This window comes from Pleuronectes platessa, chromosome 9, assembly GCF_947347685.1.
Source record: "Pleuronectes platessa chromosome 9, fPlePla1.1, whole genome shotgun sequence".
Taxonomy (NCBI): Eukaryota; Metazoa; Chordata; class Actinopteri; order Pleuronectiformes; family Pleuronectidae; genus Pleuronectes; species Pleuronectes platessa.
Genome location: NC_070634.1, coordinates 20346452 through 20473411, shown reverse-complemented (window position 1 = coordinate 20473411; position 126960 = coordinate 20346452). Strand labels below are relative to the sequence as shown.

At 41.2% G+C, this 126960-nt stretch overlaps 10 protein-coding genes and 1 long non-coding RNA gene across 17 annotated transcripts; 1 reads left to right on the top strand and 10 right to left on the bottom strand.

Annotated features, from left to right (window-relative positions):
• Positions 1-6400: 6400 nt before the first annotated feature.
• Positions 6401-31095, bottom strand: abca7 (ATP-binding cassette, sub-family A (ABC1), member 7). The gene is made up of 49 exons (XM_053429819.1): positions 30984-31095; positions 29430-29528; positions 29151-29244; positions 28502-28643; positions 28196-28320; positions 26790-26908; positions 26225-26422; positions 25997-26089; positions 25108-25345; positions 24795-24934; positions 24092-24208; positions 23820-24017; positions 23466-23671; positions 23105-23281; positions 22587-22809; positions 22272-22493; positions 21929-22133; positions 20787-20900; positions 20061-20232; positions 19775-19906; positions 19474-19613; positions 19234-19371; positions 18445-18680; positions 18218-18275; positions 17833-18035; positions 16734-16863; positions 16129-16274; positions 15856-15980; positions 15580-15687; positions 15139-15331; positions 14887-14981; positions 14498-14530; positions 14236-14341; positions 14081-14155; positions 13801-13970; positions 13318-13495; positions 12997-13112; positions 12613-12757; positions 12218-12341; positions 11784-11913; positions 11462-11588; positions 11081-11143; positions 10455-10561; positions 10026-10167; positions 9326-9460; positions 9038-9141; positions 8811-8903; positions 8453-8702; positions 6401-8182 (listed from the first exon to the last, which is right to left on the bottom strand). The coding sequence occupies exons 2-49, from the start codon at positions 29493-29495 to the stop codon at positions 7685-7687; spliced, it is 7149 nt and encodes a 2382-aa protein (XP_053285794.1). The 5' UTR covers positions 29496-29528; positions 30984-31095; the 3' UTR covers positions 6401-7684.
• A 690-nt stretch (positions 31096-31785) lies between these two features.
• On the bottom strand, positions 31786-40258 carry si:ch73-40i7.5 (amyloid-beta A4 precursor protein-binding family A member 3). Of its 2 annotated transcripts, none has more exons than XM_053429815.1 (11): positions 39954-40258; positions 37699-38695; positions 37529-37562; positions 37296-37441; positions 36913-36999; positions 35515-35706; positions 34504-34683; positions 34012-34224; positions 33325-33444; positions 32677-32817; positions 31786-32578 (listed from the first exon to the last, which is right to left on the bottom strand). In XM_053429815.1, the coding sequence occupies exons 2-11, from the start codon at positions 38680-38682 to the stop codon at positions 32507-32509; spliced, it is 2169 nt and encodes a 722-aa protein (XP_053285790.1). In that variant the 5' UTR covers positions 38683-38695; positions 39954-40258; the 3' UTR covers positions 31786-32506. The 2 variants fall into 2 exon arrangements, with proteins under 2 accessions (XP_053285790.1, XP_053285791.1); XM_053429816.1 differs by having other exon boundaries at positions 37529-37559.
• A 528-nt stretch (positions 40259-40786) lies between these two features.
• On the bottom strand, positions 40787-44227 carry pex11g (peroxisomal biogenesis factor 11 gamma). The gene is made up of 5 exons (XM_053429818.1): positions 44002-44227; positions 42931-43128; positions 42632-42810; positions 42092-42160; positions 40787-41989 (listed from the first exon to the last, which is right to left on the bottom strand). Exons 1-5 carry the CDS (start codon positions 44062-44064, stop codon positions 41797-41799), a joined length of 702 nt encoding a protein of 233 aa, XP_053285793.1. The 5' UTR covers positions 44065-44227; the 3' UTR covers positions 40787-41796.
• Positions 44228-45757: 1530 nt separating this feature from the next.
• On the bottom strand, positions 45758-56316 carry si:ch73-40i7.2 (FYN-binding protein 1). Of its 2 annotated transcripts, XM_053431065.1 has the most exons (17): positions 56247-56316; positions 56017-56095; positions 52030-52657; positions 51357-51468; positions 51117-51172; positions 50934-50971; positions 50736-50767; positions 49763-49895; positions 49264-49426; positions 48166-48301; positions 47929-47945; positions 47636-47696; positions 47472-47514; positions 47110-47272; positions 46899-46932; positions 46311-46348; positions 45758-46186 (listed from the first exon to the last, which is right to left on the bottom strand). In XM_053431065.1, exons 2-17 carry the CDS (start codon positions 56017-56019, stop codon positions 46149-46151), a joined length of 1695 nt encoding a protein of 564 aa, XP_053287040.1. In that variant the 5' UTR covers positions 56020-56095; positions 56247-56316; the 3' UTR covers positions 45758-46148. The 2 variants fall into 2 exon arrangements, with proteins under 2 accessions (XP_053287040.1, XP_053287039.1); XM_053431064.1 differs by lacking the exon at positions 56247-56316 and having other exon boundaries at positions 56017-56229.
• A 712-nt stretch (positions 56317-57028) lies between these two features.
• Positions 57029-61237, bottom strand: LOC128448419 (disabled homolog 1). Its single transcript, XM_053431063.1, has 8 exons — positions 61129-61237; positions 60902-61000; positions 60349-60480; positions 59998-60084; positions 59854-59898; positions 59678-59740; positions 59203-59293; positions 57029-57901 (listed from the first exon to the last, which is right to left on the bottom strand). Exons 1-8 carry the CDS (start codon positions 61132-61134, stop codon positions 57495-57497), a joined length of 930 nt encoding a protein of 309 aa, XP_053287038.1. The 5' UTR covers positions 61135-61237; the 3' UTR covers positions 57029-57494.
• A 15111-nt stretch (positions 61238-76348) lies between these two features.
• Positions 76349-82346, bottom strand: LOC128448766 (uncharacterized). The gene is made up of 3 exons (XR_008339796.1): positions 82208-82346; positions 81979-82062; positions 76349-78308 (listed from the first exon to the last, which is right to left on the bottom strand). It is a non-coding gene; the product is annotated as an uncharacterized LOC128448766 (long non-coding RNA).
• LOC128448764 (prostaglandin E2 receptor EP4 subtype) lies at positions 79359-83060 on the top strand. Its single transcript, XM_053431541.1, has 2 exons — positions 79359-80591; positions 82157-83060. Exons 1-2 carry the CDS (start codon positions 79755-79757, stop codon positions 82502-82504), a joined length of 1185 nt encoding a protein of 394 aa, XP_053287516.1. The 5' UTR covers positions 79359-79754; the 3' UTR covers positions 82505-83060.
• Positions 83061-84264: 1204 nt separating this feature from the next.
• On the bottom strand, positions 84265-95693 carry slc35e1 (solute carrier family 35 member E1). Its single transcript, XM_053431542.1, has 6 exons — positions 95304-95693; positions 93305-93375; positions 89526-89663; positions 89188-89313; positions 88721-88966; positions 84265-88501 (listed from the first exon to the last, which is right to left on the bottom strand). The coding sequence occupies exons 1-6, from the start codon at positions 95629-95631 to the stop codon at positions 88268-88270; spliced, it is 1143 nt and encodes a 380-aa protein (XP_053287517.1). The 5' UTR covers positions 95632-95693; the 3' UTR covers positions 84265-88267.
• Positions 95694-96631: 938 nt separating this feature from the next.
• LOC128448762 (mediator of RNA polymerase II transcription subunit 26) lies at positions 96632-101371 on the bottom strand. Of its 4 annotated transcripts, none has more exons than XM_053431537.1 (3): positions 101046-101371; positions 99490-99567; positions 96632-99374 (listed from the first exon to the last, which is right to left on the bottom strand). In XM_053431537.1, exons 1-3 carry the CDS (start codon positions 101115-101117, stop codon positions 97821-97823), a joined length of 1704 nt encoding a protein of 567 aa, XP_053287512.1. In that variant the 5' UTR covers positions 101118-101371; the 3' UTR covers positions 96632-97820. The 4 variants fall into 4 exon arrangements, with proteins under 4 accessions (XP_053287512.1, XP_053287513.1, XP_053287514.1 ...); XM_053431538.1 differs by having other exon boundaries at positions 99490-99564; XM_053431539.1 differs by lacking the exon at positions 101046-101371 and adding an exon at positions 99664-99692.
• Positions 101372-103444: 2073 nt separating this feature from the next.
• cluap1 (clusterin associated protein 1) lies at positions 103445-110186 on the bottom strand. 2 transcript variants are annotated; one of them, XM_053429982.1, is made up of 13 exons: positions 110171-110186; positions 107927-108103; positions 107728-107839; positions 107320-107404; positions 107054-107233; positions 106652-106747; positions 106242-106325; positions 105989-106122; positions 105685-105826; positions 105066-105138; positions 104868-104978; positions 104698-104744; positions 103445-103801 (listed from the first exon to the last, which is right to left on the bottom strand). In XM_053429982.1, exons 2-13 carry the CDS (start codon positions 107946-107948, stop codon positions 103622-103624), a joined length of 1266 nt encoding a protein of 421 aa, XP_053285957.1. In that variant the 5' UTR covers positions 107949-108103; positions 110171-110186; the 3' UTR covers positions 103445-103621. The 2 variants fall into 2 exon arrangements, with proteins under 2 accessions (XP_053285957.1, XP_053285955.1); XM_053429980.1 differs by lacking the exon at positions 110171-110186 and adding an exon at positions 108357-108488.
• A 1575-nt stretch (positions 110187-111761) lies between these two features.
• On the bottom strand, positions 111762-121077 carry slc5a5 (solute carrier family 5 member 5). Its single transcript, XM_053429979.1, is given in 16 exon segments — positions 111762-112898; positions 113199-113291; positions 113909-113994; positions 114273-114467; positions 114509-114656; positions 114763-114849; positions 115142-115212; positions 115341-115453; positions 115847-115935; positions 116967-117096; positions 117336-117476; positions 117694-117848; positions 118481-118548; positions 119606-119657; positions 119826-119891; positions 120757-121077. Coding segments are annotated over 16 exon segments (1896 nt in total). The 5' UTR covers positions 121045-121077; the 3' UTR covers positions 111762-112784.
• Positions 121078-126960: the final 5883 nt, after the last annotated feature.

The following is a 126960-nucleotide window of genomic DNA, read 5'->3' as shown; positions in this document are numbered from 1 at the left end:
CACGGTTTTAGGAAAAGTCAATGAGTGAAATACAGATGGGGATCAAACATAGTTCTAGTATTTTAAAAGCAAGGTAAAAATTACCTAAACAATTATAGTGTAAGCTGCTAGCTAGCAAGTTGCAGTTAGCTAGTTAGGAAGATTGCACTGCTTACTAACTAACGTTGATAAACCCAGGTTTACCACACAGTTAAAACACAGCTACTTACATTTTGAGGATAAACTTGCATAAGAAGTTTCACTGTAGATGTCAAGGCTTTCGTGTTGGTTGGAAATGCGTGTATTAGTGATGTGTCGGTCGTGAACGATTCGTTCGTTTTGAACGAATCCTTACAAGGACTCGGGAGTAACGAGTCCTCTCAAAGAGAGATTCGTTCATTTTCTCGTGGCCGCGCATCGGGACTGTTGCATAGGCTGATGCAGGTCACGTGAAAAAGGATCCAAAGACTCGTATCCGGCAGATGAACGAATCACTGATCCGAAGACTCTGTTGGCAGAAGAACGAAACACTGATCTGAAGACACGGTCGGGAGGTGAACGATTCATTCATCTGCCAGGTACGAGTCTTTGGATCATTTTCTACGTGACCTCCATAGGCTCAGAAGAGGAAACAGTTACCTCATTCCCTTTCGTGTGACCGCTGTTAAAAAGCAGCCATGACTGATAGCTTTTGTGTGGCAGATCATATATTTTTTAAGAAAACCTCCTCTATTAAATACACTAAAACACGACAGTTTGTATGGTTTTAAATTGTCATTTATTGTCACATTGGCATTTAATTATCACGGGAAATAATTACACTGCACTAAACTGTAAGTGTAAATGTAAAGTGAAAATAACAAATAGGGCTGAATAGGGCTGAACGATTAAGATTTAATATGCGATTCTTTTATTTTATCCTCTCTTTCCCCCCCCAAAAAAGAATGAATGATTTAAATATGACCAACACAATATTAGATACTGTACAATATTCTTTCCCACATTTTTATTTGAATGCGGCGTTGTTATAGTCAGTGGATCAGCAGCAGATTAAGCTCTGTGTTGGATGTGCTGGCAGCGTGCGGATCAGCAGCTCCGTAGATTCCCGTTCATGTCCGGGTGGACGTGCAGCGGTATGGAGGTGCCGGGCGATTTTCCCGTGCGCCGCCCGCACCGCGGTCACCGGCGAGATGAGCTCGCTCTGTGTGGCCGACACGTCGGCCGAAGACTCTGTGGGCAGATGAACCCGATCATTGATCCAAACACACGGTCGGGAGTTGAACAATTCGTTCATCTGCCGGGTACGAGTCTTTGGATCGTTTGCACCCCCCCCCCTTGAAACGAACGAATGACTCAAAAAGAGATTCGTTCATTTTACTGAACGAGATTCAAAGAACCGACACGGTAAAAAGATCCGAACTTCCCATCACTAGCATGTATTTGACCCTTCTATTGAGATTGCGAGTAATGTTTCTCGGTTATTATTCCCGAAGTATACTTTTAAAGTCCATATCACCAGGTTTCCTGCATCGAATTCCAACATCAAATATACCAGATAGGATGCCAAGAGCATGTTCTACAACATGGGATCATCATTTCTATCTACAGTGAAAAGCTGTTCACATGTAAAGGGTTTTTATAAATTCATCTTAATTCTGTGCTCAATAGTTTAACTATATTACTATTTTACACATCGATAACATTTTCCAAGACAACTGTTTCAATTTCAATGTGAGTGTTAACTTTTGCTCAGTTTCCATGACTTTTCCAAACCTGGAAAATGAACAAATAAATTCCATGTTTTCCATGGTTTCCAGGTACCGTGGGAACCCTGGTTTTAGTCACATTTAGTCATTTTTATCCTTCTTAGTTTTAGTCTAGTTTTGGTCGACGAAAACAAATTACATTTTAGTCTAGTTTTAGTCACATTTAGTAGCCACATTAAACTCCTTTTCTTTCCTTCTCAGGCCAAGGGACCCTGTGTTGTGTCTAAAACTGCATAATAGTCTAGCTTGCAGTACTTAGGTTGTCCATTAGATATCCCTACCAGCATAGGTCTATAGCAGGGGTCGGCAACCTTTACTTTCAAAAGAGTAATTTTGGCCCCTCTTCCCCCAAATCAAATTTGTCTGGAGTCGCAAAACATATTTGATAACAAAGCTAATAAAGTTTAATATAAAGTTATACTATACTAAACTATAGTTTGTTGCATTTACGAAATTATAGAACGACAATAAAGAAAACTCTTGACATTTTATTGCTATTTGTACCTGTTACAACAAAGGAAAACAACAAACACTTAAGAAGAGAAGAAAATACACAGGCAAGTGTAGGCCTACTTTGAAATAAATTAAACACAGAACTTTGTAGGGCTATTTGAGTCCTCCCTGTATTTGTGGGAAATGTATGAAATAAGAAGTAGCCTATTTTAGAAAAAAATAAAAACATATAGCTGCAGCCTAATAGCTTAAAAAAATATATTTAGTTTTAAATGTGAAAACAAAAAGTGAGAGCAGGTCAGGCTGGAAGCGGACACAGAAACTGAAGCTCGGTACAAACCACCTGCAGCTTCTGCTCTGATCAAGAAGTTGCTGCGCTGATCTCTGAGCAGCTGAGATCAGAGAAACTCTGTTTTCACTGTTTCCATAGTTAAGAATCAGTCACTCACTGACCAGCTGATTCACGTGAACGAGCTCTGATCTTGTGTCTCCGAGCTAGTGAGCGGGAAGGGGGGCGGAGCCTCGGGACCGGTGCGCTATCTGGGTCACACACACAAACACACGCACACACACACAAACACACACAACCACACGCACACACACACAAACACACGCACGCACACACGCACGCACGCATACTCGCTCGCCCGCCCGCCCCTGATACTTCATGACCGCCTGATACGATGATGTTTAAAAAAAAAATTGTGACTAAAGCCTGAAACATGCTTCTGCGTTTTCACGGGCCCGTAAGCGCAAGAGCCCTTCCCGGTCCCTTACGTGCTTATGTATCCCTTCTTACGTGCTGACGGGTGTCGCCCCACTTTTCTAAAATTTACGGCAAAGCTCCGCAAGCTCACTCAGCCCGCAAGGCTGTGATTGGTCTGCTCTACATCCCTTCTGGAGTTGCATTTCCGGTTTCATGCCCCATAATACAGGCAGAAACAACGGGAGATTTAGAAGAATGAATATGGACCAAATAGAAGAGCGTTTGGCAGAAGAGATCCGAAAGTATGTCCACTTGTATAACCCGTCACTGACTGGCGTCGCAGAAACATGTTTCAGGCAGTCAACCACCAACATTTTCGTCTCGTCTCGTCAACGAAAGTAAAAATAGATTTAGTCATAGTTTTTATTTTCAAATATCCGTTTTCGTTACGTCTTCGTCTCGTTTGTTAACGAATATTTTTCGTCATAGTTTTCGTCAACGAAATTAACACAACTGAAAATGTTATTATCTGGTTAATAAAATTTTCTTGGTTTATATTCAATAAACAGAAGTTACATCAGCTGTTGATGCCTCACATTACAATAAGTTGCACAATATGTTTACAGGTAGTTGGTGCCATTGGCGCCATCAGAAGCCCTGATGATAGAACACTTTGCTCTTCATATGAAGTACAGTCCGTCTGGTACTGGAGTTTTGGGACCAATAATTACTTTTTGGAAACTTTCAGTTGTCAGAGTACACCACAGAATGAATGTCAACGATATGTTAACATCATTTATTTAAAGTGTAAATCAAGTGACACTTTCAAACATATTAAGAAACAAAACTAATGCTGTAATACTGTAAAGACTAATATAAACACACAGGCATATGCAATTCATGGATGTCTTGATCCAAACATTCTTCGTCTTCATCACAGACACAATTTCAGCAACACAGTGAGGTGGGTCGCTGATGCTGTCATCAAAAACTGCCCTGATGAAGCAGCCGGTCACATTGGTGGCAAAGAAGGGCATGTGGCACCATTTCTCCAGCCTGTTTTGGAAAGGCAGATCCTCCTGAGCTATTCAGGAGGGGGAGCAGGCTGATCCACCTCTCCACGAGCTTTCTTTTCCTCTGGCCCTTGGTCCTGCTCGACCTGCCTTTTCCTTTTGGTGCCAGCCGAAGCAGCACTGGCAACAGGGAACTTCCTGTCGGCATCTCCTCGAAGCCTCTGATACTCGAGTAATGTGATTTTCCTCTTGGGAACCTTCAGATGTGCTGCTTGGAATCGATCCATGGCGTCTTTAATGGACTTCTCCTTCGTCGCGATCATTTCCGGTGTGGGAACTTTCATCCCAGCATCTATCATCTCCGCTTCCCAATGCTTGAACTCACTCTCTGTGAATTCCTGGCTGGATACAGCGGAGAGAGACACAGGCGTGTCTTCACCAGGGTGCCTGAGATTGAGAAACAGGTTTGTCTGTTTTGATCCAAACATGTAGTAATAATTTTTCTCCTTCACAGACACAATTTCAGAAATACGGTGAGGTTGTTCGCCGAAGCTGTAATCAACATCTTCCCTGATAAAGCAGCCGGTCACAGTGGTGGCAAAGAAGGGCATGTGGCACAATTTCTCCAGCATGTTACGGGACAGGCAGATCCTCCTGAGCTCTTCAGGAGGGAGAGCAGGCTGATTCACCTCTCCACGAGCCTTCTTCTCCCCAGCCCCTTGGTCCTGCCTTTTCCATTTGGTGCCAGCAGATCTCCCCGACGCTGCAGAACCATCACTGACAACAAGTAACTTGCTTTCTATCTTTTTGGCATCTCCTCGACGTCTTGCAGCACTCCGATTATCGACTGGTTGGTGTATTATCGTCTTGATACCTTTCAGAGGTACTGTTCCGAATCGTTTCAGCTTGGCGACAATAAAGTCTAACTCTCCCTGAGTGAAGGTGTGATCCAGGGCTTCTTTGATGGACTTCTCCTTACTCGCGATCCTTTCCGGTGTTGGAAATTTCGTCCCAGCCGCTATCATCGCCAGTTTCCACTTCTTGAACTCACTCTCTGTGAATTCCTGGTTGGATACAGACCCGAGAGTCAGAATCTGTTCTTCCCCAGCGTGCCTGAGATTGAGAACCAGGTTTGTCCGTTTGGATCCAAACTTGTAGTCATTCTTCATCTCGATCACAGACACAATTTCAGCAACACAGTGAGGTGGGTCGCTGATGCTGGCATCAAAAACTGCCCTGACGAAGCAACCGGTCACAGTGGTGGCAAAGAAGGGCATGTGGCACCATTTCTCCAGCCTTTTATCGGACAGGCAAATCCTCTTGAGCTCTTCAGGAGCGAGAGCAGGCTGAGTCACCTCTCCACGAGCCTTCTTCTCCTCAGGCCCTTTGCCGTGCTTGACCTTCCTTTTCTTTTTGGAGCCAGCAGATCTCCCCGACACTGCAGAAGCATCAACGTCAACAAGGAACAAAATGCTTTTCGCCACTGGAGACATCTCCGTAGAAGGACTTTGGGCTCCGTGAAGGGCCTGAAAAATTAAACATAGAATTCATGATTTAAACTCCAGCTCCACCTTAACAAAACATGTGGCAAGTGTTTAAATGTAGTTGAGGTCAATCAATCAATAGAAGTACAGTATCATTAATATTAATACGGCTCATCTGGATATCAGAAGGACCAATTGTGATGCATTTACTCAACAAACTATGAAAATGTATTTGAGCCCTAGCCCAAACATGAATATATTATAATATATTACAGTTGCAATGGATAGTAATCGTCTAATGATCTCACCTTTTGGGGTTTTCTGTCCATCGCAGAGTTTTCTCAAGAGTCCTGAAAAGTGCAGCTGCTAATCTCACGATCCAAGAAGCAAATGAGATTTGTTCAGAGAGAGGATTATTCTCCATGAAGACAACACAAGAAGTCATCCAATATATAGTATTTTATCTCATCAAAGGATAAGGGCATCAAAGGATCAGATCAAATGTATCAAAGGACCTTTTAGTCCAGATAGGGTAAAACATAGGATCAGAATTGCCTTTAATAATTCCCAAATATGATATCAGTTAAAATAACCCCATTCTCTTTTAGTTAATTGCAGTAAAAAAAACGCACAAACATATATGAATGCATTTTTAATAGTAGTTGCTCTAGTCATTATTTAAACGGATGATTTTATGGTTTTATAGCAAACAACTGAGAATCAGTGTTAATTTTGGCAGCTATTTTTGATTTAGTCTTAGTCTTTTGACGAAAATGCATATTAGTTCAGTGAATGCTGAGCAGGAGACTTTAAAATGAAGATACATTTTTCTCTCTACAAACAGTGGCTCAGCAGCAGAGACACTGGTGGTCGGACACAGTGTGAACAGACAGAGGAGGCTCCTTCTTCAACCCGCACTCATCCTCACCATGACGAAGAAAAACTTTCCGACTTACACCATGATGCAGTGAACTGGACTCAGAACATACGACACAGTGCTTTAAAAAAAAACAATACGGTAAACAATATAGGTTTTATTTTCCTTCAAGACAAAACATTCACAGCACAAGCATACCTGTTGTTTCTCTACACTAGTATACGATCATTATATAATGTATATATTACAGTATATAATCCTAAACTACAATTCAAGTAGAACTGTTCAAGCTTCATATGTTTAAAGTACATTTGGTTGAAAAGACTTTCATTCCAAAATGTGACAAACTCTATTTAAATTTAGCATAATTTCAGCCTTTCAAAACATTTTAACTTCATGTTTTGGAATGAAACCCTTCATATACGTAATGTTTGTCTCATGCCTATACTGTTGTTACTATTGTAAGACTAGAAATAAAAATGTAACAGTGCATCACAGTGCAATAACAACCTGCTTTGGACATTCAGTTGTCTTTCATGATAGAAAAAATAAAAATAAAAATTAAATTAAATTAAACATAAAAAAAACTTAATCAAAGGCATTAATGTTGTTTCTGGTGTTTACACATTACGTTAAGTCTTTGATTAATTAAACTTGATTCACTTTTTTACTAACTTTGGATCAATTGCCATACACATTTTTACCCGATGACAATAACAGAAAATTAAAAACTGTAATTCTTTTACAGTATTTGGACTAAAAACAAACGTCTTAACATAAAAATAACATTTGCACACAGTGAACAGAAAGAATTCCCTCCACATAAGCGATACTGTATATTCTTCAGAAAGCATTTACAACCATGTAAACACCTTCTGGTATATAAAACAATCTTGATAATTACATGTAACACATTTATTTAAGCTCCTGTTTGAGTGTCTGCAGCATTTAATCTTTTTTAAAGTGCATTCTGAAAGATAAAGGTCAGATTGTAAGAGGTATAAAGACAAAGCCCTGAGGGACGCCTCCCATTGGTTTTACATTGTACCTTGCATAATATTCGTTCAGGATCAAAATACTTCAACTTTGGACTGATGAGACTGATGCAGAAAGAGAAGACACAGTGTAAGATTCATGAGCCTGAATAAAGAGTGCAAAGCCACTGAACTGTTGACGGGAGAACAAGGCACCAAAGCCATTACCAGGAAAGAATAACTTTTGGTTCTGTCATCACAGGAGGTCGAGGAGATACATTTAAATAAGCCTTGTTCAGTTCCGTTGTCCTTTGTTGCATACCTTAGATTGCTGCCAACAATGAGAAACATTCAAATGAACATAAAAGAGTAATCAATGTTTGAGTCTGTGGTTGGTCCTGTCAAGCCGCGTCCTGCGCTCGTGTGGTCATTTCACAGCTCACTGTCCTGTGAGTTGCTGCCCACTATAAAAAGTGCAGATGGATCTTTACTGGAGCTCTGTGCTCTATGTTTGGACTTTCTGGATTTACTTGAATGTCCCTGAACTCCTTGGTTGCTGCTGTCTGATCCACTGCTGCCCCTGCGGCTCGTCCGAGGCATCTCCTGGTCCTTCTCCACAGCCTGAGGCAACTTGGTCATTGCCATACTGTTGCTTTTATCTCCGTTAGATTTGCCTTCCGTACATTGACCCTTGCTGGATTTGGCCTTTTTGGATTTTCCCTCTTTCGGTTTCCTGTCAGACGATGTCGTCGGCGGCTGTGGGGTCTTGCTCTGCTGAGGTGGTGTGACTGGGGGGTGCGGTTGGATGGTGGGAGGATTAATCCTCAAGGGCAGCGCAGTCAGGTTGGTCTGTACTGTCCCATTGCTGATGGCCACATCCGTGAGGCCATCATCATCATCAGTTTGCTCTTTGGCAAAGTTGACAAACACCTACAGCAATGAACCAGGTTTAGTGTTTTGCAATTAATTCATTCTGGAGGTTCGTATTAGAATAGTACATGTGAGTGGGTGAGGATTCATTTAGGTGGGTGATGGTAAGGATGTGAGATTTCTGATACTAGTTGTTATTTTCTCCCTTTTTTAGCGTGATACTAGTAAACTGAGTAACAGTTAGTTCACTGTTCATCTGTACATTATCCAAACTGCTATATAACAATATGTTTGACAACGAGTTGAGAGTAGTTGCATCCTCACGCTCACCTGGTCCAGTGTGGTCTGTGAAACAGAGAAGTCGGAGATGCCCAGCTCCTCGTGGTTGTTGGCCAACACATCGAACACGCGAGCCAGGCAGCAGGCGTGCGAGGGCAGCTGGTACTGCAGCACGTTGTGGTGACGCTCCTTGAGCTCGATGCTGGGGAATGAGCTTTTCATGTAGCTGCTGACGGGACACAAGTCCGGGCTGGGTTTAGTGTCTACCAGACGAAGAACGATGGTGTAGCCATCACCGAACCTGAAAGATGAAGGACAGGAGCAAAATATTCAAGATTTAAAGTCAGTTTGGGCTTTGATGTTGATCCGTGGTACTGGTACTGTAGATGTTACACAGACACGTGTTTACCTGTTCTTCAGGTGCTGAACAGATCCCAGACACTGGAACCTGCCATTGACCATGATGGCCATTCGGGTGCAGAGAGCCTCACACTCCTCCATACTGGCATAAGGACACAGGAGTAAACACGTTAACATTTCCAAAGATCCAATGACCTTTTTAATATTACTGCCTTGTGTTAGATTATCATACCCTTTTAATGGGTACATTATATAGGATTTTACATCTCCTCCTACCTGTGGGAGGTGAGAACTACAGCTCTTCCCTCTTTGGTGACACTGAGGATGCAGTTCCACAAAAACCGTTTGGCCTTTGGGTCCATACCAGTGGTGGGCTCATCCTGACATGAATAACAAAAATAAAAGCATGAGGGAAACAGATGGTGTCTCTAATGACTATGTCTCTGATGGTGGCTGTTTGTATTACAGATACAAATAAAACAAAAAAACAATATTGAATGGTGGTCTACAAAGAGTGATGTACATGTGTATGTTTTTTGTTATTGACAATAAATTGATCCTCACCAGGAATATAACAGGCGGAGCTCCTATAAGGGCGATGGCAGTGGAGAGTTTCCTCTTGTTGCCCCCGCTGTAGCCTCCAGCCTCTCGTTCAGCGTACTGTGTCAGCCCCAGCTTCTTCACCCCCCACTGTGCCACCTTCAGGACAAAAGAGACCACGTCACTGTAACATCCTGCATCTGTAAAAACCTGTCACTCCACCAGAACTACACTGGACATCTTGGAACATCCTACTGCAATTCGTTCAGTGCATCGCTGGATTCATGTAATGACAGCAGCATGAGAAAAAAGCCCCAAATTCTGATTTGGGTGTCATCGTGGATTACGGTGGTTAGCCATCATGTCAACATGGTCACAACAGAGAAACCAATTAGCTTATTATGAGCTTAGTCGGGTTTTGTTTTTGTAGCCATTAATTACCAACTGTAAACAGATAGAAACAAATTGTATTAAATGTAGTAAACCGATTGTTTTAGTGTTGGATTCTAAGACAGACTTTATTTTGATGGAACTGCCAGCAGGTGGGCATCTTTCCCCCACATGGCTGCTCATGAATACATCTAAATTGAATAACATTGACCTTCCTCAATTTAAGGGGAAACTGCGTCTTTAGATCCACTTTTTCAAATATAATAACTCATCCTTTTTTATAACCTTGTCTGACAAACTCAGATACAAGTGTTGTTTAATTTGTTCCAAATACCTTGGGGACAGATTCCTCCTGAACCCCCCGCAGACGGGCATACAGCTCCAGATGTTCCCGGCCTGTCAGCAGGTCGCTGATGGCGTCAAACTGTGGACAGTAACCCATCAGCTGGTGGACCTTCTCCATCTCTGTCAGCACACTGAGAACCACATAACCATACAGTTCATCACTTCTAATACTGATTATTTTTCAAACTGCTTATAATACGTCAGCTGTTGCAAATTATTTGATTGTACTGCTACTACTGTCATGACTTCAAGTTTAGGGTTCGGGCTGTCATTTAAATACTACATAACTGAAAACTGTTTGGAAATTCAGTCTAATTATAATATCTATTAGTTATTCCTGACAAACAAACAAGTTCACAGTATAGTCACATTTTCATAGCCATGTATTTGAGGGGATGTTTCAGGTGTACACTTGTACCTGTAATGGTTGAGGGAAGCTTCTCCATAGGTGATGGGTGTGTCTCCGGTCAGCATGCGAAAGGTCGAGGTCTTCCCTGCTCCGTTCACCCCCAGCAGCCCGAAACACTGGAGGACAAACACAACAACACAACAAACACAAAAGCAATTGGTAAATGTAATCGATGACTATGAAGCAGGAGAGTCTGTAGGAACATATCAAACTCAGCATTCTAGACTGAAATTTCCAGTGTCTCAAATGTTTGCAGTTAAGGTGGAACTGTGGAAGTCAAGACAAGGATGAGGGTAGAAAATATTCTGCCTTTGGTTTGTGACGCAGCTGAAGGCACAGGAAACACTGAACAAAGAGAACAAGGATTTCCAATAAATATCATAAATTTCATCCAGCTGTGTTCAAGGCAGTTAAGGTTAATAGCAATAGCAGTGTTAGTCGTAGATTCATAAACAGCAACAATCGCTCTGATATCGTCTCTTTAGGCTTACAAAAGTACTTTATCAATAAAACTGTGACGACTATTAATGATTCAGTATCTGCAAGAGGTGATTGGAACAAAACTCAAACACTGCCTCTGTTTTCACTTTAATAGGCCATCATGAGTCTTTGCATGTTGAGTGAAAACGTCTCACCTCTCCACGTGGAATCCCGAGGCAGAGACGATCCACCGCTGGCTTCCTGCCCGCTTTGTAAACCTGAAAAACACAATGAACAATGCTGCGATGAAAATTGATATAATCTTTCTCACAGGGGAAATTACACGTGAAGGCAGAAACTTCCTTGTTAGAAACAGAACTCGAGTAACAAGAATACATTTAGGTTTCACATGGAGCTGATTAGTGGATGACCCTTTCTACTTCCAGGTTCACAGGTGCTTATGATAATATCAAGCTAAGAGTGTCTAATATTGTGATATGTGAAAAGGAACAGTACAATTTCAAGTCCCATTCTCTTTGTATTAACTTAAAGACCCAGCTTTAGTTGTATTTTCTAGATGTGTATACTGGTTGTACCTTGCTCAGGTCGGTCATGGTGAGGATGTCTGACTGGGCTTTGCCACTTTTGACCCTGTCCCTTTCCCTGGCCACGTCCTCATCCTCTGGACCCAGAGGAGGCGTCTCAGGCTCACTCCACCACGGCCTGACCACAGACAAAAGGAGAGAGAATCTGATTTACTCATACTTTTATCTAAAGTGGAATGACCTAGCTATGTGATGTGGGTTGTGTTTCTGAAAACACATTCACTGCTTCACATCTCCACAATTGGTTCATGTTTCAGTCAGAATGATGATAAGCTTAAACCAAGCAGCCTTTATAGTTAAAGTTTAATCCTACCTGAAGTTTATGAAAAACTTGTATTGCAGCAGTATGGTGAAAATGAAGAAGATAACGCCTTGAGCTGCCATCGCAAACAAGTTCTTCCCAATAAAATCCCAGTGCAGCGGATCCAGAGTCGGTTTGCTGCCTGGAGAAGGAAGAAGCAAACAAACACACAACTGTATATTTAGTCCTGTGTGTTTGCCTGTGTGAAAGTGCGTAATCATTGTCTGTAGGACGGTGATGAAAATACCCCACGTAGGAAAATCCAAAATTATAAAATGCATTTAAAGTAGAGATAAAACAATCCCGACAAAATGTTTTTTAATGCCATCTAATGACCGGTTGATATAATCCTGATGTTACAGAGTACACAGAGTCTAACTGGTACATATATGACGCGGTACAAATGTATAGAGCAGGAAATAAAACCCTCCCCCCTGGCTTCATACCCAGTCTCTGGAAGGCGTCTGCCATGGCCTGATTTTTGGCCATGTCGATGAGACCTCGTCCCAGACAGAAATGAGGAAAGATGAGGAAGACTTTCTTTAGGATCCGATTCACCTCGTTCAGATGCTGGGAAAAAATGTGGAATATTCAAAGGAACAAAATGCAAATGTTATTATTTTTTTCTCGTGACACATGATCAGATTACTAGATTTTTGGCTGTCCTGTCTCACTTTTAAAACTTAAACGATTAATTTGGGAAATTCCATAATCATACACTATTTAGTGAGACTTCTTTCATATTATTGTGATGTAGCTGAGAGAATAAAATTCTTTAACTTATTAGCTCATGTCGTAATACACACTATCCCCTGTCTGTCCCGACAGTCACAGTTTGTACCTCGTCTACAAACAGCTCCAGGACAAAGGTGGCGATGCTGCCGTTGATTCCAATGAACAAGTTGATGGAAGTCAGAACCACATAAGCTGTGCTTGGTACGCTGAACACAAAGGAGGCTGGGTACATGAGAGGGGTAATGGACCACCTAAAAATGATAATGAAGTTATGTAGTAAGTACAGGAAGAGACATTGCTGATGTTATAGACCATGATCCAAGTGGAAAATTACACAACAGTAAATTTATGGAAGTAGTTTAATCTTTTATAATTGGATTGTTTATTTCATTTTAACAGATATACCACTCGGATGTTAGTCTGGTCTGAATTAATGATTTTGAGGGAGCAACACTATGGACTGAAGTCAGTGGATTCTGCTTCAACGTACCCATAAAAGAGGAGCAGCAGGACGAGAGCAGGCAGGTTTGTCTCTGAAACGTACGACTGCTGCTGGAAAGCAATGAAGATCAGCACCACCATGGTGGCTGGAACAGTGTAGTTCAGCTGAAAATGAACATTTCATTAGAGGAAGTCATTCTCCTAGTAGTATGTGTACTAGAATAATGGCACATTAATCATGTAAACCAGATTATATTTGATTTTAAGACCATGACTCTGCAAAATGCCTTGAAATAACGTTGATTGTGGATTTTATGAATGAATAAATGTAACAATATGACAAATGTGCCACTTTCTCCTGAGTACTGACCATGTCCCAGCTGAAGTTGGCGAGCCAGTAGAGGATCGGTTTGACCCCGCTGACAAACTGAAGGTGTTTGGCTTTGCTGACTCGCTCCTCGATCAGAAAAAGGACAAAACTGGCCGGCACAAAGGACATGGCGAAGATGACGCATATGGAAACCAGAACGTCCACTGATGTCGTCATCCTGAAGGAGTGACACACAACATACAAAAAGCATAAATCAGTCGGATCCTGCTCAATGCAGACACCAACATAACAGATTATTGACATTTTATGTAACTAGTATAGATTGGTTCCGTAAAATCTATAACACATTTATCATACTCCCTAAAATATTCTACCTTTACTGCATTCAAGTTTCTGACAATCTTAAAACTTCCTTTAAAAAGATTAAGACCCAGGGCTGTAGCGCCCTGTTTGAGATTAATTACATCTTCCCAACCACAGGGGGCAGTATAACATCCACCAACATCAACCTGAATATCTTACAAGGCCATTTCTGTGAGTTGCTCTTTGGTGAGGTTGAGCGGGTGGTTGTAGGCAGTGATGCCGTGTCTCCTCCTCTCTGGACCTGGTGGTAGACTCGCCCTCAGCAGACCATTGTTCATAACGTTGACAAATGACACCATGGCGTGCCAGCCTTTGTTATTGAACCACACCTAAGTACAACAAAGAGAAACAGTTATCAAGTATTTATATCCTGATTTGTTCTTTTAGGACCAAAACCAGACAATGAACAGAAGAGATTAACACACAGACACACATTTACCTTGACGTTGTTTTGACTGTTCATTTCTCCGAAAATATCCGGCAGCCGGTTAAGAAGATCATTCAATGAACTGTTCTGTGATGAACGACAAACATTGTAAAATATAAGAAGAGTCAGGCTGACAGCAGGATTTATTGAACAAGCCCTCGCTGTACCTGTGGAACTCTGTAGCGACTCCTGATTGCCATGACCGAGTCCTGGACATGACGGACCTGAGGTAAAGTCTGGGTGGCGCCGCCGCCGAGGGAGAAGCCTCCATATCTACAAAACAGAAATTAAACTTTACAGGCCTTTTGAAAATTATCAAGTGTTTTGTTCTTTTTCAGTCATTTAGACAAGTACTTTCAATAAGAGAAACCGAGTGTGAACACTGGAGATAATTAGCTTTCATTATGGTGTTGTATTCCTACAGCTTACCTGAATTCATTCACCCACTTCTTGGTTTTCAGGCTGTAATTGAAACAGTGGAAAAGAGTCAATATAAGAGGAAGACCGAACATAACACATTATCTTCTCATTTCAAGGACAATATCAACACTTTTACTTTAAAGTATAAACGATACAGAAAATATATGCATTTATGTTTACTTTATCAATTTCAAGTTCTATATTTATTTGTCTGAATTTGTGTTTTCTCTTAATTTAGAGTTATTTATAATTAGATTTATAGGTAAACTGTAAAATATCAAGCCTCAATTAGGGTTGGATAATGACATCTTAAGAATCATTGCTACCATTAATCACAACTAAAAACCTGAAGTAGAAAAGAAAATAATGAGAAGCCTGTAAAAGAAATTCAATGTTACCTTTTCTTGAGGATCTGAGAGTAGGTTTTCACCAGATAATCAGAGATATTATAAGTTGTTAGATTTTGGAGGACATCTCCAGTCAGCCTCCTTATCTGAAAAATAACAAATCAAAAGATGTCAAGTAAAAGTCGAAGGGAAATGTTACAAGGCTCAAGGAGACGTTAGCTTTGTTTTGGATTAAAATCACAACTGAACAAACATCCAGGTGATTTCATCAACACAGCTGTCTGTCCTGATGTGAAATCAGACCTGTGGCGGTGGCAGTCCGCCTGCACCCTGCGGACAGTCGGGGAGCATCCGTCGAACGTCCTCTGTGCTGCACTGACATTCAGGAGAGGGTCTGTCTCTGCTCCAGTTTCCTCTGTTGAACATCTGCCAAGTGGAGTAAGACACCTGTGGTCGCATGAACAGACCATCCCGCTCACCTTCACACTGATGACTCCTGCAGGGAGAGCAGGGAGTCAACACAGTGATTCATTTGCTTAAACATGGAAATGCAGTCAGACTATCAGGAATTAGAAATAAAGTAATATTTAAAAGCATACGGATTCATTCAAACCCAGAAATTTGGACAGGCAAAGATAATTTTACGGATTATATTGACTGAAACACCAGTGATGATTACTAAATACTACAATGTACATCTACCTAAGTGAGATATACTTTTTTTATTTACAGAGATTCTCTTACGTGCTGTTGTCCTCGTCCTCTGTCTCCATGCACTTGGTACCAAAGCCCGGCTGGTCAAGTAGAGCTTCCAGCAAGTTCTCTATGGCCGGGTTCCCAGGGGCGTCGTTGCTGTAAGTACCAAACCAGAGGGGAAGAAAAAAAGAGCATCAAGAGAAGAACCCGACCAGAATTACACCTTCAGTTAGTAGCTGGTAACTTCTGACGGAGTAGAAAAAACTAATTCACAAAATCTTTTCTGTGCTGAAGAAAATACTGAATATTTGAGTGGAGGCCAACCTGAAGAAGGTGTACTGTTGTCCGTACATCCACGGCTGCAGCTGCAGGTTGGGGTACTTCCCAAACGGAGGTACGATTAGGCTGAAGAGAAGGGCAATCAGGACAAACACGGCAGGAAGAACAATCTGAAACAGGAAGAAAACTTCAGCTGATTGACTTTACATCATCAAATCAATGTTTCACTAGTGATGACTAATAACTAATTCCTCTTCTGGAACATGTGCATTCAACATTGTGGAAACACTAGGGAGTCCGGCTGCTGTTTGGCATCACCTGAGCGAAGAGGCCTCTGCGGCTCCTCCGGGCATAAAGCCAGCGTTTGACAAAGAGAGCCCTCATCTGCTGCCACGTCAGCCACCAGCCGGTCATCGGGATCCCACCTCGCCCGTCTCCGCTCAGCGGATCGGTCTCCTGGGATTCTGTAAACAAACACAAGAGACACGTGAGGAGAACTCACTCTAATCTACTGCGATGAAAAATATATAGACTACTGTCAGTGTCATCAACCTTTGATTCAGTGATGACAGAGTAAAAACATGACATGACAGCGGAGTTACGTTTTATTGTTGTGTTTCTATTTAATTATCTTTTATCAAAAGGAAGTCAAGTACCACAGAGTCACTACTACTAATAAAGACACGGGTTTGGTGTGTGGAGGCTCAATCAGGCAGTGTCTACTGCTACAGACACTTGTGGAGACTTGTATGTTGTAGTTTTCAAACAGCGTTTTTCTGATGAAAGGTACCTTGCTTACGAAGCCTTTTCCTTCCTGGCAGCAGCATGAAGACAAACAATTGGAAACATGTTCTGACTGTTCATGGAAACACTGGGTGGTATGTACATACATCTACTGCGTGTGTCTGAGTGTTAGCGCATACCTGTCTCTGGTTCTTCATCACATTGTATCTCCACTCTTTGTCCTGCAGGTGGCCGTTGGCCGTCGGGGGATTCATCCTGCAGCTCAGATTCAGCTTTCACTTCGGATTCCTCTGCCACTCGAAGGAAAATCTGGAAAAGAACAAAAATTCTTCAGTAACACAAGAAAAGAGAAGTTCATCTCTTAGGTTTATGACAAAAAGGTAAAACTCCAAGGTCTCATTTTAACATGACATTCTTCTCTGGAGCAACCTTAAAAATACGATTCGATTTAATTCTCCAATTCCACTTTAAATTCAGGTTGAAGTAATAATTCAGCTTATCAGGGTTTAAGATACAACTATATTTCTTGCTTTTGTCAAAGAGACACCCTGGAATTTGTCTGCATGTTCTAAAAGTTGAAGAGGTCGCCAGCAGATGGCAGTAAAAGAACATCAAATGGTCAGAGGTCAGAGGCGCAGAGAGCAGGTACCTTATTCACAGGGAAAACGTATCAGGCTCCAGAAGTCCACTATCAGAGCTAATCTGATGCTAGAGTTAAGCTCATTAAGACCATGGCTGCTCCACAAATATCCAGCCTCCCTGATAAGACCTGGCTGAGCTCATGTAAATCACACCAGTGAGACACGGCCTCACTAATGTGAGATGTCATTTACAGACACTTTACACACATAAAGCCAGGTGAGGTTATTAACACGAGAATGTTTTCAGTGTATCTATAGTCAGCACGTTTTCTCTGAGAAAGGCCCAGCCGTGGGGGGTCACATGGGGTTCAGTATCTTCAGCATCAACCCGCTCGCCCCCTGAGCCACAGCCTCCCCTCTCCTGAATAAAGTGTGAGCCCCTTACATAACCAGGATGTTACGACAGTGAAAGTTTTTCTCAGGAGGAGGGTTCTGGTGGATGGAGAAGTCTCTGTTCATTTCTCATGTGAAACTGATCTCTGCTGTTTTTAATAGTTAGTATAGTAAGCCTGCTCCATAGCTATATAGATACATGCATAAGAACAGGAGAAGAAGTCTTAAGACCATTTAACCTTAGTTGACCATTATGATTGTATGTTAAAGGTGGTTTTTATCAATGTAGATGTAAATATTGTACCTCCTCCAGTGAGCTGTCTGAAATGCCATAGCTGCTGATGCCCAGCTCAGTGCGCCTCTGATCCAGGTCGGACAGGAAGACGGCCAGGCTGCTGTTCTTAGCAGCCTCCTGCGGCAGGTTGATCACGGCCTCTTGTCTTGACTCCTCCACCAGCCTCGCTCCCGGGATGTGGTGCTGTGCCAAGGCGAGCAACGCCGCCAGGTCTGCCAGGATGATGATGATGATGACGACAGAGGAAAACATTAGTTCTTCATGATCCCTTTGGTATTAAATCATTTATGATAAACTGGTGCTTCTAGAGAGTGTAAGAGACCACACTTGAACTTACTAACATTAATTTTGCACCACCTCAGTTTAGAGACTATAACAGCTGTTAAACACTCACATGAGCTGTTCTCTTCACTTCCCAGCCCAGTGTCTTCACTCAGCGACGATTCACTGTCCTGAAACAGAGGCAGGACAAACATGGTGTCACAAGATCTACACGAGGCAAAACACTTAAAAAACTCTTTGATTTTCACTAATTATGGTGATAATTTAAGTTAAACCCAAATCAAATCTTGACACATTTAACTTCACATGGATATTTAAAATTAAGAAAAGAAACCAAACCTTGAGAGGAGGCAGCTTGTTGGTGCTGGCACTGGTGCAGATACTGGTGTTGCTGGGAGTGCTGGTGTTCAGTCCTTCCCTCTTCACCACAGTGAGGTAATAACCAGATCCCAGCTTGGATTTCAGGAATAGCGGTGATCCGCAGCAGGAGAGCTTCCCCTGGGAGATGATGGCAATCCGGTCCCCCAACAGCTCGGCCTCATCCATGTAGTGAGTGGACAGGATTATGGTCCGGTCTTAATGGAGAAAACAGCAGAGGAATACGGTCACTCAGTCTTTATATTTTTGTGGTGACTCTTTAATGTTTTCAGGCTGATGAACTGGTTAATTGGTAATAATTATATTTGTAGGTTTCAGATTGGTTCGACAGGACTCAGGATTAATTGAGAAAGGAATAAAAGGACTCATTTAAAAATGTAAGAAGCTTAGTTTGAGAAACTGTAGCCCAAATAATACCAGAGCTCAAAGATTGAACCTTTCCAAAACTTTCTTAACTGGACAAAGCTGGTCAGTTTAAATCCTCCCATTCAAATCTAATATTGTTTTCACCCAGAACAGGTCAGCATTCAATATACAGCAGCTGTTCTCAGCAATTAGCTTTTCTTCTCCTCGTTTATATGATTTTGGGGTCACTTAATAAATGCAGTAGCTTGTTGATTCCACACACAAAAGAGAGGTGTTATGTTTTGGCACAACTAATCATCTTTCAACCTATAACAATTATCTCAGGACTTTTTACCCTGACCCCCAAACGCCACCACAGTTGAGATACAACTCATAGTTCCACACCTTTGCGGTATTTGAGCAACAGATCCCATATCCCTCTGCGGGAGTAAGGATCAACTCCAGCTGTAGGTTCATCCAAAACAACCACCTTGGATCCTCCTACAAACGCTATGGCCACAGACAGCTTCCTCTGCATGCCACCTGACACAAACACAGAAAAAGAGGTTTTCACCAATTAAAAGAGGATTTACTGCTTTACATTAATATAGTTCCACATGTTAAGAGTTAAACTAGTGATTTTACCGGAGAGGTTTTTGGTCTGTTCGTGTCGTTTGTGCACCAGACCGACGTTCTCCAACAGAGTGTCCAGCTCGGCATTCACCTCTTCTTCAGACAAACCCTTCAGACGTCCATAAAACCACACATGCTCCTCCACTGTTAATCTGAGAGAGCGAGAGAGAGAGAGACAAAGTATGAACATCTGTCAAAATCAATCCATTACTTTAAATAAAACTGTTTATTAAACACAAACTCTTTCAGACTTGGAATTTATTTCAAATAATGTGACAAATGTGTCTAGAGAATTGGGAGACTTGAATCTTACATGTCAAACAGCACATTGTGTTGTGGACAAACTCCCAGCATCCTGCGGATGATGTCCATGTCGTGGCGAATGTCCAGCCCCTTGATGTAGACGGTCCCAGAGGTTGGTGGGAACAGGCCCGTCAGAACGGAACTAGCATGTAAAAAAAATATAAGGATTAAAAATTATTTTGATTTAGCCACTTAATTTAACTCATCCCAAGAGATTATAAAAAAAAAAAAAAATTTAATAAAAATGTAAACTCTAAACGAGAATAACAGTTTTTTCAGTTCCCAGCTGAGCTCACATGGTGGTGGTCTTGCCAGCTCCGTTGTGGCCAAGGAACGAGGTGATCTGTCCCTCATAGAACTTCAGGTTGAGGTGGTTCACGGCCAGTTTGGCTCCCTTCTTGTAGATTTTCACCAGGTTTCTGATGCTCACGCCCATGATCAAGTTACTAGGCTCTGCTTCAATGTGATCTGATGACATACACACAATTCTTATACTTTGAAGAGACAACATATGTTATTTATCATTAAGGTGGACGGTCATCCTAAAAAAATCTAATCATGACCCTTTTTCATTCATGATTAATATCTACAATCTGAATCGTCACAATTTTCAAATGTGTTTTCAAGAAAATACAGACTTGAATTACCCAATGAACTTTTCAAATTAAAACACAATATTGCTTTGAAGACACAGCTTTGAATGGTACCATATCTTTATCTAGATAGGTATTGATCAGCTCAGTCACCTTCTATCAAACTAGATACAAGAGGAGGAGGAGATGTTGAACAGCCCCCAACCTGCCACCAAAACCTGTCACCTGGCAGGAGGACGGGTTATGAAAACTCTGTCCAATCAACAAACGACTCAGTCATGTGACTTTGTGTACAAACTAGATACTGATCAGATAAAGCTACAGCCAACTGTATGTGTGGTTGTTACCTTTGGATGACAACGAAATAAAAGCAGAAAAACATAAAGAGAACAGCTGTGCTGATGTGTAGCAACATGTGGAGTCTCGTACCTCCATCCTGCTCTGCGGGTGCCGGCGGGATCGGCATGCCTAACTCCAGGGGAACTCCACCCCAGTAGTTCATCTGGAAGATGAAATACCAAGGTCTCGGGATCCCATATTCACCTGGTATTAAGAAAAACAAAAAGAAATTGGTGAAACAAAAAGAGTTAGAATTCATCTTAAGTAATTCAATTTTCTTTCTTTTTAAATTAGGTAACAAAATAGCTTTGTTCTTGTGTCTTGTCATATTCAGAAGACTAACAGATGGATTAAATCTTAACCTCCACATTGTTACTCCATCTCAAAATCCCTGATGCTCACTCAACCGTTCACTTAGAACAGGGGTGTCCAAACTACGGCCCGCAGGCCATATGCGGCCCGCCATCCATTTTAAATTGGCCCGCCTCAAAAGAAGAAGTTCTTCTTTCTTGATTCTTGTTGTTCTTGGTTTGTACCCTCGGGTACCCTTGAATGCACTGATTTTTAAATCACTTTGGATAAAATCACAGCTAAATGAATTGTAACGTAATGGACTATGGCCCACTGTATTGTACCTCTCAGTTTAGACACTAGGTGGCACCCAACTCACCCCTGACCTGCCAGCTGTCCCTCATGACAACGCCGCCACGCCCCCGCCCTTAGCAATGCGATTGAGGCGCACTGTCATGAGTCCGCTCCAGGGCAGGGGGGCATGAGTGGCCCAGACCTTCGAATTTTTTTCTGTATGTGGCCCTCGGGATAAAAAGTTTGGACACCCCTGACTTAGAAGGTGAGTGATTTACTCAACCGTTTGAACTTTTCTCCTTTACAGAGAAGGAGAACAGGTTGTCAGGCATTCATGGTTCCATAACATTGACTCCGAGACAGGAAATAAATGACTTTTCGCATATCAGGCCACATATCCTCAGGAGTTGCACTTGTGTACAAGGGCAACTAGACTTGTGTTTCTTGAAAGACCAGTTGCCAAAGTCAACATATATCAAATCTTAAAGATACCGTGACCTTCATGACGGAGACTCTTAAGAGATTTCCTCGCAAATACAGTTCAAGAAAGATTGTGCCTGAGAAAGAACCAATATCCAATATAATTTTGGAACTCAAAATTGTCTTCTTTGTCAGATTTTGTTCCCAAAAAGTGAATGTGGTCATACCAGGGAACACGGCTTCGATGTACCAGGCTGCAACGGCGTAGATGAAGGCATCCACATAAAGCATGATGATAGAGATGGTGAAGCTGTAGGCGTCTCCTTCCACGGGGCTGGAGCGCAGGTTGTGCCACTGGATGCCTACACCTTGCTCCTCGTACTGAGAGAAATACTCACAGCCGAACCCAAACGCCACAGGAGAGAGAAAACTCTGAGGAAAGGAGAACAAACCATTTTAAATCTAGGTGACACCTGTTGAGATAATGCCCAGAACAAAAACTAAAGACATTACATTTATTCCTTTTGTACACACTAAAACTTTGATTGTACCTGTAATCATTTGACTTACAGCAAGGATTCTGTGTGTAGTGGTGAGGCGGTCCCTCCAGGCAACACAGAGCACATAAGGCAGGTAGAGGCTAAAGTAAATGAGCCCCCCACAGGCAGCAGCCAGGTTGGCTTTGGAGAAGAAGGTACTAATGAGAAAACACTGCATGATGGTGGCAGTGGCAAACGCCATGAGGAAGAAAAAGACAACAGAAGGGTCGCTGTACGGCAAGATGTCCCCACACTGGAAAGAAATAAGACAAGAAGGTATTTAGCATTAATGAGTATTCATTTTTTTTTTTTTATATGTTTGCTGCAGAGTGAGTGGTCATCTCGCCTTGAGCATAGCAATAAGAAGCGCTGCAGAAACCAGGAAAGGAACCACGCTGCTGATGAACCAGCTGAGCCACAGTGTTCCCGTTCCCAGACCCATAATCCTCATGGTTTCCTTCAGTCTCGCCTCCTTCTCGTACACCACACCTTTTATGATCATGGCGACTGAGTAGATCCAGGCCAAAGTCATGAAGAGTGGCAGGGAGCGGTTCAACACTCGGAGAAAACTGAGGAAAATCAGGATCAAACTCAGAACTAGTACTTTAAAAAAAATGATTTCTTACAAATGCAAAAAATAATGATGTTGTAGAAGCCTAAAGAAGTTAATTAGTCATTTTGATTTATTTATCTTAAATTATTAGAATACTTGTTATGATTTGAATATACTCTAACCTGGTTATTTTTTTAATTATTAGATTTTCTAAATAAAACCCAATATGATCCCTGAAACAGACTTAAAGAACCAATGGATTAAGATGGTAGATTGTGGATGCACTTGACTGTTCACAACATATGACTTACACATCATCCACATAGCAGGAGTAGGGCATCTGCTGGATGTATATGCCCGTAGTCTGTTTAACTCCGGTCAGGACACGACTCACAGCTTGCTCCACCAGGTCCTGGACGTACACGAAGCCGCCCCAAATGTAGCGCATGTCACTAAATGGGTCAGCGGCTGGGCCAGGATCCCAAAACCTGATGAAAAAAAAAACAGAGAAGCAGGTATTTTTATACAACTACTCTGATCTACTCTACTATGATCCGAGTCTCTGTTTCTTAGAGAAAAGTTTGTGGCACGTGAGGGAAAAACCAAAACACTAGGACTACTTGTGTAGTGTAAAAGTAGCAGGATAAGAGCCTTTGGGTGTTTTCTCAGTACCTGTCCTTTATTTTGTTGGTCCGAGTCACATCATCAATATCCATTCGGATCTTGTAGGTGACGCGAGGCGGCAGCTCAGCAGATGTAGAGTTTGGCAGCAGGAAAACTACACCGGCCCAAAACTGCCTGTCCTCCAGCAGCTCAAGTGCTCTGTCAATCATGTGACCCTCACTCTCCAACCCCTCCAGTTTGTTCAGAGAGAAACACTGCAGCAGCGGCAAAAAAGCATTTGACAGGAAAAAAATAAATAAGGAGAAATATTTAAATACTTCACCAAATACTTGGCTGACATTTCAGAATTCACTGCCTGTTTCAAAAGCAGCGTGGGAATAAAAAACAACAGAGAGAAAGAACCTCAGTGACTTGTGCGAGAGTGGTGATGGTGTCGCTGATGTCATTGTAGATGTCCAGCCAGTTCAGCGGTGCACCAGGATTCCTAGGGGCGTCTGGTGAGGGTGTGGCCAGGAATCGTGAGATCCGTGAGGCCGTCCAGGAGGTGTTTTCCAAACGCAGGTTGACCAGGACCGCAACCTCCGGCCGCCTCAACAAATCCTGCACACAGATTCATTATATAAGAGAAGAATTGATAAGAAATTCCTCCCCTAACAGTGGTTGGTGAGACAGACCTGCAGTAGTTGAATCTGAACGCTGCTCTCCATGTAACTCTTGACTTGAGGTCCCACCTCCATCCAGACTTCGTTCAGCTGCTGGAGGATCTGCAGGTCCTCAAACGTTTTGTTCACCTTTAGCAGACACAACTTGTAGTTATCTTTCAGGGATGCATTCACAAGAAGTCGAGCAGCAGAAAACACTTGTTACACAAATCATGAAGATTAAATGTGTGATCCTTTATAAATTGTAAAGAAAAACATTTGCCTTTTACTAGTGAAATTCGTTGTCTCAGTTTTGGGGAGTCCCAAAGCCGGTCTTAACTTGCCACGCCTAATTAATGCAGGTCACTTTTGACGGTTTCAGAAATAAAGCTGAAACCAATATTACCACAGGCCAAGCAAACAGCCCATTACACACAGGCATGTTTACAAAGGGCAATGCACTTACGCTTTAAATGATAATGACACATGCTTTGGATACGTAAAATGACAGCAGTGAAAAATGTCTTCTCGTTAATGAGTTCCCGTCTATTTAGCAGACAAGCATTTGCACAAAGGTGATTATCAATCTCGCTGCTGTTTTGTCGCCTGCAGACAAAAGTTCTTTGTCAAACTTCATTTTACAACATTAGTAACAGCTTAGTTGACAATCCTAAACCTGTCAAAATCCTAAACCTGTAAAAAAATGTAAATCCTCTCTTACACTTTGATGTTTTACCTCTTTCATGACTTGTTTTATAGCTGGAGTGTCTGGTGTGTACAGCAGTTTCCCAATGAAGAGAGGTTTGATTCCTCGCCACACAATGCGAGAAAGGGGGTTGGACTCCAGACCCTTGATCAAACTTTTACAGAAAGGAGCTGCAGGGCAGGAAAGAAGAGACCAAGCGGGACAAATGTTTCATGAACAAAGTCAGGTTAAACAATATGAACAGCACAAGCAGAACAGCAAGAAATTAACTGAAAAGCACTGTGCAAGTCATCTTGTCTCCCTGTTCTCCCACACAAAAACTCCAATCTGCGTAACCGCTTACTGGTGTTGTTGTCCCGGTCCAGCTTGGTGTCCTCAGTGCCGTTTGTTCCTAAGAAGGACTTGATGTCATTGTCTTCGTACCAGTTGAGTGAAGGGATGCGTTCACCGCCAACCTCAGGGTGACCACACATGATCCTTGAGAAGGCTCGGAAACTCTCTCTGGGAATCGCCGTGCGATTCTCCGGGGACAGGAGACGAAGCGCTGCGCTCATATCCGCAAAACTGGAGAGGGAGGAAAACTGAGAGAAAAGAGAACGCAAAAGGAAAAATGTTTGGAGGAAGAGAATGAGAACACAGCAAATCATTGAAGTATACGACCACCAAAAGCTTCTTGAAACCTCATGTAAAAGGCAGCAAGGTTAACGACACCCTATGATATGAAAGAGTCAAAGGCTGAATTTTGTCATACATAAACTGAAGTCATTCCCATTATCACATTAAATGTGAGAGTCTGCTGGACCACGAGGCGATAACATGATTTCAAGACCTCATGTGTTTCCATGGACATTAACTGAAACTTTCTGACCCTGTAACTCGTTTCAAAGTATTTTCCTAAATTAATCTTAATAGTATTGATATGAACAACTTAGTGCAGAGCAACATCTGCAATAGGCACAGCTTTAATAAATAAACCATCAACAGAGGCTTCTGACATCATATATGAACAAAAAACAACCTTTGCCCGCCTACTCGACATAGTATAAATATTCATTCAGCCATATCATTAAAATCAGAGGCCGCAAGTAAAAATAACAAAGATGCCGTGATGGTTTAATTTTATTTGAGGAGACTTATTGATAATAACGGCAAATGTGCAAAACAAAGTTTTCTGTCTTGAGGCGATTAAATTATCGAAATACAGACAAAGATATATCAGATATATGTCTTACATCATCCATGAGGACAGCCAGCTCCTGGGAAACTGAGGTGACAGCCCGACTGATGTCCCTGAGGTTTGCAGCGTTGGCCATCAGACGGTTTCTCTGACGGGGGGGGGGGGGGGGGGGAGACACAGAATGGTTTATTGCTGGCACCAACAGTGAGGAAATCCGTGTTACAGCAAACTGACTGAAACTGTAACTCAATACATTGAATCTAACTTGTCCACGGATTCTTACTGTGAAGAACTTGTTGAAGTCGAGCTGGGAGAGAAAAAGACGTTCGGTCTCTTGCAGGACGTCAGCAGGCAAATCACACAGCTGAGTCTGAAGATCATTCATAGCAGCTTCTCCTCCATCCACCGTCAGGAACTGTCTTAACATGCTCGCATTACACACCAAGTCCTTCAGCTGCAATTGAGCTCCAGCCAGAGCAACCTGAAAAGGATCAGATTCATGCCCCACATTCACTTATAAAGTGTTTATAAGAACTAAAACCCAGAAAACTTCTGCTTACCTTAAATTTTTTTTATTTTAATGGTAGATTTTCTATGCAACATATTCCAATGATGTTTTTTCCAAGAGGTTTTTATCAATTTAATTTCGATTGAACTTAAATTTAGACCAGTAAATCAAATAAAAACACATTTCCTATTAGAACAGATTGCACCTATTTTAGCTATCGTGAAACTGAATTGAAAATTGGTGCCAGAACAAATAAACTGATTTAACAAAAGCCATATTCCTTATTATTTGAAGGCGTTAAATTTGTCCAATAAACAAGAATTTACAGCCGATATCTCACCTGAAAGTTAAGACGCGCCTTCATCAGCTGGTCCACGGTCCCAGGGGACAGAGTGGTGTTGGTCAGGAGGAAGGGGGAAAGAGTCTCATTGGCTCTCATGTAATTTTTCACCGTTTCAACTGCAGAGGAAACAGAGACATTCAAATCAATGACAGAATATATCCACAAGCTGTTGGCAGATCCAAAATTTATATTCCCCTCATTTAATATTTCCTATCTTTATCTTTATATACTTCTAACATGCTGCATTAGTTTTGTTTATCAGTCCTCAAGCAGACACAATGCTTTCTTTTATAAAAAACCCTGTTTTGATCTGGTTCCAGTAATGTGTTTAATAAAAGATTCATAACATTAACATCCACTCAGCTGTAGAGACAGAAATAGTAGGGCAGAGATGATTGATAATTGCATTTTCGTCATTTATGACCATGACTTCATCCTGCCTTCTGGTTACTATCTCAGTGCTGTTTTTTTGCAGCTAGATTGTAATTAGAGGGGAAAAAAGGCAAATTATATATATATCTGTGACTTTAAAATCCTCCATTAGGTAGTTAATGAGGGACTTGTTGCAGGAAAAAACAAACTGAAGAAACTACATTCATTAATCTGAATGTTTGTCTGGAGTAGTCATGTAATCTAATCTGCCCACAGTGAAGAGAAGCTGAACAGACTCTCTGTGCTGCGTTCACAACAACAGTAAAAGGCCACATTCAGCCAGTCACTCAACACCTGTTGAAAGCCGTTCATGGCTTTACTGTAACCCCGACCGCACTGTAACCAATCAGTCCTGCTCAGATAAGTCTGGGAACAGAGCTGGACCAAAAAACAAATCCTCGAAACATTTCAGTGCTTTCTAACCCCAACCCCTTGATCGCCCACTGTGGCTTAATCCTGTTATACTGGCTTTGACTGTGTTTAATAGAGAAAGGTTGTGTAATTGCAAAAATTAAGCAATTTCAACACTTGAATATGAAACATAAAATATCCAAACATGCTTTTATATGTAGCAGTATAAAAGTTCAGCTACATGACAAAGAAACCTTCATTGATATATTCACTGATTTAAACACTATGGTCATCTCGTCTCACTGTACTCCAACACACAATAACCTTGTTTACATCTTCACTAACACAAGCAAGGATGTATCGGATTTCCCAATGTACATCATTTATTCAGATTCCTGGAAAGCAATCTTAAAAGGTCAACAATGACATCATACTCTTGCCCGTTGAGTTTGGCTATACTCCAATAGCTGGACTCATAAATATATCGAATGACTTTCTGACCATCATTGTCCTCTCATGAGGTATTATTTTCTGTGTGTATAAAAAGTGAACAGTAGTGTGTTGGGTTGTCACTGTGTCAGCATGTCTGTAATAGAGGATATTCAAACAAGCTGTCGTACTTGGCCAAGCTCCAGGTCTCTCTCCAAGCATCCGGACGCTCTCCATCAGATCCTGAAAGCCTGAGAAGCTCCGGTTTCCCCCGTAGGACAGAATAGTGTGGGCGTCCACAAAGAGACGGGACAGTCTGTGGGAGCAGAGCAAAATAAAACAAAGTGTCATTTATATACCTGTTGCAGACTTTTTCAGATAACAGGCTAACACAAACTCCATGTGGATTAATGCTTGAACAATGAATCTTCTTCCTGAGAACTCCACCAGTCCTCACATCTGTCCATTCTTTCTCTAAAAACCTCTTGTCTACCTACATTGAGTTGTCAAAGTTGCCAAATTGTCCCGGGGTCTCCCCTGGTGTCGGGCTGTGGAAGCAGGGGTTGTTGATGTTGCAGACGATGCCCTGGATCCAGGGCAAGGTGCCTGCTGATGGCAGGGCTTTGTTTGGGAAATGACCTAGAAAAGAAAATCAAATCAAATCAAAACACAAACAGTTTAGCACAAGAAGATTAGCCTGAAAGTAAAACAATGAAAATACTGTGGTGCTGACCCAAAACTAAATTCATTAATAATGTAATTATCCTCAACCGGACATGAGCTGCCTTTACATAAAGGACTGATCTGATGAAGACAAAAACAAGGAGAGGAAAAAGTGGGTTCTTACTTTGTGTATACTTTTGGTTTCCCCTCTTTTACTTGGAATACATCATGTATACACCTTTACTGTGTCATGGTATTTCACGTTATGAAAGAAAAGTTCTAACCGAGCCCATAAGGACATTTTTATTAAAATGAAAATCTTCTAAAATCAGGTCCAGAACTTCACAGTTTAGGAAAACAAATGTGCGTGTCTGGAAGAGTCTTCACTCAGAGGGACTTAATCCTCTTGAGCTGGTTGGTAAAGGGACAGCTATTGACCTGTGTGTATGTGTGAAAAGACACATATGAAATCATATTACTCACATTGCTTCTGTTTGTAAGGAGGGTGTGATTGGCGAACGGAGATGAGGATGACAAAGAGGAAGAGCGGCCAGAGGAGCTCGATGATCAGCTGGGCCTACATGAGGAGAACAATGGGAGCTGTTAATGGACAATTAAATACTCTTTTAAAAAATCTTTGACTTCTGTCAAAGAGCAGCAGGACCAGAGTCAACTGGAGTGTTCTACACAAATAAAACTTCAGACAGTGCAGGTATTATCATCAATAATTATTTTGTTTCTGTGTGAAATGAATTATGGCACCTTGTTCCTCCTGCGGTATGTGATGTTCTTCCAGAGCAGGAGGTAGAGCTGTCTGAAAAACCCCATGGCCCTGGACAGCTACCTGACCATGATGTGATCCTGGAAAACACAAAATGTTTTATACCATGTTATAAATACATACTGTAACAGGAATGCACACAGAGGATATTTGGGTTGCACAAATATAAAAATGGGTACTGCACAGTTAGTAAAACCCCTGTGCATTGATGGTTTGGTGCATATCTACTGGGAGCAGTGCTGGTTGTAGCTGGTACATTTTATCTTGAAAAAATATTTTTTAACTTTGCCTTCTGATGTTGACTCGAATTAAACTGATATCCGTCACAAATTTCCTGCAAAAGACCAAGCTGAGGCCGAGTACAGCTGAGCTTCATCTTTAGCTGAATAAGTACTTTTTTTTTAAACTATTCCATATTAGAGAAAGTTCACCATCCTGTGTGTGGCAGATCAAACGGGTTGATGTTGTATTTATTGTGAGAGAAGGTTGTTTTTTCGTGCCCGCTGTGATCTGCTGAAGGCGGACAATCCCCTCCTTTATCCTGAAATCCTCCTGATCCTAACAGCTTACCTGTGTCCCTCTGCGACGCTCACTTTTGCCCGGTCGATGTGAAAGCCTTTACGCGATGGCATCTTCCCCCGTTGTTTGTGCAGAAGTAAATAGTCTCAGGATCCAGATCGTGATTTGTGCCAGGTTGCAAAGACTCATCGGGTTAATTCCCCCTCTATCTGAGACACTGTGTTACCTTAAAATGACAACAGTTTTGAGCAGTGATCTGTTTACATTTCAATGCTTTGCAGACGTCTGGAACAAAGTGTTGCACACAGGTTTTGTAACGTGTGTATTTTCGTCTTTTCAAATCTATTATGTCTATGTAAATTCATTTCATTCAAATGTTTCTCTATTCCCAGGCCTTTTAAGAAGGTTTCCAGGAGCAAAATAAAGGTTATTATTGAGATGTAATATATTTGTCAGTCGATAAGTATAAGTAGTTAAGTTAGTTTAACTTAAAGTTATGTCAGTGTGTCTTTTTCAGAAGCCTCTTGAAAAGGGGAATAAACCCATATCAATAATTCGTGTGATGTAATTTCCATCAATAGCAACATGACAAAAGTCGAACATATCGACACATTGTGCACATAACACACATCTGACTTGTGAAATCGTTTCTTTAAAGAAAAAAAGACGTAATAACGAGTACAAATAATATTTTTGATCTAATTATTGAACCATACTCCCCAACCATAGAAACGACGTATTCAAAACAAAATGTAAAGTAAATATAAAAATAAATAAAACCAATACACCAACCATCACTGCTTCCCTTCATTACAACCATTTGAACAAGTGTCGCATTTAAAATAACCGAACTAACAAGCTAACATCCCGGCGTTAGCGACACATTCGTCCAGCGCTTCCTGTCTCTAGCTGGTTGAAGACCGGGGCTGTTGCTGGCTGTAAAACAGGCCCTTTCATAAATAAGATGAACAAACCGCACTGAGCTCCAGAGGCTCGAAGGACTCGTGAATCATTACCTTCGTGTTTTACAGCTGATAAAAGACTCCTCGGCTCAGCGGCAGCGACACATCAACACCCGCTCGCTCGTCATTGACTCGGTCAGGTCGTAATAGCAGGTGAAAGCTGAGGCGAGTCCCCGCCCACTCCACTCGCTGATTGGCTACGGGGCACTCCAGGGGCGGGGGGGTAAAGGAGGCCGGTGTCGGTTCTGATTGGTTGTCCTTCTGTGTTTTGGTAAACGTCGATAGCTGATTGGCCAAGGGCTTGCAGCGCATCCGCTATTTGCACGCTCTCGGTCACTTGGATAATAATAACTGTATTCGTGCAATGTTAACGTGGTTATAAAATACATTTTTAATGATAACAATAACTTTTTGTGAATAAGACGTAACAAGGTTACAAAGTGCTTCAGAAAAACCAAGGCCAATAAACAAATGCACTAAAAATCTAAGTTATTCAATTCAAATCCGTTTTAAGCAACATATAACACATTAAGGTTGAGACGTTAAAATGTATAGAGAAACTGGACAGTTCTAACAATGAGCAGCACTTTGGTGATTGTGAAGAGAGACACAAAACAACTACTCCCTCATCAACTTGAAGTAAAACCTCTAGCAGACTCAGTGGGCGGCCATCTGCTTCGTCCGGTTGGGGTGAGAGGAGATATTCTTAATATAAACAGCACATCATTACATATTATACCAATCGCTTATTAAAATAGTGTCAATAATAATCATTTGCAGTTTAATAGTTTTGTTTAAAAACAGGATGGTCCCATTTAAAATATGATCATGACTCAGCAGAACCCCATACAAAATGTTTCCATTTTCAAAAGGTTTCATTTAATATGTAGAAACTGAAACCTACTCATCAAGCAATGGCTTCTCAATAAATAAAATAAAAAAAGTCATCATACAGATCGTTTTAATGAACATCCCCAAAACAGCAATGTCTTAAAAATATATGAATCTCTCTGTCACATAAGGCAGTTACCCTCAGTTGAGCAGGGTGTCTGCTAACTGTCAGGCACAGTAAGAAAAACATTGTATGAATAGAAACAGAGCGTCGCACCCAGCACCTTCCTCTGAAGCTTGTTGCAGACACTTGATACACGACACTGGAAGGACATTACAATGAAATACACTGACCCTCTCTAATGATTCAATTCAGATTCCCCGCATCAAGCATGTTTGCCTCGGGCACACCAGGTTGGAAAACTCGTGATCACTCAACACTGTTCACCACCATGTGAAGTAGTGAATAAAAAAAAATATCTTTGCATCTCAGCCATTTCCTGCATTGTTAAATATCTGATAAATAAAGAATGAGAGCTAACATCTATTCGCACTTTAAAATAAGTCTTAAAAAAAGTCTAATCGACTTTAAATTTAAAATATATAGCTAGACTAATTTGTTGTGTTCAGTGGTGTGACAACAGCTCATGATATGGTGTACAATCAATTGCATAATATTTTCTGAGTTTGGCAAAAGTTCATGTAGGTTGAATACTGTGCAGTATTTTCGCCCCTTGCAGAAATGCTCAAATAAACACTGGTTGCTCCTGTCCCGTTAAGAGCCGATATGTCGAAGCAGGCATCGTCTTCAAGTGAATCTGCCCAGAGAGGAAAAAGAAAATCAAGATTCAAACTGTGAGAATACATAATGATCCCTTTTCAGATCCTCCAAATAAATTCCAGCATTTAAAATCACCTCTCCAACTGCATTGGTCAGGATCTGGATGATCTTTTCGTGCTGCGTGGCGACAACACTTTGTCCATTTATTTCAATGATGCGGTGCCCGACACGAATGCCTCCTCTCTCTGCTATACCGCCCCGCATCAGACTGCAGATCTGCAACGAGGAAATAGAGACATTTTAAATTCAAGATGTTATTTAAACATGTTTGAAAGCTGGGTTAAAAGAACAGATGATCATGATTATTTTATAAAGTCATGTTCCCAAGGTCAACTTTAACTATTCAAATTTAAAACAAAAATACTAAGTGGAGTTGATGAAGGCTTCCTTGGTTCATCCGTTTAATATTTTATTACATTCTTTAGATAACCTTAAAAAAAACTGGTGGTTAATTTGCCTTTTATTTACCAAGGCAATACTAACAGTTTATCATCAAAACAGATTAATAAATGTTTGTGTAAACGGGTTTTTCAGTTATCTGGAATTTGTATTGGGTTTAGAGTCATGATCAGAGTCTTGTGGAACAATGCTCAGGGAGGTTGTTTAATTTAACCATTCTCCAATAACATGATTTCCTAAAACAGCACAAAATAAAACTATTAGCTGTGTGGGCTTCCACACCCGACTTGATATCGACACAGTTAAATATGAATATTGACATACAATGCCGTCCTCCACACTGAAGCCGAGCTGAAACTTGAGATCTGGTCTCTTGATAATTGCGCTGGTGACCGGAGGGCAGTGGACGATGCTGAGCTTCAAGTACTTTTGGCTTTTCAGGTCCTTAGATGGAAGAAAATGTCAGGAACAATAAGAGCAAGAGGTTAAAAGGTGACTGTATAACATTACTTTTTATTATGTTGTCTGTGTTATGAGACTTTGAGCCTCATTGTTGGTAGTTGTCTATAAAAACATCCACTTGGATTTACTCAATACATCACAGCCCCTTAAGCATTTTGGCACTGTTGTTGATTCCGTGATTTCCATGAGTTATAAATGATGGCATTATGTTGTTTTGTTTGAAAAATGTTTCTCATTACTTTGCAGATCAAACTGTCTTGTTTTCAAGGACATAAGAACAGGAAAAGGAGAAAATTCAACTTTTCTGCTAAAGAAAACAGAATCAAATCATTACTGAGACATTCTCACACTGCATGGAGACACACTGCCATCTAGTGTGCCTTTAGGATACTACCTGAGCAAGTATATGTAAATGACCACTTGAGGCAGTGTATCTGAAGCTACTGAAAAATTCCAGCATAAACTCAAACCGCCACGACTTTTATCATCATTGTTAATACTGTTGTTGTCATTTTAATGATAGGTCTGTGCAGAAGCTTCTCTTCTTACCCGGATGATGTTCTGGCAGGTGGTGATAGGCAGACCCACCATGCTGGTGCCGTTAACGGACATGATGCGGTCACCGATGCTGAGCTCGCCGGAGCGCTCAGCTGCACCTCCGTGAAGTAGGTTGGCCACCACCACAGTGGGCAGGATTGAGCCCCAGCCTGACTCCACCACTGCTACCCCCAGGAGCTCTCCAGCAGCCTTGGTAATGGCCACCTGAACCACACACAGAAATCTAGTTAACCAATTACTCTCTTACAAATTATGTTCAATCTATTTAGTCATTCACAAAAAATCTACATAACACACTTGAGGAAAAATAACTACATCTAACAGGAGTCTTCTTAAAAATATACTTTCAAATTTTCACTACCTTTGTTTTAATGGTCACCTTAGCTATAAATTACACATGTGGTGTATGAATGAGAAACTGATTCTACTTCAACACAGGCCTGCTGTATTTTGATGATGTGAAACCGATATAAAGCTGCTTACATCTCTGAGGTTCTGAGAGTCAGAGAAGTGGGCCAGGTCTCCGTTGTAGAGCTCCTGACTCTCCAGGTAGTCGCTGTACTCGCCGGGCCTCAGGTCGCTGGCTTTGAGGCCGTTGGTATGAAGGAACTGCTGATAGGCCACGCCGAACGCCTGACCAATAGCCTGGGCTATCGTCTGAGCCTGAATGAAGAAACACGAGAGAAGAGAAAAGAGGTTTCAACAGAGTTGTTGCATTAACATCTGTGATAAGACTTTTGGATCTAGATGGCAGGTTTAATATATATTTCACCTCATATTTTCATATTAACAAATTAAAACAAATGAGCTAATTTGCAAAACACTAAATAGAACAAATGTCACACCCTAAAAAAAGTTCCCTTCTTTTCCATAAAAGGTGATGCCTTTTTTATACTGTTTCAACATAGTTATATTTTAAAATGCTAATTTATTGAGTCGTCCCCACTGTGAAATGTATTTCTGAATAAAAGGAATCATATGAAATAAGTTAAGCTGGGAAAACCTAGCTGAGGAGACAGGAGCTTCATGGCCTTTAGTGGGTCGTAGCCAATTAAATTTCTAAAAGAAACTCTTCCCATTCAGTCTGGCCAACTGTGGGAAACTGGGACGACAGCCAGACCTTTTTTACATTCATGAGATCTTGCTGGCTGTCTGGAGGAAGGAAAGCAGGCCAAGCTGAAGCTGAAACTGTTGTCTAGCAGGAAGCAACACATTTGATCTGATTTATACAAAATTGCAAGGAGCAAGAAAAACTTTAATAAAGCCAGTTGTTTGCTTGATGTTTGCCTAAATGCGCCAGGCTCGTGCTGAAGAGATTAAGTTGTGGCCACTTTGAAGATCATAGAAACAGGGCAGGGAACACTTATTTTTATCGTCTAGCCACCACAGCAGATGTTGGGAGTCCAGGGTTGAAAATTTTCGATGCAATAAGTCAAATAAAAGTTTAGAAATTAAATGTCGTCCTTCTGTAACACTTTTTAAAGACTGACTCACATCCTCAGAGGAGAAGACATGACAGATCATCAAGCACTTCTTCTGCGAACCCGAGGAGGATGACGGCGAGGTGGAGTCAGAGGGAGGATCACTATCCTGTCCTTTACGCTTCCTTCGTGCCATGAGGACCACGATTTTACCAATGTCGGCAATGTAAGAGATCATCTGCAGAGCGTGATCCATCATCGCTTCCTGACAGAAAGAAGTAATGATGGGGTTAATACAGTTAGAAAAGGAAATGACAGGAAGGTCTGGTTTTCAGCTTCACCTGCGGTGACTTATAATAGAAAATTCATGACAAAGAACATGACCCCACCTTTATTTTTAATTGTAATAAGTACTGTACACATTTCTAAAACTCCTCAAGGTAACAGGAGACACTAAACATGTACAACAAGCTGCTATAACACAGGACATTGAAATATAAGTGTGTGTAAGAGAAAAACTAGACATGAAATGATTTTAAACTGTCGTTGCAGCGTCCTTTAAAGCAACAGTTTAAATGAGTGAACTGCCAAAAGGTTTTCTTCTTGCATATAGAATAATAAACTAAATAATAAAGTATGATTTTCCTTTAAATGCTTCTGTGTTTTAAATCGTAAGAATATCATTTGTAATCAATAATTGAAACTAAGAAACTCAGTGAGTTGCAGTGAGGCACACCCATGCTAAAGGGGGAGCTGACAGTAAATGACCCACTTTCACTCCCCTGACAATTCAACCACACAGTTGAGGAAAAAATAGACTCAACTATAACTGCAACATTACTGCAGTGCTCTCATATTAAATCCCCCCCCAGTTCTATATTAAGGATTCCTGCTGTGAGAGCTCAATGTGGAGGTGAAAATTAAGAGGCGTACTGCTGCCTTAGAAAACTTAAGTACAGTAACGTATGTTTTTGAAAAAGGAAATCAAACTCTGAATTTAATCATTTTTCATGATAAGAGTTAGTAAGAACACTGGACACATACCGGCAGTTACAGACGTCTAAGCTGACAACAAGTTGTCCAAAAACCTTCAATTTATTTAAGCAAACCGACAGTATGCTGATAAATTATCCTTAAAACCTGAAAATTAAGATTCTAATATACTTAAACCTCATAATTTAATCCACTTTAAGACCTGTCATCAAATGAGATTCCACTGATCCATCCACAGATTTTGTTTGCTTAAAGTCCAGGAATGCAACCAGTATAAATGGTAGAAAAATCTTTGACACAACCAATTGTACCTAATAATAATAATAATAATACTTTATAATGCTACACTCTTATATTTTGATTGAGTACAATTGTATAATAGTGCTTTAGAAAATGATGATATGCTGATCAAAGTTTTCAAACTAGAGGAAAGTAAGATAGCTAAAGAACTACATTGAGACAATGTACAGTACTGTACCTGTGTGTCAGCAGTGAGCACTTTGATTCGCTGCGTCGAGATGAACAGATCCACTTCTGTCATTGGCTGAGACTCACCCTCTGGAGCCTGAAAGAAACACAGTCCAGTCAAAAGAGTGCGGGACATCCGCTCAATCTCAGAACAACTGTTTGGTTTCTGTTATCGTAAGTACGAGTATATGAAGACATCGCCAGCAAGTTGATCTTATGGTAATAGAAAGATCTTAAATGTATACATATATGGTATATTAGTCAGAAAAAGCTTTACTGAAACATTACCTCACAGAAACACTATAGCAATATGGCACAGAAACTGCTGTGCTTAATGTTCACGTCTGTTGTGTTGTGCTTCCATTTCAAAGCAGCATCCATGATGGACTTCACCTTTATTCGGTCCACAGCCTCCTGAGCCTGAGTCATACGAGCGTTGGTAGACGGGTTCTTCTCGGATTTGATCTGAGTGGAGCCCAGATACTTGGACCCAAATATCACCCCATCCAACAGGTCTTCAGGATCACAGGGACCAGGCACTAAGATACAAAACAGCATTGGTTATAAAATGACGTTGCTTCTATTCTTTATAGTGTCAATGAAAGAAATGTAGTGATATGATTTACCGTCTTTGTAAGCAGGGCGATCATCAGCACTCTGCTGTAACAGCAAAGAGGAAAATTAAGGATTATAGCAATGCATTAGCTGATAAAATTAACTTTAAAAGATCATTATTGTGATATCGGATCGCTTTTCGGGCCTTTTACCTTATTATACTATTTTCAACATGACCCACCTTTTCATTGTCTGCAGCCGCTTCTTCATCCGGAGGCTCCTCACCCAGCTTCATCCACACTGGTTCAGGATACTCTTCGTCAGGCAGAGAGGAGAGGGAGTCCTCCCTGTGGCGCTGATGTTGCCCATTCCTATAATGCCCCCAGAACTTCTGTGCATCCCCCTGACTGTAGGAAACTGACACCACTGCGTCCACCTCTCCTATGTGGGGCAAAGAGGTGGGACGTGGTCTAGCACCGATCTCTGTGCACTGAAGCAGCCCTAGCACGTCTCTCTGGTGGCTTTCAGAGAACAGCAACCCAGTGGTTTCAGTGCTGTTATCTGTTATTAGGGATGAAGCGCAGGCTTCTTGCTCAGACATGCTGGAGCAGTGATGGTGAGATGGTGTTCGATGATCGGGATGAGGTTCTTCCTCCATCAGTTGGAGCTGGCTGAGCAGGGAGTGGATGCGGCTGTGGTCTTCGTCAGCTGATGTTCTGTTAGGAACTTCCTCTTCTGTTTCTATATTTTCCATGTCCCTGAATGTTACCTCCCTGTCCTCCTTCTCCCCAACACCCTCCAAGTCTTCTTGCCTCACCTCTTCTTCCTCATCCACTGCTACATCCTCTTCTTCCGCTTCCACCTCAGTATTCTGCTCTGGTTCTGAATTTTTTTGCACCAGTTCCTGCTGGTTTATGTCAATCTGAGCCACTGTGTCACTCATGTCCAAAGATACTAATACTGGCTCCTCTGGACTGGCCTTGTCTAAGCTGTCAGAAGGAGGGAAGCTTGGGTCATCCAGGTTGTCTGCGGAGCCCGCCTCACTGGAGGAGTCAGACCTCCAGTCTAATGGAGGAGGTTCAATCATGTTGAAGGAGTCCAGATCCTCCACCTCTGAGCCTGGCAGAGCGGACACAGTCCGTCTAATGACCTCAACCCCGGAGGCTTCATTAACAGGGACAGAGTCAGAGTTGGACTGATCAGCAGGGCAGACGTCTGTGTCCATTCTGTAAGTAAGTCTGTCAGAGGGAGAAATCACCATTACACACTTACTTCTTAGTGAAACCACAATGCAGCAAACTTACGAGGAATCTGGTTCATGAGGTTAATCAAAAATCCATAATAAACAAGAGCTGCTACACTCACAAATCCCCAAATATAAATACCTCTATCTAAACCCAGCACTGAACTACAACCATTCACCCTCTTCGTCCTCGTTGCACAATGACAATCAAGATAGAAGCAGCAACCTAAAGCTCAAAGTTCATGGACATCATGTGCAATGTGTGTCACCATGAAACCCCAGGACTCACGCCCCTCTCACCTAAGAAAGAAATGCTTAATACATATATTGCAATTACATGCAAAATATGAATCAAGTGCCTCAGGAATAATCAATCAATATCTGTTTACATGGCACCTTTCAAATGATATTCAAAGTACTTTGCAGGTAATTTACCAAATAAAGGGATTTAGTATGAATTAAAAAATGTAATTAAACATAAAGGAAAGTTAAGATAATACGTGAAGAAAGTTAGTATATTAAAATATATAGAAATGGAGGTATGGTCATTCTTATCACACGTGTTGAAGAAACAAATCATTTTTCAAACCAATGCAGTGTTATTTAGGAAATGTACTATTTAAAAGAGTATTTACAAATACTTCTCAGTTTACTGGCATGTTTACAAATACCCGTTAACACAAATACATTTGTGTATCCCATAATATTAGATGTTTTTTTACGGATGTACACGTTGCTTGTACCTTTTAATTTTAAAGGATGTTACATTAGACCATTAGATAGCGGATCAAACTTTATTAGTCATGTAGTCAAAGTCAAGGTGAACTTTATTGTCAATTCAGACCAAACAACAAGAAGTAAACGAATAAGTAAACTTAACACACCAAAAATAGACATAGAAAAAAATACATACTTACAGACCTAAAGACAAACTAAGCTATAAAATGATCAAATGCAGGTCACTTCTCAGTGGTTGGATTATTGCACCAAGTAAATATAAACTTGACACTGGTGATTATTAATAAAATGATGGAACATTGCATTTTTGCACAGACAACTGCAGCATTGTGCACGATATGAAAACGGACAGTTAACGGGGAATGGCTCAGGACGTGGCTAACTGAGGGAAGCTAGTCCAAGGAGCTGGAGGCTAGTTGGCTAATTAGCACAGCGGCATGCTAACGGGAAACCCGTTTCCAAACTCGGGAAGACAAAATAAAACCCCGTTTTGAGTCGAGGAGAGCGGCTCTAACCTGGCGACGAGGGGCCGTCTCGGTTCCTTTGTGCCCGGACGCTGACTCCTGACGCCGCGACGACACAGGAGTCGACGTGGTTTGAGTTTCGAGCCTTTTCCCAAACTCCGGCTGTGTCCTCTTCGTCATGCCACCGACAGCAGCAGCGGCGCCGGTGAATGAGCTGAACTCACATCGTCCCCGGAGAGGCTCGGTCAGTGTCCGTGTGAAGCTCAGTCTCCCTGACGAAGAAGAGGAAGAGGAGGAAGAGGAAGAAGATGATGTTGTTGTTAAACTCACTGGTTCTGGAATGGAACTGTGCTGCGTTCACGTGCTCCAGTCCGCCACTCCGCGCCTACCGCCTACACGGGATTTCACAGCACTTTCCCCACAACACGTTGCGTTTAGCACGAACGCTGCTGTGTGTTGAAATCCATAATGATAACAAATAGCTTTCATCTGACATATTTTCAAAGGTTTAATATTTGCGGTCAAGTGGTTCATAGCTCGATGTTGATGTGTCCGTGAAACACTTGAAGGCAACAGTACCACGTCACTTGATCATTAAATTCGTCACTTCACAAACACGTCATCATCTCGAACTCTATGAGAATTTAGATTTCAAAACAGCTTCTGTTTCTCATCTGATCAGAAACACAGTAACGGTCCGGTTCCATGGAAACATCCATAGCTGCTAGAGCAACAAAATCTCAAATATCATATTTCCTTAATTGGTGAATAAACTTGTGTCATAGAAAAGCACAGAAGAATATTTTGTTGCTGTACTTAAACAAAAACATCCAAGATTTAAAAGCTCCATCAGGCACTGCAGTATAATAAAAAAAGAATCTGTCTTTATAATATAGAAAATACAAGAGTTTAATCAAACATTTTCATTATTTGAAAACATGATCTAAAATTATTTTACATTTTATTCATTTACATTTGACTGTTTCCACACAATAGATCACCATTGCTGTATAAGGAAGACGAACCCTGATTCCAAAGTCTCACATTTTGATTCCTCGATGGAAATCAGATATATCTGCTGCTAATTTCATACAATAATACAATTTGAAAACCTGTGGACAATGAGTTGTATTGGTGAAATCACAAGCTTTAAACCAAAACCCTGACTCTGTTTTTACAAAGAAATACAGTCACAGCAACATTATTTCCATCTGAAAGATCTTGACAGCCTAGTCATCACAATAATAATAAGGCATAACGAGTCCATATACAGATATATGGAGTGTATGAGGCAACAATTGATCAGCCTTTATCACATCATTATATTTATCTCAAAATCTGAACACAGCCATAATATCCCCTTCTTCAGCAGTGACATTCTAAGTCGATTGACTGAGCAGGTGAAGGTTCAGTGTCACATTGTGTCTCATCTGCCTTTAAATCCAAAGTTAAACATACTTTAAGAATCCTCTGCTCCTCAGGCAAAGGAGTTCCAGCCAAAGTGGTTGTATGTGGTAGATGAGGCTACCTTAAAGCAGTGTGTGACAATAGGAGGCAATATGTGATAACTGCAAGAATGATTTTCCTCAGAAGCTGCATCCGGTTAACCACATAGTCGTTAAGACTTCTAAATCCTCATCTCGGCCAAATTGTACACTTTAATAAAATACAATTTAATACTTTATTCTGCATGTGAGGAATCATGTAATAAATACATTTCCAATTTGTGTGATTGCAATGCTACAGTGGTTAGCTTGGAAATAAGAGCAAAACAAATTGATTGATTAATCACATTGATCCTCCTCCACATCCTGTCAGTCACTGTACGTCATTCGCTCAGTGCTGATCTCAGCCTCTCATCTTTTCCTCACTGTGAGGTGAAGATGATGTCTGGTCAGTCACCAGCGCTCGTATTGATCAAACCAATCACAGAGGAGAAGGTGCCCATCAGCCCCACCAACCAGCTGGGGAATCGACCAGCCCAGAGGAAGCCAGGCGGCATCCAGTGAACGGCGTTACTGAGGTCAGCCATTTTGCTGAGGATGGAGAGAACCTCCCCTCGCATTCGGTTGTGGAGCTGAGCTTGACTACAGGGCAAAAGACAAACAGATTTATTGTCGTATAAAGTCTCAGAGTTAAGAGGCCTACATTATGTTAACTGCAAAGTGAGTATTTGTAATAAACTGCACCTGTTGTCAGCTGCGTCCCTCCCACATCTGTTCAGCTTCTTCTTCAGAAGCAGCAGAAGTCGAGTGGACCTGAAAAACAAAAGATTCAAACTCAGACTAAAACTTTTTTATGATTCATATTTGAGCAATAAAATCATGAAACAATGTGAATAACCAAAGCCAAGCCTAAAAGCTGCTCGTAATATTCCTGGGATTAAGTCAAAGAAACGTCTGCTATAGTTTGAGATTTGTGCTGGTTATTCTCCAATAAATAAGAATATGTTCTACACTTTGCAACAGAAGAAAATAGTAGAAAAATGTGTAAATAATGTGAAAACCTTCCAATGTATTTATGGCTGATTTCATATGAAGGAAAATAAGAGAGATAATTATATATAGACATGTATATAACGTGTGTGTGTGTTTTTTTTAGAAATTTGACAAAATATATGACTAAAATGAATGTATAAAAAACATGTTGAAATACACAATATAACATTCATATGAAAATATAAAACGTACACTAAAAAACATTAAGACCTATAAAGTGTTTTTACTCACCTGAGTATTCCCAGCAGCAGCGAGGTTCCCCATAGCACCGTGCTGAACAGCCACCATTTGTCAGAGTTCACTTTCACCAGCTCAGCGTTGCCGGCCCAAGCGATGTGTTCACAGGGGTAATAGAGCTGATCGGCCACATTGTTCAGCACAGAAATCCAACGCACACCTGAGTCCTCCTCCTTTTAGAGACACACGCAAAGTAGGTTCAATGTAAGACGTTAAGAGGGGAGAGTCAGAAAGTTCACGAACCAGCTGGATTCATCTTTAAAAAGGTATTTCATGCCCTGCAGGGGACTCACCTCAGCTCCGAACCCATAGCTGTGGGAGTAGGCCAGCATGGAGAGATCATCGAACAGCCTCAGCACCGTCCTGCACTGACTCAGCTGAGCAGAAAACAGAAGCAGACTTTTCCCGAGTCGCTGGAACGAGACGTCGGTCTCAGCCTTACGGGAGAGAACTCCTCCAACGAGCTGGGAGCTATAACAGACCGTCCTGATCTGAAGAGACAACAGAGACCAAACACCAGCAGCTTACAGCATGTTTAGGACACAGGAGTGTTTCTGAGAGAGGAGGAGCCTTTCATTTATTAAGGGATAAACTTGTTCGGTCATCAAGCTCATGGAATTACACAGATGGATTTTATGCTTTTTTGTACAGTAAACTGAATATTTTACAACATCTTGGGCTCTAGGAAATTTGGAAAGCCATCATCAATTCAGAAAATAATCAACAGATTACTTGAAAATGAAAATAATGAGCCAGCAAGCGTTTACTAGGATTTAAGACAAGAGGAGAACAACGGCTAATACATTCAATAATAGCTAATTAACTGTATTTAATAATTTATCATTTTAGTTCTAAACATATTATTTTTTACTATTTGTGTTTTTAATGTAATCAGCATCAACATTGTATTTCATAATCTGAGAAAGAATATTATCAATGAATAGTTTTACATACAGTCTATATGTATTACAAGTAAAAGTGTAAACAATCAAAAAGAAAATTTTTGAATTCAAGTTTGAATGTGATAATGTCCAGTATTCATATTTCAGCATCAATCAAATGATATTACCTCTCTATATGCTTTATATGGGTATAAATATAGGTTTAGGTATATAATCAAATAAGTATAAATGCAAGTATATGTCATTATTTAGTAGGTAATGGCTTTGTTGTGATTGTGAACATTAGAATTAGAGGAAATGTTGACACGACCTTTCACCTAGAGTTAACACTGATCCCCTGCTGAACCTAAACTCCCACTGACGGTACAATATAACTCAAAGTTATGTATAACCATAATGGAGCTCACACTATAGATGACAGCAGGGGATTGTGTTTGCAATCATGACTCCACTGGTACTTACAACTCTGTCTCTTCCCCTGTAGGACTCCAGCAGGCGGACCAGCGCCTCCACACTCTGCTGCATGTCTGCACCGAGGGACTCTGAGGAGAGAGGCTGCTGCTCAACATCTGCACACAAACTACATCTGCACACAAACTACAGCTGCACACAAACTACAGGTTGGATTGTGGTTCCGATTCTGCGCTGGACTTTGAAACAGGAAGCTCCCGAATCAGACCCGAGTAGATGATCGCCGAGCGACTGCACAATGATGGTGTTCTGCTGCCCTCCTCAGTTTGAGTCATGTCATTTCTGCTAATGTATGCGTTTCAGTTAATACAATAAAATAAGTATCGGTTGTATCTAGGAATTAATTGTTATTTGCTTAAATGTTCTCATTGCAGGTTTTGTGGGTATATTATTGGTGGTGTGATAGGCCTTCATATAGGTACTATGTGGTTTATATACAACACTACCATACATCTATAGCCTACAAAATATTCTACACTTGTGTCCAGTTAATCGAAAATGAAATAAATATTTACTTGTATGATAAAACATGATTAGTTAAATAGGTCTTCTATAATCATACTAAATCGCATATTAGTCCTCAAACCTGGCTCAATCAACTCTTACAGCTTAGGAACTAGGCCCCAATTTAATAATAATAACAATAACAATAACAAAAATTTCCCCTTTTATACACAGACTACATAAAAATATATTACATTGCCATTAATTTCCAATGTTAAAGGTTCATGGTACATATTTAACTCTGATAAAGAGAACTTGAGAATGTGATAATCCCATCTGCTCTTGCAGAGAAGCACATCCCAGAATAAACTGTGAAGATTTTCCAACAGAATTTCCAGTGTGGCAGATGTAGGTTCAATCTACTTGTCTGATTGGTAACTTTATTTAACTAAAACAAGACCATAATGATGAATATAATGTATTTATTTTGCGTTCTTTTATTGTTTGCATTTGGCCACAGCTTTGATCCAAATGCTGGGACCTTAAACTTTGATCGTTTTGGCCACAACCACAACCATCTTTTCATTTAATCCCAATTGGATAAAAGGACAGAGTTATCACTGTGATCAGACATAAACAGACAGACAATTGAGACTGATCACAATACACCCATCCTCTTCTTTGCAGCGTGGGTGTAACCGGCTCTGTGGCAGCAGCTGCTGCACCGAGGTGGAGATCCTGAAATGCTTTGCACAGATAACATCAGGAGACTCAAGAGCTTTCCAACTGTGTAATTTGTTTGGTAATTTAGGCTAATGTGTCCTGTGGGAGGGTGTGAAAGGATAACCTGGGGCATGATGGGGACACAGATGAGGTGTTAAATATCATGTATTTAGTGTGCAGTGATTAATGAGCTTGACATGGATTGAAAGTTTCACAGTGTTTGAACTCTGTCTGAAAGAAAGAGGATGGCTGTTCTTTATTTTCATGTATCTATGAAGGGCCTGTAAATATTGTGCAATGTGGAGAAACATACATTTGATTGTTTTGTTATTTTCTTGTGGAAACTTGTTATGCATTGTAAAACTTTAACAAAAATCTCCAGACAATTTTCTTTCAGATTCAGAGTTGTTGTTTTGGTGATTCACACTGACCACTTCCTGACTTTTTTCTTTCCAAATGTTGGTTTTTGTTCCTCATACGGCTCCATCATCTTCATCACATGACACTTGACTCCACCAAACATTACTTCTTTGAGCAGTTTTTCATTTTATGTTAAAAAAAAAGGGTTCAAAAAGGCAACTTAACAAAGACATTTTATTTATTTTAAGTTTTATCTCAGAGGTCAAGCAATACACAAAGTCACAGTTATAGTGTATTCATTTTCTATACAAGCAGTTTAACAAACAATACAATGATGACAAGTCTCGGCAAAAGGTTTGTGTGTGTATTTATCCATGTACCTCAGCTTTTTATTGATTAGTATGTTGTTATGAAATTTGTGTTACAGCCAAGTTAATTTGCTGGAGATCAAGAAAACCTGTAGCATTTCATCCTGACTGACCTCTTTCTTCACTTCATTTCCAGCTATTGGTTTCCAGTTTGTTGAAGATATGGTTTTATAAAGCTTAAATCTTTATTTATTTACCTGTTTTTATTCAGTGTGTGTGTGTGTGTGTGTGTTTTGAAATGTTTCAATTATCAGTATTCGGAGAGTCGTTGTCATAGATATCTGAAAAGAGAGACACAAACTAAATGAGAAATAAAGTATAGTGTATAACGCTGGGCATCAAAATTCTAGATGACATCAGCACAGTTTGTTTAATATAGAACAAAATGATCCAAAGATAGCTCACCACATGGGTAGTGAACATCGTCATATATGTCTCCTTCCCTGCAAAGGAAGGCTGATATTACACTGACTGCAGTTACCATAAGAGCAGATTGAACTGCAAGATATGCTTAGATTTGGGTGCATACAGTACATGTAGTATGTATCAGGATTGTAGTTACAATAGTGACAGATGTAGCAATAGCTTAACCTCATTTAATGTAATCATAAATACTCTGTGTTTGCATATTGTTTATATTTATATTTTATTTGTTTATCTTTCGTTATATCAATTGTTTTTATAGATCTTCTTATCGATCATTTTACCCACCAGGAAAATGGAAAGGAGATTATTTGATAATAATTTATCAGTAATTGTATTTTTTACAGAGAGATGCAACCGGAAGTAATAATTTACGGAAACAATAAATATCATTGATAAAGATTGTGATTCACAGTTTCCCCCCATCTATAGAAGTCAAAGAGGAGCTGATACTGTGACAATAACATTTATTTAAAGGGCAACTTCATTATTTATTTACACTATAAAGAGTGAGAAATTTAGTTTTGATGGTAGAGTCACAAATGAACCAACAAATAGTTAGGTACTTACAATGGAAGAAGAAGCGATCTGGATACGTAACCAACTGTGAGGGGCGAGACAAAAAGATTGTTATGTTTATTGATATTTAAATCTGCCTCCTGCCTCCTGTATGAATCCAAATGGTAAAAAAAAAACTAATACATGATTACACAGCGATGCTTGTGGATAGACTTTGGTGATGCCCTGACTTTTTAAATAACACAACCATGTGTTCACGTACATTTTCCTAACCCGTCGCGACACAGAGCTTTCTTGCTGTTGGTGAGCTGGATGATTTCCAGGACATCTCCCTGAGACACATGGAGATCCTTCCCTTTTGGCTTCTTTATGATGCAGTTAGGATCCACCATCATTACGTGCAGGACGCTGAATGGCCCTTCCAACTAGAAAACAACATGTAAAGGGCCATTATTTAAGTTATACGTTTTTATGCATCATATCCTAGTTTTGGGCTCTACATGGGTTTCCTCAGGGATCAGTACTGGGCTATGTTCTTTCCTTGTTGAGAAGATAATACAAAAAATACATTTCCTTTCACTGCTATGCTGGTGTCACTTTGCTTTATCTGTGAAAAACATTTACCTTGAATCTTTTTCTTAGCTCCTTCTCAGCTTTGGGATCTATGCTGAAAATAGAAAGGGTTTCACAGTTTGTTTTGATCGGTTATCTGATTTTGTTTTTTTACAAAGCTTTACAACCAGTGACTTCCTGTTTCCTTGCAGTGAATTAAATGTGATGCAAGATACCTTATCTCAGGTGGTGGTGGGGGGAAATCCTCAGTTAATGGTTGAACATCATCATAGTCATCTGTGGATAAAATATACACGTTAACTGATACTTCTGAACCTAGCTAGATCATAATTGTCAGCATTTTTGAAAGAATCAAATAATAACACATGAATGCAACTATAGGTTAAGCTTTTGACTGGAAACTGATATTGTTGATTATTTTTCTTTTAAAAAACATTATGAAGCTCAATAATATAATACATTTTATTTCAAATTTGCCAGTGTTGTTCGTGCATGGTTTGTTATTTACCTTCATCTTGACTCATGCTGCAGATTTAAGGAAACACAAAATTTGTGTTAGCTGGAACAGATTCAGGTGAAAGAGAAACAGCAATGCAACTAAACAATGTGGCGTGTTGGCAGGTGATTACTGCTGAACTTCATAAGTTAATAAGTTAATACGGTAGCTGTAGTGAGTTAAGGGGGTGTCCTCTCAACATAACAAGAAAAAGTTGACATAGAGCGGTATGAGAATAATCGACTGTACCTGTCATTGTCCATATTTAACATCTGTGGGGGGTCAGGAGGTGGTGGCGGTAACACTGATCTTTTTTGGGACTGGAGCACTTTGCGCTTCACTGCCTCATAGTCAACGTCCACACACGTGTTGCTGATGTATCCGTCTACAAGGATACACAATGACAAGATATACTCATTATCTCACTTCGGTGTGTGAGCCAACACAGATTCATCTCACGGAACAAATAATGATCTGTTTTTTCACTGGGTTTCTCTTTGTAAAACAACTGCTTTAGATAAATCGTCTCACAATTACCATACTTGTATGAATCAAAATGTAAAAGAAATGCATAAAGATCGCCATAAAGAATTTAAAATAAACAGTCTGGATGTGTCTCAGGTTTGATAAGTTTGAGAAGTCTTAAATACTAGCTAGATTTAAATAAATTATCGGATACAGCAGCGTATTTATTAAATTATATATATATATATATATATATATATATATATACATAGCACATATTTAAAGCATTACCAAGAGAGACCTTAGTTTAATTTCACAATTTCATCACTGTCATTATAGTCAGTTTAGAATTCATATAAAACCTACAGTAACATTATCAACCCTAATTTCATTTTACAGAAGAAACGAACATAACCACAAGTGACTTTGAAAAAACTTTACACAGCCTCACTTCAGATCCTACTATGCTTTGCTTATCGCACTCGTTGATGTTTTCAACCTATATACTGTGTGTAATCACTAACTTTGTTACAATGCATTACTGACTAGAAACATTTACTCAACACTAAAGATGGAAGAGCACATGCCTGAGAGGTTGAAAGGGAGTCACAGGACTTTTTGTTTTCAGAGATAGAGTTGTGTATCATCTGCATAACATAATATGTCATACAGCAGTTTGAGGAAACAAAAACCTGCCAAAACCTCTTCAGCCTCAAAATCTATTTGATTTGACACTGAAGAGCACAATAATCAGTCGCTATGAATAAAATGTGTCATCCATCAATTCGGTTTTCCTCGATATTTAATTTGAAAACTATGTTTACAGAAAGCAACAGATCTCTGCAGTTCATGGCTGAATTAGAAATTGAAAGTCAAACTCACAGTTTCCAGTCAGAGAACGAGCCAACCATTTGCCTCCTGGATTATCTCTCACTCGTAGGATCTCCACACTTTCGCCTTGTTGTACGCCAAGGTCCAGTTTCCCTCCTCCCTGCCAATCATGTCGGACTTTGGCTATATGAAGAACCTCAATCTCCCCTTGTAACTATAGATGACAGATTAAAAATGGGGATGAATTTGCAGACTCGTAGAACCTCAATGTTTCAGGTAACGTATGAATCAGGAATTTAAAAGAAGCAACTTTAGTTTAAAATAGTATTGATTTGATAAATGTTATTTCTGCATTATTTGTTCAACTGATAACGATCATAACATTCATGAAGCTGGAAGCTCAGCAGGTTGTCTGCTCAAACTAACCTTGATAACTGAGAGAAGCAAGATTCAACGATTTATTTTCCAGTGAGTATAATATTCATACTTTCTGTATTTAGAGCTCGACCTCAGGATGTTTAACGGTGGATGGATGTTGGTGGTTTCTTACCTGAAAGTTCTTCTTCAGCTCGTTCTCTTTTTTCTGACGCTCTATCCGTTCTTTCTTCTCTCGTTCCTGTTGCTTTTGAGCTTGTTTCTTGTTCATCTTCACAGGATTTTCCTGTGTCTCCTCCAACTGGTCCCTGTTGTGAACAAAAATCCAAAATCAAATTAAAAATGACACCGTCACCTATTGATGATAATAACATTTACTAATGACCAGCAACAAAATAAGGCTTCACAGCGTTTATGATTTCTCATTGTTCCCTATTTCAATGCTATTACTTCATAAAAAAAAAATGTTCATCACCCAATAATCAATAAAAACAGATATCATCATTTATTTTCATCTATGGTAAAAGTTCTAATATCCCAGCTGTTATTGTTAGAGACGATTAATAATTAACTCAGAAGAATCCATTCATTCTGCATCAAGAATTTCCAACTTCACATTTTCAGAACAGATTTTCTTTTCAGCTTTTCCAAATTCGCCCACATTCTGTCTGTAGCTGTGTTTTTTCACATGATTGTTCTCTGACAGGAAATGTGCGAGGAACAGAAACAAGTTGTATGCAAAGGAAATAAATACTCTGGCTTTAAAACAAAAAGAGCAGATACCGAGGCATTTAATCTCTAGCAATACTTCAAGAAGAGACACATGTGACTTTGAATGGGCCTCATTTGTGCCTCACTTTGGATAAAAGTGTCTGTAAAATGAATAAATGTAAATGAACACCGACCACTTGCAAATAAAACGATGATTGAGGAAACTAGCGATCTCATCACTGTGGTTGTTGAACAGCAGCCTCTGCAGCAGCGTGAGCAGCAGATGCAAAAATAGCAGAAGCAGCAACAGAAATAACTGAAGCAGCATCCTCCTTCATATCTATTAGCAGTTATAGACACTTTCTAAGTTTTGATCTATCTGATGCAAACTCAAACAAATGAATAGTAAGTGGTAGAGGCAGAACGTGTTAACTTACCCATCAATAAACTCATATATATCTTCCATCTCCTGCAAGAGAAACATTTATTTGAAAATAAATATGAATACACTGGGATAATTCTGTTAAAAGGCAATTGTGCCATCAATATTAATGAATACTTAAGCATTACAAATAATAATTTGTACTTCATTCTAACTAATTCTTTCATTTCAGTTTCTGGTTTTCTATACCCACCCCGTCCACACAGTGCGAACTGTTGTCACTCAAGGATTCTGCAAATACACAAAATAAACAATATAAAAGAAACCTTTGATAATCAAAAATAAATTAGAATTTAAAATGTGTAAGATGTTGAAAAGCTTCAGGAGCAGAACAAGCTGCAGTGATGCAACGATAAAAAAAATGTATGTATTTTACCGTTCCTCTCAAAACTTGCAATGTCATCATAGGTGTCCTGGTCATCATCAATGTCTCTGCAATAAATGTGTGCTTGTTCAGTTTTCATAATAACACACAGTTTTCTCTTACTGGTGTTTACCAATTTTTTCAAGCTCTAAAAAATGAATAACGAGAATATCATTGTACGGTGGCCTTTTCAGTTATTTTCTTATCACTGGTTAAAGATATGATGGAAATTAAATGATGGTAAATACTCACGAAGAGGCGACCGGGCACGGCAGTCTGCCTGGTTTGCTGGGGCGGGGCGGCGGTACCAGAGGATTGATCACTCCTGGTGAAGACATTTTCGTGGCTCCTGAAACTGGCGAACCTGCAGACGAGAACCAGAGAGAAACGTTTGTACTTATGTGAAGACGTTTATCACAATAACACAGATAAACAACCATGACAGATGTGACGTCCAAATGAAAAACTGTCAACACAAAGCCAGAGAACTACACACACATATTCCCGAAATGTTACCACTGTAGATAGACTTCTTTGTTTTTATTGAGTTTGACTGTTGTTAATTATCACATTTGCAGTAAAAGGTGAAGAACACTGCAGTTAGTCAGTGTTATTATGTGTTTAAAGAACATATTAAATACATTTGACAAGATTAATTTTATAAAATTGAACTGTAATCTTTGATGTAAGACTCTTGTATCTGATGTTCTGTCAGTAATTCATTTAAAATGTTATAAATTTTAATTACTTAAACTAAAAATAGCATTTTACATGGAGAAGTAAATTTGACTTTGCCTTCTAATGTGAAATAATAAAGAAAAACCATTTGCTCTGCTCTATTCAAGTGAATTTCTAGTTTGTTTTCAAAACTCAAGTAAAGCACATTCAAGATTCTGTGAGCGAACGATTAAAAACAAAGACTCACTTTCAATTTTCCTCATAGCAGGAAGGGCAGGTCCTCGGCTGAATCTCATAAAAGGCTCCAGGTAGACATTCGGAGGTCGCTTTGGCTTCAAGGGCAGTGGCCCATCAGGGGGCAGGGGCCTCCTCAGCGGGGTCACCTCCGCGGCGCTCCTCTGTTTGGGACGCGGTCGGAGCGGTAGGGGGGCGGCGGTGGAAGCAGATGCAGGGGAAGCAGGTGGAAGCAGAGCTTGAATCTGGGCTGGTCTGAGGCCTGGAGGCCTCTGGTGCCTCAGCATCATGTTCTGGAGCATCTCCCCCTTCTGCTTCACCTTCCCCGTGTCTGGTGGCGGGACGGGCGCTCTGACCCCAGAACTGAAAGGCGGCCGAGGGATGGAGGGAGGTGTGGAAGGGATGGAGGAGGCCAATGGTTCTGGCCTGGGCAACCTCAGCGGACCCGGGCCAGTCGAAGGAGGAGGAAGGACAGGAGACAGTCTGTGATGGGACAGGTTGTGCTCCGTCACCGGGAGGATCCCTCTCCCAAACCCAGGCCGTGGAGACTTTGGGGAGCCGCTGTCTCGGCTGCTGTTCTCGAAGGTGCTGACCTTGTTGGTGAACCGCGTCCGCAGAGCCTTGACATCAACGCTCTCCTCCTGCGAACAACACAGGATCACACAAACTCACAACTGCAGCTGCTCTGTCACTGACACAGGAAGTTAGCAGCACAACGAGACGTTTACCCCCCACTCTCACGTACACACACTGCTTGTTCAAAAAGCCTGCACTTTCTTTATCGAGAGAAAAAACGCAATAACACAATTTCCTGGTTGTTTTGATCCTCACTGAGATAAATCCCCTCCGCCTCCCTGCAGCACACTAAACCTTTCAAAATGCAAAAAAGGATCTGAGGGCAGAATGTAGTTATTCCACATCAGAGTCATTTTAACAGAATTTATAAGCAAATAACGAGTGGAAACATATGCAAACATTGAATAAATTGTCTATGGCACCAATTCTCTATATCAGACCCACTTAAGACCCACCTTAATCATAGTATTTTTTACCGGGTGGAAGAGAAGTGTTTTCTACAAGTCTGGTTTCGTTGCATCATCTTATGTATTCGTGTCGGTCAGGGCTCTCAGGGCTGATAACATGCAAACCAGACATGCAAAACACACCTGAGCATGTTTGCGAGGAGGAGTGCTGGTTTAAAGTGTTGCGGCATCGAGGTCTTCTATGCATCAAGACCTCATCTGCTTTCTGTCGGTGTTCAGTTGAGCTTTTTATCTTATTTCTGTGTGATTAGAAGTCAGTTCCTGTCAGTTTTATTTTTTACATTGACCTGCACCACACTGCTGCTAAGTAAAACTGACAGATATATATAATGCAACCTGATACAACAGCCCTGCCATCAATCTTAATACTTTTCAGTTTCGATTGACACTGTCGGAGAGGTATTGTTTTAACTGCATTGTTGTAGTTTTTTTGAGGTTGTAGCTTTCAGTGGTGAGAAACAGAACAACATTATTATACCGGGAAATGATTCTGATCCTTCGTCCACCCCCTTTCACAAACTCATGTCTAACTATTCATGACATCAGTGACACATAGCTGAAATTGACAATGCTATAGTTTTCTACATATGACATTTCTCATGTTCCATTAGTTTGTATCAGATGCGACTGATAACTAGGGGGTAGCAACTTTCTGGAATCAAGCAACAGATTTGAAACCGCCCACCCAGATTAATAATAAAATTGCTCGAAACTATTTTTATGGTCGTGCATTTAAAGGTTCAGTGTGTATAATATAGTGACCTCTAGTGGTGAAATTGCAATGTTGCAGGTGAAAGCCTGTCACCTCACCCTTTCCTTCCAAACATGACAGAGAACCTGTGGTAGGTTTTAAACTCAAAAGGTTTTTAGTTTGTCCAGTCTAGACTATTTAAAAAAAACATGGTGGCCTCCATAGAGAGGACACTATTCCAATGTAAATATAAAGTATTTAAATATAAAGGGTTCATTCTAGGGTAAAGAAAACAACAATTAGTACAGTTTAGATAAAACACACTAGTGAAAACATCACTAGGATTGTTTTGTTTTCAATTTCTGCCAATAGATCAATTTCACCTAAATCTTAAACTAAAAAAATTATTTATTATTCTAAGATCCTTTACTGTCTTTTATTATTATTATAACTATATTATCTGTGTGTCTTGAGTGTTTTTATAATATATTTAGATGGATGAATGTAAAAAAAAAAGATTGTTGGTTAAATAAACTAGAATGGTCCGGGACAAAGATGCAAATAAATACAGGACATAATTATTCTATATTCTTGACAAGGTCTGAAAGAGTTTTTCGATTGTTTTGAGAATCGTCAGTATACCTAAACTTAGGAAAACCCCAGTGCTGACAGGTTCGGACTGAAACTCTCATCTCCAGGCGTCTCTGTGAGTTGAGAGTTTAAATGTCGACAGTTTCACTTTGAAAGTGAAGACATCTTTGGAATAAGTTCTCAGAGCAGAAGCAGCAGAAACAATCCCCTTGGTTTGGTGTAAACTCAGCAGGTTAGTCATTAAACAAATATCTCTGTTGCTTTCTTGACAAGGACAAAATCTCTCTGATAACCAAAGGAATCATCTCCTTCGTTGGTCTGAAGAGCAGTGAGCTTCACAAAGCCAGAGCGAGGAGTGTGAAGAGGTGCAGGAAGTGCTCACAACCACACGTCTCTGCACCTCAGCCAGCATCCTGCAGCGGTCACCATCGAGACGCTCTCCTGCAACAGTCAGCTGCAAGCTCTGCTCGCTCACTCTGTGGCATCACGAGGAATCAAAGGAGACACGCAGTTCTGTGTGCGGGGCTTCTACTCTCATTGTCTGCAGAGGAAACACAGCGTGTGCAAGCATGTGCGTGTGTGTATTCACATTTTTATAACCGATTCAGGACCATTAGCAGCATGACTATTCACCCAGTCAGGACATGTTGACCTCATGGGGACCAAAGCCCTGTCCTAAAAAATGTGGTTTCTGGAGTTAAGTCAACGCAAAGTCCGAATAAAGATAGCTGTGCAAATATAAATGTGTGTTTGTGTGTGTGTGGCGTGTTTCCCCTTCGTTGACACACATTAACTCAGGTGGTTTTTTATAAATTGTAGCTGTGCAGGTGCTGCAGTGAAAAACACACAACTGCCAGAAAAGCTTTTAACGACAGAAAACAAAATCAAGACCGTCACATAAAATATGACTTAGATGTATTACTAAAATAATAAAAGTGATTTTAATCATTATTTTAGAGTGAAAGCCATTTTTTGTATATTTTGTTTCTGTTGAAGACGAAATAATCAGTTACTAACTATTGACATAAACTTTAAAATATTTTGAATTGCACATACCTGTAGCAAAGTTCAGTAAATATACATAATCCTGTACTTTTATCACATTTACCAGCCATTCTTTACTGCAGGAAACCCACATCGATGTTGTCGACTTAAAAATACAGTGATTCTGTTTAAAGTGTTAAGAGTTACGAGACCTGAAGGAGGAACAGAATCATTTATGGTTTAAAGATTGAATATCATTTAACACTGAGCTTTTGTATATTAGACAGTTTTAAAGAGCGAGCACAAGTGAAGCAGTGTTGAGTCCACACTGTGAATCATTAACTTGGGTGATAAAGCTTCTTTTCATTTGCAGCAACAAGAACATTTCTTCAATTCTAAATCCTACTTCCCTGTTTTTACTGATGTAACTATTATGACACAAACTGTAACTGAGAGGATTTACTTTCCCCAGAGAGTCGGGATGTGCTGTTTCAAATAATCATGGCTTTAAAGTTTTGTAAATTTGGTTAAAAGTTTTAACGCTCATTCAATGTGTATTCAGTGACAATGTAGAAGGAAACTGATATTGAAACATAGAAATCTGTTAGTGGTCCTAAGTAGTTATTCATGAACACCCATGACAGAAGTGTGAACGGTGCGGTGATGGAGATCTTATTAAGATAATACTCACCATGTTTGCCCTCAGTGATACTCAGTGGTGAATAAAGTACTCCATGTCCAGTAATGATTCAGGAGCCAGGCTGACGCCTCTGTACAAACCAGGAAAAGCTCTGTGAGAGTAAATACGGAACGGTTCTGTGTCGCTGGATGTCATGCATTCACTGTTTCCTTTTTATTGTGTTGTCATACTAAAACCTCATGTTACTGCAGTTCCTGTTTGCAAAGAGTCTCATAACTTACCTGGTTCCTGTCACTTCCTGCCCCTGAACTCTCCCTCCACACCAGTAAAGTCATATTGTCTTTTAACACCCTTTTTCTTGCCCCCCCCCGCCAAGAAAACCACGTGTTCACCCACGTCCTTTATGTGTTTGTAAGCAAGATAAAAAAAAATCCTGAGTTTATATAATTATATATCATCATATCAACATAAATGTAAAACATATACAACAACAACAAATATTTGATATATATACATTTAACTATGTTAATTATGAATATGTATATAATTGGTGCAGATCCAGATCAGGGAGCAAACCCAGGCCTTTTTTTTCCCTAGAGAATATTTAATTGACCTTGAGGGAGAAAAATCCAGCAAGTTAATGGAGCTGATATATATGAGTGTGTGTAATTTGTTTCATCTTTATTTCCTGTGTGTTTCTGAGTTCTTTTCTTGGGCTGATGACCCGTGAGTGACGTTTGGAGTCAAAGTATTCTACTGAGCTTTTTTTGACCTTCCTCTAATCTCATGTTTCTTCAGATTTGAATCCCTGTGACCTGAATCATCAACATGAAACATTAATTTTTTTTTTGCTTTTATTATGAGATGATTTTTTTTTTGGCCAAGAAGTGAAAGTAACAGTGACAAAGTTTGCTTTTATTAATTTCCCTCTTAGTGTTATAGAGTCTGTATTTGTGAGTAGAGAGTAAAGGATAACACAAAAAGAAAGCAAAGAGAAAGTAAATCATTTCATAACAAAAAACAAGACAAAGTCTGTAAAATAAAGTAAAATTGAGGTGAAGTGAGTCGTACTCTACATATTTTATTCAGGTCAAGTAAAGTTCATTTTGATCATATTGCCCAATATCGCAAATCTAAAACAGACCCTTGATCTGGACAAGGAAATGTATCCGTCTAAAACCCACAGCACTGAATGTGAGGAACACTGAATTAAGGTTTAATATCAAAACAGATGTTTGCAGTTATTTTATATAGAAAATTCAAGATAACACAAATAAAAACACGTGAAGATACCAAAATATCTTTGTGGTTCTTAAGGAGCAGACATTTTGTGTAAATAGTACTTACTCCAATATCTTAGATAATAATAATAATAATAATAATAATAATAATAATAATAATAATAATAATAATAATGAAAGGTTTCCTGTTTTTAATGTCCTCTTCTGTATCTTCAAAAGCCATACATTGACTACTATAATATAATTTATTAAGAGACCCCTGGACGAGAGCATTGATGTGAAGTTTCCTCACAGGAGCAGATTTTGGTCCAAACTAGTGGATACTGACTGCATTGATCCTGTGGCTCCACTGGGGACATTGATGGAGTTTACAGGTGAAGCGTAACCGTTGGCAGTGGTGGGTGAAGAAGGTGTGCTGCCTCCCCACATGACCCCTGGCTGAGAGGTCAGCATGCCGTGAGGGCTGCCTGCAGGGGGCGCTATGATGGCTGCTGGCGGCCATGCAGCCATGTTGCCAGGCGTGGTTGGCCAGGGCGCCATAGCTGGACCTGCCCACTGGTTTCCTGGCAAAACATTCTGGCCCCAGGGCACGGAGGTAGGATAGTATGGTGGAGAGGAGTATGGAGAGCCCCCTGGTGGCTGAGTGGGGAACATGGAGAGGATCTGAGAGGTGGAGAGTGTTGGCTGAGGAGAATCTATGGAGACAGAGAAATCTTTAAAACTGAGTTCTGCTTTTGTTGTAATGTTAGCGCTCTATGTTTCCAATTTTTATGCCAAGCTCTTAGTTTGTTTCCTGCTTTATTTCGCTGTAAATCAAATAGCTTTGGTTTTCGTTCAAATCGGTAAAAAAGAAGAAGTAAACAAGCTATTTGAAGCAGCTAAATATAGAAGTTTATTCTATTAATGACATTTTAATGACTAACATCTGATAAATTAAAGTTCAACAGAATAATCAATAAATTAAATAATTGACCTTTTGCCATTTTGTCAAACCTCAAATGTTTACTGACAAAATATTTCCACCCAAGACTTTTGCAACCAAATTCATGCAATTTATTTATAAACCAAATTCCCCAAAACATTTTAGAAACAAATTAAATGTTAAACGAAAGATGCTCGGCTGTGGTTCCACATGGTGGAGATAATTGAAACCGAGCAGTAACATTTTTGGAGATCTTTTTTTTCCATCACTGATAAACAAAAAACACTCCACATTCCTCTGTCTTTCTCTACAGGGTTTTAAACATGTGCGTCTAACTCAGCTCAATATCAGGAGAACCATGGGAAACACAGTATCATGACCTGGTAAGTATATCAAAAATTAAATGACTTGTACAGAGTGACCATGGGAAAAAATACATTTATGGAAAAATCTCTTTTATCTTGGATCTGAAGGTCAAAGGTCAGAGGTCAGTTGAGGAGCTGTAGCTCTTGGGAATAACTATCACTTGTATGTTAATCAAATGATCCAATGCAACAAGGAATTTTTTTACTATTGAATATCCAGCAGAACCTACTTTGACCTAATAATGTATAACTTTCATGAATCTTGAGGATAAAATGTTTTATTTTAAATAGGATGTAAGTTGTTAGTTTATATAGCATTTGAAAGTTAAGATATAAATGAGGCTTCTGTGTGCATCCATTCAACCATGTTTTTTATGTAGCCACAGTTTTTTCACCGTATGGTTGTGTAAACATGAGTGAAGCGATGATCTTTTTAGTCATAATATTTACAAAAACTAATGTTTTTATCTTGTCTGGGATGTACTTTGTCGCCCGTTTATAGACATCTTTGATATAACGATATAAAGAAACAAATATGCTTTGAATTTTAAATATTGGGCAAAATATAGAGGAAAAGTCAGAGACTAATCCAGATAATACTGCCCTGAGTTTGGCCTTCAGATAGCTCTACAATTTAAATGCATTCTGGCACGGCCTGAGGAAAGTCTCTCTGAGAGGACAACAGTCTAAAGAGCTTCTTTCCACTAACCAGGTTGACTGGTGCAGCTGCTGTCGGTGGGTGACATCGGCTCGTCCATCTGGATGGAGAAAACTTCCATCAGCTCATTTCTGGGAGAGACCTGCTGACACACAAACAGAAAACACGTTTGCTTGTAGCTTTCATCGACCAGGAGTGGGGAACCGTGTTTTATGACTGCTTTAATGTTTATATATAATGTTGAAAATATCAAATTTTCACCTTGATTTGCTTTGATCATTATCTTCAGACGGTGGCAAGCTAATACGCCTATTTTAATCATACAAATGATAATCCTCCTGTGTCTGATTGGCCTTAAAAATCATAGCCTTAAAAAATAGTCTATCATGTATTTTTGCACTTTCTTCTTTCTGGGACAAATGTATCCATCATTATTTAAAATTAAAACCACAGATCTGTATGTTTAGGTTCCAGTTGTTGTGTGTGCAGCAGGGACCTGAACGCTGAACGTTGTGTGGTGGTTTACCTGCTGGGATCGTCCCGGTGAAGACTCCGGTCGCGGACTGAACACACCCTCAAAAGCTGGGGCCTGAAAATAACAATCGCTATATTTAAACACTGGAGAGCTTTCTCATGCAAATTACTATTGTTTTTTCAAAATTTGCTCAATTGAATGTGAATTGTCTTTGTTGTTCGATGTACCTCAGCTGGAGAGGATGAACTGTCATTTAGAACCAGTAAGGAGCCCTGGAAATCAAAGAGGAACACAATTCAAAAATGCTGTGTAGACACAAAGACACACACACACACACACACACACACAGAAAAGAGGAATTAAACCCGGACTTGTGTCTGTGTCTCTGCAGGTTCCTGTGGCATCTCTTGGTCCTCACACTGACAAACCTCTTTGATGTCGGCCAGGACTGGCTCTGCCTGATGGACCAGATGAAACACAACAATTACACTTTGTTACAAACACATTCATAAAGGGCGGTAAAATTGTGTCCGAAAAGAGAGACGCTGGGTCTTAACCTTTGTCTTAATCAAATATCAAATATCCAACAATTAAAAAAACTTTCACTGTGACGATAAAGAGCAAATTAACAGCAGCTGAAAAATTCAAATGAGTGCATCTTATTTTCAAAGATGTTTTTGCATGTAGTAGTCCTCCAAACACCTCATATCACAGTGTGTTACCAGGTTAGCCATCTTGATGTAGAAGAGGCTGTAGGTGTCTTGGTGCTGGTAGACGTAGGCCAGAGCTCTGGGGTCCGACTCATCTTTTGTCAAAGAGCTGATCCGGCTCCTCTCGTGGTCGTGAAGTACAGCCTGAAACCAGCAGATAAAGAGAATCAGAGCTTTTAGTCCTGTCACAACATATTTAACCACAAAAACCACCATGCAGCACTAATGGCAGCCTCAAATTTCTCCAAAGCGGTCGAGGTCCAGAGATGTAGAGCAGGAGATCGTCTGCATGTTTGTCGTTAATTACAAAGACATTGTGGCTCCATTTAGAGTTGGAGGCAAATCAGTGCATATGAAGGTTTCATTGTAGATGTCTCTTGTAATGGGAGCAAGAGTTTTCTTTACGTTTCTATAAAACTCAACCAGGATTAAGATTAAAGTCTGTGTGTAAACATGGTGTCTGTTCATATTAATCTGCAGAAAGAGAAGTTGCTGGACGTTGAAAATGATTTCAGTGAAGTGCAGGGTTCTGGGTCAGAACGAGGAATGAGCTGATGTGACGCACCCGGCTCCTCTCATCCAGGATTTTCAGGCCGCTGGAGAAAACTTTCAGCCAAACTCTCTGCTTGTGTTTCCCCTGTCTCCTTGCAGCTGCATCGAAGCCCTGAAACACACACACACACACAAACACACACACTTCAGATTTGCAGGTATGATCCAGTAGAGCTGTCTCACCATTATCCCCAAACGTTGCTTGAAACAGCTCCATCGAATAATCTAACAATCATTTACTTTCATGTAGAGGCTTGTGCTGTGGCTCAGGAGTTAGAGCGGCTCGTCCACTAACCAATAACTGGGGTTTGATTCCCAGCTCCGTGTCCTTGAGCAGGACATTGAACCCTAAATTAGCACCAGACCAGAGGGAATGAAGTGTGTAATAGAAAAAAGCCCTCTATGCATAGAGGAGCTGTCTGAAGGTGTGATTGTGACGTGTAATGCAAAGTGCTTAAAGCTGTTCCCATTAAAATAATAATATTTTCATTATTTTTGTTGCTATTTACTGAAGTATTTCAGTTTTGTGTGTCTTGTTAGCACAATGGACAGATCTAAAGACCGCAAACCCCATGAGCCTGAAACAGTTTCAGCATGGCCGGTTGGTATTTGTATTAAAATGCCAATAAACCAGATTAAACCTACAGCTTTCAGTTTTCAGTTTTCTCAAAATGTCAATGAAATGTACCCTGGGAATTTATTTGTAACTTTCCTTAAAAAGTTTTAGTTTAACGGTTTGATTGAACCTGAATCCAAACAGTAGAAACGCATCAACTGAGTTTTTCTCTGTGAGAAATATTAGCGGGACTTTTACCCCCAGAATCAACCAAAAATGACTCCAGAGCTGTTGAGACATTAACCCTAAATGTCAGGGGACATCATTTCACAGAAATCCGTCCTGCAGCTGTATTCCAGTTTGGAGCAGCGTTGACAGAGCGGTAAGAGTAAGTTCTGAGAAAACTGCCCTGTCATCACTCCTTGTTATAACAACGACTGATGACAGATTGAAATCTCACTGATCAAACGATGAAATAATCTTGATGATGTTTTCCTGCACGTGGCATCTATTGCACTTCTGTCCGTCCTGGGAGAGGGATCCCTCACATGTGGCTCTCTCTGAGGTTTCTACGTATTTTTACCCTGTTAAAAGGGTTTTTAGTAGTTTTTCCTTTCTCTTGCTGAGGGTTAAGGACAGAGGATGTCACACCCTGTTAAAGCCCTATGAGACGAATTGTAATTTGTGAATATGGGCTATACAAATAAAATTTGATTGATTGATTGATTGATTGATTAATTCAAAATTTTCTCTCTGAGAGAATAACTTCCTGAAATAAACGAGGAACGAGATCGACTTCCAGATAATAAACCATCGTGAGTCACGATGACACAGAGGTGAGTTCACTTTGGCCGAGGTGGACAGGCTACCTTGAGTTTCATCATGGAGTCCCAGCACATCTTCTCCCCCCGGGAGTCGGGTACCGGGTCCACGCCGATGACCTTCGCCCTGTAGCGAACCCCGTCTCCATGGAAGCGGGAGGCGGAGTCACCAGGTGACCTGGCGGCTGCTGGGAAACATGAGGTGAAATGTGTGTTAGAGCAAAGGAATGTGTGTCTGTGAATATTTGTGTTTATTATTTTGTGTCCGAAATTAATTAAAGTTAATATGTATTTGTGAATTTAGAGTGTTTGCAGTTGTGTATTACTACAGTGTCTCAGTGTTTGTGTCTCTGCATGTCTGTGTTTGTGTGAATTAGTGTTTGTTAATGGAAAAAGAGGACAAGTATGTGCGTCTTTCTGTGTTTTCTGTGTGTGGGTGTGTGCGTGTTTGTGTGTCAGTGTGAGTTCAAATTGCTGAGTGAGCATTTGTCTGCTCCTTAGTCAATGTTTCATCGCATTTCCTGTAAAAACAGGTAATTTAGTGGTTATGAAAATGTTGATAAGTGTTTCTGTGACAAAGGTCGGCTCTTTAGTAGTTTCACATGTGTTGTGTAACAGTTTAACCACTCGTATTTAATGTTAAGCCAAAATAAGCAGCACGATAATGCTGTGTCAGGGACAATAAGTTAATGATCGTAACAGTATAATTCTACTGGGGGAAGTGTTATATTTTCACGGGGGCGTAAACAAATTCTTCATTGTCTCCTCCTTTACTCCTCTCTTCGGTGTGCAGATTCTATGGGTTATAGATATTTTGCTGACGATGTTCGACTTCAGCCACCTCATGTGACAGATGACTGACAACAAATCTCCTTCCTGTAGGGAGATGCTGCGGAGACATCTGAGCTGGCCAAATAAACTGTAATAAAAGCCCAAAGGACACATGATACAAGTCAAACTGTGGCCTTAGGAAAGCATATCATGTCTCACAAGCTTAAAAAAAACTCCCACAGTGCATTGTTTGACCAGTTTTCCACTCTTCATTATGTCTGCTGCATTTTCTCTAAAGCATATTGTGATGTCAGGTTAATTGAGGTGTTCACTATATATAAACGCAGCAACTCTAAACTGAAAAAGCAGCTGAAGTGAGATCTCGGGCACTTTATTACCTTCTGCAGTCCTTGCTCCGGTAAAATATGACGACTGCAGGAGTTCTGTTGTTTTTATAGATACGGAATTGGAAAATAGCTTCACACATAGAGGTCACATTTTCATAAAACCATGATTTCTTATGATGGTGGACAGTTAACACATCTGGGAAGTGTTTAGGGAGCATTACGAAAGTCAGAGATTCACATGTTTCGAGCTCAGAGCTGAGGATCCATCTTCAACAGCTGTTATTGTAACTGTAAATACCCGAGTAGAAGGTGATTTTAAAGAAACATGAGCTGTAATTCGCAGATAAACTGACGTTTATCCAACACACATCAAAGCTTCTCAACGCTGGGAACGTGTTCAAGGATTTCCGGTAGAAAGCTACTGAATACTTCAACAAGTGGCGTCAACAAAATGCTTCTCAAACAGCTGGAACACCTGGAAAACCTCCAGTGAAGCAAGTTTGAGGAACAAGGAAGAACAAAACAAACAGACGTCACCTGATGATGCTGCCCTTTCCCATCACATACTAACAAACTGGCTGTTCCAGAACTGACCAGGGGACAAAGTGTATTTTACCGGCAGTGTTTACAGAAACGCTCAAAGTTAAACACCCCTACAGGCTGCTTGATCACAGAGGGAATCCACTGAGTGATGGAAGCTCACCATCAATTCATCTATTAGATACAAAAAGATGCCTCTGATTTAGAACTGACCTGCCATGAAGGAGAGTCAAAATATAATAAAAAAATAGGTTCATGAAAGATGTGATGATTGGAAGATAAGATGCTGAAAGTGTTTCATCTTGATCCAAGTATTTGTACATGATATGAGAAGAAAGAGAGAGAGAAGAGAGCCACAGTTCAGTCAGAAGTAAATAATCAGCAAAATCAAAAAGAAAATTATTTACCAACATAGAAATTACTGCTGACAAACAAATGTACGATGGGCGACATCGAAGAAGAAAAGTCTAAAGTTCCATAATAAAGGTGTTACGAGAATGATAAAATCGTAAAATTACGACTTTGTTCTCGAAAACTCTTTGCCCTTTAAGTGGCCCTTATAAATTTGACAATATGAAAGCAGCACTTATACAGAATTAAAGTAATTTTGATGAGGTAAAATTATCACAATTATGTTGTAACAAATAGAATTGAAGCGATTGAAGGATTTGAAGCAGCCTGCCCATCCATCTCCAAAGAAGAATGTAAGAAACTGCACATTCAGCAGGTTTGAAAATGTTCTACTCAGGTCACTGATCAAAACCTCCATCGGTCACAGAGGACACATCCCTGTGTTCTTTTTTGTTCTGAGAACAAACCCTGACAGTCAACAGCAGCTAACATCTTGTACCTCTTGTGCTGGAGGAGAGCCAGGTTCTGACAGAAGTCTGGCCCGGAGCAGGACAACTTCCAGCCGTTTGCTCCGTCTCCATCATGGCGAGGTCTGTTTGGAAATGAAAGGCTGGAGTGGTGGGGGGGCTCAGGATCCCTGGGAAAACAATGCGGTTGCCACAGTTGTCTGCTGCAAAAGAGGATGCTCAGTCAATTCAGCATCTTGACGTAAAGTTAGCAGGGCTGATTTGGAGAAAATCGAAGAATATCACATAATGAAAAACAACTGCAAGAGCATGAAGTTCTGAGATAAATTTACAGAAAGAGAAGGAGATTGATCCATCTCACCTGCTGGGAGAGTGTCTCCGCTCTGACCCTGCCGCTTGGCTCGACTCACAGCTGAAACTTCTCAGAGTCAAAGGTCAGGCCTCAGACTCATCGGTGATATATTAACATCCGCTGGGAGGCTCAAGTACATGGGAACTCGTGTAGAGGTCTGGAGAGGCTCTAATTGGAGTGGGACTCAGTGCGTGGTGCGTACCCTCTCGGGGGGGATGAGAATGAGGTCATGCGTTTCTCCGAGGGACAAACTATGGGTGGTATTCTCTTAAAATAACAGCAAAACTAAATGTGTCTCTCTAATATCCAGTTCGCTGAAAATTTCTGCAGAAAAGATTGAGGTTGCGAGAAGCCATGACATTTTTTTTTAAGATCCTCTCCTGGCACAGATTAAACCCTGAAACACGAATGGATGAGGATGAAGATGAAGATGGTTTATGTCATTTTAGGTTGAGCTCATCACAGTGATGTTTGTCCAAGTGTTAAACATTGAAACTTCTTGATTCTTTACATATTGTATGTATCGCTCTCTAAAACGTCAGAAAAGTAACAGTAATAAGTAACAAGAGTGTCGATAATGTTAGATAAATCTCTGTCCCAATCAATATGACTCAGCTAGCTTAGCTACTGTAGCTAATTTAACTTGAAAGATACTAACAATTAGCAAAACCCTAACTAACCCTAAACCTCCAAAAACACTGGATCCTATATCACCAAGAAGGCTTTTTAAATACATCACCGTCTGTCCAACTTCATACTCCCACCTTGTGATGCAGATGAAAACTCTACGTGTAATAGACAGTACGTGCTTACTCAACAGCAGCACATTGAGATTGTGGACACTAAAATAATAGTATGAACTGTAAATGTATCAGTCACAGCACATCAGGCTGTGATTTTGGACGTTGTCCAGGTCTGGAGCCGGGCGAGATAACCCTGGACATCACTGTGACATCATCAGGGTTATTTTCTCAGAGTCACAGACGACATTTCACGACCGAGCTCACAAGCCATGGAGCTTCTCCCGGTGATGACTAAACTGAACGTCATGTGATTTGGGGATGTTCACAACCGATGGCACATAACTCAAGTTAATGAGTCACTTTAATGAGCCAGTGAGAAAAAAGAAAAATAATTCTGCTCACACTGCAGGGCCATAAAGTTTGGGTTAACTTTGTTTGGGGTTTACGTGACCGGCCAAAGTGATTTGATGTGTCTTCACAAAATACACAACAGTTCACGTCCTTAATTTCTGGCATTTATAACCTCTGTTTTTCCAACCTTTGAGTCCACAGAGTTCAGTTTGTTGAACGTAATTTCCATCTTTTATTTTATTTATGAGATAAACTATAGTGTTTTCCTTTAGTTCCTGTTAATATTGTTTTGCTCTGTGGGTGGAGGTGCTGTTTTTATTGGTACCTCCGCTAAGAATGTCTTCGTCTGTGTTTGTTTCGTTTTATTTGTTTAGGATTATGTAAAAACAACTCAACTGATGAAATTCTGTGAAGGGGTGATGTGGATCAGGTGGCCGCCCCAAGAATGCTTTTTTAGTTAGTTTCACAAAATATTCATATACTTAAAGTGAATGGATTAATGTTTAATGTTTAGTGGATTTAATATTTAGTGAATATAAATTTGGATCGAGTGAATTTAAATGTGAATTAATAATGAGACTGTTGTATGAACTATATCTAGTGAATAAAATTCTAGTTACTTTTACTCACTTTTACATTATCTGTATAAAAATGCCCTACAATTAAAGTCTGATTGTTTGATTGATTGATTGATTGATAGATATATATATATATAGATATATATATAGATATATAGATAGATGGATAGATAGATAGATAGATAGATAGATAGATAGATAGATAGATAGATAGATAGATAGATAGATGGATAGATAGATAGATAGATAGAGAGCTTTATCTCTGGTATCTTACTTTAAGGGGCTTCCCTGAGAATAATATATCAGTAAAACATATTCAATGGATACAAATATTCATAATTTTCCACCTCGTCCTTCATCACTTCCCTGGTGACCGTGACAATGATCTATGAAGATCTGACTGTTGAATTTTTGATAAAAAAGCAACTCACAAACGTAGTGTTGTGAGATACCAGTAAAGTGTTACATTTGCATTAGGAATTTGTACATTATAACCAAGAGTACTATAATTACATGTTCCCGTTTACATAAGATCAGGAGCAGATCAAGCCTTCGGCAGGAACTGGGCTGAAATTGAGCTGTGGGCTCCTTGTGACCCCCCCCCCCCCCCCCCCCCCCCGTCTCCGTCTCTGTGCATTGAGTTTGTTTGTCTTCACCAGCTGCAGAACAGCCTTACAAACGGACCACAACCAGTAATGACTTCCTGGAATAATACCCTGCCTGTACGTTTGCTGTGTTTCAGTAACATGTTGAGGTATATGCACCATGTATCTACCGAAATAAGACACAGGTCAGCTCTACATGACAGAGCCTTAACATAAAATAAAAACATGAACATTGGACCTTTGTCAAAAATCCTATAATTGCCGTTTATTTTGATGCATGTTTAAAAAAAAAATTAATCAATTCACCACAAAGTTTGGTTCGTCAAGTTTGTAATCCAGCTCTGGATAATGCACATTGTTGCCGTCAGATATAAATCAGATAAATAAATATATACCGTATATATATTGAATTTAAATGTATAGTTTTACTTTGACTGAATCATTTTCCAACCCTTTTCTTTTCATACATCCTCAGAAATACAGAAAGTTTATAGCAGTTTGTGGAGTTACAGAGAGACTTTCAGCCAGGATGCTTTCTCTTTCTGACTGGCTGACCCCCTCCCTCCAATGCCCCTCTGCTCCCCCCCTCTAGCTCTAGAATGCAGGCGATGCACTTTCTAAAATAAATATTGTGAAACAGACCACTTGTGACACGATATTTACGCTAGCAGAGAGGCTTTTTGCGTGCAGAAACATTTTCTCAGGAAGCAAAGCTAATTTGTTGAAACCTCTCAGAAGCAGGAAGGGTTTTTTGTCAGATTAAGTACGGCTTTCCCCAAATCTCCCCTAAATGAGAGGGATTCTTTTCAAGTCAAAATAATATGCAAACCCTCAATATGTAGTCCAGAACAGCAGATTTGGCAGAATGGACGAGACACAAGTAACCTGAGGACATGAAATACCAGATTTAATCAACTTCACCAGGGAATCGGCAGAAAACACCAAGGACAGGAAAAGGTCACGTATGTTACAGTCATCACATCACAGAGGGGGGTTCAAGTTTCCTTCTTAACAAGAACAACAACTGTGGGATCACAGATAAAGTATCATTTCCCAACAGTGACAGTGAAGGAGATATGCTCTCTCTCCCTCTTCACACACACACACACACACACACACACACATACACACACACACAGTAGCTCTGAGCACTGGGAGTATCCATCATACGCTCTCTGGGATTTATGTGTGTTGGACGCAGATGGATCATTAGTCGATGGTTCTTTACTGCCAATGAGCTCGAGCTACACCCGCTCCAACTGGAAGTCGTCTGACAACCTGAATGGTTTGTTTGTTGTACAACATTGTGAAAGAAAGTGAAAAACAAAGTTAGAGGATCTGCCCCCAAATCTGCATTTGCACCAATTGGTAATTGGTCTGACATTAACCTGAGTATTACTGACTGGAGCCCATTCTCTGCCTAAACTGGACCATGCACCAAAGTCCACAATCACAAAAGCAGACTTGTCTCCGGAGAGAATATATGATCCGAAACCATCTTTCATTTAAAACAGGTTTTTACCTGGGGCCTCATTTGTTTTATAAACGATGTGAGTGCAATGCAGTTTTATTCCACATGTTATTTTTGTTCCCTTTTCTTGACTTTGTAGATGATTCCTTTGCCATGTTGCGTTATGACTGTCATGTGATGTGACGGTGGTCATCTAAAGTTCATGCACCAACATTAGTTTCCAACCAAACAAGTTTAGACTTCATCACATAATGAGTGAGTCTCATTCAGATGACTGTAACTAATGTGGCTCAGTGTTTCCCACATTCCACTTAACATAATGTGGGACGGCAGATCTGCTGTCGTTGCGTGTTTCACATTTAAACTTAAACTGAAGGATTACATGTTCTGCTGTGCACCGTGGAAACTGAGTGACCTCTGGAGCAGATCAAACAGATTCAGAACCTCATCGGATAAACTAAACAATATTCTGTAATCAAGCTAAACACCAGACTGGTCCTGTTAGTTTCTGCAAAGTCAAAGTTTGGATGATAAGTTTGTTGGAGTTTAAATGTTAGTTGTTAGCGAAGGCTGTGGTGATACTGTTGTCTTTACCTGTGTGCTTTGAATTTGCTCACATTAATTACACTTTGTCTTAGAGCTAATTCCATTTAGACACCTGTATACACTTATTGTTATAAGTGACATTGCATATAATTTAAAAGGAAAATGTTTATATAACTGGCTGCGCTGGTCTTCTGATGACATGTTCAAACACCTACATGGCTTTTACTCATGTTAAGAACACTTAAGTGGAGCAAGGTATCTGTTTAGAATGTGGCTGAACGCCAAACCCTTGTGTTTTTCCACCATAAACAACTCCTTATAAAGGCAGTGTCATTGTATTCAGAAAAATGGACAATAGAGCACGTCTCAGGAGGACGACATGAGAGTAAAGACTCTTTATCTACATAAAACACATGTATACAAACTACCAAGCCAAGTGTAGAAAGAGGAATAAGAGTCGGGCTGATGCTGAATCAACAAAAACACTGTTGAGGTCAAAAACACAATAAGGATCAAAACCGAAAGGCAAAGAATCGAACAGTGAAAAGCTGAGGCATGTGGCACAAAGACAATCTGTTAAGATTTCACAGTGATTTTCCAAACTGTGACTGACTTAAACTGATAATTTGGATCATCCTACTCTGGATTACATGACAGGGTATTTATATTTTTCAACAAATCCCAATTAAACCCACAGGAACACATCATAACAATGTACGTTTTAACAGGAAACAAGATAGTGTACAAGGTGATACCTCTGGGAAAAACAGATCAGTTTGTCAATGTCACTTGCCTTTGTCAAGTTGGAATAACTTGACAAAATATAGTACATAGTAAGTAAATATAAAGTAAACATAACATTAAGACTAACAATTACATTTACTGAACTTTAGTTTTCTAGATTTTGTTTTCAAGTAAGATCAGCTTGTCAGATGTCACAGTGTAAAACCAGGTAGCACCTGTCTTTGCTCTCAAAACTGCTCAATGTCTTTGTGGCATTGAATCCACAAGATGTTGGAAAACTTCCTGTGAATTTCTGTTTCAGGTTGAAATGACTGCGTCACATAATTTCTGCCAATTTGTCAACTGCACATTTATGCTGTCAAGCTCCTGTACCACCACATCCCAAAGGTGTTCCACTGGATGCAGCTCTGGTGACACTGGAGGCCTCTGAAGGTCACTGAACACTTGGGATTCTTTGCTTTTCATCACGGTGCATTATCCTGTCATCGGGATTCATTTGAAGATCATAGAAATGGTGATTTATTTGCATAAAGTGTGCCAAGCAAACGCCGCCTCACAACATTACACCACCAGGCTGGACTGTTGACACAAGGCAGGTTGGGTCCAGGGATTCATGTTGTTGACACTGAATTATTATCTTAACATCTGCATGACTCAGGCAGGAAAAAGCTGCTCATCTGTCCAGGTTCAGTATTTCCAGTGTTGCTGAGTCTGGGTCCATCGCAGCCTCAGGTTTCTGTTCCTAGCTGATGGGAGTGGAACCCAATGAGGTTTCTGGTCACCGCAGTAGTAAACAGTGGTTATCTGAGGCACCGCAGCATTCTGTCAGCTCCAATCAGTCTGGCCTCCCTCCTCGAGGTGTTTCTGTCCACAGAGCTTCTGCCTCTGGATGTTTTTGGTAACATTCTGTGAGAACTGTAAAGACTGGTGAACATTAGCCTACGTACATGCCAAATCATGTCAAACCATTGACTGTATATAAATATTGACAACACATCTCCACTTCCTCCCACTGTCCAGATATAAAGACAGAATATCCCAGATATGAACACTGTCATCTCACACATTTCAGAGCATCAAATAACTAATTAAACGAATCACACCAGTAAAATAAACATTTGAACAAACACATGATTAAATAAATTACCAAAAATGACAGAAACCAACTTTGAAAATGTATAAGATATGTACTCAGATTTTGTATTTGGTATCTGTCCCATCCACTGACATGGAAGAGGCGGGATTTATGACCAATACTGCAGCCCGCCACCAGGTGGCGATGAAGTTGCTTGGGCTTCACTTTTGGGAGCTGTCATCTCATCCATCTTTATATAAAGTCATCAAACTAAGATCATAGAATTTCCTTTTCTACTGATGTTAGTAACATAAATGTTTTCCTTCAAAATAAGAGCTCATCTTTGGTGTTTTTTACAGAAGCACAGATTTCTAAGTGAATTAATTTATTCCAAGCCCAAACAAAAAATATAGTAAATATAAACAAAATTCTGGGTAAACGATATTGGAGAAACTGTAATTCATAATCAACAACTTGTTTTTGTTTGTGCTAGATTAAATTATTACCAACCATGCTGCAGTGTATATACAGACCACAGGTGAAGTGCTATAATGAGTCACATATCCTTGCACTTGCACCTGAACTCTGAACAAAGGTATCGCAATAAATCCCTGAAACATAAATCATACATCAGATGTAAAGATTGAATTATCTTCAAGAACTGTTTACAATCTCAGTGCAGTAGCAAACATGTTGTGTTATCATGCGTAACGCTCTGCCTCCTCAGATATATTAGGGAATGAAGTATTGGCTGGGGAATTCCAGATATAGTAAATTGTTCCATTGTCAGCGTGGATTAATTTCTGTGGTTGAAAACACAGAAAAACATCAACAGTCCCAGCATCTGTTCCCCAGATGGATTTGGGGTATATGAGTTCCCCTCAAAAAGAGGTAACTAGTGCTCGGAGTGTGAATATACTGAAGGTTTACATCAAATAAAACCACATGGCCAAGATTTACCTGATCAACACACGTTTCTGGTCATTTGAGGTTGTGTCTCTACGAGTGTTGATCCCTTGGTCCAGACTGAAATATCTGAGCACATCAGTGTCACAACACTTTGTACAAACGATCCACAGGCAGCAGCGTTCATTTGTGCACCAAACAGGCTCTGAGCGGACGGGGGGGCTGATTATGTTAGTCCACTGCAATGATCATTTTTTTGAGAGGCTCCTCGAATGCTATGGGCGATGTGCATGAGACTGCATCAACATGACTGTCAGAAAACCCCAAACGAGGCCCCATGACATTAGTGTTCTGGGAAAAGACTACTCATTTTAGAGGTTTGGTTGAAGACTGGAACGTCTAAATGTGTGTGTATGATACTCCTGGATGGAGGATGCAGTTCAACTTGACTTCCTTACTAGTATGTATGCACAGTCTGACCTCTGGTTATAATTTTTTGATAAAATAAGAATGGTTTGAAGATTAGATGATGTGATTTGCTATCGTGTGTTTCCTTTTAGGGAGGGATTGTTTGGCCCCTCAGGCCATTTTTTGCTTGTTTTGGCCTTGCTTAATTTCACATCTCCCAGAGGAAAAATTCTACTGATTCCGGTGAATTTACCCATAAAACCAATATGAGATTCCCATTTATAGTTTTGATCATCATCATCATTGTCTTCCCGGTTTCTCGGCTGTTCGTCTCCTTCTCAGACGTGTGAGTGATTAACCCAAATGAAAACTTTTTTATTCTCAAGTGCCTTTAACTAAGCTCTTTTACAAGGCCATACCATAATAATATTCAATTCTGTTTTTATTCTATCATTCTACACAGTTTTATCTATTTTATTTGTATTATTTTCCTATTCCCACTTGGAAATTTAACACAGAATTATCCATTTAAATTCTTTTACCTTTTTTAATCTTTTTATCTCTTTTCTACTGTTTAATCTTTTATTTTGCTCTAAAATTGTTATAATTCAACTTTCAGATTTGAAATCCTTTTCTTTTCATTCTTTCTCTATGTGGTTTTAATGATCCTGTAAAACTTCTTGAATCTGCCGCTGAAAGGTGCTTTGTAAATAAAATTGACTTACCTTCAATTTCACAGTTTGTCTTTTACGGTATCGTCTCAATTCATATGCGTGATTAGCTCCATAGTTTTGCTCCACAACAAACTGTGGCTGTAAAGTGACAATGAAAAATAAAAGATAAATAAAGATCCCATGAATCCTGAATCTCTAGATTCTTGTCCTGTCCTGTCTTGAGGTCATGTGACTCAGGTCCTGTCTCGGCACCAGAAAGTTGCTTGTTAACAACATCTACATGATTTTCCTCATTATTGTTTACGAGCGATCATTTTCCATCCTAATTGTCTGAACCCCCCCCACACACACACATCTATTGTATGTCTGTCCGTCCTGGAGGAAGTTTCTTTTATGTTTTCCTTGATTTAGTTTCTTGTGTTATTCGAGGGGTCTACAGAAAGAGGATGTCATGTGCTGCACAGATTTTTAAGCCACTTGAGGGGGAATTGTAAATAAAATTTGACTTGTTTAATACACTTAATTAAGACGTAAACAATGGAACTCATTATACCTACTAGCATTGTGATGTAATTTCCAGTATATACTCTGATTCAAATAAGACAATATGTGAAATAAAGCAAATCAAGACTCTTTAATAGTCTCTCTGTGCCATGCTTGCACTCATAAGCTTTATTAAAGTATTTTTGCTATATTTCACTATGATTCTGAAAGGAGGGATGGCGGGTGGGTGAGGTAAGGCCATGTGGAAACATCTCGGATCAGATTCAAACCAGGACTCAGCAGTCACATAATGTGAGCCTCGGCCAATGAAGATTCCTGTTTCCACTCAGGAGAAGTCACTTTCATTTCAGCCACAGTTTGTCCAGTGTGTGGGATTCTATCAGCACAAATGGAAAATGATATTCATCCATAGTTTTCCGTCACGTGAAACTAAGAATTGCTGATTTGTTTGTTTGGAATGAGCCCTTCATATTCACATCAGGGACAGGTCCTCTCTCACAAAATCCTTCTTTTGTGAGAGAGGACATTTAAGTGGAGGATATACATTTGAATGCATATATGCAACTTAACCACGAGATGAAATCCGAACCTGTAATATGACTGGTTTGAGGCCATACACTGTTGATAAAGATGGACAACATGACTGCTCCCCTAAAGTGAAGCCAAAACGTCTCAATCGCCCGCTGGTTGATGTCTCCAGTACACGTCTCCACCATGTTAGTGGATGGAACATCAACCAAAACCAAAAAGTCATAAATACTTTTGAATACAGATGGTTTCTGTCGTTATAGGTAGCTCTTGTCACATTGATATACGTGCAAGGGTTTATTTTGCTGATGAATATGGATTTAAGTAGTTATTTATAGAGACTGACTCGAGGAAATGTATCGATGGGACCTTGATAATGCCGCTCCACCCCCCCCCCCCCCCCATCTAACAATGGATAATCAATGAAAGTTTGTACAGATATTGAAAGTCTCTAGAAAAAGAATCCTACTGGTCACAGTGATATTTTTCCTCTGGTACCAGCAGGTTCATATTTAGTGAAATATCTTGACAACTGTTGATTGTCTGTCAATATTGATTCCATGAAATAGAACAGATGTTCATGTCGCCCTCAGGATGGGTTGTAACAACTTTGGTGATCCACTGACTTCTAACTTCTGCTTTAACTCATTGCTCCTTCTACTGTCACCGTGCGTGTGTGTTTGTGTGTGACTGTGTGAGTGCTGTTACAACATAAAAGGTTATTGGGAGGTGCAGACACACCATCCCATGAGAACTATGACAACAAACGACTACACAAAAACAGAAACATGACTCTCACAGGTCACCACCTTCCTGTTCTTCAAACATCCGACCAGCTGAATTTGTTTAGAGTAAGGTGCTCTTCCCTGGAGGTGGATGGATTCATTCAAAAATATTTCTTTACTAATAATCTGCAGACAAGAGCGAAAGGTGTCACTTTACAGATCTTGATTTTAATCTGTTATATTCTCCAAACAGAAGATGAAAGAAATACCGCAAACACAGCCAAGAATGATAAACCAACACAACCTGGAGAACATGATCACATCTCTATTGCAAAAAGAACATTTTCAGGTCAAGTTCAAGGGGAATTCTACGAAAAGGTGGCAATGGCTACAACTCAATCCTCTGGGGCAACAGGCGAAGGTCCACAAAATGTCCACTAAGGGTTATTTTCCTCAAATAAAAGTCTGAAATTGTTATTCTGGGTCTGAGTCATGTTACATGTGTCTCACTCTCAGCCCAGCAGTAGCTTGATGTCCCTCATTTGCTTGTTACCTCGCTCTCTCTCTCTCTTACAAGTAGGGATGGCACTCTATATCAAGTGCTTCACTGTCATCAGAAAAAGATTCAGCCATAATAGTAAAACCAGTCAAATCCAAACTCTCTCTCCCCCCTCTCTCTCTCTCTCAAACTTCTCTGTCCTCTTGCAACAACCTATAGCTGCTTCTATACGAGCACTGAACTCTTCTTCTTCTCTGTAGAAGTCTTACTGCCCGTCTGAGTTTATTTTAAATTTCTTTTGATGTTTCATTTCTCTTATTGACTTTCATCTACTCCATTGTAAAATATCTGCTGTTCATCTGCTCTTAATTTTGACCAACTTCTTCTTATGTAACTGCCAACCCAACCCACTTCACTTTTGATTTCTTCTTGCTTTGCTGTGCCTCCCCCTACCTCGAGACCCCTTTTACACCAAAACGTCTTTACATCTGTTTGTGACAGAGAGAAAAATATCATATGGAACTTATTTGTTTGCCTTTTTTTTAGCTCGCTGTCACGGCGACTCTAAACAATCAAAGACTCGACTGGAGGCCGGAAAAACAATTTTAAAAAGGACGCCAAGACTTTGGAGTTTCCAAGAAAACAACCTGCTTTATTTCAAACAAACTAATAAACCCAACTCAAAATGTAAATAATAAGAGTGGGTTGACCAACAAAGGATTGAGAAGCTGCGGAGACACACACGCAATGGGCCAAACTACAATGAAACCTTCATCGCAAAACTAAAATAATAAAACCCAACACTTTAAAACATGCTGGGAAAAATGATGAAATTTGAAAGGAGAAAAAAATTCCCCACGGACAAGTTGCAGGGCCGATCCTCACTTGATCCCACATCTCCTCCAAAATCATTCCCAGTGTCTTTGAGCAACACACTGGACCCTCAAACTTTGAATGTGAGCGATGCCAGAGCGAGGGATAGAACAAAAACACGTTATCCACACATTGAAACAAGTAATATATCGGGGTGTCTCCTCCTAATGTGCCTGCACCTCCACGTTGAAGAATTAATACTAGTGCCCAGCGCACAAGTTTTTAGTTTGAGTTCTGCGTTTGATGAATAGATATAAAGGAATCCTGCTCCTCGTGCAGTGCAGGAGCAGCACAGTGGTTTCTCAGAACAAAAGTTTCCTGGTTCAAACCTAACGGCCGACCAGGGTCGTTCTGTGAGGAGTTTGTTTGTTCTCCCCGTGTCTGTGATGGTTTTTCCTCAAGCTGCCTCCCACTGTCCAAACACATGGAGGATAATTGGACGCTTTACATTACCTGTAGGGTCAATGGCTGCTTGTGTCTATATGCATCTTCTCCACTTATGGTTCTGAGAGGTAGCCAGGGCTCAGTGACTCAGGTTGACTCTCCCTTTTCCAATTTCTCCAACCAGGGCAGGGTGGGTTATACAAGGCCTCTCGCCCAATGTCAGATGGGATTGGCTTCTCCCGTGACCCTCAAAGGATGAGCGATATTGAATGGATGCATGATGGATGGATGGTTATATACACAATGCTGGACACACTTACAGACCGATATTGATTTAATTGTGTTTAAGAGCCAAGTCGAGGACAAGAGCCTTTACAACTGCACTGATGTCATCCAACCGGGAACAGGGCTGAGGTAAAGATACAGTTTACAAGAAGTAAATGTTTTGGGATCGTCAAATAAAACCTGATAAAATAGAGACGTTGTAAATATTTGTAAGGTTAATTAAGACCAGTGGATGAAACGGGCTCTTTAAACTGGTGTCGTTTCGGATTCATAAGCTTCGAGATTTACAGACAGAAAAGAACTCTCTGTTGTGCAGCTTAGTCATATTGTAAAATCTACCATCACCTTTTATAGAGACCACAGACGGAGAGAATAGATTTTAAGTGCATTTGAAATAAATGGATTACCGTTACACAACTATAAACCACAGCAGGGACAAGTTGTACGTGATTCACCTTGAGGACACGCTGGAGTTTCCGAGTCCTGGCATCACGTCAGTGGTTTGTGGTGTTTGGACTGTGCCAGCGCTCCGTTGTGAGCAGCAGAGGTGTGAGGTGTTGTGTTTTGTCTTTTAAGGTTGGCCCGCAGACAGAGACGCCTCTCGGCTGCAGCTCACTGTAAACATCAGTCACACTGTAATGAATGTGTGATGGCTGCAGAGTCGGGGCAGAGTAAGTGCGCTGACGTCCCCCCCCCTGTGTACTCGCTGTCCATCAGCTCTCTCCTGTTCCTCGCAACCATTTACAGTCATCTCTGTTTTGGACATAGCTGTTGGGAAAATACCAGTGACAGCAACACACTCAAACACACCACGGCCTCTTGTTGCGTACATCAAGCGTTCCTGCGTTTCGTTGAACATTTTGCAGCTTTCCCCACCGATGCCACATCTTTAGTCAGTTTAAAAAATCGTCCACACTTGTTGTAAACATCTTTGCCCGATAGTTTCCACCGCTGCTCGAGGGAAGAATCCGAGAGCAACGCACAGAAAACGAAAATGTCAACATTGAAATTGAAGGCTCAGAACTAGAAGCAGACCGAACATGATGGAGATCGATGTGGACCTGCAGCTTTGTTTTCCATATGTGTTCTGATGTTGTTTATTAGTCGCAGTCATCGCTGGTTTTATTATAGTATTCGGGGAACGTGTGCCAACATTCTCGGCACAGATCCGACGGTGCACCCGCACACAGACGCTGCAGCGAATTAAACCACACATGAAATGAAGTATGAGCTCCACGAATCTGGTGCTGGGGATCCCTCTGCTTCAGATGCACTGGGGTCAAGAGAAGACATTTGCAAAGGAGAAAAAGACAAACCTGAAAAAGGAAAGACATAAAAGTTGGATCAAAACTTTATATTCAAAGGCACATGTGGTTGTATGCTTAACAGTGAGCTGATCTCAAAGTTGACACACAGGTTCAACTATGGCCACGTTTCATACAGATGTCTTGAAGGTTGAAAACTAAAAGAGAAATAAAAGATCTACAAGTTTTAAAACTAACATTTTAATGAAAACGCTGAAAATATCACATGATCAAAGTCCCTCAACATGACAAACACCGCTAAACAAATCACCTAGTTTGCTTGTTGGCCAAGTCTAGAATTTTCACTTTAGGGCTGCACATCCATACCAACGCTTACCCACAATGCCACAGTCTTGTTCCGAATCCGGTCATGTGACCCTGGTACATTTGTGTCAGTAAAATCAGTTTACAGGAGGTAAAAAAGTTTCTGACCATGGATTTGACAGTTTTTATATCCAATTCACATTTTATTAATCCCATTGAAAGTGCTTCTGAAGCTGTGTAAACTCCAAAAACTATGAATACACCAAATAAATCAATGACACTGAGACAGGCCTGTTTTAAATACTGCAGTGGATTCAGTGCTGCTGATTTGTTTGATTCTTGATTTTACACAGGTTGAAACAAATCCTTCAATCTCTTGGGGCGAGCTTTGCAACATGTTCATCGCTGCAAGTTACAACACAAAGTTTAAAGGTGAAGCAGGAAGCGGGGGTGTGAATGTGCATGAGTCAATTTGAATGATTTTAAGGTAATCAAGTGAATTAAAGATGATATTGTTGACAAGTAAAGAATTTATACCCTCAAAACTTTCATTGGAAGAACGTTTTGATAAAAGGCCACGTTTGCTCATGATTAAAACATATATTTATAATTATGCATTGTAATTTGCCTTATTTGTTAGTTTATACAAGAATTGTAGGTTTATGAACTCTTATTCAAACTTGGTGGTAACAGGTTATAAACTTTAACCAAACTGTTTGGATACAGACGGAAAGGGCAGGAGCAGTAGAGACTTTGGCACTTGACACAAACCCACATGTCTCAGTGGGTTCGCATATGACTCATGTCGGCTAGAGACGAGTCTGGAGGAGCCTTTATCTGTACTCACAGGCCTCTCTCTCAACTGACCCCTTGACAAGCTGCCACGAACATTACGCGAAGCCGCGATGACGCCAACAACGCTGTCAGATGAGACATGAAGCGGAAACGGCAAGACAGAAAACTTCTATTTTCCCTTTTCTCTGCCCCTTTCCTTCCGTCCATCCTGTCAGGCTGCTGCTGGGTGGTTCGGTGGAGACATCCCTCCCCTCTGCGCGTAAACAGCCTCCGTGGGGCTCTTCACTGGAAAGCCAAGGGGATGAGTCTTCTAGAGAAGATACCCCGGCTGGTATTTGATTCACTGTCGTGGGGGGATATAGAGGAAATGCACTCCCTAATCCACGCAGACAACAGGACATGTCTCCGATAAACGCGAGCCTCTGGATGGCAGTGGCGATGGAGAGCGCGGACTTTACGCACGGACCCCTTTCCAGTAACGAGACGCCGGCGCAGCATTCACAAGCGGCCACTTCCCAGACGGCGATTGCTTTGCCCATTTTCATGTTTGCCGGGGGCGCCATCGGGAATTTGATCGCAATAATCGTCCTGTCGGTGTCTAAACAGGAGAAGAAGTCCTCCGCCTTCTACACGCTGCTGTGCGGGCTGGCGGTGACGGACCTGCTGGGCACCTGCCTGGCCAGCCCGCTCACCATCGCCAACTACCTGGACCTGCGCGTGCTCGAGCACCGGCACGTCTGCGAGTTTCAGTCCTTCTTGCTGCTGTTCTTCGGTTTGACCGGGCTGAGCATCATCTGCGCCATGGCGGCGGAGCGGTACCTGGCCATCTGCTGCCCCTACACCTACCAGCGCTGGGGGGTGGACAGACGCTTTGCGCAGAGGTTCCTCCTCTTCATCTACATCAGTCACATCTTCTTCTGCTGCCTCCCGATGATGGGCATGGTGCAGAGCCGGCTGCAGTCCTCCCAAACCTGGTGCTTCATCGACTGGACCACGGAGATTTACTCCATCCTGTACGGCGTGGTGAGCCTGCTGCTCATCCTGGGCACCATCGTGCTGAACCTGGCGGTGTGCGGGGCGCTGTTGCTGATGCGCCAGAGGACCGTGCAGTGGCCCGTGTCCAGAGCCAGCGTCCGGCAGAGGTGGAAGGCTCTGTCCTCGGCCGCAGAGACGCAGATGATGGCGGTGCTGGTGATGACCTCCGCGGTGGTTCTTGCCTGTTCAGCTCCACTGGTGGTGAGTCAGTCAATGAATCAATTAGTCTCCACTGAATGGGGAATGTATTGCACGTCCAATTTATCAACAGCGACTGAGGCACAGGGAGGCTGTTCAATGTGCAGGAGTTTAAACTGGTATTAAAAAGCCCAACTCAAATTAAACAGAACTTGAGTAAATTTACTTCCCACCACTGATCAATCTTGTAACCTGCCAACACACTGTATCACCATAGCAGCCTGTTATTTATCATTACAGAGAAACAGAGTGGGGTCACTTGCTTGGTTACACATCTATCCTTCAGTTCAGACACAAAAGACACAGGGTGTTCAGATTTAAAAAGAGAACTGAAAAAAAGATGACATGAAACTAAAGTAGAACTTGTATCTGATACTGTATCTAGTGTCTCAATGTTTGTGCAGATTTATGACATTTTCTTTCTCTGTGGATGTTTGATATCTGAGCTTTGACCTGGTTACAGCATCGTTGTCGTATACACCCTCATATTGTTATAGCAGGGATTTGCTAAGTCGCTTCGTGAATGTAATGTCCATTGGTTTTCAATGTGTGGGTGACTATGGCCATGATAACAGAACTGTGGGGGCTCACAAGATGGTTTTAGAGAAAGGAGAAAATTGAAAAACGACCTCCTCCTCAAGAAAATGGTTCTGTTCTGTCTATTAATGCCTTTTCCCTGATGATTACTGTGTAGAAACAGTCAGACATTGAAGCTCTGAGAGGGGATCACATGTAGTTGCTCCAACATCGAGTCGATTAACTGAATCAGTAGCTATTTCTATAATCGTGTAATAACAAAAAATTATATTCTGGTCAGAAGGTCATTCGTCTGTGTCACACTTCCTGTATGCCTTTTCAAAATAAAGGCTCTCCAGCGTTTCTGTTGATGGAATCCTTTCCCTTGTTTTAAAAAGGCTCATACTGTGTAGTACTGGTATTTATTTGAGTACAAGGGATTCATTCATACAGGGCAATAATCATATTTGTGGCCATATTCAAATCAAAGCCGATATGTAAAAACATTGTGCCGCAGCAGCAGGTCCTCTACAGAACATGTTGTGGAACTCAGAAGCCACATATTGTGCATTATCAATATGTATTGATAGTAACTTGAATATTGTGCATGGAAAAGTAAAAGTGGCACAACTGCCCTTTTTGGTGTTTATTTATTTCTTGTACATTCAGCCTTTGAAGGGAAGATATCAGGTTGGAAGATCTCCGCTTACGATTGGAATTAGAATGTGATCTTGGGCTCTAAAAGGTTGGTGACCACGGCTGTAGAGCTAAGGAGTTATAGAATTGTGCACTTTACTGAATCAGGTATTGTTCATGGATGTCAGACATAAATTTGCCCCTCTTTGTAAACGAGGCCTCCTTTACTGCCCCTTACCTGGAAAAATCCAAGATCCGCCAGTGAATTCTTCATATGAAGTTTAGAAATGATCATCTGTGTTTTATTTTATCGGGAAACCAACTGCAATGAAACAAAAGGATTAAAAAACTGTTTATATCTGACCATGTTATTTACACGAAGAAGATCTGAGCTGTAGCTTGTTTTTCTCCTTCAGGTCCGAGTGTTCGCAAACCGCTTCATGAAGATAAATGACCTTGAAGCTGACCTGGCAGCCATTAGGATCGCCTCTGTCAACCCCATCCTGGACCCCTGGATCTACATCCTCCTCAGAAGGTCTCTGTTCCGACGGCTGCTCAGTTTGTCCAGACGAGGCAGCAGCACTCGCAGCAACGCCTCCTCGTCGCCTCAGAGGAATCTGTTTTATCCTGATATCATGAGGGACACCCACGTGTTCACCCAGCTCATGTGCAGCGCAAACATCATCACTCAGCTCCCCGCCACTGCCAAGATCACTCCCCGCGACACGGAGAGCCTCCAACCGACTTCAAACACGGCAGACTGAGGACACGGCCAACATCTGTGGATGTTTGCTGCTCGATGCCGGCGACCCGGTTTCAGAGGTGTCACGTGTGAGATGGAAACACAGTGAGGACTTTGTGGCTCACAGCTGGACGGAGCCCCTCAGAGCTCCTGTTGGATTATTTATTCAACAGAAACAGAGGCCGGTGCTGACTTCATCTCTGCAGACGTCTCCTGCAGAGACACGGGACTGATGAGAAAAACTCAGCCGAGACTTTATTTTCTAACTTTGACTGGTCGTCCACCATCTCCTCGTTCCACCAGGTTCTACAGCTGCAGGTAGATGGACAGCTCATCTCATCTGGAGCCAGTTCTCAAGTGGCCTGTGGCTCTTTGGAGGTCCAGAGTTAAAAGGCATGTGCTCATACATCAGTGAGGGAGCATGGTGAGAGTCTGTGTTAACCAGAAACTGAGTGAGACCCATCACATGTGTTTTTATGTGACCTGACTTTGGGAAACTCCTCAGGAGAAACACTGAGATGACATCTGTTTGCAGTAAAGATTCTTATTTGCAATAAAACAGAATGAGTTTGTCTTAATGTCTTTTACTTATTAACCCTAACTCCTGGTGATCCGGTCCAAGTTGGAGTTTGTCAGTTATTAAATTCTTTCCGTAAACTATTTGAATCCAAAAGGGATTTACCGACTCCTTAAAAAGTTATTTAGAAAAATAGCATAACTCCACCTGTAGGCCCAACAGTTCCCTTATGAACACATTTACATTCATTAGATGCCGGTTTTTGGTTTGGAAAAGTTTCAAACGTTTCACAAATCCTGAATTTCATCTCGATCAGTGAATGATTTTCCGAGAAAGCAACAATAACGTTGAAGAACACAACATCTCGCACTGTTTAAAAAAGGTTTAAACAAATAATACTAAATCCAGCCCCTGATCCAGATCGGCAAAAATACCTTGAATGGATTGTCCCTTGACTCATACCACAGCTTTCCAACGGATTCTGTGGTGATCCGCCCTGGAGTTGTTGCGTCATCCTGTTAATTGGCAGACAAACAAAACAAAAACAAAAGGCAAACAGCAGGGGGGCTCTGGTGCAGGAGGTCAGAGACATTGACTGACGATCCAAACACGCTCAACCTTTTCCGTACTTGTCTAAACTAAACTGACATTTACTACACTTCATATATCCTTACGCTGCATTTTCTGTTTTTGGCCTCTAGGGGACATTGACTTAGTTCCCCATCTAGCAAAAACAAATCAACATTTCATCATTGGGTTTCGGACACTGATGAAAACAAGTCCATCACTTTCAGGGTGTATCACTCTCTCTGTCTCCTTCAATTCCTGAGAAAAGAGGTATGTGAGATCGCTATCATTTTCCTAATAAACTTGTGTAATGTTTCTCAAGAGGGCAAACATGACAGAACATGTCAAGAAAAACGGAATAAATTAGTTTATTCTTTTTGTCTTCAGTGTCCGTTGTTAACGGCGTTAAGCTAAAATATCGTCTGGACTTAGAACCCCTACAAAAAGCATCACTGTTTGAATTTTGTTGTTGACAGAAGAAACCTGTCAGACTATGAACAGCGCACAGCGAATGAAAGACAGATTCCTGGCTCAGAAGCCCCAGACCATTGGCAGTGGCCCTCAGAGTTTAATTCATCATCAGATGACAGCTGATGGGCTTCCAGATTGTTATCGTAGAAGTATTTTGGATATCACAATATCACGCACATTTACTCTGTGCTTTTACTGAATCACCATTAAAGAGACATTAAAACATCCAGTATTCCATGATGCATTTATTCCCCCCCCTGCCCAACATTTAAAAATAGCAATTACTAAACATAAGCAGACGAGACTGTGCTGAGCTGCACTTCTGTACAACATGTTCAAACCGTGACATCATAAATAAAAATCTATAAACATCGGTTAAGAAAAGTTCTTCCTCGAGATCCATTAAAGATGCACAAAAATAATAATTATACAACTTTTACAAAGGGTCGACCTCTTTGTCCACTCGTCTACATTTACATCCCAGGAAGAGGCTTTTCAGCAGAGAGCCGGCGTCCAACTCAAGAGTTCAAGTGAGGTGGACATTTATAAACTTCAACGCGTCTCCCACACGTTGAGGTTTATAAATTTGATGCCTTGTCGACCTGTGAACGGAGCCTCGGCGCTGCAGTGCATCAGCATCGGAAGTGACGCTCTTGCTCTCGGCAGCACGAGGACGGACATGAAGAAAACAAATGAAGAGTCTAGAACAGGAGCTGCAGGAGCGACAAAATGTCCAAATGCTGTTTGCACCAGACTTCCTTTCCTTCAAAGCATCCGAATGACCACTGGCTTTAGTTGCTGCTTCATTCAAAGCACAACATTTTGGGAAATGAGTGCAAACTCTGAGATGCAGATTACACACAGACATTACATTCCTACAACATGAAATTGTAGTTTCATTTGACATAATGTTATTTGTTAAATTACGAGATATGTGCAAATTTTTGCTGAGTCAAGTCACTCTCATTGACATTTAAAATTCAACCAGATTGCGTTTTGTCCAGGAGAGCATGAAACTTCACATCTCAGCTGGTTTGCTGTGGAGATGAGGGAGACTCGTCTTAACACGTGTCTGTACTGAAATGTCTTGACTACTGGTCAATTTGAGTTCATGCAACGCGATGTAACTTCAACTGAGCAACAGCGCCCTCTGCAGCCATATGTGGTGATTAGAGAGAAACCCAAAGCCTGCATCGTCTCTCTTACTGAACTAAAACCCAATGGTGGATATTACCCATGATCCCAGAAGAGCTGCTGTTGTAACAAATATTCATAAATCGGTTCAGGATTCATTATAGTTTGAGTTTCTTCATTGCATATTGTAGCAAAACGCTGGTTTTTAATGACTTCTAAGGCTTTTTAATTGATCGACGGTTCAGCTTTAAATCAGATTTTGACAACTGGAGTTGAAATGAAATGACAATCGATTCCTCTTTCAACTCTGTTTCAGTTCTCAACAACTCATCAGCTGCTCAACTCTGTAGGATATTTCTGCTCATACGTTTAAATTGAATACAGTGCAGCAGCCGCAACTAAGTGCACATCTGTCAACACAAAGAGCTACAGCAGCAGCCTGACATTAAATTTGTCATTGTAATCAGGGCTGTGTAAACCAACATTTCACCACTCAGGTGTTCCCACTTTTCTGTCAGTCACGATTTCTTTAAAACAGGACCTGACATTTGGTTTTCTATCAAAGCCTATGCGATTTCTCTCCTTTCTGGAGAAAAACCACCGCAGCTTTGTAATCCCAACATCCCCAAAAACAGCATCAGCAGTTACAGATCATTTCCCCTGCGAATCCAAACTGAAAGTGAAAGTCCCAAAGACGAACAGAATCGGCTCAGAGGCCCAGAACGCAAAAATCCCAGAGCGATCGGTGCAGGATCAGTTTGGAACTAAATACTGTGAAAGTGTTTTAAAAACTATGGGAGAAGGCAAACACAGTAAACTTTGACAAAAAAAAAAGTCATATTAATAAAATATAACTGCACTATGAATTAGGGACTAAAAAAAAACAAGCTCGCTGGCTACAAATGGCACTTCAAAAAGTAATGTGGTGTTTTCACCAAAACTATACAAAGCTGATTTCAAAGTTAAGTTACAGAGGAAAAAATAAAACCCTTCTATTGCTGCAGTGAGATGCTCAGGGTGCATCAGAGACAACCGAAGAAAACATGCTTGGAGACAATGTGATCGATTCCTAAATGAAATTGTTCAAGCAGTTAGAAAAAGGCCTTTCAATCGAAAATGCTTATCAATTATCAATAATGATAATCAAGCCTCAGGTTCACCTAAAATTACAGCTGAATCTTTCATTTCAAAGAGCCAACCTCTGATTTCATGCACGTGTCATTTTAAATCAAAGTCTGTCGGTTGACGTTAAACAGAGAGACTGTGAAGTCACATGACAGATAGTCAGAATCTGCATCACACATGTAGTTGTTTCATGATGTGTAAACTCGACTTGAACCCGTTAAAAAAAACAAGAAAACACGATAGAGCAGCTTTGGTTCAGGCTGAAAAAATAATAGTAAATCAACAGAAAGGAGATAAAAGATGTCACTGCCTGAGAAGCTTAACAGATCAAAATATACTAATAATCAACCAAATAAACACTATGGATCGTTTTATATCAATTCATTTTTACATCCTTTACATTTTACATGTTAAGACTTCTAAGAAAGATGAATCACGAGTATTCTGCAATATGCATATAGGGATGCTTTGTTTTGATCAATCAAATATTAATTTCTACTTTTTACATTAATGGTCCATGAAAACAAACATTTAGTTCCTTGTTAGCATGAAGGAGACGTCTGTGAGAGCGACAAAAACGGTCTCACTGCAGAAACATTTGTCTCAATTCAAAGAGATGGACATCCATGTTAGGACGGAGCGATAAAATTATAACAATTATCGGAAATAACGGGAAATTGATCAACCTCAAATTCATAAAAAGTTTAGCTGTTTATCAAGTGTTTCTGATTCTTTGCTCATAAAGTAGTTTTTAAAAAATCCTTATTTGAACTTGAGATAAATAATGTCAAATAGTGGCCATATCGTCCAGACCTTAGCGAATATTTGTTTTGTAAATAAATCAAAGCATGAGACAAATTGACATTTTTCTGACGTGTTAGGTGAGTGGGATTCATCCCGAGGACCAAGAATGCATGTTCAAATTTCATTAGAAACTTCTCAAATAGTTAGGGTTAGGGTTAGGGTTAGGAGGTTACGTTTTCATCTGCATGGGTTTATTCGTCTGTCTGATACCAGGATGATACACCAGAGTACTGGACGGATTTCCAAGAAAACTCGTTGGTAGGATGTTGTGTGAAAGAAGAAAGAATTCAGTAATTTTTTTTGCTTTTTGATCCAGGAATATCTATGTTTTTCTCAAGAAATAATTCATGGATCTTGATGAAAATATTTGGCATTTTTAGGGAACTTATATCTATGAGTATACGCAATTTGGTGCTGCTTGACTTAATTCAAGGGATATGCGCTCTACTGAGTTGTTGACATATTTCAGCCTGATCCAAAGCACTAAACTGACATTGCATCAAACTTTTTTTCAGGTGACCATCGACTTAAAATCCTCCACAGTCCACAAACAAATCCAATCTGCCTCTGGAGACTTTGGACAAATTAAACACTTAGTTTCTCTTAACATCATGACAAATGCCTCATGAAGAAAAAAAGACAATCTTTAACGTGAAATGCCTAAAATCAAATCATTATGATCCGATGAAATATTACAGCCAACATCTTTTCCTCTGACAAAAAAAACAAATAAAACCCTGTATGGCTGTTTGTGAAAACAAAACTCTAACATTTTCAAAACAGTGAGGATTAATGCCCGATCAACCACATTTCACATTCATCTGCCTGGATCACATGGATTCATTTTTTAACCAAAATGTCTGAAACTGTCTGAAATGAGTTTGGTTCTTGCTCAAACTATCCCATACAGTGAGAACTAATTAATAAACAGGCAAAACGATGAAGCTGTCAGGAAGTGAAGTTTAGACCGGGAGGAGCATGGGAGAGGTCAGGTATCTGGGCCATCCACACCAACTCTTTCCTTGATCGTTCAGGACAAACAGCACTTGCCTTCACTTTCAAGTGTGAGGCGGGGCAGAGGTGACCCGCTGCTGCGGTGGGGGCAGGGGGCCGGCGATACAGAGTGATGTCTATGACAGCGACCCGGCGCGAGCACAGACTCCTGCGTTACACCACGTACTGCGGGTTGCTGGTGAAGTTTGTCGTGTGGGTCTGCCGGCTGTACTGAAAGTGGTCAGTCAGCACGTTGTTCCAGTTGTGCTGCTGCAGCTGTTCTGAGCCGTGGGAGAAAGGCACTGACCCGTTGGCCTGGATCTTTTCCAGCGCCGGGTTGTCAAAGGACGTCAGGTCCTGCTTGGAGCTCGGCAGCAGCTTCTTCTCCTTGTTTGCGTCGTACTTGGCCTGTTAGCAGAGGAGAGGAGAAAATAGATTTTTGATCTTAGTAGTTGGACTCCTGGCAGTGCACTGAGGCTGCCAACCCAATAGTTTGGCTGTGTCAAATTCAAGAAGATAAATTATTCGCACTTTAACTTCACTATTTACTGAGTGAATGACATTGAAATACGTTTATAGGCCATTTTACCACAATATTACAAACTTTCAAGGTTTTCAGGGACTCACCTTATTGTAGAGGAAGACTCCAACTATGGCCGTCATCATACCCATGATGTTAATAAGGCTGACTGGGTTGCGCAGCATTAGCAGTGATATGCTGATGACCATGATCCTCTTGGTGGCGTTGGCGACGGCGTAGCTGAGCGGGCTGACGAGGTTGAGCACGCTGAATGCAATGACGTTCTGGGCGAAGTTGCAGAAGCCACTGATGAGGAGGAGGCAAAAGGTACCAGTCCATCCCGAGATGTCTGACTGAGGCAAGAAAAAACACGACAACCTGATGCTTTTTGAGGGAACTTGATTTTTGATTCAAACAATTGCTGTGAATATCGGCGAAATTTATACAAATTATTCTATCTTGCTATTTTTTAATTGAACAATTTGATGATCAATGAGAAACACATGTCATCATAATACCTGTATGATCTCCATACAGATGTCAGACCCATTCAGGAGCAGTTACTGCAACTCACCATTTCTCCGTTAACAAGGAACACAGAGAGATCCACCAGAACCCAGGTGGGCAGCATGAAGATCACGGCATTGAAGCCCAGGATGTTGAGAAGCCTCAGGTGATGGATCCTTGTGTCGCGCAGCACCTAAAAAAAAAAAAACCAGTTGAGTCACACAAAGATTATGTAATGTCCTTGTTAACACAACCACTTCCCCTTTCTCACAGCGTTTCAAACACCTCCACATCCAGCAGGGCAGCACAGCAGGATATCAGTTTCACATCAACAAGAAGTGACATTTCAATTAGCGTCCTCCCTCCAGGCGTCATGCGGCACATACCGGCAGGAGGATGGTTTACCTTTTTGGAGAAGATGTTCTGCATAGAGAAGCAAAGCGTGGCAGCCAGTGCACTGATTAATCCTGAAACATGAAACGACATCTCAGTCGCCGTGGCCAGCAGCACTCCACCAATGATGGGGATGAGTGAAGTGTACACCTACAACGAGGAGCACAAATGGCGAGAGGTCAGAGTCAGGTAAGGACAAAAAGACAATCATCACTTCAGTAACTTATTCAAGGGACTACAATTGAATTGGCTGCGTCAGGCAATCTGCAATCCCAACCAGTAATCCAGGACCCAAACTCATTTTAATCCACACAAAGATATAAAGGCAACTATCTTGATTTGCTTGTTTTTGTTAGTTTAAAAGGGAATTATATGCACGTTCCTGCTATTGCTACCAACATGAGCATCAACCTTTGCTGAAACGCTGAGAGTTCTACATCAAACTTTTATATCAAAACCAGTTTTGTGACGTCAGAGGGACATTGAGCTTTGACCACTAGAGATTAAAAAAACGTTAAGGGGAGTGTTCCTAAATTTTTGATTTCACAAAAGTGGAACTGACTGACTGACAACCTGAAAACATAAAGCATCCAGAGCCTTCCCTTGTGTGACTACAGGCTCTTTCCCAAATGTCTTTTTTTGTTTGGTTACGATCGGTCAGGATGCAGTACAAGGAAGCAGTATAGCTTCAGGTTATAACTATTCAAACATGACTTAAGTTGGAAAGATAACATCATAATCTTAAATCAACAAGAAAAGAATGTTTGATCATCCTTCTAGTGCCAATTTAGTTCTTTAAACACTTCAACAGTAACTGGAAAGTGCTCCTTCCTTTTTGGTTTGTTTCTATTTTGGCAGAGGCCTAGATGTTTGACCCATTTCAGGTGCCCTGACTCATTGTGAAAAATTATCCTGAAGAGTTTCTGCGCTCTGATGGAAAAGTTGCAGGACGATAGTTAAGTTACGATTAAGTCACACATTAGAGCCTGCAAGATACAAACCCAGGTTATATTTTATTTAAAACCATTAAAGTCTAATGTATTCCAATCGTTATGTTCACTTATTGTTGACACAGTTTAAGAGATGTTAATTAGATTATTTATTAGAGCAGCAACAAGTCAGCAAATAATCTACTAGAAAATTTAAGATTTGTCAGCAAAATGTCAGATTCTGTTTGTTTTTATTGTTGTTGAACAGATTAAATTCAGTTTTATGTGTTGTGTTGCTTCACTGAAACTGGCTTGTAACAGTGAGGAAGTGTGGGTCTAAAAAAGTAAGATAACAACATCACTGTGGTCTCAAATTGCAAACATCACTTTTAGAGTTTCGAAATATTTATTAAACTACTAATGGAATTCATTGAGAAAACTGATTAATCAATAATGCAAATGCTCACTTACAGCCCTACATCATACTGACGAGTTAAATTACTTTTTACTCATTTAGTAAACACTTTTCTCGAGAACTACATACAACGGATCCTGATTCCCTGCCTCCTCTAACTGGGAAGTACAAGTACCACAACTATGAATGTCCGCAATAATACACATATAATCTGATTTACAAAAACAAAATCATCATCATCATCAGCTTCTCACAGACAGACTTTGTGACAGGGTTGTTGCATTAAACTGCGTTAGGTTATAAATGGTGGCAATTTCAGTCTTTTGCTAATAAAGTTAAGTATATATTTGGTTTCCAGACATTTTGACTCGCAACGGAAAAATACAGGTTGTCCCAGTAAGATAGGTGAGCCAGTAAATATTATATGACACCTTTGCTTTACCTCCTGTAACACATACAAATATCTGCCAAGAAAAGGCCTGTGAGACAGTCTCATGTGTCTCATAAAACTTAGGGTTTCTCAGTACAGTACAGTACTGTACAGTGTGGCCTGCTCCTCCTCAAACAGGATCTCAGTAACGTATTATCAGAGCCTACATTCCCGGACTGTGGCCGGCCTGAATACTCAGCTGCTGGTTGCAAAGTAAACATGACAAGCTGACGTTAGACTGGAGAAATCTCCGGCTCCTGCTGCTTCAAACCTTGGTTCTTTAATAGTAAGTAGAAGCAGACAGTGAATACTGGTCTGAATTTCTCCCATACAACACAGCTGCAAAGTGCATATTATGAAATATAATTACATTATTAAATCTAACTCTTTGTAAATCTAATTTCATTTAATAGTCGGATACAGTAGCTGTACATGAAGAAAACAGTCTTGCCTTTTCAGTTTCCTATAGAACGGTATTTTGTTTGGTTTATAAGCGGTTTTCTAGACTAATTTGAAACTATGTCAGGTTGGACTTTGTTTACTTAGTTAAGCAATAATTCAAACAATTACCACATCCAGAAGTCAAGGATTTTGGTTGGTTTTCTTAACCTTCTATGAAAGAGTTAAATACTTTTGGATTTTGAGGCAACAGGCCGACCAAACAAGCCCCGGAAATTGTGATGGAACTTTATTCCTATTTTCTCCATTTTAAAGACAAAACAATCGAACAGGGAAAATAATCGGCAAATGAGTTTATATCGAAAATAATCATTAGTTGCATTAGTTAGTTTAGTTTTTCTTTTAGTTGAAGTAAAGTTCAGTTCAGACAAAGATTCACAGTGACAATCACTTTAGGATGAACTTAAAGCAACACTAAACAACTTTTTTCTAACCTTAAAATGTCCACTTCAAAATAAGGTAGTCATCTACTCTGACTTGTAATATGGAGAATGGTGCCAGTGTCATTCTCACCCTAAACGTCTGTTCTTGCTCTGTGTCACTTTGGTGACCAGGTTGATCTCCTGTGAAAAGTTTTTAACTGAACAATAGTCACAGCTAAAACTTCTAAAAATAAGGTCTAGCAAGTTCAAGGGTTATAATGAACTGTGGATCTGTTGAAAAGACTTAGTAGTGATTAAAAAAACATCACAGTTTATCTCTTATATTCAGTGAGGAATAATAAACAGATTGGTTTATTTGTGACCGTTGCAGCTGTTTTGGTTCAGGAAGCTGGCTATCATGGGCAGGGCCGGGTCTAGACAGGCATGTATGAGGGGGCAGCCACAAATCTTGAGGGGGCATTGTGCCTAACCCTAAACCTAACCCTATTTAGTTTGAGGGGGCACAACATTTATTTGAGGGGGCCAGGCCCCCTCTTGCCCCTGCCTAGACCCGGCCCTGATCATGGGTAACATCCACCATTCATTCGTGTTTCAATTCAGTGAGCGGTGATACAAAGTAAGAGCTTCGGTCAAGATATTGATAGGCTTTGTTTTTTCTCTAAATGAAAACCACTTAGACATGGAGGCAAACAGAATTAATCCCAACATGCAGCTCGAAGGGTGCAGTAAAACTTACTTTTAAGTTAATATCACTTTGACTCTCCCACAGTATTTTATTAAAGCTCACAAGTTTATATCAAAGTATTTCACAACAATCACATGATGCTTCCTGTAAACCACACGTAACTCTGCCATCCTGCCACTGCACACCTTTATACCAAGCGTGAAAGAACATGTATGAGCCCTATTGGCTCCTAATATTAAAAGCAGTGACAGAATTTGGGGATTTACCGGGTGAATGTGGCCGACTTGTGGAAAAGAAAGTTAGTTTCCCGTCCCTCATCTCCACCCTCCCACTGAGCACCTGATCGGGGACAAAAGCCCCTACAGATGGCCGTAACACGAGATGCAGCACAGGCGCAGTGCAGTGCCACATCACCACTGCTCTAACACTTGAGGAACAGGCTGCGATAGAGAGGGCCCTGTGTGTCGTTTGCTGTATCAAACCTACTCACCTTTGTGGTCTGCTTCTCTTTCATGATAATTCTTGATAGCAGCACAACCCATATTGGCATTGTGGCTTTGACTGTGAAGGAAACACAAACAGAAAAGAGACGTCAGCGACAGCAACAGAAACAAGTCGAGCTTAAAAGACTGAAGTTTGGAGCATAAATGCTCTGGTGTTCTACCCAGACCCACGCCCCTGTCAAACACTAAACGTGTGTCACATATCGTGAACATGCCTTTGTTATATTGCACCATCTATTCACTGACGGACGTACTATTACAGCCAGTTTACTTTGGCGTGTCACTAACAATGACAGACTTTTACAGTCGTGATAGCCTGGTTTTGTTTTCAAATGATGGACACTTATTTCAAAAGGGGTTTGAATAGAAAAAACTATCATCCACAAGGAGCCTGGATGAAGTTCTGAGTCACTGCAGGGCTGTTGTATCAGACTGATAGTTGGAGACCGGCAGTTAATGAATATTCAGATTTAATTGCCAGGGCAGCAATGTTTCTTTAAATGGGTTCAAAGATCACAAAGGATCTTTTATGTGGTGCAGAGGAAGTCGGACAAGATATGACCTCAAAATAGACTCTTTCTGAAATTAACTCTACAGTATGTGGAGAAAATATGGTCTGGACATTTCATGGAGTTTGTCTTTAAGAAAGCAGGCGGACACATTCACAGGAGAATCTCCAGGGCGTGAGGGGTGGAGCCTGGAACAGAGCATTAAGGGTCCGAGGAAATCAGCGTTTTCATTTACAGAACATCGGCAGCGTTGACATTATTAATTTATTATGTAGTTTAACAACAGACCTGCAACAAATCCCACTTTCATGTTTGCTAAAACTGTTTGATGAAAACTTTTCGGAAGTTGTGATTGTGAAATTAAATAAAGTTTTACTATGTCCTGATGTTTTAACAAGCTTGTTTTTAAAAACAGTTTGCTGTCATCTGACATAAGAAGCAAATAATCACATGAGAATATCGGTAATTTGTAATGAAATTTATCATTTCTGTATATTACTCACCTTAAAATCTTGTATACTTTGGTACCAATACTTCTGCACCTGTAACTATCTTCATTTCTAGTACATGACTTTTGAGTATTCTGCATTACTACTATATGTAGATGTGTATGTATGCATATACTCTACAATAACACCTAAATGCATGTGTATAACACGTACACAACTTATTTCATTACGCATTTAATAGTTGCACTCTTCTTTTAACACAATAGCAAGTACACGATTGTGTTTTCTATATTTTCACTAGTGTGTCTCTACTACATTTTGTTTTACTCCAACCCACTGGCTCCTAATATTCCCAGAAAGTTCACTTCTCTTTTGCAGCTTTGTTGAGGATCTTCTGCACAGTTTAAGACACTGGGTGCAAATATAGTGGGTCACAGGAATCCAGAGGCAGATCTATTGTTAACACGAAGATACTTCGAGCTAAACCTCACTGTTTTATTGTTGAAGTAAAAGAAACGAGTCCTTCTTCTGTCTCAAACACTGAAACCCTAAAGCTACACGAAGGTGAGAGCTGCAGGTAGTCATTAGTTTGGCTCATTCACTTCCTATGAGAACCCTATTTTAGTAGAAGAGTCTCAGACACGAGGAGCTCACTGAAGTGTGTTGGTCTCAGATGAAAGTTGGAGGAACACAGAGGAGCATCAGTCCGGGACCCTCCCCCCTCACCAACGGTAACTACGTTAGCTAGCTAGCTCCCCGCAGCCGCTCGGCTTCTCTCCAGGGCTGCTCTCAGCGGGTAAATATGGAGCCAGGAGGCCGCTGCTGGGTGAACAAGTCTGCCTGTCCACGACGCCGCTAGTTCCCGGGGCCCACACGCGGGTTAACTGCCGGTGCCGCCGAGTGGTCCCCGGCGCTAGCCACGAAGCTAGCATCAGCTGACGACGGACACATCGAGTTACCGCGGAGGAGCCGCTCCGGGTGGCCTCACGTTTACCCAGAAACAAGAAACATAAATCGGCTTTACTCACCCGTGTGTGCGTATGAAACCGGCACCTTCCATATGCTGAAGTGCGCCGACACGGATGCAAAGTATTTCCCGAAGGCTAAAGGCAAGATGTACCACCGGTAGTACCTGCTGGGGAGTTCTGTTTTGGGGACTCCCCATGCCCGCAAGAGCGGCGGAAGGAAGACGACGATGGAGATGATGTGGAACAGAGACACGGTGACCGGGTACGGGAACGAGTTCAGGATGATTTTGTTGATGACATTGCCCCCCGAGCTGACCGTGTACCAGCACGCACACAGAGACGCTATCCGGATCCCTTCCTTTAAAGGGGGCCGCTCCACCGCAGCCATCTTCCAGCGCGGAGTGACGAGGCACCGGCGGAGAGTGAGTGTCTGCACCGGGGGAGGGAAGCGCTGCTCGGCCTCAAGCTGCCGTCAGTGCGCCCGCCACCGGAAGTGTAACAGTTTCTGGCCACGGCCTTCGAAATAATACACCCGGAGACGTGTTTGTCAAAGTAAAAGTCTAAATTAAACAAAGCGCCTCACTCCTCCCAGTGGCGATTCTAGAGTCTACTGGGGCCCCATGCACAAGATTCCCGGGGGGCCCTCAAACAGTGTTATAAACAATCTTACACCAAACTAAAACCTTCTAATTTTCAAAATATAAAAAACAATAAAAACATAAATAAACGTCATGAATCTAACGCTAGATTAAATTCAAATGTCTCTCCAATTGATGGGAATCAATGGCAACGTTCAGATATACTGTTATACCTTATTGTAATTTTCTGCTTTCTGTTTTCCTCATGTTGTTTTTTTTGGCTTCCAGGGAGATAACTCGTCATTTTCCTCTGTTTTCATTTTGCATTCAAACTCTGAGAATGATACAGAACTGTAGCTCTGACGGGAATCAAATTTGTACTACTGAGAAGTCTTCATGAGTACTCCATTGGTTGTTGAGTAAAGTTTGTCAGCCCTCGGAGGGCCCCCTCGTGGCCTGGGGCCCACAAACAGTTGCCGGCCTTGCCTGTTCACAAGTGGCGCCTCTGCCCCTACCAGGCTGTGGTTGCTATGACACAACGTTACAAATATTAGAATTTTTTTATTTTTCAGTTAAATTAACTGATCAAATCAACTGTAACTGCATTCCAAGAGAAGTTGAATCATACAATTTGTAATGCAGTATTCAAAAGTTGGGGATATCTGTGAATGAATCAAAATCCAGCTGAGAGCGATGTGTTATAACCCTGCTCTACGGCAACACATCTGTCAGTAAGAATAAGGCAATAATACATTTTATAAACCAGTAAAAAAAAGGGAAGTTAAAGAAACATAAAGAGAAGACAAGCGATCACAGTTCCTCATTTTTTATTAACAGATATCAACACGTCCATTTAAAAAGGACAAAGTAGCAAATATGTTCTCTTCTGCATTCAAATGAACACAAAAGGCTAATTTCTGTACATTCACTAAGGCTCTGTCTTTAGGGAAACATGTTTCCATAAGGCAAACAATATCGAAAAGGAATGATACTAAGTACTTTATCCAGCATTTCAATATATATTTAAATTATTCCTGACAGTACAAAGATGCAAGCAAGCTGCAAAAGCTCCTGTTATTTCAATTCATATTTTAAAAGCTAAATATACAGTAAAGGGAAAAAGCAAGTATAAAACATTAGTTCACATTATCAAAACGTGTCATTTGATAAATGTCCTTTGTAAGGTAGGTTGGTGTTTCAGCAGGGAAAGTCTGGAATGTCATTGCTGCATCACTGACCAAATTCTAAATAAGAAAGAAACATGATTCAGTATCATCTGATCATGTATATAAATGTTAATCAATATTATAAATGACAGCCACATTTCTTTGCCAGTTTTCTTTTCTGCACAGTCAGACCGTCAGTTTCATGTCACTTTATCTAACAGCGACCAAAAAACTAAACATTTCTAAAAACTGATTTGTGATTAATGCTTTCTGTTTCATAAGACACTCATGCAATGTATATAAACATAAAAAGATGTATATGAAATGTTGACATTTTTTCCTACCCGTGGAAATGAAGGTAGCTATTTTAAGATTTATTTCAACCACAATTTAACTTAACTTTAAATTGAATAAGAATACTGCACTATGAAATAAATGTGATAAATGCAGAACATTCGGTCACATTCCACAAAGCATTAGGACTAACATAGGATGAACAGAATACACCTCTGCAGTATGATGTGCTGGTCCTCTCCCATACAAACAACAAAAGGAATTGTAAACTCTATCTGTACAGAAATCCGACAACTAAATGGGCAGATGATACATATCCATATCTCTTCATGCTGTCCAAACTTAATGTTTACAAACTCATAAAAACACTGTTTACACCCGCTGTGCTCTAACAAACACAAGCAGGCAGCATATTTATTCCATTTTGTACCTACAGTGCAGAAAAAAGCAGCATACTCCAACAGAAGTGCCTTCACACATCCTTAGCCACTACCCTGTATGTGGACGCCAGCTTTCAAGTCAGATTCCTTACACTGGTTTTAATCCAGGCAGATGTATGGCAGTATGTTCAACCTGCTCTCATCGCCATGTGGGTCTAAGGAGATGCACTCTGTCCAGTCGTACCAGGTACCCTTTGTGTCATAGCAGCCGTTAACCCCGGACCAGTGCTGTGCATGTAATTTGCTGAGGTCTTCGTTGTTGATCGCTCTGCTAACCCCTGGTAAATCCTTGGCCGGTTGTTCTGGTGCCAACGTGAGTGTGTTCTTGATGTCTTTGCTTCTGTGTTCGTCTTTTTTCAAGAACTCTGTCATGAGAAAATGTGTACCAGGATTGTGGGTGCCCGACGATGTAAGCACGTTGCTTTGTTGGCTAAGGTACGACTGGATGATATTGCTTCTCGACAGCTCTTTCCAGTCTGTCTGCTGAAAGGGACTGCAAGGAACTGGTGGATTCTGCTTCGGCTGTTCTGCCCACTGAGGTTCAAGTCTTTGCACGAGTTGAGCCTCTTTCTCCTGGCAAGGTTCCTTATGGAAGGAGGACTTGATCTGCCCGGTCAGGGGGTCAAATGTCAGTCTCCTATCTTTTAACCTGACTGGTTTAGTGCCGTCTTCAACAGTCTGTCCATTGTCCTTAGGCTTGTATTTCTGTCTTTTCCTTTTCCCTGTATTGCTTAAAGAACCATCGCCTTCCGAACTGACCCTGTCATTGAAGGAGGAGTTGGTTGGGTAGTGGAGAGATGTATCGGGAGGCCTGCCTTGAGCAGACCTCAAACTATCATTAGGAAAACCCTGAACAGAAACATTTAAAGGCTGAGAAGAAGGCCCCAGCACAAAAGTATCCAAAGACCCAGACTTCATAGTGGGACTCGAAAGACTCCCACTCTGTGCTTGTGTGGTTTTTCTGACAACAGCTTCCTGCTTTGGAGTTTGAGGACTGTGCAAGGAACAGCGGGGGCTCTTAGGTCGATACTGACCCCCAGAGGCAGCTTGCTCCCTACTCTCTTGCTGCTGCAGAACTGCTGCTTGTGACAAAGAAGTGCTAACAGGTTGGCTGTATCCCGGGGTACTTGGATGAGGTTTTACGGCATTGACAGGGATTTTATTTAGCCTGTCGTTGTCCAAAGGCTCAGAAATCTCCCTGTCTATAGGCTGACATGTAAGAGAATCTGTACAAAATTCAGAGCTACTGCCAATTCCATTGGATGGCAGCTGTTTGGAGTTTTGTATTTTATCATTAAGGGTCGTTTTGGATATCTTGGCTGGTAAAATCTGTCCTTCCTTCTGGTCACCCTTACGTTTCCTGTTTCCTGGTTTTTCCACCCGTGGGGAGTAGCAGTTGTTGAAGTCTGTTCTATTCTTCAACTCTGGGCCGGTTTTACCTGATGTTGTGGTGGCAGCTGGTGCAGAGATGAAGGGATGAGCACCGCCATTGGAAGACCATGATGCACCAGTGCGTTCTTTGGACAACACTTCACCCTTCCCTGGTTCAATTAGCTGTTGCCAGTTTCGCAGCAGCTTCTTTGCTCTTTTAGCAAGGTCCTCGTTCTTGGTTTTCTTCCGGACATCGTTGATGAGCTTGCCAAGACGGGTTTCCTTCAAGGAGAGGAGATTGGAGTAAAACAGTGCCTTTGACTCGACTTTTGAGAAGGGAGATTTAACTGCATCTTATTTAGCATGTTCATATTTTGAAGGTCTAAATGTCACCTACCTCCAGTGCTTCTTTGGTGATTGGATTTTTCTCCAAAAAAGAGACAACCTCCATAACTACCACCATGTTGCATATCTGCTGAAAAGATAAAAAAAAACACATGTTTATGCATAACAATCCAGAAACATTATGGTGTTATTTCAAATTATAACAACGGCATTCAAAGGCAGCTACTTATGTGCAGATGTGACAGTTTGTGATTCAGAATGATACAGGAACATATGCTTGCTCTACAGAAAGAAGAGGGGCTATTAAAAGGTCGGGGCATCATTTGAATAGACTTTCAGACATGCACCTGTATGTCGAGAAGACGATGTACTCGCACTGGTTTCATGCTAAATATGACAAACTGAGACTGCATGCAAATGTCTCTGGCTGTGATGGGCCACTGTAATAAATGATGCACATCATGAGAGGAATGAATATAAGGCATTGTATGCGTCCTGAAGTAACTTGAAGTGTGAGATATCTCATAGGTTTGCCCAAAAATTACACAACATTGTGCAATGAATTGACATGGCTATAACTACCAAGAAAACAAAGTCTGAGACAGTTGTTTGTCTCCATGGGTTTATACTAGAGCTGCAAAGATTAGTCAATTGAAAAAATGAATTGATAACTATTTCTATAGTGACTTTTGAACATTGTTAACCTTAATATTAAAGGTTTTGAACAATTGCTTGGAAGTCGTTTTTTTCTTGAATATATTGTGACAGGCCTATTTTCACTCCTGTTCAGTTTTCTTTGTCTGCAGTATTACACACAAACTGCTGAACATATATGTATAATATGTAATCTTTTTATCCCAATAACATAGTGAGATGGGGTTGGTTTATTATTTTAACATTTTCAATGATTTCCCAGGAAGATAATTCATGGATATTGATTAAAATAGCAATTTATTAACATAGCAATATAAAGCTTAGCATTGATCTACCTCAGATAAGTAAAAGGTTTAAAAACACATACTTCAATCAGGAGCAGAAATCGGTCTCTAAATATAAAATAATCATGTGACATTCATCACAATGATCATCAATATCGACTGATATTAAATTTGTATGTATATATATTTGTATTCTATATCATTTTTGGCCATATCGTCCAGCCCTGAGTTTGTATATTAACATGATGTCATCTAGTCTGATTGTATAATCGTATGTGTTGTAACAATAGTAATGCTGTATAGGGGGGGGATGTTTGTATATAAATCTTTAAACTGACTGAATTTCACAATCATCTACATTTCTACCACTTAGCTGCAGATCTACACTTCCCAAGAAGGAGCTCTGTTTAACTGGTGGTTCTGAGGCACAGTGGGATCCAGGGAACATAAATAAAGCCCCATGGCCAGCAGCGGTGTGTTAGCCGGGCTCCTGTGCTCATGTGTCGGTTACTTGAGCCAACACGAGATGTTTACCAGCTAATTAACAAGCAGATAATAAGTCTCCGCACACACACACCGAGCGCCTGTGCTCTCCACCCCCGCCTGCTGGGACCTGAAGCCGGCTCATTGTTCACCTTTGTCCCCTGGAGGAACCACCGCTCATACTCACATTGCTCTGGCCGTCGATGGCCTGTAGCAGCCGGTCTCTCATCACCTGCGGAGTGACCGGAGCCGCTGTCATCGCCTGGCGGTGTCGCGGGTCGGTCAGGACGGATTGGAGACCGCGGAGGGTCTACTCCTCACCGGTGGGAACCGGCCGACACGCTCACAGGCCCGGCGGGGGACTTCCTGTGGGAGCGGGCATCATGTTTTTATGACGCTGAACGCTTCGTCTTCGTTCGCCACCGGCATGTGCTGCTTATATTCAGGCGACGACGACGGAAAATCCTCTCCGAGAATCGGCCACCGTCCTCGGCTAGTAGCCTCCTCCTCCTCGGCTTCCGCAGCCGCGTCGCACAGATATATATGGTGCGTAGACACCGCATTGGCCACTGGGTCCTGCTACGTCAACGTCGCCGCCATATTGGACCGAACAACACTGTCAACAGATAAATGTAAACCACATAAAGAGCTGCAGAGTTCAGAACACCTGTGATTAACACTTATTTTAATTTGAATTATAACAGCTCTATGACTCTAATAACATTATATCACCCCTTGGGGAAATGCTTTGAAATAGTAACATTTTCATTTTTGATTTAATCTTGATTTGAAAAGAGACAATGATCATTAATCCACATTCATACAGATGTAAATGCAGACAGGCTGATTCCATCAGCAATGCCAGATGTTGATATGTATCAGACAGTGAAATAAACAAAGTGAAATCATAATAGTACAAACCCCACATACCAAGCAGGTTCCTTAGTGACAAAGAAAATATGTATGTCATAAAACTACAAATGTAAACAAGAAGTTAAAATCTTTAAAAACAAAGTTTTAATCTCCATGGATTTTCGCCAAGTGCTCCTCACAACACGTGACTGAAATGATACAGTTTTATATACCTCTCACTGTGACTCTAATCTAGAATTCTCTAATCCCTATTTATGTCCCTATGTAGCGTTGATTTCCAATTAGATCAGTCATATTTGTCACAATTTATATCAAATACATCAAAGCTGTCTTTATATACCTTTTATCATTATTTAAACAGTAGGTGGCGGTAATTCACCTGGACGATGGATGCCAACCACCAACATACCAAATGAAGAAGAAGAAGAAGAAGAAGATCCTGATTTGTTACAGAAACACATGACACAAAGCTTCACATGAACTCAGCCTGTGCCAATCAAAGTGTGTTAGGGTTAGGGTGTCTTGACATACACAGTCCACGCACTTAGTTACCACTTCATTAGGTACAGCTCAGAGTGTTTTAGTTTAAAATCGTCACAGTGCACCAAAGTGCACATAACAACAAATATAAATAAAAATAAAAGGTATTGATCCACACAACATGGAAATTCTGTTGTTGTCAGTCATGATATGGAAGACAAGTTCATTTAAAAAGACAATAGAATAAAAAAACCATCTTCTTAAGGCCCAATCGCATTTCACCCCTTAGCCCTTCCCCTTCGTATTCCTGTGTTCACGTGAATGGGTAGGTTGTCCCCCAATACCTGTTGGGACTGAGGCGTAGGAACTGAGATTTTTGTGACCCTCACTTCAAACCTAGGGGTACCCACAATCGTCTCCTTTGGCAATTCATGGTCCATGTATGTCCGCGATACAGAACATCATGTTTTAATGGCGTGTAATCAAACTTTGACGCCACACCCCGGTCACCTGAATAATAATAATAAGACATAAAGATTCCTTTGATCTTTGAACACTGACACTGCAGGAGTGGAGTTGTTTGTTTACGGCATCAAAGGATTCATGGTCCGGAAAAATCCCGTTTTAATGGCGTGTAAATAAACTTTGACGCCACGCCACGGTCACACCGTTTGACGAAATATCAATCTTTCAATAACTTATTATCTCAATCTTGTTGTGATGACACTCATCTCAATTTGAAGTTGATCTGATGAAAGTCCTTGTACAAGTACCTCAAAGTAAAAATGTGGAATATGGCCAAAACGGCCACTAAATGCAAAATAGCAGGCTTCCTGTTGCGTTTTTCCAATTGCACCTCCAGACTTTTTTGTTTGTCTGGTCATGATACACCTGTGAATCGATTTTTGTGAAGATCGTTCAATGTGAACACGTTCCAGGGGGCTCGGGGGGCATCGTTGAGCCATTTTGCCACGCCCATTGAAAACTCCTCCAGAATACGTACATTATCACCACTTTCGAATTTTCTTCAAATACTTTTGCCTGAAAAAATTAATAATCCTACAATTTCAATAGGGCCTCACTCTCTGTCAGTGCCTGTCAGTGCTCAGGCCCTAAATACACAAGTATGTAGTATTTAAAAGAGGGTAATATTTTAATCACAACTTTAGTATAAACTTTAATTTCACAATATTGAAACATGATATGATACAATTAAGAGACATGAGAGCTATGGAATTGTTGATATTTTAATAAGCAAACCAGTTTTCACAAATATAGAAAAATATGAAGTTTATGTTGCAATATTAACGCAATGGAAAATAATATTTAATGCATATTCCTGAGAGGAAATGAGATGTTGTCATTTCAGCTGGAATGCGGAAAAAGCTGAATCATGAGTTCGTTCATAATTTAGAAGTCATTGTCACTCTCCTCTAACAGAGGGGGTCTCACAGGCCCCCTGGAGGTGTGAGCAACCTTGGACACCGGATCCTCCAAACTGTCGTCCTCCAAATCCTTGCTTTCCTCTTCCTCCTCTCCCTCCTCATCTTCTTCATCATCCTCATCCACGTCAATCTCGCTGTCCTCGGTCTGAAAAAAGAGGCCACAAGGCCACAAGTAAATCAGATCAAATAGGATAACAATTTTAAAACACTGAGTTGAGTTACACCGGGGATGTGCACATTTTCCGTCAACACTAAATCAGTGCAACCCAACTAATCAGACAGGGAATCTAACCGCAGTGTCACGTCTTCAGGTTGGATGAAAACATGCAGAGTCCGGGACTGAATTAACAGTGAACGGCTGAATGATACATCTACCGTCTACAACTACATGGACAACATAACCATGTTTCAGGTTGAAAGGAAAAATCCAATTTAAATCCAAATGTACATCCTGAACATCTGAGCACAGTGAACATTTGCACTAATCTTCAGAGCTTCAACACAGGCGTTTAAGAAAAGAGAAAAATATGCAAGCTACATATCTTATATAGCGTTGTGTGTCAACCACTGGATACTCCTGCCAATTACTACACAAGGGCGAAGATGGTCTATACGGGCAGTGTGGAGAATGCCTACAATGTCAGAGGATTAGAGTTGGATTTTTCCCTTTAATAACTAAGATAGGTTTAATACACAGATGCAGGAGGAGAGAACCGAATCCTTGCCCTCCACAAACCTTTAGTTTCCGTTGTTTTTTGGCAGAATGAACTGGCTTTCTGGAAACAGCCGAGGGCTTTTTAGAATAGAAGTGACAGAGAAAGGTGAAGATATTGAACAGAGGAAGATGAAAACCAAAAGCAAGATGAAACTGATCACAGATGGCGGACATGACACTTACAAATGACAAATAAAAACAAACAGTAAGTTGTTTCCGTATTGAGAGAGATAAAACAATCAGCAAAGAAGTGTTTGGATTTGTGAGATTTAGCGAACATATGAAGAGGTGGGAGGAAGAAAGCAGTCTTGTTTGGAGGTACGAACCTCGTCACTGTCACCCTGCATGGTCCCGATGAAACGAGCTCCTGATCCTATGGTGAAAAAGAGGTGATGTTCAACAAAGTTTGCGTGGGCCAAGTATTTATTTTTGTGAGCCGCAGACATGTTTCCTGGCCATTACAAAGACGTGGCTTTCCCGTGTCTGTTTTGTGTACCTGCCATGATGCTGTTTCGTGTGGGCCGGGGTTTCGAGGGTCGACTCTCTTCTATGTCACTGTCTGAGCCGTCATCTTCTGGGACGTCCATGTCCGAATCCTCATCTTTCACTGCGGGAGAACATAACAACAAAAAGTTGTGATCACTTTAAGATTGATACTGTTACTTTTTGCTTTAAGTTTGTGTGCTTGTCTTACGGGAGCTTCTCATCATATCTTTCTCCTCCTCCCTCAGCTTGTGCTGCATCATCCTCATGTTGTTTTCAGCCTCCTGCCGGGGGTACAACACAGACATTCCTACATCTGTCAGATTCAGAATCCAAGATCGTTCCACCTTTATGTCTCCAGTCTCTTCTATCTACTGCATTCATATCTGAATTTTAACTTTAATGCAAATGTTTGTGAGCTGCATAGTTTTACATCTCATTACCACAAGCCTGCCAGTGACAAATAGGAAGAGGAAGAAAGCATGCTCCTTTAATCATGCCTACGTTGTTCATTGGATTTCCCCAGAATGTGTTCAGCAGTATAAAAACATTTTAAGCTAGTTCAAAACATGCAAGAAGGATAAATTACTCTCTCTTTATGAACAAAAGCAGATGGTAAGTAACATAATTTAAAAAACTTATTCTAAATTTCTAGTAACTTTTAACTGACCACCCCCCTTATTTTCTATTTTTGTACATTTTCAAATCCATAATGGCAAACTTAAACATGTCTCTCATGCTGAGCATTACTGATATAAAGTACCAACGGACCCACTGTGATTCCATCTGTCAAACAATCCCCGTTCTTCATATCATACATACTCACACACCTCAAACCTCTCCTGCTCCAGTCTGTGGTGCTCATCCAGCTGCGCCTCCAGAAAGCTGAGGTTCCTGAACTTCTCCACATAGATGACGTACGTCTTTTGCAGATCCTCCTCTATCTTCTCATATTCGTCCATGAATGCTGGTCTGAAACATTGAGAGAGGAAAGTAAAAATGTATTTTGCAAACACACCAGCTGCTGAAGAATAAAGTAAGTTGAAGAATGAAAATAATGCATGTAATAATTGAGGCAGCAGGGAAACAATCCCATCGTTTGGCTCTCCACTACCCGGCTGGTCATACACTCACCTGACACTCTGAAGCGTCTGGAGTCTCTTTCGATTCCTCTCCAGCTCCTGCTTCTTCTTCTCTATTTTGGCGTCCAGAGAGGTCACATCCGACCCAACATTTCTCAGCATGTCTTTGGTCTTCTCCACACTTTCCTTGAAAATAAACACAGAGGCATGGAGGCGGATTAAGTTCCATTTCATGACTAAAATCAGGTGTGAGTTAAAAAAAAAGGAAGATTGTATAATGGCTGAATGGATAATAAAATACAAACCAAAACCTCCTTGATGGCAGCTCTCAGGGCCTTCTCGGTCTCATTGACCTCCAGAGGTCTGGCAATGGCCGCAGTTCTCATTTCCTGTCAGGACAATGAAAACAAACACAGATTGATCTCCTGCATCACTGACACCATTTTTAAACAGACATCATCACTCTACAGCTGTTATCATCAGAGAGCACAACCTGGGTTCACTGCAGGAAAGAAAGCAACATCAACAGAGTAATTTCCTATAAATATTATTAAGTTATTGATGGCTGAACAATATATCGAGTCTGTGGCTAATGCATGAAAAAATACCAATTCAAGGGATATCTGTTATTTTTTTATCTTTCCATGTGAACTTTTCTTATTCTCAAGGATTGTGTGCACTCCGGATCAAGGAGAGTGAGTGTGCTTTTCCTCACCCGCAGTTCAACCTCTTTACCCAGTAAATCATAGAGAGATGCTCCTTTAGAAGTGACCTCGGATGCCAGCTGTCGAGCGGATTTGAGATCAGAAATCTGCAGTGAAGACAGTGAGACGCATTCAGCAACATATGGTTTTCTCTTCTACATAAGATTTGATATAACATAAGTTAAGGGAAGAAAATATACAAAGGAAATGGCACCATAATAGTAAATACTATATGGGTGTTAAGAAAAACGAATTGTAGGCAAAGTAATGCTACAAAAGTTATTGAAAACCCACTTGAGCTGTAGTTTCAACTTAAAAATTACATTAACATACATTCTAATTGCAGAGACTCCTAACAGCGGACAGATCTTTAAACTCAGACAAGACTGAAGATAAACAAACTGTAATTTCACCCGTGAGCCGAGGTCAAACTTGAACTTGTTGTTATCCTCCTCAACTATTTCTCCAAAGGCCATCTGCTTAGTCTTCATAGCGTTGTACAGCACCGAGGTGATCTTCAGCAACTCTTTCACAGCGTAGCCATCAGCCTGGTAGAGGTGCTTCATGTTGAGTTTGATGTGAGCCTTCGTTGCCTGCAAACAGGTGAGATGCTGCTTTAGACAGATGAAGGCTAGACACTTTAATGGCTACAATGAACTGTACATTAAGTAGACTTCACCATGAACTGGGCCACGGCCTTAATGAAGAACACCCTGTCTGACTCTGTATCCACATCAGTGGGAATATCCATGTGAGGCTCATATCTTTGTGAAAAGGAAGAGAGAGGAGGGTTGGGAAAGACACAAAAAAATTAAAATATCACAGACCAATATAACCAATAGCAAATTCAGTTTTGGTGTTATCATGGCTGCAAGAATCGTATCACAAAACATCCTAAATCTCCCATGGCAAAAGATTGGATTATTGAAATGTTTAAGATTTCCTCACATGAACATATGTTGGGTAGAATTAATAATGAAGGAAATGCATCACAATAACACACACATAAAAAACACAGAGGGACTATACATTGGATGGATCAGTGGCTGAGAGGAACACAACTTCCCTGTGTGGAGCTCAGTCTTACCTCTTTATGAGCCATATCAATATCTCCGCCACCAAGGTGAAGTTTGGTGTACTGAAGTTCTGCACCGATATCAACCTGGGGTATCCCAAGGCCCTCATCATCTCAGTGAAATCTGCCAAGAGAGGAGCAGCTCCAGTGTGTCAACATCACACAGACACACAACAACAACACATCTCAGATTACGATGAGCATCGCTTACTTCTCAATTCTCTGAAGGACATCCTGGGGATGTTGCGGCAACAGAACCTGTGGTGGTTCCTCCTCTGGAGACGGGAAGTGGGGATGAGAGATGTTATCACAGAGGAAGCTTCTGACCAACACAGCCCACAGAGACGAGGCTGGGTTGTATCGAAGGTTTAACCCGAAGCGAACAGTCCTGTTGGGTTGTTAGAAAAACAGCACCTCAATGTGATATAACAGAGTTGGGTAACTTGTGTTAGCCTGTGTTTTAGCATCGATTGGCTGTGTGAAGCTAACTCCTTCAGGGATTTCTCCTCTTCAGAGCTAGCTGGTGGCTAACAGGAAGTGAGACGACGGAGCTAACGCCCGCTGTCTCTTTCTGAACCTCCTGATCAGCAGCTACAAACACAACACGAGGAGTTTTGCTGTCATAATAAGGATGGAGGAACCTGCCGGAGCTGATGTGAGCTAGCTTCGCCTTTTCCGTAGATGGTTTCTATGGAAACGCATTCTTGCATTACGGAAGCTCAACGCGGCCAAAGAAAAAAGCAGCAGCGTTTCTTCTTCTTCTTCGTGGTAACATGTGCTTTTCGTCACATGAGGATTTGAATGAAGAAAAGAAAGATTTTTCTCAAGCTTGTGGGCAAAGGGATATTAAAAACAATAAGTTGTGAATGACTGTATATGTAGAAAATACTGACTGTGAATTTAACAAAATTATTTATTTATTATTTTGAATGACTGAAACAAATGTAAAAAAAATTATTTGAATTTTTATTGAAGGAAAAGATGGTCCACTTCTTGGAACGTGCACAAACTAAAAAAAAATGGCCTCCCCACTTGTCCTCTTTCGCTCCAACAAAAGGTGAACAGGTCATATAAACTACAACCGTATGTACTACATACAACAACTATAGGTTATGTGACCTACTTTCTGAAAAATGAAAAACCGAAAATTATTTACAAAAAATTAAAATAATCCCCCTAGAAATACAAACCCATTACACCTTGTATCATGACCAAAATAATATTATTTTTCTTTGACTTAAAAGACTAAATTATCAGGTGCACAATTCAGAAAGCACCGTGACAGTTCTGGGCCAATGGCTGTAGGGTTTTGTGGGATGGCAGGCTCTCATTGGCTGATGAGTTGGCGTATCAAGGGTGAATGAGGAAGGGGAGTGAAGAATACAGTGATGGTGGATGATAGGAGTGTCGGAGTTACGAACAAGAAGTGTGTCGTGTTCTCTGGGCTTTAATAAAGTTACACATAGAGAGAGAAGATATGAACGTGTTCACCGTTCAAATTCATTATTTGTCATTGCGTTGCGTTCAGTTCATCTTTCTCATAAAAGTGAATGTGTTCAATGAACGCGTTGTTTTGCGTTCGTTCATGCACAACACTGTTTGCACGACTCATACAGCTTTGTGTTTTAAAATGATCTCTAGCTGTCAGTAGTCCCCGGTGCGGCCACACGGGGCGACACCTCTCAGTCAGCGCCGCAGAAGAGTCTTTATTTCTCCGGGCTGTTCCCTGACGCAGAGCGTGATGGAGCCGGGGATCGAACCACCTCACAACAACAACACGCCGCTTGGAAACGAGCCTCCCGCCCACGGCCTCCACAGCAAGCGGCTGAAGGAGCTGGAGAATGCCGCCCTGCAGACCACTCTAATCTCACATATGGAGTGGGAATCCGGGGCTGACGCCGGGACCTGGACTGAGCAGCAGCCCGGGCGGGACGAGCAGTCGAACGGCGTGTCCTTGAACCAGCGGTCGGAGCCTCCGCAGACGCCCAGGGCGGGGGACACCGAGGCGGCGGCGACGGCGACGATGGAGGAGGAGGAAGCGGAGCGAAATGTTTCCGAGCAGCGTGCGGAAGAGGAGCGGAGCCTGACGGACCATTTGAACAAACGCCTGCTCTCCTCGTTTCTGGAGAAGCTGAACGAAAGGGACCTGGCGCTCCCCGGTGTCCAGCGCCTGGACTGCGCTGTAGCCGACGAGGACTCGAACAGGGCCGCGGAGGAGTGGTGAAGCACCGGGCTGGGGCGCAGGGCGGCAGCGGTGCCAAGGAGGGGTGGAGGACGGCAGCGTGCACAGGAAGCACAACCCTGCCACTTCCAAGACAGACTTACATTCAGTGCTGTGTATCCACCCTGCAAGGTGTGTGTGGAGAGGTGGCTGTTTTTCAATGGTGAGAATGGGTGAAAACGAATTAAGAAAATGCAATAAATGATATGATGATATGAAGTGTTCTGTACTCACTGGTTACTCACATCTGGCTGCTGGGGGCACATCTGGATTTTGAAGTGACATTCAATCCACAGCAGATGTCTCTACACACCAAAATATACACTTAGTCTCTAAAGACAGAATACATTTTAATAATCCTCAAGTCCCATTTGTAGGGCCTATTAAAATAAACTATAATTAGATTGAATGTAATAGAAGAGTGGCGACAGTGAGGAACTTGAACAAAAGTGTTCATAAGTCCAAAGATAAATACATTTACTGAAGTTGATTCACTAAGTCAAGTAAATGTAAATTTGAAATTGACAAAAATACGATCTTATACATTAAAGCTACTCTTTACATTAATCTTAATCTTTAATCTTTTTTTTTTTACTGCAGAGTCAAATGACTGCAGTAAACTTTGCCATTTTCTTTATGTTGGCCCTCTAGACGCTGCCTCGACAGCATATACGGATGTGGGCCACTTCAGGCACTTCTGCCTTTCTTGTTGCCCTGAAAAAAGTGTATTTAAGCCTGAAGAGGCCCACTTGTAAAAACGAAAACGTGGCCCAATTATCCCCAAACAAATGTAGGCCTTTTTTGGCAAACATGCGATGCTCTCTGCACGATGTAAACTGGATTTGAACCTTAAGTGGCCCAGATCTGGCAAAGAGGAGCAGACTTCCCGTGCCATCCTTCAATGGGGGTCAAATCAGAGCCAAATTCGGACAAATGGGACTGTACTTCATCTGCGATACATTATGACGCTTATTGAACATGTGGTGGTTTGCACATAATTGTGTACATGTTGTTTCTTACATTTTTCGACATTCAACAGTGACTTTGTATCCTACAAAATGCAGGTGAGGGGAAGAACTGAAAGTAGAAACAGTTACATATACAAACCCAAGTACACCCAGTAATTTTGGATTAAAAGAGGTATTTGATTTCAGACATTTTTAAACAAACAGCTAAAACTTTTACACACAACTTTCTCCTGACACAGGAAATGGGTTGCTGCACTGCACTGAAAACAAACTCAAAGAAGTGGATCCTCCCCCGCTGATCACATATCTGACCCACAATGCACCAGTTATCTTGACTAGCTGTCTACTGGTGGAGGCGTCAACGAAGCCTCCTCAGGCTTCTGAGGAGTCAGAAAAACTTTCGACTGGGGATCAATATCTAAGAACCGCTATTTTACTGAGAGACAAACCTGCGTCATCACATTCACAGCGAAGGATTTATAATCCAACACATCAACAAAATGAACTGCATATTTCCACTATAGTGTGAAGTATATTCATGAAGATGGTCACAGACAGAGAAAATTGTAACATATATTTTACAGGTTCTATGAAACTTATGTAAAATACAGAAGAGACAGTTCATGTTGAACAGAGGCGACAATTAGAAATGATGGGATAGTGTCAACGTTGAATAAAACCTTTGTAAAAGAAACACGAAGTCACTTAACTAAGCAGCTAAACTTCAGAAGGTACCGAACCCGTTGAGCGTTTCATTGTTTTCTATTTCTAATTTGAAGTGACTGTTGGGCTATGGGGGGTAGGGCGCTTTACTGAGTGTTTTCCCTTTAGGCTCTTCCCTGTGCATCCACCCTGAGAGTTGTTGAGTTGGTTCTCATGCTGCTGACATTTGTGATGATCTAGGTTTTACCACTAATCGTCCACCAGGGGTCTCACATTGCTTTTTATCTTATCTCCTTTAGCTAAGGAAACATTGGACCATCCTTTATGAAAGAAAAGGACAAAATGCCCGTCACATCTGCCAAGGCAGGAGTCACATTGAACAACAAGCGTACTGAACATACAGTTAATAAGAGGGTTTTAATAACAATGTTAAGTTCAATTACAATAAATGTCTCTGAATCTATTATTTATATAAAGATGGACGACATGTCAACTGCCCAAAAATGAAGCCAGAGCATCTCAATCGCCACCTGGTGGTTTGTTGCAGTATAGGTAATAAACTGCCTATTCCATGTTAATGGGTGGGAGATAGACCAAACAAAAGGTCAAATACATTTTTTTGAAGTTTCTGTCATTTCAGATAGTTCTTGTCACACTGATCTGAGTCTAAGTGTGGATTTGTCAATTAGGAATTTGCTAAATAAGTGACAGATAAGACTAATTTTGAAATGGTTGAGTGTGGGTATCAGCAGGACCTTGCTACTGCTGCTATATCCCGCCATCACTACAGCACAAACTCTGGCTCCTAATGCACAAAATGATGGCGTTCATATACAAGCTATTTCGGCTTAATATCGGGACAGTGGGAGGAAGTGGAGACACCTCGTCCATCTTTATTTTCCGTCTGTGGTCTGTTCACAAACCAGACCCTGTTTACCTCAGACTGTCACATATCCAGTAACCAAGCAAGATATGGAGCATTCCTGAATGAACGTCCTGATGAAAGACACTTTCAACATTAAAGGAATTTAAACAACACCTGAGGATATTTGATTACAGTCGATATGTTCCTCGGCCCAATAATTAAATAGCTCCAAACACGGGGCAGATGTCATACCTTCAAAAAGATTCAGAGCAGAAAAATAGACAAATGCTAGAAATGATTACTGCTTCTGGCGAGGAAATACCACTACTTAGATTAAATCATCTTCATACTTTTATGCTATAAGTGGTGAAGTATTATTCGCCTGATCTGTCAGTTCTTTTTCATTTGCATCGTCTTTGCGCAGTTTCCTCGAAGGCACCAGCTGTGGTTTAGTTGCTTTGTCGCCCTGGAAAAAAAGACCAAAATACTGAATTCATGATACAGTTTAAGTTTACATTTAAAAAATCTGAATCCTTGATATATTCTTAATTTTGCTTGTTTACACTAAAACAGTGTGCGTGCTTTTAGGCAGATGAGTCTAAGTTCAGGTTGAGACTCGGAGTGATGGTTTAAATGCATGTGGATTTGCTGTATAGGTGATGCTATATATGCATCATATGTATATTAAATTCATACATTTAGTACGCAGCTAAAAAGGTGGACCTGTGTTATCTCATTGATTTATAATAATCATTCATGTCTTTACCCTGTTATCCCTGTACAGGCTCACAGGCATCATCAGCATATCCGAAGATGCATCATGCAGAAGACAGGGACACACTCTGGACATTGTTCCAGTCTTAGGACAAACACAGACAGCCAACACATTCACATTTATGAGTATATACATATATGAGTATATTTATGAGTGTCATGATAGTTGGGTTCCAAAAGGATAAATGTATACATTTAGAAGCTGATATGGAGGATTGAAATATGAGTTTAGTTACTTTTATGTTTTTATGTTTATTAATATTTCCTCTGTCATGGAGGTTGCTTTCAATCCTGTGCATTTTATAGTTTGTTTGTTTGTTTGTTTGTTTGAAAGCAAGATACAAAACAACGGAACCGATTTCCATGAAACTCAATGGAAGGATGCGATACAATGACACTCAATTGATCACAAAGTACAACCAAGTCCCAACTATCCCCTTATACCCATGAATTATTCTCTGGGAAAACTCGATCTCGCATTAATCCAGAATCCTCCCAATGATCCGGATCCACATTAAAAACTGCAGTGGTTCTTCTTTGAGCCAAACCACATCCCTACAATTGATTTACATTTAAATCAGTTCAATCACTATGGTTTAACCCTGCTTACAAACAATCCAGCCCACAAGCAAAAAGACAGTGAAAACATAACCTCCTTGGTTGAGCACTTGCATCAACTAAAGTTGTTATCACAGTACTCACCCTTTGCTCTGAGTGAAGCTCCACTTGCTTTTTATTCAGGTCCCACCACAATAAACCCTCTTGAATATCACTCCTCTGTGTCGCTCCTGTGTGGAGAGAGAAACATCTTCTATTATATTCTTATCGTTGATTATTACGATAAAGCAATAGAATTTCATTATTAACTCGCTAGTACAATATGAACAAAGCTGTATTTTCATGGCCCAGCAGGTGTACCGGATTCTATGTAAGTAAATGTCTAAACCGGCGGCTCAGTGTATTTTATTGGCTCTAATTCAAACAGCAGATCTCAAGTTTCCACCTCAATCAGCAGCTTTCACTTCAGCCAAACTCAACAGCAGTTCATTGGCCTTCATCTCCTCACCTGTTGCATAACTCACTATCAGCCCGACTAGTATGACTGAACTCGTGGCCATAGCACCAAAGTAGAGGTAGGACATGGAGTAGAAGTTAAGCAGGCCCCTAGTTTTGGAAAAGGCAGGGTGAAAAGTATTTAATAAAAAAAGGACAGTTGCGTGAAAGTCGTTGCCGGATAACTCACTGACCCCTGATCATCCGGCTGCAGTGCTGTGAAGATTGAGTGCTGGTCCTGGTTGGAGCTGCTGTTCAGGGTGATGTTGACAGGTGGGCACTCGCCGGTGAAGCTTGGCAAGACACCCATCGTCTCTTCACTGGGGGGGTAAAGAGTTGAACCAACAGCCAGCCACAGAGACACGCAGAAGCCCGATATCATACCTGCGAATGCCCCCTGAGAGACAAGATCACAGAGTGGTTTATTGATCACCGTGGGGAAATTCGGCCGAAGTACCGAATGTACTATGTGTTTCTGATAAATTGGATCACCGGCCACTCACCAGCCGGTTGGTTGCCGGAACAAACATCCCCAAAATGAATACACCTAGTAAGGGCCCGCTGACCACACCCATGATGGTAAATGATCCCTGAGGAGAGAAATTAAATTAAACTAATGAAACAAACAGTTGAGATTCAGCTTAGAAATATATAAATAATGAGTACAGATCTCATTGTGCAGGTCATCATCACCGTCTGCCAATATTCTTTAATTATGGTGTGTTTTAATTTAGATTTTGAGTTACATAACTTTGGTTCTCTGACTTCAAAGGACATTGTATTTAATTGCATATTGTCTTCTTGTCATGATGCATTTGTATGTAAGGGCCGTCACATGTTGGATTATAAATGATGTGATATGGCTCTATTCATATATTACACCTGCAGAACTCCCCAGTCCAGTAGGGAGGAGAGAGCCGCCACAGTGATGCAACCAGCTCCATACAAGAAAGCTTGAAGAAAAACAGAAGAGCAAACACAGAAGTAATGTAGCAGAGGTGTGAACAATGCCAACTTTAGATTCCCACAATATTAGCAGTGCTTATGCGAATTGTTACATGGTCAGTGGGAATTAACCTACACAGTCCTTTGGAAATCAGAATCTGTTTCTTCTGGCTGATGTTGACAAGATGAGGTCGCAGCAGATCCTCCATCGTCACCGCTGCCATGGCGTTGATACTGGTGGAAACTGTGCTATTAAGAAAGACATTTGTTATAACACTGGCTATGTTTATATTCTGCTACGAAATGACGGTTCCAAAAAGTGAATCAACATCTTTATCGCCTAATGGTGGCTGACTGCTGTATAAATCATAAACTTTTCCTCCTCCCCACTTTGAAGGACAGTTTCTAAAAAAGTGAGACTAAATCATCCTGAAGATTAGTGGCTAGCTGCAAAACAAAGTTAGATAACATTTATTATCAGAGATGGTTTCTGTTGTTTTAGGTCGTTCTTATCACTCTGATGTTTTTTTCAAGTTATTTGATGAGCCTTTTTTGTTTTGGTTGAAAAAGACTCAACAAAATAAAGTTGATACTAAGTCTGAAAAATGGGACTTTAATGGGGGGATGATAAGATTCAAATACCTCAGAGTACCGCTGTATGCACTGGCAAGGAAGAGACCCGGGAAGCCTGGATAATTTCTGAATATGTCCAATACAAAGTACGGCATGTACTTCATCAGACCAGTGAGAGGGGTAAAAGAGAAAAGTTAATATCAGTGTTAGAAAAAATATATATTTTTACGGTTGCTCTTCAATAAATAAAATCAAAATGTGAAAATAAAGACTCCTAAGAAGGGTCTGGGCACTGAAGTTAGTTTTTGGTTAGATCTTCACGGACGTTCACTCCGGATCACAGGGCTTTGATTTAGGGAACTTCAATAAATAATTGCATTGTTTGTGACAGATTCCGTGACCCACTGAATCCAAATCACTTCAGATATTACTACAATAGACAAACAGGATAAACCTCTACTTATTGTGTCTTTTATTTTAAATGAATTGAATATCAACAATAGATATATATTTTTGATAGTTTCCATGTCACTTAACCTACTTACTCGAAACAAACATCAAATTTGATTGGTACCTCAGATCAGTGGTTCTCAAATGGGGGAACACACACATATGTTTAATATCTTTCTAATACATTTCTCTTGTGTTTTTCTCACTAAGCAGAATCGAGTTATTATTCCAAGAAACATACAGGGGTTCCTGGAATATTTTCTATCTTGCAGGGGGGCCTCGGCTGAGAAAATATTGAGAGCATCTGGCCTTGCCAAACAGGACACCCTTCTTTTTAAAATATTTTAGTGCTTCTTACATTTTGTATGATTTTGAATATTTCTAAATAACGTACTTATTAAAGTGATAAAATGTGATTTTAAAATATTTCCATCTGTAACAAATATCAGCGGCACGAAAATGAAATTAAAGGAGTTGTGTCATGTTTATCTCAGGAATTTTTTTTTATAGTAGAACAATTCAATGATTGAGAGAAGTAAATCTTAAGGGGCAAAGGTTTCCAGTGAGAAAAGATGAATGTGAAGTCATGAAGGAATGTGTTGTGTCAACATCACCCTGAGTTAGAGATGGATTCAAGTTATAATATCAGTATCAGAGTGAGGCTTTCACACTGGATCAGCTACACAAGCTCATGCTCGTGAATCAATACGAAGATTTGTTTCTGGTGCGTCATTATTACCAGATCAGGAGAAGATATTTTCCCGGACGTCAGTGGATCACAGTGGGCGTAATATGTAAACATGACAATGCCACAGGTCGCTGCACTGCCCACCACGAGGAACAGACCCACTTGGTTCACAAACAGCGCCCTGCATCAAAAGAACACGTCCAGGTCACAACTAGTCTTCATATTTCACTGACAACAAACAGGCCTCCACCACTGACTCTTTATAAAAGGTGAACGACATTTCGACAGTTCCAAAAAAAGTGAAACTAAATCATCTCGATTTCCCCCCAGTGGCTGGCTGCAGAAAAAGCTAGAAACTTCACCTCCTCCATGTTAGTGGTGCATCTTTACTAATAGTCTATCTATGGTCTCTCCACTCACCACTGGGCGTCCCTCTCAGTCCTGCAGGAGATGTAACGCTGCACTTGAGCTTGGTTCACTCCGTACATGGACAGCCAAACCATTGCACCACCAACAGAGAGGCTCCAGAAGGAATAGCGCTGCCGCGGGTCCACATCAAAGCTGGAGAAAAACATCATGGAACAAAATCAGTCACATTCCCAACACCAGTTCCGTGACCAGAGCAACTGAAATCCAGTTGCAAATTGTTCATATTTTTGCACTTGGCTGTGGTGACGTTTTTTGCAAAAAGTTATGAGTTATGAGTCTGAAATAACGTTAACCACCATGTAGCTAAACTGTGATTATATGATGAGAGCAGAATTCCCCCAAAAATTACTTGTTGAAATTAATGCGTGAGCCATTCCTGGCGATCTCCAGCACCACTGCAGGCCCACCAACCAGAACTGTGCCGTAGATGAAAATGGCCACAAAGCCGGACAACATGACAATGATCTGGAAGACGTCAGTCCAGATCACAGCTTTAATCCCACCCTGTGAAAAACACACACAGATAGAGAGTGAGAAAATAACTGAGACTTTTCATTTAAAATCTGGACACTTTTCTTTATACCAGATTCAGAGTTTATTGTCGAGTATTTTTACACATACAAAGAAAGTGCTTTGGTGTATTAGAACGAGCACAAATGTAAACAAAAACTGTATGAAAATATTATAAACAAAAGAAACTTAAGAAAACATATTTGCGATATGAACGGTAGATATTTAAAATGTCATGTATTTTCAGTGTGCATGTTAATGGCAACGTAGAGTTCAAGTGTAAGAATACATTTGTCTCAGAGAGGTTTGAAATAACAAAATACAAGAAACACAGTGCAGCTCATTACATGTGAAATTACGTTTAAAGCTATAAAACTAGCTGCCTTGCATCCTTGAATCCTTTCTGCAGAAGAGGAAGCTAAACTCAGTTCAGTTCCTATGTCATCATCATTCATGTTTGCAGAAGAAGTTTCCGGTTCAATTCCCCGTTCAGTTGTGGTTTTTCTGGTCGCCTTGGCCTCTGACCTTTGACCAATCAGCTCCAAAGGTTAATTATCACACACACAGACAGACAGACAGACATACACACACATATTTTTGAGTACATGGAAACAATATGTTCTCACCATTGTGGTGTACAGGGTGCAAATGATCCCAGTCGAAAAGAGAGATGCCCACATATTGAATCCAGTGGCTGAAAGAAGAACAAAGGTTTCTTAGAGTTTTTTCATATGGAATTTGGACTTTCAAAGAAGCTTAGTCACTGACGGTGTCACAATACACTGTTTGTTTGAGTCGTCATTTAAACCGTTATCTAACATGATCAGAATCCAGATGAAGATGTTAAACGGCTTTAGTGTGGTTGTTTGCATTGCATCACCTGTCAACGCCAGGGGACAAAAGGTAAACTGAAGCTAACAGTAGTTTGCTAATCCTGCACGGTTTAAGAAGATGAGTTTCAAATAATGTTATCAAATCTTCTTTGCATTCTTGCAGGTGATGGTTTCGACCTGGGGTGATATGGATTTCTTGAAGAAGAAACTTGAGAAAAAATCTTTTTTAGATTCTACAGAGCCGAGAGCTGAGAGAGGCCTTTGTCACGCTTTAATACCGACATGTAAAGTTTTCCTGTAAGTAACTGATCCCACGTAAACAAAATACTATTTCTAATAATACTATTTCTACATTCCAACAAAATGAAATGAATGTCATGAGAAAATGGGCGACTGACCAAATAAACCTACCAATCTATTTAATGGCCTGACTTTAAAATAGAGACGCTATTGCTCAAACACACAAACAAAAAGAAGCCAGCTCCTACCGTAAGCTTATATATCAGTGAACATCAGCTTTCTTTAAAAAAATAGCTAAAGTCAAGGTTAGCTTGACTGTCTGTAGTTTACCTAGCTAGCCAGCTAATATCAGCTGATGAGAAGATAAAAGACATTATTGTGCGATGTGTGAAATTTCTATTCAATGATTATACAACTCATTGAATCGTTTCCACAGCTTGCACAACAAGCTTAACCAGACTCGGCCACATGTAAACTTCAGTTTGGACAAGTATCACATTCATACATTTTTTTCAAGCATCCGTGATTGGACGATATCACAATTCATTACGGTCTAACTTTAATAAGTGAGTTTATTTTTCTTTTTGTCCAGAGGGGCAGCTGAGTCAAAGACGGTAAACAGGCAGTGTCTTTCTCCCCGAGCTGTGTGCGTGGATGGCGTCAGGTGATCTCTCCTACCTTGGTTGAGGATCAAGGCGGGTGCATAGATGACGATCCCAGTGTAAAGCAGCTGCGAAAAGGAAACACACAAAAAATGTGCAAACACTGAAACCCGGGAGTCTGATTCCGAGCCACGGCTAATCTTTGTATTTAAGAAAGCTTTTGGGAACGTGACACCGTCTAAACACAAGATGGTCTTTGATAACATTGAGTAACAGTGTGCGAGAGGTCTTCTTACCGTCGCAATGAGAAACTGGATGCTTCCCAACAGCTGCATCCCTCTGCCAAATCTCATCTTCAGATACTGTGACAGGCAGACGATGATTGGTCAGAAACATTCACTCTTACTGGAGGTATTTGATTCCTTATTAGTTTGTGTTTAGTTTGTTAAAACCTTTAAAACAACCCCTTTACTTTGTTATATTTTTCCACTGCCTTCTTAAAATGATCTCTCTTGATCCTCTGATCATTTCGTCTAAATTAGTTTGCAGTCCTAATGGTTAAAATGCTTCATGCAGCCTCAAAATGCAATTTCTTGTGAGCACAATGATGATTTCATGACTTTATCAGCATTGATATTTTCTTGGTCATGAGATTTACTGAATTAAACGATCATAATCATGATTGACATATAAACCGATCATGATCTTGATCATAATTGATCATCATATTCATTTCTGATTTTGACATGCCATTAGTGCATGCCATATCCATAGTCCTGACTCTAAACATCAGATCTTTAGATCAAACCATGAGAAATGATAACATCAGTATCTTCTCTTATCTCAGGGTGTAGTCTCTCAGTTTAAGAGACTATGGATTTATGTCACCATCAGATGTTGAAATGCTTTCACCTGTTCTCGCACTCAAACAGCCTCCGCTTCTGCTTTGATTTGCTCTGCTTGTGCTCAAACTGTGCATTTGCACTCAGATATTTTGTTGCTAAGACAGATTCCCTGGGTCCCAGCTTTAGCTCTTCTTCAGCAGAAGGAGAGTAAATCTGAGCACAAATAGGGGTGTTCAGAGTGTGAGCGCAAGCTTTTGAGTGAAAGCATTGCAAACATGAAATCAGTAAGTCCTGCTCTCAAGCGGAAAGACTCTCTAATAAAGATCGTTAAAAACATATTCTTTGAAATATTTAGTGACAATAACTGCAAGCTCATGAAGACCTGATTGGTGCTGGTGATGCCCAGTCGAAAGAAAACGGGCAGGAAGAGGTACGCCGTCAGCAGGGAGTTGATGCTTTGTCCGAGGCACATGTAGAGGAACTTGAAGCCATAGCGGGACGCCTCGGCAGGGACACCCAGAACCTGGACCGCTGACATAAAACTGGCGCAGAGTGACAGCCCCACTGGCACAGCTGGCATACTCCGACCCCCGGTGAAGAACTCATCAGCACTCGTCGACCTCTTCCTCAAGGCCTGAAAGAGACCTATGGCCATAGAGATGAGCAACATGGTGGCAAAGACAGCATAGTCCGCCAGCACAAAGCTGGCAGGTTCACTGGCAGACTGATCCTCCATTTGATGCCCTCTGCTCTGCTGCGTCAGTGTGCAGGTGAATTCAGATGTTTGGTGGATCTGTAAGAGGGCATTCAAATCACCAAACGATCAATAGAGACACATGACACAAGCATATCCAGGTGATAATAGTCCTTTAGATTTACATTACACATGGTTCAGTGTGTAAAATGTAGTGAACTCTAGTTGTGAGGTTACATCTTGCAGCTGAAAACCCCTTAATTCTGACAATAGATCCCTTTTCATCAGATCTTACACAATGGACCTTTTAAAAGACAGCAACTGTAGAGTTTTTTTATTTTTATTTAAAAGATCGAACAGATTTCTAGTCAGTTTCAAACGGGCCAGGATATAGAAGTGGAGTTTCTTCTCTAACCACACAATTAATCGACTTTATTATGTGCCATATTAATCTGACAATCACATTTGTTCAATTTTGAATTTGAATGAACCAATATTGATTCAAAAAAAGGACGGATTGATCAAACTCAGGTCCCCGGGGGGGAAAAATACATTTGGTTTTTGGTGCTGCCTTCAGGTGCTGTAAAAAAAAAAAAACTATTCACAGAGGACATACCAAGCCAAAGTCCCTCAGGTGTTTACAGTTCTATACCGAAGCAAGCAATGCTGCTGGACCTGCATTTTAACGTATTTTAAACTGCAGCATCATCCGTTTACAGCTTCCTTATTGGAACTCAGGTAAAACAGTTGGGTTGTGTTAGTCTGTCCATCCTTAGTGTAAAACATAATAAGGAAATAATAAAAACAATAATAATAAATATTATTATACCATGGTTTTGTGGTTCTATATCACTGTCTGTTCAGGAGATGAGAATTGAGGTACTGCAGTTATACACCAGGTTTTTACAGATTTTAACAAACTTTTGTGATTAAAATATAAGTGAAATTTACCAGTTGCCAACAGTGAATCAAAAGAAATAATCTGTTTGTTTTTTTGGGCAGAACATTTTTAAAAATATCTCACTCACCAAGGCAGCTGCTTCTTCGCTCAGCCAAGTTCGACAGTGAGAGAGGAGTATGCGGACATACAGCAGCAGGGTGTGCGATCAGTCGATGACTCCACCCCTGGCCACTTCACCCAGGTATGCAGTCATTAAAACTGTTCAGTGCTCACAAAGAATATGTTTAACATTGCCTGTGTACTTCTGATTGTTTTATTGGTTCATCAAATTGCTCCATCTTCTTCTGCAACAGTTTAAAGCAGGGCTCTTCAACTAAAATTGCAAGAGGTCCAGACATCAACCCTCCTCCCTTCCTGGGGTCCGGATAATTAGAGACATACAAGTATGGGCTCTGACTAAATCATCTTAATTAAAATTTTTATTGCACAAGGTTGCTTTTGTAACAATACAAAATCAATTCTAGTCAAACATGAAGTGCTTTAGGTTGAACTGAATGACTCAGTGTCATTTTCCAACAGGAATGTAAATGTAAAAGAATGTCATTCTTGAACGGTATTGGGCCATGATTAGGTTAAGTGTTGACAATGTGGATTCGCACTTTATGTGGAGTCAAGGATTAAATTAGATTAGATTAGATGAGATTAGATTCAACTTTATTGCCATTGCACAGTACACGTACTTATACAACGAAATGCAGTTTAGCATCTAACCAGAAGTGAAAAAAAAGGCGGTAAAAGTGCAGAGTATTGTGGATATTTAAAGTGGAATATGTAAATAAATAAGATATGTACAGAAAGAAATATATATCGAATGGTACAGTGTTAAGAGGTATTGTATGATATAAGAACAATGAATACACTATGAGCAAGATAAATATATAAATATGAATACACTATAGGTGGGAATAATACAATAGTAAAAAAAAATAACAGTCAAATGTTCATCATCTCATCTCATCGTCATCCGCTTATCCGGGGTCGGGTCGCGGGGGGAGCAGCTCAAGCAGGGGGCCCCAGACTTCCCTTTCCCGGGCCACATTGACCAGCTCTGACGGGGGGATCCCGAGGCGTTCCCAGGCCAGTGTTGAGATATAATCTCTCCACCTAGTCCTGGGTCTTCCCCGAGGTCTCCTCCCCACTGGACGTGCCTGAAACACCTCCCAAGGGAGGCGCCCAGTGGGCATCCTTACCAGATGCCCGAACCACCTCAGCTGACTCCTTTCTAAGTAAAGGAGCAGCGGCTCTAATCCGAGTCCCTCACGGATGACTGAGCTTCTCACGCTATCCCTAAGGGAGACGCCAGCCACCCTTCTGAGAAAACTCATCTCGGCCGCTTGTCCCCGCGATCTCGTCCTTTCGGTCATCACCCAGCCCTCATGACCATAGGTGAGGATAGGAACGAAGATCGACCGGTAGATCGAGAGCTTTGCCTTGCGGCTCAGCTCTCTTTTCGTTACAACGGTGCGGTAAAGCGAACGCAATACCGCCCCCGCTGCTCCGATTCTCCGGCCAATCTCACGCTCCATAGTACCCTCACTCGCGAACAAGACCCCGAGGTACTTGAACTCCTTCACTTGGGCTAAGGACTCATTTCCTACCCGGAGTAAGCAATCCATCGGTTTCCTGCTAAGAGTCATGGCCTCAGATTTAGCGGTGCTGATCCTCATCCCAGCCGCTTCACACTCGGCCGCCAGCCGATCCAGTGAGTGCTGAAGGTCACAGGCCGATGATCCAATGAGGACCACATCATCCGCAAAAAGCAGTGACGAGATCCTCAGACCACCGAACTGCAACCCCTCCCCACCACGACTACGCCTCGATATCCTGTCCATGTATATCACAAACAGGATTGGTGACAAGGCGCAGCCCTGGCGGAGACCAGCACCCACTGAGAACGAAACTGACTGGCTGCCGAGGACCCGAACACAGCTCTCGCTTTGGGAGTACAGAGATTGGATGGCCCTGAGGAGAGACCCCCTTACCCCATACTCCCGCAGCACCTCCCACAGTTTCTCCCGGGGGACCCGGTCATACGCCTTCTCCAGATCCACAAAACACAAGTGGACCGGATGGGCATACTCCCAGGCCCCCTCCAGGATCCTTGCGAGAGTGAAGAGCTGGTCCGTAGTTCCACGTCCGGGGCGAAAACCGCATTGTTCCTCTTCAATCTGAGGTTCGACGATCGGCCGAACCCTCCTTTCCAGCACCTTGGAGTAGACTTTACCAGGGAGGCTGAGAAGTGTGATACCCCGATAATTGGTACACACTCTCTGGTCCCCCTTTTTGAACAGGGGAACCACCACCCCGGTTTGCCACTCCTTTGGCACTGTACCCGACTCCCACGCGATGTTGAATAGGCGTGTCAACCATGACAGCCCCTCAACACCCAGAGCCTTTAGCATTTCTGGCTGGATCTCATCAATCCCTGGGGCTTTGCCACTGCGGAGATGTTTGACTACCTCAGTGACCTCCACCAGGGAAATTGACGACGAAACACCATCAACCTCGAGCTCTGCCTCCAACATAGAGTGCGTGTTATTCGGATTCAGGAGTTCCTCAAAGTGTTCCTTCCAACGTCCGACGACCTCCTCAGTTGAGGTCAACAGAGTCCCATCCTTACTGTACACAGCTTGGATGGTTCCCCGTTTCCCCCTCCTGAGGTGCCGGATAGTCTTCCAGAAACACTTTGGTGCCGACCGAAAGTCCTTCTCCATGACCTCTCCGAACTTCTCCCACACCCGCTGCTTAGCCTCCGACACGGCAGCAGCTGCAGCCCTTCAGGGCCTGTCGGTACCCTGCAACCGAGTCAGGAGTCCTCCAGGATATCATATCCCGGAAGGCCTCCTTCTTCAATCGGACGGCTTCCCTGACCACCGGTGTCCACCACGGTGTCCGAGGGTTACCGCCCCTTGAGGAACCTAAGACCCTGAGGCCACAGCTAGCCGCCGCAGCTTCAGCAATGGAGGCTTTGAACACTGCCCACTCCGGCTCAATGTCCCCAACCTCCACAGGAATGCCAGAAAAACTCCGCCGGAGGTGTGAGTTGAAGATACCTAGGACGGGGGCCTCCTCCAGACGTTCCCAGTTCACCCGCACTACTCGTTTGGGCTTACCAGGTCTATCCGGAAATTTCCCCCATTCCCTGATCCAACTCACAACCAGATGGTGGTCGGTTGACAGTTCCGCCCCTCTCTTTACCCGAGTGTCCAAAACATGCGGCCTCAGATCAGATGACACGATCACAAAATCGATCATTGATCTTCAGCCTAGGGTACTCTGGTACCAGGTACACTTATGAGCACCCTTATGTTCGAACATGGTGTTTGTTATGGATAATCCATGACTAGCACAGAAGTTCAATAACAAACGACCGCTCGGGTTCAGATCAGGGAGGCCGTTCCTCCCCACCACACCTCTCCAGGTATCTCCATCGTTGCCCACGTGGGCGTTGAAGTCACCCAGCAGAACTACGGAGTCCCCTACTGGAGCCCCATGCAGGAATCCATTCAGGGTCTCCAAGAAGGCCGAGTACTCTGAGCTGCTGTTTGGTGCATACGCACAAACAACAGTCAGAGTTTTCCCCCCTACAACCCTTAGGTGCAGGGAGGCGACCCTCTCGTCTACAGGGGTAAACTCCAACACCGCGGCGCTCAGCCGGGGATTTATGAGTATCCCCACACCCGCCCGGCGCCTCACGCCCTTGGCAACTCTGGAGAAGAATAGAGTCCAACCCTTATCCAGGAGTACGGTACCAGAACCGAGACTGTGCGTGGAGGTAAGCCCCACCAGATCTAACTGGTAGCGCTCCACCTCCCTCACAAGCTCCGGTTCCTTTCCCCACAGCGAGGTGACGTTCCACGTCCCCAGAGCCAGCTTCTGCCGCCCGGGTCTGGTCCGTCGAGACCCCTGACCTTCGCTGCCACCCATGTGGCTGCGCACCCGACCCCAACGGGTCTTCCCACAGGTGGTGGGCCCATGAGATGAAGAGAGGGGGGGTGCCACGTAGTTTGTTCGGGCTGTGCCCGACCGGGCTCCGTGGCAAACCCGGCCACCAGGCGCTCGCCATCGAGCCCTCCGTCTGGGCCTAGCTCCAGACGGGGGCCCCGGGCTTCCTCCGGGCCGGGTCACATCTCCTCTTCCGTCGATATTTCAAATGTTCAGTGGTTTGAGGAGGGTGTGTGGCAGTTCAAGCCGGGGTGGAGGGGGTAAGTATAGACACTGGAAGAGGTGTGTGTGGGGGTGGGGGGGCGGCTGCTGTCACTGAGTTCAGCAGGGTTACAGCCGCACGGATGAAGCTGTTCCTGAACCTGCTGGTCCGGGAACGGAGGAACCTGTAGCGCCTCCCAGAGGGGAGGAGGGCAAACAGTCTTTGGCTGGGGTGTGAGCTGTCCTTGACGATGCTGCGCGCCCTCCGCAGACATATCTTGCTCTGGACAGCCTCAATGGTGGGGAGTGAGGAACCAGTGACGCGTTGGGCAGTTTTCACCACCCTCTGTAGTGATTTCCGGTCCACAACAGAGCAGCTGCCATACCACACTGAGATGCAGTTGGTGAGGATGCTCTTGATGGTGCCCCAGAATGTTTTGGGTGTTTTGGATGGGGCTATGAGTGCCAATTTTCTTCCTGAAGTCCACAAGGAGGACCTGTTCTTCCAGGCTGAAGTCATCGAAACGATCACTGAAGTTTCCAATCAGTTTTTGTATGAACTCAACATGAGAAGAAATATCTCTCTCTCACCCTGAATTTGCTTCATTGCTGGAAAATGTCTAAAGTTCTCTTGGTGATCCACTTTGAAAATCTCCAACTTCCGCTGGAGAGACAGGACAGCTGCTACTGAATCAGGTGTGAGGTTATGAGAACTAAGAAGAAGAAAATGTTTCTCTCTCAACTTCCAAAAACGTATTCTTCTGTTGTTCCAGGAACATTTTTAT

What these genes read in the sequence shown, in the direction of transcription:
- abca7 (XM_053429819.1), bottom strand. Translation starts at nt 29,495, where the DNA reads ATGGGGTTTTTCAGACAGCTCTACCTCCTGCTCTGGAAGAACATCACA. An exon ending in GTTGCTCAAATACCGCAAAG is followed by an intron (nt 18,681 to 19,233) that starts GTGTGGAACTAT and finishes TTCTCCATTAAG; the next exon opens with ACCGGACCATAATCCTGTCC. An exon ending in ACAGTCAAAACAACGTCAAG is followed by an intron (nt 13,971 to 14,080) that starts GTAAATGTGTGT and finishes TGTTGTACTTAG; the next exon opens with GTGTGGTTCAATAACAAAGG.
- si:ch73-40i7.5 (XM_053429815.1), bottom strand. Translation starts at nt 38,682, where the DNA reads ATGGACACAGACGTCTGCCCTGCTGATCAGTCCAACTCTGACTCTGTC. An exon ending in CCTGCCAGAACATCATCCGG is followed by an intron (nt 33,445 to 34,011) that starts GTAAGAAGAGAA and finishes CTTCCATCTAAG; the next exon opens with GACCTGAAAAGCCAAAAGTA. An exon ending in TCAGTGTGGAGGACGGCATT is followed by an intron (nt 32,818 to 33,324) that starts GTATGTCAATAT and finishes TCCTCGTTGCAG; the next exon opens with ATCTGCAGTCTGATGCGGGG.
- pex11g (XM_053429818.1), bottom strand. Translation starts at nt 44,064, where the DNA reads ATGCAGCAGAGTGTGGAGGCGCTGGTCCGCCTGCTGGAGTCCTACAGG. An exon ending in GCTATGGGTTCGGAGCTGAG is followed by an intron (nt 42,811 to 42,930) that starts GTGAGTCCCCTG and finishes TGTCTCTAAAAG; the next exon opens with GAGGAGGACTCAGGTGTGCG. An exon ending in CTGCTGCTGGGAATACTCAG is followed by an intron (nt 42,161 to 42,631) that starts GTGAGTAAAAAC and finishes TTTGTTTTTCAG; the next exon opens with GTCCACTCGACTTCTGCTGC.
- si:ch73-40i7.2 (XM_053431065.1), bottom strand. An exon ending in AGCTAAGAAAAAGATTCAAG is followed by an intron (nt 47,273 to 47,471) that starts GTAAATGTTTTT and finishes GTTGTTTTCTAG; the next exon opens with TTGGAAGGGCCATTCAGCGT. An exon ending in TCGCGACGGGTTAGGAAAAT is followed by an intron (nt 46,933 to 47,109) that starts GTACGTGAACAC and finishes CGCCCCTCACAG; the next exon opens with TTGGTTACGTATCCAGATCG.
- LOC128448419 (XM_053431063.1), bottom strand. An exon ending in GTTCATCCTCTCCAGCTGAG is followed by an intron (nt 59,741 to 59,853) that starts GTACATCGAACA and finishes TGTTATTTTCAG; the next exon opens with GCCCCAGCTTTTGAGGGTGT. An exon ending in CACCGGGACGATCCCAGCAG is followed by an intron (nt 59,294 to 59,677) that starts GTAAACCACCAC and finishes GTGTGTCAGCAG; the next exon opens with GTCTCTCCCAGAAATGAGCT.
- LOC128448764 (XM_053431541.1), top strand. Translation starts at nt 79,755, where the DNA reads ATGTCTCCGATAAACGCGAGCCTCTGGATGGCAGTGGCGATGGAGAGC. An exon ending in CCTGTTCAGCTCCACTGGTG is followed by an intron (nt 80,592 to 82,156) that starts GTGAGTCAGTCA and finishes TTTCTCCTTCAG; the next exon opens with GTCCGAGTGTTCGCAAACCG.
- slc35e1 (XM_053431542.1), bottom strand. Translation starts at nt 95,631, where the DNA reads ATGGCTGCGGTGGAGCGGCCCCCTTTAAAGGAAGGGATCCGGATAGCG. An exon ending in TCCTTGTTAACGGAGAAATG is followed by an intron (nt 88,967 to 89,187) that starts GTGAGTTGCAGT and finishes TTCTTGCCTCAG; the next exon opens with TCAGACATCTCGGGATGGAC. An exon ending in GAGTCTTCCTCTACAATAAG is followed by an intron (nt 88,502 to 88,720) that starts GTGAGTCCCTGA and finishes CTCTGCTAACAG; the next exon opens with GCCAAGTACGACGCAAACAA.
- LOC128448762 (XM_053431537.1), bottom strand. Translation starts at nt 101,117, where the DNA reads ATGACAGCGGCTCCGGTCACTCCGCAGGTGATGAGAGACCGGCTGCTA. An exon ending in CCATCGACGGCCAGAGCAAT is followed by an intron (nt 99,568 to 101,045) that starts GTGAGTATGAGC and finishes TTATCTTTTCAG; the next exon opens with CAGATATGCAACATGGTGGT. An exon ending in TCACCAAAGAAGCACTGGAG is followed by an intron (nt 99,375 to 99,489) that starts GTAGGTGACATT and finishes CTCTCCTTGAAG; the next exon opens with GAAACCCGTCTTGGCAAGCT.
- cluap1 (XM_053429982.1), bottom strand. Translation starts at nt 107,948, where the DNA reads ATGTCCTTCAGAGAATTGAGAA. An exon ending in AGGCCGTGGCCCAGTTCATG is followed by an intron (nt 107,234 to 107,319) that starts GTGAAGTCTACT and finishes ACCTGTTTGCAG; the next exon opens with GCAACGAAGGCTCACATCAA. An exon ending in AGTTTGACCTCGGCTCACGG is followed by an intron (nt 106,748 to 107,053) that starts GTGAAATTACAG and finishes TCTTCACTGCAG; the next exon opens with ATTTCTGATCTCAAATCCGC.